Raw genomic sequence first — 118263 nt, forward strand, 5'->3', positions numbered from 1 at the left:
CAGCAAATTTTATAACATGGGCACTTAAAAAGTCAATGAAAAATAATTAATTATTACCAATAACATTAACTCTAGTAGTTTATTCTCCATTTTGTTGCATGACACTGAAGTAATAACATTCTTGTTTCATTTTGTGCATAGTGTCTTACTAGTTATTGATAAAGTAAAGTTTTTTAAAATAATTAAAGAAAATATAAAAATGGTGATAACAAAGAGTGCAATAACTGTTTGTATGTGAAATAACAATTCTAAAAATCATAAAATTTATAAAAGAATGGTTTACAAAAGCAAATAGACAGTTGGAACTATCAAACAACAGCTGAGATTCAGGCAAAGCTAAAATCTATAAGAGCAACTAATAAATGGTACTTGTATAACACAAACAATAGACAAGACTGACTCATTGTTTGAAGAGAAAAATCTACCTGATAAAATTGACAACAGATGTGAAATGTAGACCCACCCTAGTTCTTAAGTACCTGAAGTTTATAACATTTCAGTTAAATGAAATATTACTTAAAACTATCTAACCAATATACAAATACTAATGGTACATTTTCATCAACACCTATCTAACTTATCAGATATCCTTATCAAACATTGGCTCTTATCATCCAGATGAACCAGTAATCAAATTTATCTGAAGATTAGAAGTGTTCTCAGCACAAAAGTTGATACCTTACTACACCTCGCACAAACAGTTATACAATGAATATACCCTGGAAGAGTTCAAAATCTCTGAGGAACTGGTCTCTTTAGTTTGGTTTTGCATCACAAATTTATAAGGTTTAGAGTATACAATATGAAAATATACTTTCTGCAGGCTTTATATCTACACTGTGGCATGAGTAATATACTGACTTAGGAGAGCAGGGATGGTAGTAATATGCATCCATCGCAGTCAACAACGTGTTAATGAAAATGAATTATACCTTTATTTCCAATTGTAGTAAAAGTATAGCCATCAGGTATGTAGACATGTGGCTGTGACATACATGACGCTAAAAATCCATATAATGTTGTTTACATAATACAACGGTACATATGAAAAATTATGTTATTAAAAACCTGATATCACAATGTCTATCATCTACTGGAATTCGTATGTCTTCTGATATGACAAGCAATAGTAAGAAGTGCTATTTATTGAATTGAATTGAATCTTTATTGACACAGATGAACATTCAGTTTTTTTGTGCAGGTCAGTACATATCAGTCAATAATAAGTTAATAATTAATAATAACAAACTTAAGAGTATTAGACTTAAAATACCTAAAACCTATAATAACATAATCATATAAATTGAATTAACCAAAAAGTATGGAAAAAGCAACAAAATATAACAATAATAATAAGCAACCTAAGAATGTGATTGGACCAGCTGCATCACATCACGATCAAATCTCACAAAATTTTCAAAATCAAAGTCTGTAGCCTTCCTTAGTGAAAGTACTTATGATATAATATGATGGAGTGTCAAGATATTTTTCAAACAGAAGTAGGCATATAATACGAGTACATACATATTATTTAAAATCTTATTTCAGGTTTTGCAAGTGTAGGAGCATTCCTGGTTCAAATTAATTATATTTTCGACACCACATTTGAATTTGCCTTGTCGTCAGGGCCGCATTTACAAATTCGGCGCCCCTAGGCCTACAGACCAAAGAGCCCCCCCCCCAGAGGACTCTGATTACACTGACGTAGAAATCCAGTAAATTTCTTAATTACGTAATTTTTATGAACGATAATTACAATAGTATATATATATATATATATCAAATATATATATATAGGAGTGTTTTGAATAAATAAAAGCAATGAACCAATGAATGAGTCAACGTCGCACCCCGGACCTAGTTGACCTTGGCCACCCGCCCCGCCGAGCTCAACACCACCCGCCGCCGCAACTTTTTTTCTTTTGTGTACTTTAAAATTTATGCGCCCCCTAAAATTTTGCGCCCTAGGCCTGGGCCTAGTGGGCCTATAGGGAAATGCGGCACTGCTTGTCGTCCTACTCAAGATAAAATATGCATAAATATAATATAATACATAATAAACATAATCAGTTGAGTGTTAGCATAGTCTGTCACTTGAGGGGCTGAAAAAATTTCATTTTTGTCTCTCTTTGTCCTCATGTTATCTGGAGAAGACACTGACTTGAAATCTTGCATGAAGCTTCATTTCTTTATAAGCAACACCGAGTTTGACGGTAGTGTATGTCACGCCATGGGATTTGGCAGAGCGTTAGCAAACATTTTTACATTTATCTTATGGATAACCATGATGGCAAAATCGTAGTATCAATAACTTTGTCGACAAACCAAGTGTTATTATATAAAAATTTAACATGTGATGTGATGTGATGTGTGTGTATGTGTGTGCGTTCGTGCTTGTGTGTGTGTGTGTGCGTGAGTGTGTGTGATGGCACATGTAGCCTACTGTGATGAGCAGTAGACTTGAAATTGTGCATGCAATGTTGTATCACAAGGTGTAGTGTACTCATACCTTGTATATAACTAATTTATATATAGAAGTGTTTAGGTGTAGAGGTCTCAGAAACCTACTTCACTCAAAAAGTGTATACTTCCGGCCCTTGTAATCTACTTCTGATCTAAGATAATTCCAATTATAAAATATTCAAGTTAATAACTTTCCATTAACTCAAGAGTTTTCTGTACTAAATGACATACATAATTTTTAAAATAAGTAATAATTAGTTTTACTGTGACAAATATTATAAATAAAATGAGGAAACCCGTGATCAAAGTCAATATAGTTTTTATTATCCATTTGAACATTTATTGGTATTGTGAACATTTCCTGTTAAGTTCACTCAGTGGCATATATAAAAATTATTTCGGAGAGGCTTGCACACTGGGTGATTTTGGAGGTATAAAATAGGTAACCTCCAAAAACAGGGGTTCGGAAATCTTAGTCCAGGAAATTAGAGTTTTAAGACCTCATAAACGTGTTCCAGCTTAAAACTAACTATTGGGTGTAATTTTTATGTTTTATCAAAATTTTGGAGGTCTTGAGCCCCCCCCCCCCCCCTATATACTATCAGGAGTTCACTTACTATATATTTCAAACTTATAAAAGTATGCATAACTTTGATTGTAAATTTTAATACGTGGAGCACATTAAGATTTCTTTATTTTGGTTTTAAGCATTTAAGAATTCAAAAAGGAAGAGATTTTGATTTTCTCAAATGTAGTTTGTGGCCAAACATCTAAGCGGATTCAATAGTACTGATACAACATTTATACGCAGAAAACATAAATGGAGTGGATAAAGTGATAAGCAATCTATTTACAGTTATCCTCTTCACAAATATTTGAGATTTTGAGAGTTGTTGTGTTATCAGTGCTAAGTGGGAGACAAGTGATGGTTCAGGTAGATGCTTTTTAAATGTTCCTTGTTGCCAGTGACTCGATGCTTTACAGTGCAATAAAGGACAATTGTGTGATAAGGAAGTTTCTAATAGTCATGTTTGATAAATGGACATGATAGTACAGGTTAATCAAATAGGGACTGATGTGCCTCGCTTGATAACCAATTCCACAATTATCCTGTAGATGATTTCGTTGTTTTCTATGAAGATAATGCTTATCATGCAATGATGTTACAAAGTTAAAAGTGTAACAGTAAGTTAAAAACTATACAATCTCTTGTCCCATGTAATATAACATCAATAATCTCGAGGTTCAAAGTTATTAATGACCAAAACTCAATAATTTCAGGTTTACACTACATAAAAACATAATTGTGGTATACTCCAAAAATTAAGCTTAAAGAATTTAAGAAACTTTACATAAGAATTGATGTGCTGTATAATAGGCAAACAGAAAAGTGTCACTTAAATCTAAAAGAAAACCTACAAAGTAGGAGAAAAATTAAATTTGTGTGACTTGAGATATTTGAAATACTTTTAATAAATACTGTTTAATTTCCACATGATATTACACATTTGCTGTTATTTAGTTATTAAATGAAATAACATAAATGGCCAGAATACACACTTTTTGATAGCAGTAAGCTTATTAGTCCTATGCGGAACAAACACGTTTTTAATTAATCTATTACTAAAAGATTATGACAAATACTTTTATCTTTAAACAAAAAAGCATTAATTTGTCTTATCTTTATTTTAAAAACATGTACTTACTACTTACTTACTGCCGTGGCTCTTGGTACCCAAGGTGGTACTTTGCCTCGCCAACACACTGCCTCCAGATCTCTCTATCCATTGCCTCTTCTTCCCTTCTTCCCAGTTTTCTTATGTCTCTTCTGATCTGGTCTCGCCATCTCAACTTGGGCCTTCCTGGTGGTCTTCTGCCCTCCGGATTGTTTACAAGGACGTTCTTGATTAAGGAGTTGTCCTCCTTCCTTAGTAAATGGCCAGCCCATCTCATTCTCCTACTTCTCACTTCGGCCACTATGTCTGGGTCCATATATAGTTGCCTCAACTCTACATTATGTTTTATCCTCCACTCTCTATCTTCAAGGGTTGGCCCATAGATTTTTGTCAATAATTTGTTCTCAAATACTATCAAACATTTTTCTGTTTTTTTACTTAACACCCAGTTTTCTGAGCCATATAACAGAACTGGTCTTATAATGGTTTTATATATACGGAGTTTGGTTTTGTGTGATAGTAGTCGAGAGCTTAATAGCTTGTGGCATGCTGATAAACCTCTGTGTGCTGCATTTATCCTTTGTTGTATTTCCATGTCTTCTTCATTATTATTCGTCAGCATTACTCCCAAATAAGTGAAGTTGTTTACTTTTTAAAAACATGCATTGACACTTATATTAGCATATAATAGAGATTTAATAAAACAAGTTCGGTGCATATTTTAGCACACAACAATGAAAATAAGTTTAAGTTTAAGAAAAAAATAGTATACAGTAAACAACATTTATTTCTGCAGGATGGAAGTAAATACAAAATTTACTGTGAAAAATAAGTAACAACAATGGTAGTTAATATAAATATAACATTTATTTGAATAATTTTATGCTAAACTGTACATACATTATTAAAATAATGAACATATATAATCAATAAGAATCCAATAGGTTAACATTAATTCTGTCTATATTAATTAATTAACAGTTAATTTTACAGTACAGTTAACAACTCACTATATTTTATAAAAAATACAATGAACACGATTTCAAAACATTGGCTGTTGCATACCATTTAAGGCCTTTGTTCAACATTTAAGGTATTTCACTTGAGAGGAAATGATTGATTTTATTGATAACGATATCAGACACACGAGTGTGTGGGTATGACAGGACGTGATATAACATGCAGGGCACAGTCAGCTAATAGGCTCTTTAGGAATTCTTTAAATAGACATCAGAAACTTTGATATTGATTCCGTATCTCTTCACTATAAGTACCGGTACCACCAAGATAACTAAGAGAGGTTATTCCAGTATCAGCGACAAACCGCATGGTCACATTTTCGTTTCTTTGTTGTCATACCTAGTTTCTTGTTTTACAGACTTATTCAATATTCTGATACCAAAGTTTGGGCTTTAGGATAATTTTACTTCAGTTTTTAAAGCAGTCTACCTCAAAGTCACAACCTGTTTTCAGTGATGATTATTGCAAATGTAGTATATGCAAAACAATAACACAGGAAAAATCTAATTTAAAATGGAAAAGCAAACTGCTTGATTGACCTGCATAAATTTTACACAAATAGATTTTTGTGTAAATATAGAATGCATATGTTAGCAAGTTTTTTGTTAGTTACTGCTTAATAATAACAGTAATATTATGATGCAAGTAGAGATGTGCAAGAGGAGAACTTTCCAGCTCTTTCAGATAGTATATGTCTGAATTATTATCTTTTACACATATTTGTACATGTTATATGAATAGTAGAAAATATAAATCAAAGACTCCAGGTTTAATTTTTTATGAAAATCCATTTATATTTACTTCTGGGCTTATGCATCGATATCGCAAAGCATTATTTAAAAAATTTCAATTTTTTTATTAATAATAACTTTGGGATGTGTCTACAGTACAAAACATAAAAATGCCATGAAAACAAAAATTATGAGATGGATTTTTACTCTAGTTGTAATCGATAATTATTTATAACAAATTATTGACAACTCAAAATAACAAAAGTAATAATCACAAAATTGTCTTGTTTTAACTCTATTGATCGATTACTAATGCTTTCATTGTCTTCATTTCATCATTTTTGAACTCATGTTACATTTTGTAAACAACATTTAATGTATTTACAAGCACAACATTTGGCAGTCTCAAGTATCCAAGAGCAGTATTACGTTTTTTTTAATAAAGAGAGCTTAACACATACACATAAAAATTGTGACTGGCAACAGACTAATATAGACTTTTAATATACAGTATTAAAAGTATATATATAATACTGAAATAGAAAAATTGTGAATGGTTCAGTTCAATTCCACTCCACCTTCCGCTTAGTGCAGCATCTAGTGCTGAAGGTGAACTGGAGCAAAACTGAACATTCGCATTGAATCAACCCTTCCTACCACAACTGCATTGTGTGTAAAATTATTGATCTAACGGGGAGGGGATGGTCATTAAACAGAATGCTGGTGAGAAGCAGTTGGTCATTGACGGATTACAGCGATGAAGCATAGAACAAGGTAGTTGTTTCTTCTCAAGTTGGTTCCCTGTAACGTTACAATCCATACGACAAACGGACATCAAACCAGCATGAGAGTACCCCGATAAAATCATATGTCTCATATCTCTAAGATAGCTCGACCCCCACATAACTAGATTGTATTCCAACAGTAAGCCAGAAGTGCCTGCCAATTGTAGAACTAGATATTGTATTTAACAACAGCGGTAGATGTAAAAAAAGATTTGTCTGACTGAAATCAAATCCTTGATATTGTATTGCTGTAGAATAGCAAAAAGTGACTGTCTCCTATAGTCTCAGGGTTTCGTGCATACTATGATCTAATAGTACTTGACATTCCACACATGACAGGAGAGACAACATGACATATGAATGAGAATCCACTAAAAATAAACTGATATTCCCATCCAAAGTCCTCCCAAAACATAACAACTTTCTGCTGTGCAATAAGTACACCAAATGCTTTCTTTTCACTTCTAAAGCTCATGGTCTAAACTCTTCCTAGTATAAAAATAACTGAAAATATTCTCCACCGTATATGCCTCATTATTTCTTACTGTCTATTGATAAGATGATGGATGTAACAATCTCAGCACCAGAAAAGAACTTTGCTGCCATATTGTGACTGCACTGAGTGATAGAAAGAATGCACCAATAGTTGAGCCTTGCTTCTTTACTTCCAGTGATTCAAGTCAGCACAGCAGCTGAAACAGAGAGTACTCCATTACTGAAATCGTTCACACCCTAGAACAACAATTAATTATACTGATGGTTCTCTCACTCCTTCTACCATCTTCCTAAGTAGTTCAAAATCAGTTCTTATGAGTCGGAATTGAAACATTTTTTGTTATTATTGACTTGTTTGTTTAGTGAGTAGTCTAATACTTGGGGTTTTATCATGAAAAAGCAACTTGCATACCTTTTTCAAATTCTCTCAAAAATTGATAGGATATGTAGTACTGATTAATAAAATAAATGTATGAAGAAACATTCTATTATCTGGCATATGCCTTTGTCTGCTCCATCTCAAGGACATTCAGTATTACACTTCACACGACTAATTAGTTGCCTTCAAAATCAGTAAATTAAAAAAAAAATTGTAAAACCTGCTTTAGAAGACCATGTTCATGTATTAATCATACAACAGAGTAAAAAATAAGAAAGGGTTCCGGCCTGGGCAGTCCGCAAGGGCGTCCCACACTCCGTGCGCAAAAAAAAAAAACAGAGTAAACTTTCTTTGTTTGATGTCAAGTTTTGTACTTATGTTAGCTGTATTTATTATTGCTAGGGGTAATTATGTGGATTTGAAAGTCAATTTGTATTATGATCATTTTTTTATAACTTGGGTATCAATAAGCAAAAGTTTGTTTTTTTTTAATTATACTAAATTACTTGTGTACTTTTCCACCAGTTATACAAAATTATAATATATGTACCTATATTTAATGGAACAGAGTTGTACAACACACAACAAAACTGTGTGATCCCCCATACTGTCAGTTATATAACACTAATTCCAATGACACAGGCCAACTTCCCTTTTAGACTTCATCAGGCTTACGAAATCATTAATCAGACATTAAAAACCTCATAAAAAGTCAAAATTTCTTCTAACATAATCCAATAAACATTGGATAAAACTAAAGCTGTAGAGCAGGCTGTATCTCTATAAATTACAATATTAAAATTTGAAAAATTTACCATTTGGCATTGTTAACCTTTTTAATACCATCATATTTAAACCTCTCCCAAAACTAGTGCGGTTATGATTTATTTTTAGAGGAAAATACTTTTATCGCTTTCATAAAAAATTAAGTTGTCTGCTTATGCAATGTGAATTTCCTCCATTCCGTGACTCCTTGTTTCAATAAGAGTAGATCTGACTCACCTGGTGGCATGCTAATGATGGCGGAGAGGAGAACTCGACGGGCGAACACGAGGACTGTCAGTTGACCGACGATGGCAGAGTGACAAGTGACCAGAGTCTCCAGACAACATGTCAGTCCTGGCACCAGCATGGGCACCTACAACACCAGCCGTTGAAAGTGCAACCTATTCTATACTTATTGTTGTATGAAGTTCACAAGAAATCTGTCACTTGTTTCTCAACCATTCATTGTCAAAGATATATCAACTTATACCAATTATTCAAACTTACAATATTAAGTATATTTATAAACAAAAATATAATATAATAGCCTTTTGTCCCTGCATGAAATGTTTTTTTTTTCAATTATCTGTTTAACCTACGAACTAGCAATCGATATTGTAACGTCGATCTAAATCCTTTTACAAGTGGAAATCAAAATAATGTTGATTCTAACTCCCATGTGTTTTGACAGTTCATATAGTACTTAAATCAACACTAGCACCATTATTTATATACCATTTCAAACAGAAAGAATTGCTGATTTCAATGGTGAAATTTGTTTTGCTGTTTTAGGAACAGTGTTGTCACATTGACGTCATAAATCTTGTCAGAAAGATCACCTTCATCTAGCCATTTTGAAAATTAGTGATATATCGTGGGTTTATATAATTTTGAATTACAGCTTGTTATAGCTTTGTTTTAGCTTTGATTATTCTAAATGTTGGTATATGTTGGAAATATTTAGTGTAAAAATTATCTTTTTTGTTCATTAAAAAAAATCGTATCTAGTACCAAATTTAGGTACATCCCACCACTTCTCAAAAATAAAACAATTTAGAAATTTGTTTTTAATTTATGTATTGTTTTATAGTGCATATAAATCTCTAAATTTTGGAAACATTAGGTGGAAGAACTATATTTTTTGTAAGCTATTAAAAATTATTGTACACATAGTAACAAATATAGCCTTTCATGTACTATTTGTGTTTTTACAATATATACAATTTTTCTTCAAGAGAACCTGTATACTGTTATATATTTTTTGAAACTAGATAAAATGAAGAATATATTGGCTATCTCAGATTATAATATTTATAATATTATCACACTTTACCAAGGGCAGTCTCACCACTTAAAAAAGAATTAGTGTAGTTCCTTTTTATGGTTTATGCATATTTTTATACAATCTCCACTCTCTTGAAAAAATAATGTATTACAAATAAAGATTTATAGTAAAAATGTATTTTTTACAAAATATTTAAAGTACAGATACAAAACACTAAAAAATGGCCTGCCATCTGAGGAAAAAATTACTGCCAGTTCGAGAGTTAAAGGTGGATCCAACACAATCTTAACAATTTAATTTAAAGTATAAGGGTAGGTTAATAATTGTAAAATCACAATTAGTAAACTGTCCTTTTAAGTATCCATTTGCCACATTGTAATAAAGCTATCAAGGTATTCTGTTTTAACTCCTCTGAGTTTTGTTTACTAAGGAATATCAAACAATTTATTTATTTCATAAGTATTCTTTTGTACCTTACAATGTATTGAAAGAAACATGTTTTCGTTAATATATATTTTTTTAATATTACTGTTATTGCCTTAAAGAATAGAAAAAATAAGATTTTAGGAGGGAATTATTAGGCCAAATTTTTATAATTAAACAAAAAATCTTTCATAATTTATTGTCTGAGCACAGAAGTCAGGAAGCAATCTGGTACCAAAAGTTATTATTTTATGCTTCCTCAATCCTTTTAGTTACCTCAGTACAGTTCCTCAGTATCTCTTAGATACTTCCACTAACTTTAAAAGTAACTGTGATATTTTAGTTTTAAAAAGTAATGGCAAAAGTAATGGTTTACCCTTTGGAGGGTTTGTAGAGGAAGGAGCAAAAATACGCAAATACAAAATACATATTATGTCTCCTCTCATTGGTTGAGTTCTAGGAATTTGATAAAGCCATATTTGATATATAAGGAAATTTAAAGCCTTAACCAAAATATCAGAAAGTATTTACCGGAATGTGTGGACTGTGGATTGTATAGATGTTGTGATCGTACGTGAAAGTGACAGCTAACCCTGCAGGAACATAGTCAGTGGCAAGGTTTTCTAGGAAAAGTTGCACCTTCAGCTTAGGACCCAAACCCAGCACCTATAAAACACATTCAGACCAAAAGTCATTTAGTTCTGACTTGCACATTATGTTTTTCTAGAAATTAGCATATCATAAAAATATGTTCTTGTACAATGCAACACATATCAGTCAGTGGCAAATTGAAAAAAAATCAGAACACATTATGCTATAATAATGAAATTTCACATCCTATAACAATGAAACTAAAATAATTCATTTCTACGAGTAGTTATCAATTAATATTTTTTAAACATAAATATTGAACCCTAAAAAATATAGTATTGATTATAAATAATAACAAGAATAAAGATTTCTTTTGGTATGGGTACAGGTTGAGGAAGATTTTAGTTTCTTGTTGACTTGCTATGTACTTTGTTCTAAGGAATATCTGCGGGTATGAATTATAAATACATTACTTGCTAAACAAACACATTTTTCAGCTCATTCAGTCTGCACTTTGGTAAAAGTTATTAATGAAGATTACAATGCTCATGAAGACCTTTCCAATGAAATCTCACCTCCCACTTCTACCCCTATTATCGATGAATGACGAATATTATTGGCTGAGCGTCAGTACAGCCTTCACTTGAGGGGCCGGAAAAATTTAATTTATGCCTGTCTGTCTGTCCACACGATATCTTGAAAATAAGCTAACCTATAGACTTGAAATTGTGCATGAGGCTTCATTTCTGTAAGAGGAGCACTGAGTTCGATGATTTTGCATGTCACCATGGAATTTGGCACCGTATTAGTGAATATTTTACATAGGTCTTATGGGTAACCAAAATGGCAATGATAAAATAGTAGAATACATAAATTTGTAAAGAAACTCAGATTATAAGAGATTTTAACATGTGACATTTATCATTACTACTCCAACATATACAACACATTTTATGGTGAATTTATGTGTAGACTTTTATTATTTAAAAACTTATATGAAACCCAATTTAATAAAAATATAGGTTAATGTATCATGTGGCAAGATCTGTAGACTTGAAATTTTGCATGACACTTGCATGTCTAACCATGGAATTTAGCTATGCATCTTTGAAGCTTATCACTCTAGGTTGACACAATTTCTCTTTTGCTTGCCAAGGGATGTAAAAATGTCTTTTCCATTTGTTTTTCTGTCGTCCTATCTGTCAAAAATAAAACAAACTATAGACTTGAAATTTTGCATTAAACCTCAATAAAGCTTGTTACATGACACGTAATGTTGTGTACTCCTACTTTATTATATATACATGATCTATTGTGTTAGCAAGAAAATGAAATAAACAGTTTAACTTAGGGTTGTTTAATACTCACAAATTCATAACAAAAAATATATGAAAGAATTGTTTGGAAGTCACATCATGGTCCAAATAAGGAGTTTAAATCCACGTAAAATAATCTATCAATATCCAAGTTCGTTTTTAGACTTTGGGTAGTATAAAGTACAAATTTTGTGTGAAATCATACCTAATGATAGACGATTTGAAAAATTAATATAACATACGAACATTATCTCTAGAGGAACAATTTATCGTTGACATTTCAAGAGCTGTAATCTGCTGCCTTCTTCAGTTTAAGACCTTAAAACATTATTAATATACAGTAAATTTAATAATAAAAAATAATAAATAAAAGCAAAATTATTCTGTAAATCTAACCTGCGCAGTCAACTTGAGAGCTTCTCGCTGACACACAGTAGCATTACGCAGTGCATTGACATATGCCTCACTGGCAGCAACGCTCAGTCCCAACCAATCCCGGTGGAAACGCTGATGGATCTCTGTAGATCAATAATAACAAACTTTTAACTCATCTGTCAACATGAAAGATTTTTGCTGACACAAAATATCATTACGCAGTGCATTGACATACGTCTCACTGGCAGCCACGCTAGTCCCAAGAGATCTCCCAAAAAAGTGAAGTTGAAGCACACAATTTCAGCCTGGAAAATTGTGTGTACAATGTTTTAAGACAGAAAGGAGGCATTAATTGTCGGTTTTTTGCCTCATGGGGACACGATCAATTCTGAAAAATACTGAGGAAGGGATTATTTTGCTGCATAACAATACCCATCCACATGCGGCAAAACAAACTCTATATCTTATTGAATTATTTGGCTGGGAACAATTTCAACATTCTCCATACTGCCACTAACTAGGACCCAATGACTACCATGTATTTTTGCAACTGAACAAGTATATCTTAGAGGTCAGTGCCATAATGATATCTAAGAAATGATCTTGTTGCAGAGATTGTTAACCCATTGTAGGCAAAATGAACAGCATGAAGTGTCCAACCGCTCAGCGAATTGCAGGCCAAAAGGCACAAACGCTTTGTCCTCTGTTCTGCCTTTAGCAATGACCATTGTATTTCTTGTTATTTCTGCTAGAATTGAGTTTGAATGATCTGAGCTGGGTTTGGTGTTTTATTGTTTTCAAACAATAAACATCTGGTAGATAAAAACTTCTGTAAAAATAATTCAGATTTATTTATCTAAGAAACAAAATAATAGTAAGAAGTAAAGAACTGCTAGAGTAAATTGTGTACATGCCATAGATTGTCTACTACCGCCGCACAATCTGCCACTGGAAGTAACTCCGCCAATAGGTGTCAAGCACTGAGGTTTCTCACCACCCACAACGTGTTACATCAGTAGCAAACTTATATTACAACAGTATACAAAAGCTTGATACTCAATATGACAAGTGCTTTAATGTTGGTAACAATTATGTAGGAAAGTTATACAAATTGAGAGCTTTAATCTATAATAAAATCGTTTAAAAATATTACATGTATTTAAAAACATGAATTACTTTAATAGTACTTAAAAACACACATTGTATGTCAGAAGACGTTATCTATTGTTTTGAACTGAGATAAAAAGTGACAACTCATCTTTTTAACAGTTTTTATTGTGATTTATTCAAGAACATTCTGAGTAAAATTTCTGGAAATCTGCAACCACTCACAATTACTTAGAAACATGTTTCTCCTACTTATATCAAACATTTCTACATAATGTAGACAATCAAAATTCAAGAGAATTAAACATTTATTTGCACTTCAAATAATCACAAAAGATTATATTTATATTATTATACACCATACTATTTATGGATATTCAGAAGAGCTTTCAGTATCTAGGTATTAAATTTTAAAATTGTTTACTAAGTAATATTGAGGTTCTACCTTTGCAATGGTAGAACCATTTCTATACAAGCAATGTATAAACAAATATTATTAAAGAACTGTATCTACACTTCTCTTTCTCTTCACTTGAATTACATTATATTTATATATTTTGTAGTCTAGGTGACTCTGATGTCAAAACAATGTTAAGAGTTTATTTTGAACTTTTTTGTCGTCATTATTTTTATTAGATCTCTTCAGACAAACATGACTCCAGATTTCAGGAGTCAAGTCTGTGACAGTGTCAGACTCCAGATGCTGCATCAAGAGGAAGATGAACTGGAGCTAAAGTTAACACTCATGTTACGATGGTTTATGTTTAGCAATGGGCTTTTTGACAATAACAAATATTCTTTATACACAATATTTGTGATTGAAATGGTGTCATTACAGTAAAATAGAAATAACATGAAAAGAAACAAAAAAGAGACAGTTCAGTGTGGTTGAAGAGATGTAGATTCATCATTTGTCCTCCAGTTCAAAAATTCCTCTATGGAGTAGAAAGATCAGAAAAGAATCTAGGAGATCAGTTTTCTCCTGAGTTGCTGCTCTCCTGTAGTGTTTTTGATCTCTTGCGGTAGGATGTTGAGAAATTTTGCTCCAGCATAAAAGTAAATTGTTTTTCAAAGAGGATCAGTCATTGGGTGGGAAGTTTGTAATTTTGTGCTGCTTTGTATATATAAAATTTTGTACTTTGTTAGTCACAAATAATTTATGGATGTTCTCTCGTAATTAAATCTCTTCTCGTGTAATTAAATGAAATTATGAGTATCATTCCTCAATAACCTACAAATATTTAAAAATCCAAACTTTTACTTATTAGCATTGTAATTTTATATAAAAAAAGATCACTCTGCAACTCATTAAACAGCGCAACTTATCTGTATCGATATTAACAATTAAAAATTACATGTCTGTCCAAGCATCCAGTAACTAACCTTTGAACTGTTCCCTCTCTCTCAGAGTCTGTTCGACAAACAACTTGCTCTTCTTGGGCACCAGCAGCTTAATGTTGTGAGGCTTGTCTTGAGAGGTGGGCTGGCGCTCTCCGCTGCCGAACTGGGCCGTTCTCTTGAGTAGCTTCACCGACAGCGCACCTCCTACCACACATTAGTAACTGGTGTGTCAGTTTGTTATACTTCTTCTCAACATTTTTGTTAAATTAATATAACTATGAGGGTCGTTTGGAAAGTAACTTGTTGTAATAAATAAAAAAATACATGTAACTTTTACAGCTATTTTATTATATACATTTGAAAAAGCAATTCTGTAAATTAAAATACATGGTAATTTATTCCAGGTACCAGGAAATAAAAAAAAGAATAAAACTAGTTGTGGTATGGATGGTATTACCATTTTTACCATTAAGGATAATATTGAAATGATCACTCCTGTACTATACAACATTGATAACAAAATTATTAGAACAAGCAATATGTCCAGCTGAATTTAAAACTGTGTGGTCCCAGTCTATAAAGCAGAAGATGAAACAGAATTTTTCTCATATCACCCTATTTCTGTGATTGGTACCTAAACAAAGATTTTTGAAACTATTTATTATTAAAGATGAACTTATTAAGTACTTTATGAGTAGATCACTATTTTCTGAAAGTCGATTTGGGTTTTTACCACAAAAAGGAACACACTTGTGTATAGAGAAGTATATAAATGATATTACAGCCTTAATTTACAAGAAAAAAAATACACATTAGCAGTATACTTGGTTTTTCAAAAAGCTTTTGATGTTTTAGATTTGAATAGGTAAATTAAAAAATATGGTATAGAGGGCACTGCACTGTCGTGGCTAAAATTTTTTTGTAGGAGTAGAAGACAAGTTGTGATGGTTAATACTGGATCATTTATTAATCTACCCATAAATCTATCCCACAAGAATTTTGAGATTCCTAGAATCTCAAACAAATTTCTAGGAAAAGTAATAGCAATTTCTTAAGTAACTTATCAAGATGTAATCAGAAAATGATTATAGAGAATCAGTATAAATTTGGAATTGTATTTATTATATAACAAACAATACAAATGACTTTAATTTGACACATAACCTATCTTTACAATATATCTGTAAAGCTCAACCATTTAATTATCAATGGATACATTTATGAAGTTTATCATCATCTTGTAGCAAAGTCTTGACAAAATCTTCCCAAACCAGATTATAGTCATAGAACTTTTCACTTAGTAATTACAATTTAGTTCAAGAAATTATTATTTAATGGAAAGTCGAAAAAAACTTGACATTTTTTGTTTAAAATTAGTTTTTAATAGAAGGATCATGAAGGAAACAAGGCACTGACATTTTCCATCATTCAGATGATACTAAACTTGACATTTTTTTTAAACCTCTGAATTAAGTTTGGTTACTTTCAACATGGGTTGCTATCTATTCATCAATAAACAGTTTCAGCACATATCAACAGCAATGGTTTAGAACCCCAGAAATTGATTTGTATCATAGACAATTGATATCTTGTGAATCACATCTAGAGTTAAATATATACCAATGCTTGCTGAAGTTTTAATCATGTGTTCGGTGTCATTCTGGGTTGTGAGAGGGTGAGGGCATTTATTATAAATTCAATCTAATTGCAAACACAGTTTGTTGAATAGCAAATATGTCTGTGTCTCTAAATATTTTAACTGTGCTTTAAGCAATATTTATAATTACCTCAAAAACAAACTCAATTTAAAAGAAAAAATTAAGTCAATGCCTGTAGAAGAATGTTTGGACGATAAACACAATCCATTTAATCCTATATAAATTTTGAAGATTGTTTTGTCTAATGCAATAGAAATTACAGCTGTATACACATGAACTATCTGTAATATGAGAGCGAAATTGAAAAAAATGAACTGACCATCAGACACAGAGACAAGTGCATGCTCTTCCCTGCCGTAACGTCCGAACACGAGAGCTGAGACGTGTTGGGGCGTGATGAAAGAGTGCATCAGCTGAGGACCAGAATAGAGCAGAACACAGCCTCCAGTATCTATGGTGACAGCCACCGCCACCAGATGCAGGGCTTGGTGAACAAGAGGTACTGAGGCCAACGTCACTGGAGACCCAGGGAGAATAACAGACCATTGCTTGACCCCCTACAGTCAAGGTTTTTAAAAGTATGTGCATAAAACACTAATTAAACAAAATTAAAATAACATTAAAAATACCAATACCAACAAAAATTTTATACCGGGTGTTTATAAATGAATATCGGAATTTTAACACTTAAACTTACATCACAAAATGTAACTTTTACAAATTTATAATTCATACATCACATCAAAGAGCAACTCAAACAGTTTTGTTTGCTGTCACCTGTGAGCATGCGGACGCAATGTTTCCTTCGCAATCCATTAAAAAGTGCTAGTCATGAACAGAGGGCTTTTAGTGTTCTGCAATTTGCAAAGACCGAATCTGAAGTAACTGTGCAATGTGCATTCCGTATAAAGTTCAGTTGTGATCCTCCAGGTGATAATAACATGGTATCATCAGTTTGAAGATACTGGCTGACTTTGCAGAGGGAAGAGTATAGGACGACCAACAGTTAGTGAAGAGAGTATTGAGTGAGTGAGAGAGACTTTCATGCATAGTCCACAGAAATCAGTTCAGAAGGCTAGTCGTGAATTAGCAATCTCAGTAACAACTTTTTGGAAAGTTTTACTGAAATTCTTACAACAACTTCATTATCGCTTGTAGTTGTTACAGGCTTTAAAGTCTGCAGACTATGGTTTACGTCCAATTTTGCAAACAAAAGTTACACGACAATAAAGATTTTCTGAATCATGTCGTTTTCAGTAATGAATCAAAATTTCACCTCAGTGAGCATGAGAACATTCACAATGTGCGTATCTCGAGGTCACAAAATAGTATAATTGCATTGAGACTTCCCTAAATTAAATGTTACTTGTGCAATATCTAGGTGGAAATTTTATGGGTCTTTCTGTTTTGGAGAAGAAACTGTAACTATAGTTGAATTAAAGACAGAAGGGTATTGGGACGAGCTCGACCGAAGACAGCCGAACTGCCTCACGAAGGCTCGCCCTACCGCTCCACCAATCACAGCCGAGCACTTTCCTTTTCAAAGGAGGCAGCGTTGTCACGTCTCCTCTGTTGTAGCTGTCATCCGGTAGGTATCAGCTGGGTGATGCGCAGTAGCAAAACCGGTGCTTCATTACGTTATTGGTTGTTGGTTATGTATTGTTGTTTCTTGTGGTGTTATTGCGCTTCTGTGTGTTCGTGGCCAAGTGTTTAAACAGGTCTTTTTCAAGACTAAACCTTATTTGAAAAGACAAGTGTACGCACGTACTTTCTAGTGTTACATTTTTGTGACAGACATTATTTAATTACTGTTAAATTCCGTACCATGTCTCAGTGCACTGAAAACAGTGATAAAAAAAACGCGAAATTGCCGTAACGTTAAAAACCTTAAAAAGCCGAAATTGTTAGAACTTATTTAAAGAAACAAACCTCAGACAAAATATGAAGACAAACGATATTGCGAAGAAACATGGTCACCGAGTACTTCGTCTGCCACCATACCACTGTCACTTCAATCCTATAGAATTTATCTGGGCTCAAGTAAAGGAATATGTTGCAAGAAGCAACAGAAAATTTAACATAACTGAAATATTACAGTTGACGAAAGAGGGGTTGGAACGTGTAACAGAGTCTGATTGGAAGAAGGTAGTAGACCACACGATGAATATAATCCTAGATGCTTGGAAAAATGAAGGGTTGATGGAAGACTCCGTTGAGCAGATGGTAATAAACATCGGCAATGGACAGCTCCAGTGAAGAGGATTCGGACAGTGACAGCAGCGAAAATGAAGAGGAATAACGCGGCAGTAACGTGAGTGGTATTTTCCATCTCTCTCCGGTGGCAGAAAGAGTGTTGGACTTCGATAAACTGTAAAAAGCCGTATTGAATAATAGTTTGTAATGATTGGTAAAAATATTACAACTTACATGTCACTAATAAAATTTGTTAAATTCATTTTAATGGCACTACTTATTTCCTGGTTAAAATGTGCAAAAAAAAGTCAGTTGGCTTTTTTGTATATGTGCTGTTTAGTAATTTAATTTACTCAAAAATAAAAGTAATTTCCAAAGAGGTTTTAACCGATTATAAAATAAGCGCTATTGAAAAAATAAATTTTAAAAAATTATAAGACTTAAATAAAAATAATCGACTCACTAAATCTTACATTTTGTAAATAAATCCACGTTTTTCTATATATCAAGTTGATTTCCAAAATTGAATGATAAGAAAATTAAAAAAAAAAACTTCCTTCATCACAAATCTGTGGTTTAAAGTTAGTAACATTTGAAGACGTCAAAGGGAAAAACAGGCTCAGTCCATTTTTTTCAAAATACGTTTTTTTTTTTTTATTTATAATAAAATTTAACATTGTTAAACATATCTATACATCAATTTTGGGCAAAAAACAAGCTCAGTCCCTAGTAATAAGAATAAGAAAAATCCACGTCCTGGGGAAAAGAACGAGCTTAGTCCTACTTTTGTGGGGAAAAAAAGGCTCAGTCCAGCTGAGAACTGTGGGAGTGGGATCAGCTGATCTGTTTATTTTGTCTTTCTTGGATTGGATTGGTGGTGTTGTTTTAAAAGTTAATCCTGTTAACATGTTCACTCTGTTATGATTGTAAAGTTCCTCTGCAAGTGAAGATAGTAAGCTTATGTTTTTATGTTTGTAGTTGAGCTAAAGAGGGAAATGTGATGTAGGCTAATTTTTTAGTGAATGTGTCAGAACAAGTGCAAATTCAACATAACCTCCAAACATTAGTTGTGTGAGTAGCAAGATAACTGTAGATATATTGCTTAGGCCTTGTATATTTAAGTTATTGGCATGGATAGTGGAGAGGACGATATTCCTCAAGTGCAATGCCTTGCTGCAACAAAGCAAACCAACGAGCAGCTTTAAAAAAAACGGAAAAAAAATATGGCAGGATGTCGGCTGTGAGTAAAATGCTAAAAATTCAAAGCCATGAAATGGGCAGTGACTGTCAGTGTTTGCGTGGCTGTTTCAGACGAGTAAATGAGGACACCTCGGAATAAGATTCTCTCCGACTTTAATCTTATGAGGTCACATGATGAACAAAATAGCTATTTATGTGGGTTAATAACTGTCATACCTGTTCAGCGTTAGAAGGCCTAGAGTAGAAAATGCTAGAGAAAATCAAGCATCTTATGCCTATAAAGTACGAGTATTGAAAAGATAACATGTTTAGTAGAAGAAAGCATTTGTCGTAAGGCATTCATTTCTATTCACGGAATTTCCAAAGCCAAAGTTGAGTTCTTGGTTAAGAGTCTTAAATCTGCTGGCACATCACCAAAGGACAAACGTGGTAAACATTTAAATAGGCCACATAGAGTATCTAATGAAACTGTAGATCTTATACGTGATCACATAAAATCATTTAAAGGAAGATCATCGCACTATAGCCTCCACAAAAGTAACAAAACCTACCTACCTGAAGAATTGAATGTTTCGAAAATGCATCAAATGTTTCAGACAAAAATATCCAAATGCAAAGGTATCATATGAAACATATAGACAATGTTTTTGCAGTGACTTTAACATCAGTTTTGGCTACCCCAGAACTGACACTTGCAGTAAGTGCGATGAACTAACGGCCCAAAATTACAGGGCTACAGAAACAATTAAAAAAATAACAGAGAATCCGATGATGTTGCTAACATTAATAAGGAAATAACTTCTCTTGAAAATGAAGCAAAACTCCACAAAATCAAAGCAGATGTGTTCTACAAAAGGGAAAACACGTGCCAAACAATTATGTAAGCAATCAGTGGAACATGAGGCCATAAGTATGGACTTTGGTAAGAATTTACAATTGCCGAATATTACCACTAATGACATCTACTACAAGCGGCAGTTATCAATGTATGCTTTTTAACATACATGAGTTGTCTAGTGCGAAAAGTATTTTTTACCTATATCCTGAGACTGAAGGAAAGAAAGGGAGTGATGATGTTTCTTCTTTCCTACACAATTTTGTCTATGAACATCTGGATGAAAAAATTAGGACACCTTCACATATTCTGTGACTCTTGCGTCGGGCCAGAACAAAAACTTCACAATGATAAGATTTTTACATTATCTTGTTTATGAAGCAAAGAAACTTGACTCATCAAAGTAAACATTCCCTGTGCGTGGCATTCATACATGGAATGCGACAAGAATATGGGGGCCTTGTCAACACAAAATCTAAGGCAGAACTTCCTTCAGATTGGATTGAAGTTTTTGAAAATGCTAGAAAGAACCCTTTTCCCTTTAAAGTTGTGAGTATTGACAATCAATTCTGTAGACAGTGGACAAAATTCTTGGACACATTATATATGAAAAAATGCCCATTTGCTACCAGGACTATAAAGGAGCTTAAAATTTCCAAGGAAGGCAATGGTAATGAACAAAAATTGATGCTGAGGAGTTCTTACTATGCAGCGTGGGACAAATGTTCAATCCTGCCAAAAGAAAAAAACCCATTCTTCAACAGTTATGTGCTGAAAATGAATTTCTAATGCCAGAAAAAATCTTATGATGGTAAGTGAACATTTTAAAGAACCTAATTTAACTGTTAAACAATTTTAACTTGCTAGGCCTTATTGCAATTTATTATTTTGGTTACAGGTCCACTGCCTATCAAGAAGGCCAAATACAATGACTTGAATGATTTAAAGATATTTTGTAGTAGTGCTGCCCAAGAATACTTCACCAATCTTCCCCATTTGGATGAATAAAATTAGGGTCTTAAATGAAGCAATCCAAATTAAATTATATTTTCAATGTGCTAAGTTTTATATGTAAAATAAATATCTGTATTATTTTGGACTTGGGTTTGTGTTAACTATCCCTAGTCTCAATCCTCGTTTAGTACGATGGGGGAAGAACAGGCAGCTCAGTCCGGGACTGAGCCTGTTTTTTCACTGTAAAAAACTGTACTTTAACCAAATATTTTAAAAACGTTGATGTTAATATTTATTTTTTTTAAATACACAATTAAATAGTGAAATTAAAAGAGTTAAATATTAACAATAGCATTTAAAAAATAACCTGACTTAAAAAACTAACTTAGAAAACTAGACTTTAAACTTTAAAATCTATTTCCTGAAAAGTTTGCAAAAAATGTGACTGAGCTTGTTTTTCCCCTGACGTCTTCATTTAGTAATAAATTAAAAATATAACAAGTTTCGAAATATTTTTACAGATTTTTTGTCAAGTAATTAGATTACATTAAGTTGATCGATAAAAGTCACACTGAGGAAATTTCATATCATAGTCGGATTGACGCCCTAGTCGCAAATTTTGCATTTTGGTCACCCTAGCAATTTAAGTTAGACTCAACAATTAACAATTATTATCCTATAACGGTTTTAACAGGATAACTTTTATTGGTTAAAAATACTATCCTAAACGAGCTTTATCAGGTTCAAACTACAGTATCTTTATTTGTTTTAAGTTGATTTTTGACCGCGGCGCAGTGGTCATTTCAATGGATTTGCTAAGACTGATAAGACTGAGTAAATAATTATAACTTAGCAGACTTGCATTTACTTAACGAATATAATTTTAGTTCTTTTCACTATACTCCTTGGTGTTTTGAAGGTAACTATTAATAACAGTAAAATGTACCATATTCAAATTATTACTATTAGGCCTATGTACAGTATATATTTTCAATAATACACTCGTGGTTTCAGTAAAAATTCTTTACAAGGTTTTGATTTCTGACTCAATTACTTATAAAATAAACAATTCTCAAAACAACGAACGGTATTAATTTATCGCTTCGATAAATGTGTCCACATGTTTCCGCTGCGAACCACCCCCTACCTAGAAGTGGTTGATGTGAACGCTGTGGATGATCGAGTCAGACAGAACAACTTGGCAACACTGTAGCCGACCGGTCCCGAAGAGCCCCGAACCTCGGCCATCGCTGCCGGGTCTCAATACCCTTCTGTCTTTAATTCAACTATAGTACTTCTTATCATAATGCTCTAGAACTATGGCTATTTCATCAATTAAAAGAGGATGAACTACAGAACTTCCTTTGGCAGCAAAATGGTACACAGCCTCACTAGAATAACTCAGTATGCGATTGGTTGAAGGTATCCGACCGCTAGATTGACCTAAAGGGGCCTAATGACAGAACTTGTTTTGCATGGCCTTCACGTTCACCCAACCTGTCGCCATGTGATTTCTACCTTTGGGGTTTTATAAAGGATTGTGTGTATATGCCTTCACTACCAGCTGACCTACCCAACTGGTTTTTTCAAGAAACAGGATTGAAGCAGCTATTACAACAATCACTCAAGACACATTGAGCAAAGTTTGGGAAGAACTGGGCTATTGACTTGATGTGTGCCGTGTGATGAATGAAGCTCACAATGAACACTTGTAACTTGAAGGTATAACTAATTGAGCTGCTCTTTAATTTCATGTATTAAATATAAGTTTATATAATAAACACTACAAAACGTTAACACTCTGATATTCATTTATAAACACCCAGTAGAATTTTTTGAAACTTCAGTCACCGAACAAATTTAAATACAGATACATTCTTATAAAGTTTAACAAGATGTGAGAACTAAAATTAATACTAGAACACCGACACAAGGTATTTAAGTTTTTTAACGTTTCTTTAAATAATTTATTAGTTTTATATCAGGCACAGGTCTAATATATGACAGATGGAAAACATATTACATTAAACAAATAATATATATAAAACTGATCACACAGAAATTTTTGACAGTCATCAATATATCCATAACCTAATTAAAATAAAATATATATATTCCCACAAGTTTAACAGTAAAATTATTAAAGAACACAGACAAATATACAGTTACAACACTCATTTTCATAAAATTGCCTCATTTTACAGCTTTTCATGCCTGCATACCTTGAGAGAGTAACACTGCAAGGTGTTGTCCATGTTGGCTGTGACAAAGGTGCGAGCCACCTGCAGTACGCTGACAGGACACGCAGGCAGCTGTGTCAGTGTAGTCACTATACCAGCACGCATCACACATACTGCCCCAGTCAGAGATACCAACAACACGCTGTAGTCCACAGTGTACAGGCCAGAAGCACTCAATAGGTACGCCACGAATGTCAACTGTAAAATAGCAAACGTTAAATACACTAATCTTGTGGCAGCAAATACTAAATTCTAATGAGTTTATGTATATTAAATTACTATCACAACATTAGAACACAGAAAGTTGACAGTATAATGATAAACCTCACGAGAAAATATATAATTAACGTTGTATAACAAGTTCACAAAATAAGGCAAACTTATAATAAAAATATTTACTTAAATTATATAAAACTCAGCATTCCAATATAATTAAATGAGAAAAAATGACAAAATAAAAACATTGCAAGAGTATTTAAACAACACTAATACTAACTATGAAAAATATAAAAAATTGTACTCCATATGCATCATCTCTCAGGCAATAGAATAAGCCATTCATACCCATCCCCACTATACACCACTTTTGAGGATAAATATATTTCTAGCAAGCTTTTAAAGTATATGACAGCGGCTATAACCTTAATATGATCAGGAAATTATTTTATGAATTTCATGCCTATATGTGAAGCAAGATGTTCACTAGCTCAAAGCCTATGCTGGGTAACTCTACACCTATCACGAGCCTATGTCTCAAAAGTTGTAAAAACTACTACTATTTATTATCTAATTAGTTGCCTCTATTAAATTTAATGTTTGAACTACTTAAAGAGAATTCTCTCTAATTATATGGCTCTCTGTTTCTCAAATTCATTATTACTCCAATTATTATCTGAAGAAAAAACTATCTCTAAGGTGCACTATTTGCACATCAACACAATACTATGGTGGGGGGAAATTATCCTGCAATACACCATTATCATAATAAATGAGTAATATTTATATAAATTTCTAAATAAATAAATGCACAAGGTATTTTGCTGCACATGAAATCCAAATGGAAGTTCCATGTTAAATTCCTATCAAGATATATATCTTGTATATAGTGCTAGCCTTGAGGTGGAACGCACCGGAATGGTGTTCTGGTATCTCCGTCAGAAAAAATTAGCAGGTTTGGTCTGTGTGCAAAACTTTCCCTAGCACCTCAGAAATGTCCGGTTCTGAAACCTCACATTTTAAACATTTCTGAGAGGACCTGAATAATCCCTTTTTTCTTAAGAGTATTCCATACTCCACACACCACCAGGAGTTTAAGTTCCATCACCTCTAGTTCTAGAAATTGAGTACTATAAAACTTTTATATGGCCCGCGTCAGATAGCAATTCTTCACTCTATTTCTTATTATGGTAGTTTATTTAACTTCTAAACAAAATGAAAACGCTCTTTCTGAAATTTCCAGAACAGGTTGTATGTACATTCAGGGCCGTCCGAAGGGGGGGGCGAACGGGCGGTCGCCCCGGGCGCTGCGGGGCAAAGGGGCGCCGCGCCGCGGCTAGGAGGTGCCTTACTCATAGTCAATATTAAATTTGTAAAACAAAAATTTCAACGATATTCTACTATATACATACAAACCCCCAATCCGGTGCATTAATATTTGTTAAAAAGAACTTGGTTTGAACCATATACTTAAAAATACTGTTTATTTTTTAGTAAGTTAAGTTTGGCAAACACCGCGCGGCAAAAAACAACTTAGACCATTTGGCAACACCACACTCGCAACTCCAACTGTCACTGTCATTGCGTCTACACCGTATAGGTTAGGTTGCATTAAATCTCAGGCGTGAGGAGCTCGTTTGCTAACTACTCTCATGTGTTTAGTGTTTGTAGAGACTTAGAGCTGTGAAATTAAGCGAATGTGTACGTGAGAGGTGAGCTTCGTATTGTATTAGTACCTACATATACAAAAGCTACAGACATGTGGTAGTTAAATATGTGGTTGGTTGTCATATGTATTGGTAATAATTATGTAAATGTTGTTTCGACCAAGGTACTATGTGCACTCTAGCTTGCATGTCGTAGCGTAAGCATAAAAAAACTACGCAACATGTAGACCAACAGATTTAAACATTATTTTTTAATTTCAATTTTAAGTAAACAAGCATAAGTTTTTGAAGAAGTTTCATTTTATTTCAGATTATTTTATTAAAATGTCTAAAAAACTATCAGGTGCTCAGAGACGAAAATTAACAAAAGACAGTGAATAAGCTCACAAGTGCTCTTTTAAGTAAAGTACCCAAGTTGACAAAATTCTTCACAATAGCTGAGGGCACTACCCAACAAACCTACTTCATCTTTACTCGCTACTTCAAAATACCCAGGACTTCGACCATGAATGTGAACAAGACCTAATTTTAACTGAGGTAGAGGAGACTGCTGAAATACTGAAAGAGGAAACTAGTGACAAGCTTAAGAATGGAAACTGTTGAAATGTTAAACTACCAAAATAAAAATTTTTCAAATGACCCGTCAACTTGGCCTGAAAATTTAACTGTCAGAGAGAGAGATGAAATCATAACAAGGGGTGCTCCGTCATTTAAAAAAAAGTAATGATGACTATCCACTAAACAGTGAAAAGCGTCATTTTTCAAATGATTTTCAATATCGCCATGCAGAAAATGGCGAGAAACTGAAAAGGCGGTGTGTTAGTTTATTCTTGCTCTTCTGATGCAGTGTTCTGCTTTCCATGTCGTTTATTTGACAATAATCCACACTCAAGTTTTGGCAAAAAGCAAGGATTCAATAATTGGAAAAAAAATTTCATGAGCGAGCTTCATCTCACGAAACGTCATCTGAGCATTTTAAGTTTACCCAGCAATGGATTGAAGCTGAACGTAGAATCAATCAAAATGCAGCAATTGATACTGAGCTCATGTGCCAAATACAAAAAGAAGCCGAGAGATGGCAAAACATACTAAGAAGAATTATTGCTATTATTAATTTACTTAGCAGAACACAACTTGGCTTTTCGTGGAAACTCAACAAAACTTTTTACAAAAAATAACGGAAAACTTCCTTGGCCTTATCCAGTTACTAGCAGAGTTTGATCGGTTATGATGGAACATTTAAGATGCATTGAAGAGAGTGAATATCGAGTTCAAATGTTAAGTGTCAATATTCAAAATGAGAAGGAAACAGGATTTTTCCGGACATTTGCCATCATTCAGTGAAACAAGAAAACAGTAACACTACGTTTCGAGATCTGCAATCTGATCTCTTCTTCAGGTAAAGAACTAACCTAATACATAATTACAAACTAGGTTAAAATAAACAAATCTTACTAAAGCGTAATCTTACCAAATCTTAACGCCATTGGTAGGAAAAACTGACTCTTTCATCAAAAAATTCCAGGGATTTCGTAGAGAAGTCAAAATCCCCTAAAGTTGACTGAAACTGACAAACTGGTAAGTTTTGATGTTGAAAGTCTATTTACAAATGTACCAGTTCCAGAAACTCTCGGAATTATTAAATCACGTCTCAAAGAAGACCAAACATTAAAGGATAGAACTAAACTTCCCGTGCCAGTAATTATGGGAACTGTTAGAACTATGCACTCAATGCAATTATTTTGAGTTAGAGGGTAAAATTTACCGTCAAGATGAGGGGATGGCAATGGGTTCTCCACTGTCTCTCTATTTTCGCCCAATATCTTTATGGAGGAATTCGAGCGAAAAGCTTTGGCTTCAGCTCAGTTCAAACCGAAGATTTGGTGGAGGTATGTGGATGATACCTTTGTTATTTTTTCTCATGGAGACATTGAATTAAATAATTTTTTGAATCACATTAATAGTATTTCTCCTTCCATCCGCCTCACAATGGAAGTGGAAGTCCAAAACAAGCTTCCCTTTTTGGATGTGTGTGTATTAAGAGATAGGGATGTCCTTAAGACAACTGTTTTTCGAAAGATAACACACACAGGAAAATATTTAAATTATCAATCCAACCATCAAAAAATCTGTCAAAGAAGGAGTAGCCTACTCGTTGTTTGATAGAGCAAAGAGCTTGTGCTCAGATAAAGATGGACTAAAAGAAGAATTTAAGAAAATTGAATCGGATCTCAGAAGCAATGGATACCCTCAATTAGTAATTAATAAGTGCAAACGAACCAGAAGAATCATTCCTGAGTCAGAAAAACAGAATTGTGATAAATTTGCGTTTATGTCAATCCCTTATGTGCCGGGATTATCGGAGAAAATTAGAAGAGTAGGTAGAAAGTACAACATTTAGAACCGCGTTCAAAACACACAACACTCTTAGACAAAGTCTCGTAAAAACAACAAAACCAAAAAATGGCACACAGGATTCCAAAAAACTGTGTTTACAGTATAAAATGTAGCTGCAATAGGGAATACATAGGCGAGACAAAAAGACCACTAAACGTAAGGATAAAAGAACACAAAGAAAACACGAGAAAGGGTTTCACAGAAAAGTCAAAAATTGCACACCATTGTTGGTCCGAAGAACCATCATATGAATTGGGATGAAGCCCACATAATACATCGGGAACCACATTTCTTCAAAAGGAAATTAATTGAGGCAAACATACATTAAATTGGCAGACCAACCAATCAGTCAACCATCAGTCGAGATTAGGCCCGCTTTGGTTGCCAATTCTAAAAAATGAACTAAAGAGAAAACCAAAAGTATCAAACGGATCGGATATTTGTAATAAACCAATGCGGAGTCACAATATGGTTTTAAGAAGTTCATCTCGCATGAACCAATAATAACGAAAGGGCCCATTCCTGTTCCCCTTCCTTGTATTTCCGCCATCATCTTGTTTTAGCCAGCCGTCACGATTGCCATTGGCTAGTCCCTCTGGTCAGTCGTAGGTGGTTAGTAGACGAGTGAAGACGTATTGTGACCTGTATTCCGTAGTAGTTTAGTTTTAATGATTAGTGTTTTATATAGTTTTGTATTAAGTGCATGTCTTTATGTTAGTGAAGTTGACAACAACATGTAGGTTGTGATTCCTGACTTAGGCGTGCCACAACGCTTTAGTAAGATTTGTTTATTTTAACCTAGTTTGTAATTATGTATTAGGTTAGTTCTTTACCTGAAGAAGAGATCAGATTGCAGATCTCGAAACGTAGTGTTACTGTTTTCTTGTTTCACTGAACGATGGCAAATGTCCGGAAAAATCCTGTTTCCTTCACAATCCTTCCATCGTCAAAAATAACCTTTAAACAAAGAATTCAAAATGAGTTGATAAACTGTCTGGCAAAGGAGGTGAAAAACAATATAATCGAGAAAATAAAGCTGTCACGGTACTTCTCAGTTATGTTGGATTGTACGCCAGACGTAAGTCATAAGGAACAAAACATCTTCTCACCATTCGCTATGTTCACGAAGAAGAGGAGATCGATGGTGAAATTGTTATTGAAGAAAGTTTTATAGGCTACACGATTACTGAGGAGTCAAAACAGTGGGAAGCATTGACTCAATTGTTAACAGAAGAGGTAGAGTTATGTGGTTTGGACATGAGTAACTGCCACGGGCAAGGGTACGACAATGGCGCAAACATGGCAGGAGCTAAAAAAGGGGTCCAATCACGAATATCCTCAGAATATCCTTTAGCTGTATTTACACCCTGCGGATGCCACAGCCTCAACTTGGTTGTTGCAGATGGAGCCAGATCATCCGTCAAGTCTAATCTACTTTTTTGAATCCTTCAAAGGATTTACACTATTTTCACATCATCTCCAAAAAACGTTGGTGCGTTGTCAGTGACCATGTTAAAGGTTTAACTTTGAAAAAGGTTGTGAAACAAGATGGGAGGCTCGAATAAGTTCTGTATCTGCCGTTCGATTACCAGTACAAAGACGTCCTTGACGCTCTTGTAGAACTGAGTGAAACTGTCAATGACCCTACAATCTCATCTGAAGCTAAGTCCCTCCAAATTCACATGGAAGACTTTTCATTTCTGGTTTGCCTTATTGTTTGGCACGATGTTTTGTTTTGAGGTAAACTTGATAAGTAAAAACCTTACAAGGTAAAAGCACTGATATTGCTTTAACATCAAATCTGCTGCAAAAAACTTTACAGTTCATAGATGATTTTCGTAAAGACGGTTTAAATGACTCAGTTTCAAAAGCCAAAGAGATTTGTAGTGAAATTGACGTGGAACCATTGTTTAAAGAAAAACGCCAAAGAACAAAAAATAAGCTTTTTGATTATGAAAGTAAAAGTGACTACAAAGCAACCCCAGAAGAAGAATTTAAAAGAAACGTTTTCTACCCACTATTGGACATTATGCAGGCTTCCCTAAAGAAAAGGTTGATTCAGTTTTCAAACCACAACTTGAAATGGGGGTTTCCTATACGACCTTAAAACAACTCCCTCACGCAGAAGATTTGAAGGAATGTTGTGTGAAAATTTACAGAAACACCTATCCTTTGGGCAAACCTCTGACATAAGCGGAAAAGAACTTTATCAGGAAACTCCTTCATGTCAAAAATATTGTGAATGAAGTAAGCCTAGCTAAGGCAACCCCATTACAAGTTTTAAAAGTGATTAAGAAGACAGACAGAAAGGGACCTATACACAAACTTATGGATTGCACTTCGAATCCTTCTAACTATTCCCATATCTGTTGCCAGTTGTGAAAGAAGCTTTTTTAGTAAGCTTAAATTAATAAAAACCTACTTGCGTTCTTCAATGTCTCAGGAGAGACTGTCATCCCTTGCCATGCTGTCTATTGAAAATGAAGAATGTAAAAGGCTGAAGTTAGAAGACGTTATCAAGAAGTTTGCTAGTGCAAAGGCCAGGAAAGATTTCTTTTAAAAAATAAAACTATCTCTGTCAAAGGTAAATAATAGTTATGACATTAAGATTGAAATAGTTATGCATTGCGTTTATATCTGTTACTACTATTAATAGCCCTAAAGTATTGTATGCCAAAGAGCCCAAAGTAATAATTTCTTTATATCTATGTATATAGGTCTATTCAGTATTCTATTATCTATTCTAAAACATGTTTAAATGTACATATATAATATATTTGGTATTTTGTTACACACAGAAAACTGGAGTATTTATTTACATATAACAATTTCCAAAAATTCCTTATCACTTGGTATGGCTGTACTGACGAAATGTAATTTTTTATGTGGGGGCCCCCAAGGCATGATTTGCCCCGGGCGCATTAAATACTGGGGACGGCCCCTGTGTACATTTGTGATTTATGTGATGTGGTTTTTTTTTGGGTTTATTTCTTCACACTGTTTTTGGTTGCTTGCTAGAATATTTTGATATAAATCGCTCTTCATCATTAGTTGTGATTAAAATTTGGGTATATTGTTTGCTGCTTTTCTTTTGAAGTTGTTCCAAGTTTCTGGCCACACTGAATTTCTCATTTATAAGTACGGTTTCAACTTATGGCAACACAGCGGTTTTTGGATAGCAACTAATATGGGAGTACCTAATATTTCAAAACATCTAATATGGTGAACTGTTTGAGCAACAGCATCTGGCAATAGCTCAGTAGTGGTCGACTCCACCATTGAGAGAACTGTGACTTCAATCCCCAATCACACAATTGCCACACCCTTGGTCACTAGTCACAAAAAAAAACCAAAATCCCTCAAAATAATAACTTTTGATTAGGAACATTAGAAGCAAGATTTTTCAACCATAATTGTTATCATTTAATAATAAATATCAACAGCAACTGCTTTGAGAAATCAGTAAATTATATTTAAACTAACTGAAGTCTAACGAATGCCTGTACTCACTGGGAACGTATCGGCGATGGTGAAGGCTTCAGGGTCCAAAACGAACAGCTGTTTGCTTTCCGTCGCCAGCACAAGACACGACACTGCCTTATCGTCCGCCACATTCTTCTCTATTGTTGTCATACAGGTGATCACTGTCTGAACAGAGTTTTATTTTATGAACAGACTGAGTTATTATTGGTGACACTAAATAAAACTTCACTACAGTATGTAAGATTTTTAGCTGCTCGGACTATGTTGTTAACGTGTAAAGTCTTGTTATATATGAATTACTATAGAATGGGGTTTTAAAAATGTAAAAATATTAGCTTTGATTAATTCACTGCTAAAAGGCTGATCGGAAAACCGAACTGCTAGCTTCAAATTTGTAATGATCGTATGACCTTCTTCACAAACATGTCATTCACTGATATCTAAAGTAACAAAAATACAAATTCATAATATATAATGAAAAATGCTAACCATAGTTAAGTTTGTATCTATCTGTGAATTACAATGGTAAGTACAAAACTGTATAAATTACCTGCTTTTTGATAGAACAGTGTCTATGTTTGAACGCAAACTCCTCCCGGGCGGCAGGTTCGAGAGCCAACAACATCTGTGATGGTGCGCTCAGGTTGGAGTAGCCCAACTCCTTGCTGAGATCCTGGAGCAGACGTATTAACTGTGTTGTCTGACTCTTCTGGCGCCACACATCTGCTTCAAGACTACTGCCATCTACCAGCGGCAGAGAGAACTTGAAGTAGGGCCGACAGTTCCGGTAGACCAGGACATTAGCCCCACACGCCACTGCAATACCTGCACGACCAACCATACTTTAATAAGGATGAAAGAACGCAGGAAATGGTGCAGGAGAAGAACGGTTGGAACGAACATAAAACACAATCAGGGCCTGTCATATGTTATACATTAAGCCACTGTTTAAAATTTTTCTTTATGCTTTTATCCTTCAGAGAAAAGACACATACAGACAGAGAAGGAAGAGTACGAATGCATTTACGACAAAGAGAGACAAAATGACTAGAATAGAAAGAACTAATTTTTGTTTTGCCAGACAAGGTTAAGAACACTTATTTCTCTCCAACACAAACTGATGTGGAAAGTTAATAGGGGAAATTAAGTTACAGTATTGTCTACTGAATAAGAATTAAATAGCTAGATTTGAGCATAGGAAGTTTTGTAACAACTTGTTCTGTAAAACCCAGCATGATTTTTAAAATAATCCTTAGGACTCATTTAGCTCCTTATGATTTTCATCCTTTCTAGACATGTTTGGATCCCACTATTCTCTCCGATCCCGTTAGTGTACTTTCACTCTAGTTGCCCTCATACCCCATTACCAAAGTTCATATGACCGAATTAGATAACAGGAAGTCATTTTTCTCTACAGCAATTCAGAAATAACCACTAAACCAACAAAGAATAGAGACAATTTCCACTAACTAATTGAATGCAATAAGAGAATGATTTAATTGTTCCTGTTATTGTAATTTTCAAACAATCTCACCATTGATAACTGGTTATGTTATTTAGTCCCTTTCTTCACGTATATCTACACCTCAGCCAAGGTTAATGACACAATACTCCACTTCTTTTACAGACTGCATGGTTATGATGTTGCTACCAATTACCCCTAAACACTCCAATCTAACCATAATTGGATAAAAGATGTACAGGTATAACAGTGATGCTAGAATACTAACCTGGAATACGAGGCTCATTGTTGTCAGTGTAGATGGACACAAGGGCTGACGGCGCATCTAACAGTGGTACCTCACAGGCCAGACTGGTACCACTATATACCTGCCAACACCAACTATATAATAGTCTCCATGAGGATCAGGAAGGCATGTGGATGTCCTCTCACAAAATTATTCAATATAAGTTGGAACCTCACATTAACCAGTATTATTTGTGGTTACATGAACAGTAGTAAAAATCACTAACTATCAGGTTAAAACATAGCTTAATTGGTTTCGACACTACCTATTTTGCTTTAAGATTAATAAATAATAAACTGAAAGTTATAAACTGTAATAATAAAATTAAATGAAAACTGGCTTTATTTTGAGGCAAAGTTAGGGCTGTTTTAGCCCTCTCTTCTACTCTACCTCGAGATATTATACATCCTCGTAATACGAGACTAATAATAATACAAACTAAAAAAAATAATAAACAAAATTAAAAAAATAAAATAAGTTCTATGTATTATATATATATAACATAAAATGTATGTTAAAGAAGTTCATTAAAAATTTTGATATATTAAGTTACTCTCTTAAAAACTAAACAGTATACTAAAAAAATGGGAAATTAATCAAACTGTAAAACACCATTATTATGTATTGTAAAACAAAGTAAATTAAAACTTTAATATATTCAATTAATAAATCTGATTATTGATATACTAGAAAAAAGTTATAGTACTTACATAAAAACTCACTCATTTAAACATTTACACCACCTAACCACACACAGGCAATACAAAGGCACAACTGACCACCCCAACATATGGCCCGCAACAAGTCCTTGATCATCACCCTAAAGCAGGTACGGCTCTCAAAATTTTTGATATTGTTAGGGAGCGAAGCCACAAATGGCATGCTTGAATATTGGAACTGTGTATTGTGCATATGTATTGCTTTTTTAACTCTTTTTCCTCAACCTACCAAACACCCTTGGCCAAATACGGGTATATTAGACAGTGGAAAGTACCAAAGTGATGACAGATTTTTACAATAACAGAATGTGATCTAAACTAACCTTAAGCTTGACATGAGTGGACCCACTGCCTGAGTCTGCCAGGATAAGCTTGTAGTTCTCATCTGCACTCAGATCGGCAAGTGTCATGCATGATGAGAAAGTCTGAAGATTGGCTTGTGAATCATTGAATGCATCGATCCACAACTGCTGAAGCTGAATGCTTCTGAAAAGCCCAATAGAACATTTACTAAACTCTTTTTGATCTGAGACATTCAAAGTCTTTATGCGATAGTACGGTGCAGTTTCTGTTATCATGATCAAGATGCACATCAGTCTTACCTAAATTTATGAATATCTCCGTTTCATCGCTGGTCGGTACATTTACCTTATTAAAGAATATTTAACGCTTAATGGTCGGAGATAACGTAGGCTAACATAGAGGGCTGCTGGAGCGATTGCTTGCCAGACCATTCTCGATGGCCCTCTTTAATCTATATTCACTCCATTATAATTAAGAAAATATACTGTAAATTTGGAGATTCCATCTAGGTAGATGTGGATATAAAATCAATAAGCTGCTTCTTTCAAATTTGTTCTAATCTGATCCTGTTATATCACTGCAGCTCGTGACAAGTTGAAGTATAAAAAATTGCCTAAAAAGTTTCACAACAGATAATACTGGCCTTTGATTTCTTTGTTGACAACTCATCAGATCAATTGATGTTATTGAAGAGGCCCAGGACTGCCTAAACAAATTAGTCTTGGGTAAAGTTATGTTTCATGAGAGGGAAAAGGCAATCACCGCAAGAGTGTTAGTTAGGTTTCTGAATCATGTTTTTGAGATTGTTCTTTGATGTTTTCTTGATACAATGCTGGATGTAGGCAGTATCTCAGAACTGAAAGTGGTTGCTGGAATTTCCTTTCCTTTCATTACGGTACTATACCAAATTAGTTGTCTTAATGATCTCGAAATCACATCCTATGTCAAAGTAAAAAATTAATCAGATAAAACACCTCTGCCCAGTTAAGCCTTGATTCCTGAAATGTTCATTTTATTGAAAACATGGTCTGCATCAGACTATGATATAGTTATCTTTATGGATATAATATCATCATATCATAACTTCCGCAAATGGATTTAGGAGGACCAAAGATGGATAAAAAGAAGTGGTGATCCAAGACGTTAGACTCTAGATTATAGAAAGCGTATCCCACTTTTTATCAGTATTCTCCATCTAAACCTATGCTCTCTCCCTGTTACTGGTACTCCCCCTTACTCACATCTAAAATCTTTAGGTAATAAGCAGAGTAAGACTAAAATATCGGCCTCTCCTCTGAAAAATACCTACTATTGAATTTTATAACCGTCAGTAATCAAAACATATCTTTTCTCTCTTTACTCTAATAAGCGCACACTTTAAGACTCTTCAATGACCTTCTGTGGTACTGCATGCTGCTCATAAGGAACTTCTTGGCAAAATACAAATATTACATTATATATTTATAGGATATTGATTACAGTCTATTTTAATCTTGTTGACTGGATGATCTTGTGCCCTAGTTACCAGGCACAGAGATTGTGGAGTCCTGGAATTAGAATCCTTCATCAAAGCAAACAATCTAGCCCAATTTTTTGAAACAAACCACCTCAAACTCAATCAAGAAAAAACAAAATGCATCTGCATCCAAACAAAACAAAAGAAAAATTCAAAAAATTCCTGGACTCCTAGCTTGTGCATAGGTGACAGGGAGATGGATGTCACAAAATCAGCAGAACTGCTGGGGGTGGTATTGGATGATGGGTTAGACTGGAATGAACAGTTGGTCAAAATTGAAAGCAAATTAGCCAAAGGCGTTTTTGTCCTTCGAAACCTTGCAAAACTCAAAAACAACCAATTGGAAAAATCTGTATACCACTGTTTGTTCGAGTCTCACATCTCTTACTCAATCATCCTGTGGGGGGGCTCAGCCTCAAATCTCAAACGAATTTTTACTTGGCAAAAAAAGGCCATCAGAGCCATGTTGGGCCTGCCTCCCCGCTCACATTGTAGTGATCACTTCAAAAACCTAAAAATATTAACAGTTCCATGTCTATATATTTATGAATGTGCCTGGTACATAAAATCTCAAAACTTAGAATTCATAAAAAATAGTCATAATTACAATACTAGATTTAAGAACAATTTCTCAATGCAACATAGGCTTACTCTTTTTGAAAAAAAAACCAAATTTCTCTGGACTAAAAATTTATCAAGTTTTACCACTAATAATAAGAACAATCAATTGTAACAAAAAATTCAAGAGTGAGCTAAAAAATTTCCTAATAGATCAATCCTTCTATAGCATAGAACAATTTTTTGATCATTGTAAAGGGCTGGAACACCCCACCCTACCCTAAACACTGTCCCTCCTATGCAGGGCAGTTTTGGACCTGCAGAAGCCCTAAGATGGGCCAACTTCCTGCGGAAACAAAAGTATCAAGTAAGTAAGTAAGTATGATGTGATATGGTTAGATTTAGCCTATCTGTAACAGTATAAGTAGTCGGTTTGATTCAAGAGTGTTAAGAGTATTTATATTTGACATGTAATATGAATGTAAAATGGTAAAAACATATTAAGGGTTTATTAGGATAATTTAAATATTAACTCACCTTGAACTCATATCTTTGAAGATTTCTTGATGGCAGTTATACTTTTGTAAAATTATAATACTACCAGAAAGTTTTTAACTTTTTATAATTAATAGTTATTGAATTGAAGTTAATTTAACGTTATTGATTACAAATATTAACTAAGATATAAACTTACAATGAATTATATATATTTTACGTTATAAATGGAAATGGCTTAAACCATGATAGTATGAGTACTTAGATACATATACATTCTCATAAGGAACTCTATACAATAGTACAATACTGTATTGTTGTATTGTTGAGGCAATAATAAGGTAGTATTAATTACAAAAGGTCAACGTGTGTAAATAATTAAATTATAATACAACAGATAATTACACTTCATAAACTTGACAAGCTGTCTCTGTTGTCTGGTGTTCTGTCGTCATGGAAACAAATCAACAGTAGTTGACCACACAGCTGTTAAGCCAGTACAGCCAACAGCTACACACGATTAACCCTACAATTTATTAGGAGTAGTTATTCTACCATAGAATAATAAAGAGTATGCTCTAGTTATTTAATAGGTAAGCTTATTCCTTGATTACTTAACCTGCGAGCCTTACTTCACGCGCCAATCTCGGCTATCTACGTACTCTGTTTCTTCGCATTTAGAACGTAAAGTTGTATATGATATGAGGGCGAATGTCACTACGGTACTTTTCTTTTTGAGCCCTATTGTTCCATGAAACTTAATCTCGAAACACGACTACGGAATATAAAAAATTCACACAAATGATCGATTTTGTAATTTTTTAGTTTAATAATAAAAGCGGAACAGTTTTAGGGGACAAACTATGTTGTTATGCATTTAAGATATTTAGATAGTACCATAAAATAAATTAGGGAATATTATTAACTTCGTTATTTCGATAGCTTCAGAGTGGTTGATTTTAAATCGGAACCATTTGTGATTGAAGCAATATCCCGCATAGCCAGCATTAGTCCAATAACCCAAATGCTCAAGAAGTTGTAACTATTAGTGGCGTAGATTGAAATTATGTTTAGGGGTCCGTCAAGGAAGATGACATTATTTTTAATATTACACTAAAATGGTCATTTCAGTGATTTAAAAGGCTGAAAAATTATAGAGCAACAGCCATTATTACAATTAAATTTTTAATAGACAATTTTATGTAATATTTTAAAGTACGGTACTTAATGCGATGTGATTAATTAAACCAACTTATTTACTCAATATAATTTATGAAAACAATATATACCTGGCCAGTATATTTATTTCACATCGATCATCCTCTTGATCTGTAAACCTTATTCAAACTAAGATTATAGAGATTATAAATTTTATTGCAGTTTGGAGAAGCACAAAATCATATAAACCTCTGGTATTGAATAATATTTTCGCTAAACCAATAGTCTTATAATAATCCAAACATTTTTATATAGAACTTATTTTGTACACACATTCGTTCTACCTCTTAAGTGTTCATAAAGAATCGGTGTTGAAGTTTGTATTCTTCTCACAGAAATACTAAAAACACGTGATATTTTTAAAGAGATTTGTATCATATCCAGTGTTGTTAAGGGGAGCCCGAACGCCATTTAAACATAATGTTAACTGTGGGACACATTACTCAAAGACTAAAAGAGATATCTAGATGAAACTTTTACAGTACTTAGAGGACACCTTTTGCTAGGTTGTGGTGAGAGGACTTTTGAATACAACTAATAATAATATTATTTTAATTTTTTTTTTAATTATACTTAATTTTTACAAATTTTTTTAATAAAAAAAATCAATATCTCAAAAGTTAGTGACTCAATTCAAATATGCTCTCTCAGGAAAACTAGTTTAAGCCCATATAAAGATGTCCTGAAAGTTTCATTGGTCTACCTTTAATACTTTTTTACTTATGTGTCTTCAAAATATTAAAAATGTAACTTTCGGAAAATCAACAAAAACTAAAATAAAATCATACTTTTGCTATTTACTCACACTTAGTGCCCTCCAGCAGCATATGCTGGGTTGTCGGGGTCTTCTGCATCTTGGTACAGGTCCTCAAGTCTCCTTTTAAGCAAGGTCCTGCTCTGTCTGATCTTTTTTTCCAATTCTTCTGCGGCCTTTTCACTTTTATGTATTCGGTATTTGTCTAGGCGATGCATAGTCTCAATGAAGTGCTTACCTAATTGTAGCCCTAGGTGCTCAATTACTTTACATTTGCTTGAATAGCCATCATTGAAAGACAATATAGCATCTTGGGCACCAAATTTTAATGTTGGTAGGCCTACGAAGGTCCTTTTAGGCACACGGGTCCAAATAAGATTATTCAAGGCCTCGTTTGGGTTTTATGTTTTACCAGCTAAGCATTTCTTTTACAATTCAGGGTTAGAGAGATCTCTAAATATTGGCTTTACTTCTGACATTATGATTTCAGGAAGGTGAAAGTGCTTGTCGTTGTCATATTCTTTGCACTCGATAACTGCAATGTTGTACTTACACCACATATCAGGTTCTTTAGGACAGAGTTCATGACGTGGCTCATTGTTACTTGACATGACATGAAAGTAAGTGGCCCAGACTGCTTTTTTCATATCATTCAGGTTGTGACAATTCCTTCTTATAGCTAGGCCATAAAAAATCTGAAGCTTTTGAACAGCTAAATCTGTTAGTCGATTTTTTCCCGAAAGCGGCTTACCATCAGCAAGCTTTGTGTTCTTTGATTTCTGTTTCAGTGTACGCAATCAAGTTCCCATTCTTTTTTGAATATGCCCTATACACTTCAATTTACTTATTTTTATATCCTCACCATAGGGCATATACTGAAAAAAATAACTAGTAGCACTATAAAAAGTAAAATGATGCTAAACACAAATGTTGTTGCAAATATCTGCTAAAATTACGTTGCAAGCATACATTCAAATAATGTTCTATCTAATTTAGAGCTTCATATATATGAAGTGTTATATATCACTGGAAAGAGGAATTTCTAGAGAATAATAATCAATAATAATCAGAAAATGTATAAAAAAAATTATTTGGCGTTTGGGGTGCCCTTAAAACATTAAAATTGCCGTTTTTGTTCCACATGAATTCTATAGATACGTTAAAAACGAGTGTTTGCATGTTTCATAACCAATAGCAAGAACTCCTGAAAAACTTAACAATACTCACATATCCACTTATCACGAAATTTTGGGCGCTTTGAAACATTATTACCTTTATTCCATAAAACAAACAAATTATTGTTGTAAACGCATTTTCAACCAATTCAGGAAGCGAACTGTCAAAATAACGACATTGAAAACTATAAACAGTACCCTTTTCCACACTGTACTCCAGTAATTTTCGAACCATTTAGGTTGAAGAAATCTGTTTTATAAATGTTTCTCTTGCCAACGTCGTTTGTAGGGTAGTTTGAAATTCTTTGTTGGCGTGATCCACGATAAATCTGAGCTAATCTTTCTTAAGGGGGTTCGGTGGGCCCTATCTTGCCAATGTTAAATTTACTTTATTGATGACCCGTTTTCTTAGAAACTACTGGAGATATCTGACTGAAATTTCTTACACATTATATATGAGTTATGGTTAACACTTTAACAAGGGAAATTTCTTTTATCCATCCCTGATTTTTAATTACAATTTTTTTAAATTTATTTATAAAAATTTCTAATTTTTTAATACGTTTTGGCATGTAAAATAAAAACTAAACCAATTATTTTAAAACCCCTGAGTTAAAGTTTAAATTATACCTCAATTAGCATGTGGTAAAAATATCAAGTCCATATCATTTATAGTTTCTGAGAAAACGGGTCATTTGCATAAAAATTTAAAGTTTTCGGCAAATCGCAAATAAAGTATAAATAAACTTTTATTACCTGTATAAATAGGGGTTTAGTGCATTCCTGCACCATAGAATGGCTGGTCTGGGTCCTCCTCATCTAAAAATGCTTCTTCCAGGTTTCTTTTTGCACTTTCTCTTTGTTGTCTGGCTTTTTTTCAATAAACTAGAAAGCATTCCCTCGGCTCGTAGTACACGTAATTTGCCCAGTTCACACATCACTGAGGCTGTATTATCAGTAACAGTCATTCCAAGTTCTTTTAGCACTAGACATCTAGTTTCATTGCCCTTATTAAAATTTAAAATGGCATCATAGACTCCAAATTTTAGGGTTTACAGGCCTACAAATTCTGTTTTAGGTATTCGCGACCAAATCACTGCATTGACCGATTCCTTAGGGTTTTGTGACTTGCCATGAAGGAATTTCTTTAGTAGATTAGGGTCTGACAGATCCTGGAAAATAGGTGTTATGGCAGTCATAATAGCTTCAGGTATGTGCATGTGCTGATGGTGATCATATTTTTCTTTTTTGGCTATGGCTCGCTGGTATTTGCACCAACTGTCTTCACCTTTTTCACAAAGTCCGTGCTGGGGGGTTTCATTTGTGGATAACAGGTGAAAATATTCAGCCCATATAGCTTTCTTCATTCTGTCCAAATTCCCAGGATTCCTCCTGATAGCCAAGCCGTAATATTTTTGTATAGCTAAGATGCGCTCATCGGTAAGTCCACTCTTCCTCCAATAGTTTTCCCATCAGAAAGAACATTTTCCCCCCATTTCACTTTTGTTTTCCTAAGTCTTGAGCCCATACGCTTTTGAACATGTCCACAACACTCCAGTTTTTCAATCACACATTGGTCATCTCCATATGGCCTACTCTGAAGAACTGTACTGAACGCACTTGAATCTCCGTCCCAAAGGGAAAAAACGTCATGACATTGTCCTACATATAGTTGAATAACTCCGTTGGTATTTATAGTACAATAGTGGGAGTGGTCTTAAATAAAATCTAAGATGCAGAGGAATACAAAAATGCAATAAAAAATTACGATATTTTTGAAGACTTATGCCTACCGAACCCCCTTAAGGAATGGGAAAGATCATCAAGCTCAGCTGTTCTCTTCATTGCCTCCTCAACAGCAACATTCTATCATTACCATTGTCATTTACAAACTGGAACTGGCAGTAACAGCAAAGGCACCTGAAAAGAGGACATACAAGCTTGGAGTGTCTATAACCTATTTTAAGGTGATGTAACCAAACATAATGTTTAATATAGATTATAAAACAAAATACAAGAGATTTAAATAAATGAATAACCTTGTGTATAGTCTATATTGCATGTTTAATATTTTTAGTAAAAATAACTCTCCTGTTTGTGGTTGAGTGTTCAAATCCTCAGGTTCTGGTAAAATCAGTCATTTATACATAATAAAAATAAGCTATTTCTATTTTAAATAAGCGATCCAAAAGGAAAAAATAAAATATAACGCAAGAAATAACAGTGACGTGTGCACACAATGAACGTCCATGCCTGAATGAGTCTACAGGTATTATTAGTAACAATCAGTCCGGGGCACAGGCATGGCAAACACCACGAGTTACTAGTGCTGAATGAGGCTTATGGCAACCATACTACGCGTGTAGCTGTTTCACAACTTAATGGCCGCTGATGGCACATATTATACAGATGGAGGAATTTAGCTAGGCGCGCGGAACCCAAATACTACTATTTCAACAAATAAACGCTGTTTTGCGAGTTGCGTTTACGCTAGTCGCTGAGATGAAGACGCAATAATTACTTTAACGTCTGTTTAAACTAACGATTTCAATTTACCAATTAGTATAATTAATAAGTTATTTTGAAAAACAAACATTAATTAATGATGTCCTATTGTTTACTGTGCTTCGCTAAGTAGACCCTAGATCTTTTAATATCTACAACTCCACCAGTTGCTGCAGCAGTTCTTTGACGAGCCTTCGACAAAGGAATATTAATAGTTTGATGGTCTGCCTCTTCCTTCATAAATTTATTAACATTACGATTTCACGGGCTTGACTATGAATTATTCTACCTTTGACTTTCAACTTTAATTCATTGGACATTGTCAGTAAAACGAAGAACAAGCAACCACCACATCCAGCACTGTCACAAAACAGACTGACTTTGAGCTAGTATGATCTGAAATTATTTGCGTCAATGATTCCGAGAAAGGAGGCTGTCGCTGTTGAGTCATAGAAGATGTTTTCGGGACGCAGCGCATAACGCTACCCCGCCAATCACCACACACTTAAGGCTACGCGTGCCAGTAAAGTCCTCAATCTGTATATGCGGCAAATGCTTCACGAACTGAAATTTGTTCTCGTGCCGCTGTACTAGACACGCAAGAGAAGATATGCAACAAAGAGGCACAGCTATTTCCGAGTATATATTTTTCACACAGATCTCAACGACAAGCAATGATGAAACGTTCCGTACTAAACTTGGATAGTCTTATTTCACTCTCTACTTATGTAGTTAATAAATTATTAACAAAGCATAGTAGAAAATGGGGGTTATCAAAAACATAACCAATTGTAGTTTATTTAATCAAAAGATTCTGAAACAAAATACAAGTAAAAAGGTTTACAATTTCTCTATGGTTTGGGGGGGGGGAGGTTCGGATCCCAAACCTTTCTTTATCTACACCACTGGTAACTCTTGTCTTAAAATTAACATGGAGAGATGAGGCGAATGACTATAATCATCAATGACAGGTGTTTTACATAAAATCTGGGATTTCATATAAAAAAGATCATAGGCCTTACTTAACCAGTAAAAATTAAATATTTTAATGTCATTTCGTCGTAAAAATAAATAATGTGAACGATTTCAACTTTCATATCAACAGATATGATGGATAGGCTATAATAAGATATCAAGTAAAAATATTAATATTGTGCTATATTACTCATCTACTTAGTTTAGTTTACATATCCTGTTGTGTAAACCTATAAAATCTTGTCCGGTTTGAATGGTTATATGTATGTATCTCTGGAAAGTCAAAGCTCAGAGTAAAGGATAAAAAAGATCATACAAATTCGGCATAATCCACTGCTGAAAACTAATAATTTGTTATGTAACAGTTACTTTGTCGTAGAACAATCAATGTTTAAATTAATTTTTATTTACTTGCAGTGTTTACATGAATAAGGTTGAAGAATATTAGAAATGTGATGCAATAATTACCCAAGACATTTTGTTATAAAAATTAAATATTATCAAATTACTATAATATAATGTATCAAATATATACCAACACCTTTATGGTTATTACTAAATGAATTAGTTTCAAATGTTTGCTAGAATATACTTTCATTCTCCAACAAATTATATAATATAATAATGCCATACTATTTATACCACTACCGACGGTAATAATTACGACAGATATTGTGCAGCAACCATGCCTCTTCACCGGATGTAACAGTACATCCGGTCTGAGCTCAGCTGATTAGATGAAATTCAGTCTCCCTCTTTAATCCAATCCTCGAATTGGCATACAAACTATCTATAGCGATACTGTACTTTCAAACAATGTCATTGTTGTTAGTAAAGCTTCTTTCAACTACAACCAATGCTCCAAAAATATAATATAATCTACATACATTTATTTAAAAAAACAATTCGTAACTTACTTTCACTTATACTGTATTATAATTTTAAGGTGTTTAAAAAGCTATATAGATAAAAATGTATCCAAAATTTTGAATAAATATATTGTAAGGAGCAATCTAATTTGTTCATTTTACTTTGTATGCAAATTTAAGAAATATAATTGTATATATCTTTAACTCATACATATTTTAATGAAAAGCTGTAAATAATTCTCTTTGATATCTAATAATTTTAAGCATATTATAAAGAAACAGAGTTAATTCATTTCATCCAAAATTGTTTGCAGATTGTTAGAAATCCACAGTGTCCATTTTAAATGTGCTTTAATTGGCATCTCAAACAAAACTAAATTTACAAAAAAAAGTTTAAATGGGCGACTTTATTTACTGTTTAATGACAACTAAAAAATAAGAAATTCAAAATTCCCTGTTTTTCTTTTAATGTGGCAGCCAACTTTTGAATGTCATAAAACATCCCATTTCTTGCAATTTTTTTCATATAAAACAACATTTTAAAACGTTTTTACTCTTCACAATTTTTTTAGGACTTAGCTTTCGCAGAGCATAAATTTAAAGGTCTCTATTAGGAAAACACAATGCCGCAAATCCCTATTTCACATGGTCCAACTTATTCAAAATGGTGGCTAAAATTGTTTTTATATCAATTGTGTAACTACAGGGAAGATGAGGATAAAATCTTTTTTAAACTGTTAACAGCAGCAATCTGATTTTTTATAAAATACAGCAGTTATATTACTTTGAATAAAGTCTTATCTAATTTATTAAAATATCCTCCCTACAGGTATGGTGTCTTTCAATCGAATTCTCCCCTCCCAAAAGCAGCCACCCTAGTTGCTGCTGTTCAGTATCAATTGTTTTACTATTATAACAAAAAGTTTTACTATTAAAAGAATTACAAATCTATCTTCTACAACCTCATGCTTGTAACTTCTAATCCTATGAAGACTGAACCTTTTGAGGTTAGATTTTATGCTACTACTCAACCTATATTCTTATTTAAGACTTTCCACTCCATATGAGGCGTCGTCTAATATAATTAAAAATATGATATTTGCATCTAAAAGTAGGTATTTATTCAAAGTGTTAATATGTACAGATTTAATATTTAGTCTGCAATGGTAAAAAAATGTAAAGCTGATGAAATGATGCAAATGTTCATTTTGAACATCTTTGTTACCAACAATTTTTTGAAATCTTTTCAGACATTTATATAAACTACAGATTCCAGGAGTCAAGTCAAATATCAGAAGCGGAAAGTGAAATGGAGCTAAATCTCAGTTGCTCCACTGTGTTTTAGGATCATATCTAAAAAATCGTAGGGCATTAAATTTTGTACCTGATGGAGTCAATGATTCCCCCATTTATCAGGATTAAACCGGGAGTCAATGATTCCCCCATTTATCAGGATTAAACCGGATGGCTGCTGGGTAAGCCAGACAGACCTCTTATAAAGTCTAGAGGTGAATGTGATGTTGAAACAATGCAGTTTGTTTTGAACATCATCGCTAACCTTTTTCAGGATCTCTTTTTCAGAATCTCTAGATGGACGTGGACTCCAGATGTCAAGTCTGTGACAGTATAATATGCTGCACTAAACAGAAGGTGAAATGGAATTTAAGATTCCCATTGAATCAATCCTTCCCACCATTACTCACACATCAGTTCTTAAACATGTAAAAATGCGTCTTTTTTTAAAACTTTAGTAGGATGTAGCTTCTAAACAAGTAAACCAAACAGAAAAGAAACAGAATGTTTTTTATATTCTAAATTGCAAGACAATATTGGGTTGTCCCATAAAATATTTTTAAAGTTGGCCGCTATATTAGAAAATTGGTTGCCACGTATGAAACACTACTCTCTTTTTTTATCGCCATTATATATGGTCGAAGTCCCCCATTTAAACTTTCCTATAAATTTAGTCATTTTTGAGATACCAGATGTGGATCAGTTAAAATAGACATCCAGCATAGATGAAATTTAATTAGAAAAATATAATATTAATATGTAAATTTATTATTTATTTTAAAACCAGTGGTTTTTGTTTATTGTATTAATTATTATACAAGTTTTTAAAAATATTCCCAAAATAATTAATTCCAATGCAACAAACATCGCTGTGCAATAAATACAATAATATCTGGGACAGTAGCTGTAGCCGCCAGCTGACACAGGACCCAAAGAAGGAATTAAGCAGTTTGAATTTTCTTTATGTTCTGATATTAACACAACTGAATTGTACTTACTTTTTCAAAAGATTTATTTGTTGGCTAGAGCACGAAGTTGAAACCTGTATTTCACATAAAGTTATAAGGTATAATCACGGCTCCAGAATGAATGGTCAGGATGGTAAATTGGAGCTGCTTCCTACTGAAATTGTACAGACACCATGAAACCCTTGGAAGAAGAAAGGCTTTTCTCTTTCATAACCTCTACTGGTCACACACTTGGCAAGGGGAAGTTCTAATACTAAGGGAACCCCATTTACTCCCAACAATCATCCTCACTGGTACACTAGACCACTCCAATATAGCTAACTGACTACAGTCTTTAATAAAGTGTTATTATGTTGATATTAATATCACAAATATTAACTACTTTAAATGTACAATCTTTCTTGAATCTCTGAGAGTAATCAAACATAATAATTCAAAATGCTACAAATTTAATATAACAAACAACTGAAGCTTTCAGCAAGTAGTTATCAGTAACTAAGTAATCTAAGTTAATACAGTATTTTTAATAAAGTAGCAATGGTGGGAAGGGTTGATTTTAAGCATATACTAAGTTTAGCTCCATTCACCTTCCGATTAGTGCAGCGTCTGAAATCTGACACTGTCACAGATATGCTTCCTGAACTTAGTCTGTGTCTGTCATTTTAAATTCATTACTTCTTCATCTTAACAAAATCAAGACATTGCACAATGATCTGCAAGATCATAAAAGAATAAAATACATGTGTCAAACAAAAGCACATGATCAAAGCATTATCGTCATTTTCTCATATTGAACAGCCAACACTTATATAATACATCTGTCACACAGCTGGTTATCAATAACCAATCAGTCAACCTTGAATCTATGATTCAAGCCTACTATTCTTACCTGACTTCCACATTTGTGTGCTGCTTTCCTACTAAATATTCTGTGCAATTTTCTTTCCTTTTATTAAAAAATTTATACGAAAAGATTAGGAAAATATTAAAATAGTTGGACATTTCTTACTTTAATATAAGAAGGATCAACCAAATATTATGAGAAGTATTTACCACTCTACTTTCAGGCATTTCTTTCCTGCAAGACTTCATTTAAAAATCAAAAAAACCTCAGAATTGGGGAAAATACAAATGTAGGACTAAATTGGAACCTAACTTTATGAATCCGAAATTTATGTCTTGGATTCATTCTACATGAGCATGATCAAAAGAATTTTAATGAAATAAATTCTATAACCATTTAGGTTGATAGGTCCACTTCTGTTGCACCCAGTGTTTCAAGTTAAATGGTACCATATCAGGTGCCTATTTTAATGGTTACTGTAAGAAAGCCAGTTTCTTGAAATACTACTTATCAGACAAAATGGACTAAGGTAAACACAGTTGCAAGATGGCGGGCATTGTAATGTTTATTTTCACTTAATACTACTGTTCATGAATGTATCTAATAATATTACTATAGCATAAGTACAAAGGCACAAAAAATAACAAAATTAACAACAAAAGTTTACTAAACATACTAACATCGCCCAGCTCAAGCACCTTTCAAATGATTACAAAGTTAAAACTGTCTTGGAATATTTTATATGAACATTTAAGAGAAAAGAACAAACAGTAATCATTACATGATATTGTTCACATTATGGTGATTAATTTAATGTAGTTAATATTCTTACCCTAAAACACTTGAATCATGACACAATAAGTTATGATTTTTCAAAAAAAAAGCCACTACATTCCTCTGACAATTACCTTTAATTCGTACATAATATATTTTATCACAATTATAAGTAAACCTTTATACTAAATTATTAGAGTGATGTTGTTTTTCATTATAAAGTGCATGTGCTATAAAGAACTTTAAACAAAATATTTTTACATTTTTATAAAATCAATATTTTTAAAAGCTATTAATCTGTGTTTATTGTGTACACATTTCAATTTAATTGATAATCAGTACGATAATAACAAGAGGACATCAGAATAGTAATATATGTCATTTAAACAGATAACAAATAAAAATGAATTAGCTTACATGTCTTAAATTCCTTTGTTACACAAGTTGTACTTACTGAGTAAGTAGTAAAATACACAATATGTGTTAACTGTTAAACAAAATGTAAGACCAAATTTAAATCTAGCTTTTCTAGTAATTATCTGTTAAGAACATTGTAAGTATTAGACATATTTTAACTGTTGCACAATATAACCTTCATCAACAACACTATACCTTACTACCCGAGTACCCACACTATTTCTTCTTCTCAACCACACTATTACTCTTGCTGTCTTCTATACTTTTACCGTTACTCACATTGTTTGTGTCAGATTTGTCTGCCTCCACCATAGGGAAATCCTCCTCATCGTCTCCCCTGTTGTACACTGTAGGATACTTGGCCATACAATCCTGCATAGTCTGGAACGCGGCATAGCAGTCGGAGCCCTTAGGTTCCGCCGCACTGTAGTGGAAGCAGGTGAATGCATCTCGGAACTCGATCCCACAAGGTCCTGTCGCCATCCCACCCAGACAAGGACAGTTCCAGTTGATGGACCCGTCGGGCATGATCAGCCCTGGACCCGGCTCGGGCGGTGGGATACTGACCGAGCTCGGCTGTTGGTGATCCTCCTTCGTGGCAAACAAAATAGTGTCTTTCCCTTCGCGACGACAGTAAGACATTTTTGATTACTAACAAACTGTACAAAACCAACACTTAATTACGAGTGAGCGTATGTCCGGGAATTTGAGACTAGTGATAATAAAACGGGAGAGCTGTTGATCACTCGGAAGGAGCAATCACCGGACTGGTAGAGTGTGAGTGCACCTCTCAGCTTCACGTAATGGTCTGATGTGCAACGAAGGATCCCTTGTTGTTTTGAAGGATTGTATGTGAGCAGATCTACGTTTCTGCTGAAACCGACCTAGAAAAAATATCACAACAAATATTAAAAATGTGTTTTACAACTGAAATAATACTTATTCCTATAAGATAAACACATTTTAAAGATAAAACCTATGTAACTTGAAATACAGTATAGTGATTTCGCAGTAACATTTAAAGGATCTACAATAGATATAAATCTTCCCAGTGGGGTCCTGTCTGGTTTCAATTATTGACAGTGATAAAAACTAGGTACCAGTAGCTTAAAATATGTTAAATCAGTGCTGTGGAAGCTACATAGTTATTCAGAATTTTAAAAAAATGTTCAGAGTTAAAATGTTTGTTGAATAAAGTTTTTGAATTGAATTGAATAGAACTAACAGCATCCAATCTCAGCCTTCATTCCTTAACAGCTTTTCTTGGATGGTTTGTTATACTCTTTAGAGTTTGCTTCATTTTCGTGAGTGAAGTGATATATATCTAATGGGTTTTGATAGCTGGAAGTTGGATTACAAAAACTCTTTAAACTCGAGGATTACAGTTGGGGAAATCTATTAGCAAGTAGAACTATTGATTTCACTACAGTCTATTGATAGTATTTTGGCTGACCTCACCAATCGTACTTTTTGTTGTTACTACATCCCTGGTTACCAATGTTGGAAATTAATTTCTTATTGGGTATGTGTACCATGTCCTACTTTGGAGATATGGTCACAGATTATGGTGGACCTCTTAATTATCTTTTATTTCAACAATCTTTCTAAACCATTTTCCCAACCGTCCTTTACTGATTAACTTTATTATCTGAAGGATGTTGGAGAATGGAGAACAGTTTTAAGAAGCCAATTGGCACAAGAATGCTATAGGTATTGGACATTTGCAAATTACTTTATAATTTGACAAAATGAAGTCAAGGTATTTTACTAAAAATAACCTAAATTTATTTTGTAGGCTTTCTATATGAGCCAAAAAAAGAATCAAAAGATTGAAATTTCTCTCAAAGACTAATTGGTTTTAAAAATGTTTGCTGCTTTTACTGCATAATACAAAAGACCTACCAAAGATACTTCTACTGGAAGTCATGAGTTACCATAGGAGTATAGTAAGATGGAATGCAGGGGTCAATATTGCTTTTAACAGCCACCACTAACAGACATTCAGTGAAACTTTGGATGCTGTTTAAAATACAGTTGATTATGATGCTCCTATCGTACTGGATGGTAATGTAAGACAGCTGCTTTTCAATATTCTCCATATTAATTGTTAACATCTTCGATAAAAAGCAAAACAAAAGTATGGTATTAAAAAAATCTGACTTACAAAGAAAGAATATTTTTAACTCCTTGCTAACCCTTCTTTTTTTGCAAGACATTCCATACATGAACAGACAAAGAAAGATTTTGTCATTTACTTGTATTTAAGGCTAATTATTTATCTGAAGACACAGCAATAAATTGAATACTTTTAGATTTAAAACGCAACGTCACAATTCAATAACTAAATCCTTTATGTATTTATTAACTTACCTCTCCAAACAAAGTTTTCACCGAGGACATAACATGTTGCTTGAAAGCGACGGCATTAACTTCTTTTTGGTTATTGTGAGTGTACCTGCAATAAATATATCAAAACTAAATAAATTGTACACTTTAATTTGGTATACCCTAATTTTAAAATCAAGATATGTTATACTTTTAAAATTTTACATGAATAACAAACATAATACAACTTCGTATTATGTTTATAACCCTTCTTTTTTTGCAAGACATTCCATACATGAACAAAGAAAGATTTTGTCATTTACTTGTATTTAAGGCTTGTACTTCTGGATCAAGAAATGGCATTTAAGAAGTTGAATACCATGTATATTAAAAGAAACTTAAAACTTATTAAGGTACTTTAAATATAGGGCTACAATTGTCAATAACAATATCATGTCTACTATAAGAGATATAATAATTGTGAACAGCATGATTTTTTTTAGTTGATTTCCTTTAATGTACTATGAATGTAAAAAGTGATCTTAATTTGGAGACCATAAGGACATTTACTGGATCGTTAATATTTATGAGGCAAAATGAATTATGTGTCCTAATAATGTTACAATAGTATTGTGAGTAGAATGTGGCCAAGGTAAATTTATTTAAATGTTTTTATGTTTATACTTTCAGTAGGTCTAACTTCTTCCGAAATTTGGAGGTTAGATATTTTTTAAATCGTTATTTTGTTCTTAATGGTATTCAAAACTGAACACAGCAATACATGATTTTTGTATTATTTATTACATGATTATAGTTTTCTACCTAATGGTTTTAAAGGTAGGATTTGTAGGCATCTACAAAATTTACCTAGAGTATTGTAACTGTCAGGGTCGAACTAAAGGAGAATATCTACATAACCTAATTGAATATGATACCAAGAGTCATAAATAAACCCCCTTTCGTAAAGCTTATAAACAAAGTATGTTCAAAAAGTAATGGAAAATTTCATTGAACAAATTATTTATCTACATTAATGTTGTCACCTTCAAAATAGCCCCCATTAGATATTATACACTTATGCCAGCACTTCTACCAATCTCCGAAACACTTATTCGATCTTTGGGATAGCATTTAGAACTTAAATGTGGTGCACTTTTAATGTTATCTATGCTTGTAAAACAAACAACTCTTAAAGGTTCTCTTTATTTTTGGAAATAAAAAAGGCACACAGAGCCATTTCTGTAGAATATGAAGGCTGGGGCATCGGTACTGTTTTTGACAAAAAATTCACAAACAAGCAATAAAGTCTGAGCAGGTGCATTGTCATGTTTCAAAAGCCAATAACCGCTGTTTTAGTTCAAAATTCAACAATTTTGCTGCCACATGTTTTATACCCTAAACATTCGATAAAATATTATGGCATGAGTCAATTGATATGCCAAATTATCAGCGACTTTTCTGATTACAATACGGTGATCATTTATAACTATATCTTCCACTTTTTTCACTTGTTGTTAATATACTGGGGAACCTAAAACATCCGTCACCTTTAATGTCCACCGCTATCTTAGAAACTTTCATACCACTCGTAAACGCCTGTTTTACTCATATCAGACTTACCATAGGCCTTTGTTAAAATGTCCCACACTTGTTACACTTTATTTAATTTTTACCACACAAAATTTGATACAAATTCTTTAATCCATTTTTTTTAACAATGGATAAAACACATCTAACCTGCCACTGAAAAAGTAAATAATGAATACGGTTGAAAATGTTATTGCACTTCAGGAGCATGAGTACCAATAAAATAAAAAAGTCTTGACAATCGGACTCTCCAAACCTCCAAAACAAAAGTCCTGTTACATTTTGAACACAACTTGTATACAGAGAGTGACAAAATCTCTCTACACAAACTTTACAATATATAGTTGATGATTTTTCCATTGAAGCAACACTAAAACTAGCCCTGTACCTTTTTTGAATAAATTTATATTAATTTTCAAAGTTGTAATGCCCTTTTTGAAACACCCTATATTGTGTGAGAGTAAATATTTCCCACAGTTAAACTTATCAGAGCATAATTCACCATATTTCATGATGAATAAAAAAATGTTATAAATAAGAAAACATGTTTATAAATAGCTTATGGCACTTTTAAAGGTGTTCTCACCACAAAAGACATTTAGCGAAATGGAGTATCACTAGCAATTATTAGCTTTAGCCACTTCACACTATTTGTCAAAATTTAAACTGAAAATAAAAAAATAAAGGTGCAGGAGTAATATAATAAAAACAGGAAAAAATAATTCAATAACCAGATGTGCAAATACGACGCCTATTGGTAAACAAACCCGATAGCACAGAGGAAAAAACCAAATAACTCTAAAATTATCCACATATGCAGTTGGTAGCCTCAGTCTTCTAAAATCCTTGTACTTTTAATGTTTTTGTACCAATTATCCCCTCCTCCAATACCTATCCCTCCTTAGCTTCTTATCTCTCCCACTTAGAAATCCAATCCCCAAAACTGATGACTATTTGAGATATAACCTACAATTTCAAACATCTTATCAGTTATTCTGCAATTGTGGATCGCGACTGCCTAAAAATTCATTCTGAAAATCAAACACTATTTTTATGAACTGGATAAAAGTGGTTTGAGATCATTATAGCTAACATGGCTAATGTAAACTAGAATCGTACCTGTTTCTAGCAAAGGTATTTTCTTACATTAAGAGAGGATGGAGATGGTATGTAAATACTCTAGGTATGCAAAACAGGAAAAATAGAACTGTGATTTATAGCAGATACACTACAGTAAATCACCGGAATATTTGGTTGATAAGCGTATTTTAGAAAAAATGGTTGGTATCAAAAGGTTTAACTCCAGAACTGGCAATGGTGTCACTCTGTACAGTTGGAGGAATTTAGTTGTGCTCGTAGGGCACAAATACTACCCTTTCAACAAATATACGCAATTTGTGTGGTGGGTTGCGTTTACGTGGTAGCCGCTGAGATGAAGGCGCAACAATCTCTTTAACGACTTTAAACTCACGATTTCGATTTGCAGATTAGTATTGATAAATACGTTATTTTCAAAAACACGTTAAACAATACTATAACAACTGAAAAACAAGGATAAGTCCCATTATTGCTATTATTTGGTATTCTCTTATTATTTAATTCCACCACAATCAGCACTGTCACAAAACAGACTGATTTTAGCGAGTGTGATGAGTTATTTGGGCCAATACGATTCCTGAAAGGAGGGTTATACCCATAGAGTCACAGGAAATGTATTCGGGACACAGCGAATAATGCTACCCCTCCCGCCTATCACCACACAATCAAGGTCACACGTGCAGCTCAAGTCCTCGAACTGTACTGGCTGCTCTATTTCAATTAGCACGCAGATGTTTCATAATGTATCCCATTTCATAAATGTCACTCCAAATGCAAACAATTATATGTAAAATTGTATATATATATATTCAGAGAATATAATAATAATAATACCTTTTTTTAGTTTCCATGTAGCCTAATTTTTTTAACATTATTGTGTAATATTTTTTGCAGTTATTTTGTAAATATTCTGTTGTGTAACTTCTGCTTAGCAATAAGTTTTATATCAAAACTGTAAATGTATAACTTATTCAAAATGTTGTGCTAATTCCAAAAATATATACTTATTGTAACATTTACAACAAACTTGTTATATGGCTTTGTATAAAAAATTGTAGGCATTTACAGGTATTTTCTTAATAGGTTGATCTATAAAAGAAATAATTTCTTTAATCGTTAAACATAATTTTATGAGTGCATTTATACTTATAAAAGTATGATGATAGTTAAAACAAAAATAAAATTAATTACTAAATTTGAGTCCTACCTTATTTACATATGTACAATATATACAAAGTTTCATCTTTCACTAAGTCACTGGATTCCACCCTGTGTTTGCGGCCTCCCTGTGAAAGTGGTCTGGCATAATGTTTGAGCAAATGCTAGGACTTAGGGTAAACTCCACAATTACATCCAGGCAAAAGAAATTGGTTTTCTTTTTCAATATTTTACTCACATACGGCACACAAGTGACAGTTCAAGTTGGGGACTTTCATGAGTTCATGAGCAAGTCCAAAGACATCACCAGGTGGAAGAACAACTTCTCTGTCTGACTCACACATTGTGAGAGAACACTTACTAGGATATCACATCTGCTACACGGTCTGTCAGGTTTACCTCAATGTCAGAATAAACTTCGTCATCACTAAAAATACGATGATCCAAAACTAGTTCTCTAAAATCACATGATCATTCTCTAAAGCCTCGGATATACAACAACCCAGAATAAACAACTAAAACTATAACCTAAGAAAGCTAAACCACAGTAATAACAACATTAACCCATTTGCGGACGAAGCTATTACAACATCTTAGCCATTGTCTAGACTAAACCCGCCAATATGTACATATGCGTCGTTTAGTTCTTTGTCACTAACTTCAAAAGTATTATAATAATAACTGTGGAAAACACCCAATCAGAAGCACTAAAAAGCAGATAGTAAACTCATATGAATGATTTTTCAACTTCGACATACAACTGCGATCTGTAGGATATTTATAAAACTTTTGAAAACTCTAAACGTAGACCGTTGTTAAACACTCTTAGTTGACAAGTGAAGACGATCGCCCGATCTATCAGACATTACTAGAACTATTTGGAGGGAAACTTAAAAGCAGACCGCTTTTGCGAGCTGAGTTCGTCATCGTGCCGTTAGGCCCGGCCGCTGTGTGACGAGCCCAGCTCGTCAGTGATCCACAATGGGTTAAAACATTTTCCCACAAATACTATTGGATTAGTAACTACAAACGCAAATCCTGGCAGTTGTTTACAGGTTCACAACAACATGGATGGGGCAACAACGTGGATGACACACATTACGTTCAAGTCAGCTGTCAGTTGAGAACGATGTATGATTAAGTATATTACCGGTACTATTCTTATTGAAATAAGAATAATAAATTGTTACAGGTAGGGTATGATAAGCGGACCAGGTTTTTTATATCGAAATTGGCAAACGATATAACTTAATCATAACCATCAATATAATCAATCGATACTGATGAATTATTTTGAACAATTAACTTCAACTTAAATAATCTACATAAACAGCTGTAAACACTTTCAAATAATACACGTAAGGTAATATTTCAATTTTACATAAGTCAATTTTAGAAAACTACACGAAATTGCTTTGAAAGATGATAAGACATGTTTTACGTTGCTTCAACATGTTGGACTCGTACCGAAAACGCATTATGTGAAATTTGTGGGAAAGAAACAACTGTAACTGTGAGAGGAGCAAATATGGTCGTCTTCAGTTTTTCTAATTTTGGTTATAATAATTTGTTTCATCACACTGTAAATATTAAATTCATATTTTAATTTTAAAAATAAGATTGTTGTTGAGGACTATAGATACTTTTATACCGGTTGATAGTCTAGGATTTGAGATGCAAATATTAGGTATCGATGATTACATTCTTTGATATAAAAAAACCGGGTCCGCTTATCATACCCTACCAAATTGTTACCATAGTAAATGCTTTAATGCTTTTTAGAATATAGGCTATCAAATAAAAATCATTTAAATGACCTTTAATACCTAAAATTTAAAAAAACTGAACATCTCTACTTTGGTGACAAACATTCGTGTTATGCCAGCTGTAGGGTTAAACATGTAAAATTTAAAACAAATGTAATAACATAAAGTAGGCTCTCAATAATTAATATAGACTTCAAGAACACCAGTTCAGAACTAAAATAAGAACTATCTAGAGACCACTTTTGCATAAGCACTATTTAAAATGGTAACCAATAAACTTTGAAAGATGAGCACAAATTGTATCATGTAGTTTATAGTTCACCATTGCAATTGTTTGTGGACTTATATTAAAAATAAAAAATCCTACTTTCCCACCAATAAAAATATAAAATAGCCAACAATGAATCAGCAATCAAAGAAAGTAAGGGCATCAGATAAACGATTTAATCTATTCCTAGCCAACCACTGTTATAATGCTAAGATATCTTAAAAGAATACCTACAATAAGCAATCAATGTAGTAAAAGTTGCTCATTTCTCACGAAAACTACAAATTAAACATTTACTTTATAATTACCCACTTCTGTACCAAAAGAATCAGCAATTCAATCCTCTTCAATTCGGTCTTGATCTAGCTAGGCAGTAGGCACTAGGTGTGAGGTTAGGTATTTCAATCTGATGCAAACCATAGACGAAAGAAGAGGACAAAAAGTAAATGATCTCTTAACGCCAGTATAATATCTCAAGGGTAAACAGAATACAAAACTATTGAAACTATATGAGATGAAGAAGTACAATATAGCGAGCTTTCTGTTGCATTAAAGAAAGTGTTAATGCATTAAGACTAGCAAAATTATAATTATAGGTATAGAAACAAAAGACTGCATTGAGTATAATAATGCGAATAAATCAATAATTAATGCACAATTTATAAGTTATATTGAAAAAAAAAAAAAACTTATCCATCTCATATAGTTTCAATGGTTCCTAAAGCATGAAATGCAAGGATGTTCGAATTTCGAATATAAAATAGTTCCCAATGTACATAAGAGCTGACTATGATCCTGTCAACGTCAGGTTGTGTTTCAGGCATCTGGAGACCATTGGGGTTATGTGTCGTTTGAATGTGATAGATTGTTTTAGAATATAAATATTTAGGTGTTATTTTTGACAATCGCATGAAGCGAATTGTTTTAAGCGCTCCTGCAGCCCACTTTTGGCGTTCTGGCTACGAATATGTATGCTCAAAGTTATAGTAGAAATTTCAGCCCATGTTACCTATTTTAGGAAATTTAAGTGTCTCTGTGGTTGGAAGTAATTTGTGTGTCAGACAGCCTTATGGCACTGGTCACTGAGTCATTCCTCACATGAAGTTGAAATGGTAGCAGATGGTACAGTATTGCCCCTAAGGCTGCAGTCGGACACTTGTGCATTGCACTGGTAATATTCAGTCAGGCTAGGCTCTGTACTTTTGTAATTGTAGTTTTTGCTACTTTTGTTGTTTGGGCCCACCACACCAGTGAGGCGTAAGGTATTTTTGGACTTATTATTGTCACGTTTGACCAATAACCACTTGTGGTTTAAGGCCCCATATTTTGCCCAGAAGCCTAACGGCAGATGGTTGATGCCTTAAAGGCTTTCTTTGATACCCTCTCTACGTTAGATTTCCATGTCAAATTTTAGCCTAGGACTACCCATTAAAACTTTACTTTTTTTAAATGTATGCATCGTTCCATTCAGCTTTGGGCTGTAAGAACCACTTTAATTTGTCTGGTGAATTGATGATTATAGTTTTGCCTGGTTTTATACTGAGCCTCGTGCTGTTGCATCAACTCCAGACATGGTCCAAGGCATTTTAAAAAGAGGCTTGTAATTAATTCCTTATGCCTTACTCTTATCATGATTACCATGTCACCTGCATACCTTTGGATGTAAAACCCATCCTGATTTAAAAGATCGAGGAGATTGTAAACCACTAGAGACCAGAATAGGGGTGAAAGCCCTCCTTCAGGGCAATCCCTTGTCGCTTTGATCATGACCAACTGTTTTTCTAACATGTCGTTATTACCCTGCTATTAGCATGGCAGTGACCCCTTCCATTATGGTAAGCTCTGTATCCCTGTCCTGTACACCACTCTTAATGCACTCGTGGGAGTTGTTATCCAATGCATTCTCAATGTCTACAAACGCTGAGAGAGCAATTTATTTTGCCTCAATCATGCGTTATACCATTCTTACTATGTCATGTAAGGTTGTAGACTTGCCTATTTCATAAGTACCCTCTCCATGCCTTTCAACATGAAAGAGTTTCTGTAACACTTTCCTGCCTTTGGTATAAAAACAACATTTACTTTGTTTCATGATGGAAGAATTGTAAAGGAAACAGGATTTCTGGACATTTGCCACCGTGCAATGATACAAAAAGTCAGTAAAATTGCTCTGATCCATCACGTTTCGAGATCTGTAATCTGATCTCTTCCTCAAGAAAATAAATAACCTAACATATAAATACAATCTAGGTTACAATAAACAAATCAAACCAGGACATTGTGATACGCATAAGTCAGTAATCAAGACAATAATGATGTGTTTTAAATCCATGGACTATCTATAAAACATGCACTTAATAAAAACAAAACACAACACTAATAATTAAAACTTAATATAGGTCACAATAAGTCTGTACTCACCGATAAACCATGCAGAACTGGTAGATGGGAAAACATTACTCCTCCCAGGAAATTTGTAGGGTTTAAAAGATGGTCAATTTGATATTTTTCACAGAAAACCTTGGCTTTACCTTGCACTTGGCTTTTTTGAAGAGACTTCATTTTTTTAACTCACTATTCCACGAAGGAACCTTCCTGACCAAAGTTCGCTTCTCCATAGGACATGAGGATTCAGGCTAAAATCAGTATTCCATTGAGATCTTTTGAGAGTTTTGTAAACTGTGAGGTATACCTGCATTTTCTTCTTGTACAACTACTGAAACATTTATAAGTCCTTTACATAAACTCCAATCGGCCAGTCTGTGAATTCTAATATTCTTTTACTGCCCCTTGCGTGAGCTGAATTGAGAATTTCATATGCTTCTCATCTTACATTGTAATTTCTCTGAATGACACATACCCGTTTTTATAAAATGAACGGCTAACTTGGAATAACAGCAAAGATAATGCCAAGTACTTCAGGTATAACTAGTTATAAATTTTGGTTTTTTGCCCCTATTTAAATATCTTTATGTCTATTCTTTCCAACCTTATTAGATTCTGGGTTGATTTCTTCTGTTCTAGACAGCTTGTTCCTTCTATCTAGAGGCAGAGGCTTTAATGGTTCCTTCCAAGCCTCTTTTTCTGGGATTCCCTTCTTTAGAAGCCACTTGAACGTTGTTTGCTGGGTTCACCGCGGCAGAGCCCCGGATTCACCACAGCAAGGGTACTTGAAACTGAAGAGCCGCAATTTTCAGATTCCCCATGATAAAGACTAAACTCTCCTTGACCACGCAGCCCTCAGCGTATGCTGTTCCGCCTTGGTTTGGTGGAAATAGCGATTTTGATTGACGGGAATGTGGGATTTGAATAACTCTCGGTCTAGTTTGGACTCGAGTAGTTGGGGGAGGTAACCTCACCCTTCTCTATCGGTTATAGGAGGGATGGGATTCCGGACTTAGGGCCGGTATAATGGGCTTTTATTTACTATTCGTAAAGTACATCAATGATATATTACGGTGATTCAGTATGGGGTGGTTGTTTACAGAGTATTCTTTTATTTTCTAAATATTAATATTGTATTAATAAATTGGGTTTGAATTTGAGGGTAATGCAATATATTTACCAGAAATTCTAGAAGTAATAACTTTATTTCTAAAAATAAAGTATATGTGCCCTCACTTTTAATTTGGAATATTAGGCTTTCAGTTGAGAATGGCATAACGCAATATATATCAAGAGCCCGTCTGTACAAGTTGGGTGGGATCCCCTCTACCCATCTTGTGCCTTTCTTTTATCACAGACTCACAGAAGCGCATTTGAAGAGCCTCTTTCAAATTAACATCTCAAATTTCTTTTTCCTACGACAATTATAATCCGTGTTATCATAACATAACTAGCATTGCTATAGTAATAGCTAATATTTTTTAAATATCACATTTTACACACTTTAAGCTTTGTCTATTTTTCGATTAACATTAAAATACTTAAAACTTTCCAGGCTATTACTTTTAGGACCAAAATATTATAAATATTAACGGCCTCGAAATAATCCTTTCCAATACGCATATTTTGATTAAGTTTGTGTATAGTTTTGGCGAAAAGGTTTTATTTCTACTATACCCTAGTTGTGAACCATTGCCATTGACAGTCGGGAAGATATAACGAACCAGCTGCATTACCAAACCATAGAGTATAAAAGTATGTGAACCCTAAGTGAAATGTAAGTTTAGCCTATTGAGTAATAATGTGATATTAATATGTTACTCTGTAAGTGCACTTAGCCACGCCTGATAAAGATTTTCATTTAGATTTTTTATTGCAACTCAACTCAAAGTTGGACAAAATCATTGTGTTTTACAGAACGACTCATAAAAGAAATCAAGAAGACATGAAACAGGCTGTGTCCGCGCCCTATACTCGGCCTAGTAATCTCGTCAACCGTGACAGGCTTATGCTTTTCCGCTTCCGGTTCTTTAGGTAGCATTTACAAGACGTTGTTCCACTTCACGCTTCAGTTGGTATCATTGGAGCGATGGAACTATATTAGCAATACATTGCACAACCATGTGACGTCGGCTTGACACTGTCATTGAAGACATACTGTAATCTATATTTATTGCTAGGGGCCATAAATTTAATTTACGCTATGTTTTATTTTAAAATTTTAGCTTTGTATACAATATTTTTATATTGAGCACAGTGTTATTATACCGCAACTTCAAAATTCGGGCGGGACCCAGTCATCCAAGGGCCTTCCCTTTTAATGAGTTGAAAATTAATGTTTTAAAATCAATGTTAACTTTTTTCGTAATACAATTATATTTATTTACAAGGGTTCCACATATTACTTGGAAAATTATTACTGATTTATAATTACAACAGTTAAGTGCAAATAGCCTATAAAATAACACCTGACGGCGGAACAGGAGCTTGAAAAAAAAATATATATATATAAAATAATGAATGTACGCTACTATTTTTTCGGATAGATACCATTGTTTTATATTTATTAATATAAATATTTAAACACTCATATATAATTCGATAAGGAATTTCCGTGTAAAAATGTATTTTGTTAATATTAAGCTGATTTTGATTAGTGATGTGCACATTATCAATTAACTATATTAATTTGACTTATAATTTGTTATATATTTACTAACAGTTTTCTAACTTATAATAATATAATCTACTTTTGTGTTAACAAAAACGGGTAAAAATGTATAACAAATAAAACTAAGAAACAATAAGTATAAACATAACGATAATGAAACACGACTATAAACACGACGAGGTAAGTCGACGGCCAGACCTAAAATAGAAACTTTTTTGGCGATACCTGAAATTGAATTATATTTACTCACCTAAGTGAATGTCTAATTTTGGATCGTCTTCGACTAATCGTTAATTTGTATCACAAAATTGGAATATTTAAGTTAAATCAATTATTAAATTAGTTTTTGCAGTTCTTGTTAGGTACAGGTCTACATAATGGTATATGATTTAGGTACTTCCAACAAAGCTATAAGAAGCATCTATATGATGTCGATTTCTCGGACTTCTCCGTAGCCTAGTGGTTAGAGCTGTTGATTTCTAATCGAGAGATCACAGGTTCGATCACCAGCGAGATCACAAAAAGTTAATGTAATCTTATGGTAGAACTCTAAAACTAGTACAGCGAAAACCGAAGGTTTAAAAAGTAGGTTACATGTCAGTATCGTATCACCAGCTGACTGACAGTCAGTATCGTATCACCAGCTGACTGACAGTCGGTATCGTATCACCAGCTGACTGACAGTCATTATCGTATCACCAGCTGACTAGCAGTCGGTATCTCCAACTCCGCTGCACCAGTAACCTTGATATTCACTCACCGCAGTAAACGCTGTCCCGTGTAACGGCTCAGACTTGTTCTTTTTAATAAAGGAAGTTGTTGGAGCCCAGCGGAAATGGCCTGCTTCCTTGATGGCGTCCTAACACTGTATAAAGTACATAGTCGCAGTGGATATACTTAGTTCCACATATTGTTTACGTTTCACATGTCGTGAGATATTTCAGACATAGCAGACAAACAAAAATAACTACTCTTCGAGACTGTTTGGCTTCCATAGTATTTTGAAATAAGTATACCGTGTGGTTGCTGAACCTTTCATTACTATATGCGGTTGGTTTAAAACAGCAAAATACAGGGTGTAACAAAAAGGTTGGGCTGGCTATGTATTATCAAATTATGTGTGTGATTCTAAGCTAAAAATGAAGAACCACTTTTAAATTGTTATATTTTCCTCTTACCTATTTAAACATACGTGCTAAATTTGATTTTAATAGTTTTAGAGATAATAATTTGTTAATACAAAGTGGCGGCTAGCGGCTCGAAGTGGAAAGTGGAAAATGTTATTCTTCATTTTTAGCTTAGAATTACACATAGAATTTGAATATGTAGCCAGTCCAACCTTGTTGTTACACTGTGTATATTGTAGTTTTAACATAATTTTAAACATAAGAAAGTTGCAAGTGAGATAGTCAGGTATACAGGATTAGTTAAAAATAATCAAACATCTTTTAATTATAAAATGAATAAAAAGCCCATTGACTTATTATATTTATAATCAGGACTTAAAATAAATTTGATTTATTAATATATTTCATAATTTTAATCTGTCTTTAGACCCTCATGTGCATGTTCCGAGACACTTTGGTTGAAAATCATAAATTTCATCATAGGTCAAGATATAATAATTTTTTAATAACAAGTATAATAGTTTTAATCGTATGAAATGAATAAAACTCGAACAATGCTGAGAAATAGCGACAACTTAAAGATTATAAATTATACCGTACTGGTAATCCGTATCAACTCATACACCATATTTCAGTAACAATATTACAAAAGAACATAAAAAGGAAATAAGTAACTATAATATAATGTACCGTACCACAAGTTTTTAGAGACGGTGTTGGTAAAAACGTTATAACAATTAAAAAGTATAATAGAGCTAAATATTTTACATATTTATTTATTCAAAATTCATTGTTGAGTACAGCCGTAAAAAACTAAGCTATTGCAAAATTTATAACAATATTGCAATGATTTTCAACGATTGTACCAATTGCATTTGATATTTAGTTGTTATTATATCACGAAAACACATTGAAATTCACACATTTACGATTAAGGGAGGGTCATCAAAGCGAAGAGCAACTTCCAATCCGGGGAAGAGGGCCATTAACCTTTATGTGGATGAACACCCAAGTGAACCATTGTTGAATCCACAGTGTGGGCAGTGGGGAGGGCGAGAGGGAGGGGTGGTAACCATGACAACAGTACCGACGCTAACTTATCCTAATCCTTTCGCAATTGACAGTATCAGTACGGCGGTGTACTCCGTGGAACTTGCATCGTACCCGCGCCGTTGTGACTCATACCATCTTGTGTATCCATGGACAAACTCTCAATTATTACTAGGTACGTAATTGAGTACAACTATTGAATTTACAACTTAATAGAAGTGAGAAGGTATTTAGTGTTATTTGAAAATGAATTTAATTTATGTAAATTCGCGTGACATGTATGCATTTAAATGCTACACTTATATTTAATGTTTTAACAGTTATTATTTTTCAATTTGTCAATCCACCAATGCACACAAAAGTTTATACAATTATTATAGGTTATAACTGGCCAAATATCATTATGCATGTTCTGTTTATTAGAGTGTCACTGGATTAATTCGTAACATTGTTATTTGCGCAAATTTAATATGAAAATAAGTGTAGTTAAAGCAATTATTATTATTTGTTTTGTCAATCTACAAATTTACAAGATATTCGCAACTTTCTACAAATTTAATTAGTCGATTTTCAGTAAGCCTATACTGTTAGTTTGAATCGTAAATTGGCAGGCTACAACCTATCTGTTAGGAAACCGATTGTTGTTTAATGTCAGTTTTAATTGCTACACGAAACGTCCTTGCAATAAAATTAGAAAATTGTTTATAATACACTTTTTGTTGATATACTTACAGTATATTATTTAGAATGTTAATTATCATTATCAGTTAATCTATAAAATTGACAATGCATTGAATTTTTTAACTAGTACTTTCTATAAAAGCTGTTTTATTCCTTTGTTACAGATAAAGATATTATATATAAAATAATCTTCACCAGATGTTCAAACTATTTTTACGCGAATAATAACTATTTGACGCATGAAAGATGTGTCAACGATAGTATCTGTACGTATTTTATTTACATTATTTCATGATTTACAATGATAAACTAAAAACAAACTAAAAACAATCACTTAAATCAATTTGCACTGAAAATAGCAAAAAATAATAGGGTGCTATAACTGTTTATTTTTATAAATACGATCATGACAAGGGTGTCTTCAGCTCGATACATAATCAAACTTTAAATCGATTTCTATAATATTATGGGGGAGGGGGAGAGTTCAAAGTGGGGCTTACCATTACATGTATACTTCAAAATGCATGTAATCACCTAATAGGCTCTTTGCTAGGGTTGCATAATCATGGTTACCCATAAGACCAATTTATAAATGTTCGCTAATGCAGAAGACATACGTAACATGCCTTTAATGGAAGTTAATGTTTGTTACACCAAAATTAAGCTTCATGTAAAATTTCAAGTGTACTCGTATAAGTCAGTTCGTTTTCGAGTTATAGTGCGAGCAGATAGAAAAACAGATGTAAATTACATTTTCCAGCCCATCGAGTGATAGGCTTCACTAACGCTCGGACAATAAAGCTGTATGCTACACATTGATTCGTTCTCTGATGTACATGTTTAAGACACTCTCCGGTTGTTTTGAAACTCGGGATTTGAAACGTTCGGGAGTTTTAAGCTCATAAAAGAAAAATGTAATACTGTCCCATTTCTATATTGAAGGCGAAAAGCAGAAAGGCTTTTCGTATAATTGCAACAATTAACTGTAGGACCTTAAATCTAAACAATTGCTATCGCTACTAATTATGATTATAATCTTGTACAGTCATATTGTTATTGAATTATTCTAAAAGCATTATACTCGTATATAACGATATAATATAGTTACTCTATCGTGGAGGTTTGTGGGAAACAAAATTAGGGCACCCTAAACTTGCAAAATACTTGAAAGACTCCACGTACTTGATTTTGAGATTCCAACCTAAATGTGTGATAAATTTGTGGGTTTAGAAATATAAAAATCTGTGTTTTTAGTTCAGCATTGTTTAGCAGATAACCAAACCATAATAACTTTAGTCGTAAATTATAATTCTCCTTTAGATTTAATAGCCAGCAACATTTGTAGCTGTTGTTGCTGTTAGAAAAGAAAAATATGTAGAATATTTTGGTACTCTAATGAAGGAGCGACCTGAGGGCTTTTGTAGCTACTTTTATAGCTTTTTATAGGGCGAATATATATTTGGCGTTTAGAAAGAGACGACATTTGTGATTACGATCAAAGAAGATATACAAAACAGCCGGGTTGTCCCTTAGTTCAAAAGATATAAATTAATATTAATCACCATTCGTCATTAATCTTCTCATAACTATCGACCTACGCTATCCTTGACAAACCCGCACTCCACCCATTACGTATCCCCTACGTTATCAATCACGAAACACCTGTCACAAATGAGTAATCTGATTGTAGGACTGTAGGTCCACGCCTAGTTTAACGAGGGTGGCTGACGTCACTTTTCTGCAAGGTAGGACAGTTAGTCCACGCCGACACCTGTGGACTAACTGTCCTACTTTTCAAAACTGACCTGGCCGTGCATTAGTTTTTCTACCTGCACTTATTCTTTAGTTTGGTCAGTGATGCTTCCACTACATTCGCACAGCGTACTGCTAAAGCAACAAATATTAACAACAGTTTACTCAAGCTATCACATATGAAGTGGATTACTAATAGGGATTATATCTTAAAGAATTCCATATAGCATTATATTACTATCTGATTAATTTGGTTGGCATTGTCCTAATGAATCATAAACATCTAAGTTTGTATTAGTTATTCCTTATATTGGACCATCGTTTGTATAATACTGTATATACCAGTAGACACTATAATCGTTACAGACATTCTTAAGTTAGAAATGGCGTAACTAACCTGACTTTATTTTATGTATATAATTTCGTTTCATTATTTTTGCAGCTGTCTTATGTAGTGTACTGAAAATTATTTAGCAGATATAGAGTTTAGATCTCGAAACATCCATTCAAGTGCTGCAGTGTGAGTACGTCGATCCCTTATCAACCCCTCGTCAAAAGAAACCCGTCAGTCGGACAGTGGGTCCCAGGCCGGGACCGTGGACCTACTGTCCACCCTTAAGAAGTAGGTAAGAAATGCTTCCGGCAGTTTTATGACGTGGACCTACAGTCCGTTTACCGAGTAATCTAGGGTGAATCATAGATTAGGGTGATTCGCGCTAAGATTCCAGAAAGTTTCCTTTTGCAATATGCACTTTATCAATTACCCATTTAAACTTCTTGGTTAACTAGAGAATTTAAATGTATTCGACCTGTAGGAAACGCCAAATTTTCGGTCCGAAATATTTTAACACTGTGGGGAATCTATGGCAAAACGGTTAGTATAATTAGACAAATACTGTTCGTAATGAGCGATTTAAAAGGTTTGAGTCCCTTTGAGTCCCAAGCAACATGGAGGTGGAAGTCGTCATCGTGCTTGTACTAGAGACAGATGGAGTTGAATATACACTATTTATTTAAGCAGGACAATATTCACTGAACTTAATACAAGGTTGCTGTTCTATATTATTCATAATATATAGTATCTAGTATTCTATATAGTATTCATATTCTAACATAATATTCTAGATGCAATACTGGATAGAAACCTTTGAGACAAATTCAACTCAACAAGAGGTTCTTTTCGTACATCAATGAATAAAGGTGTCACACTCTACAATATATTCAATAAAATTGAAAATCCGACAAACGAGTTTTGAAATTGTTAAATTGCTTACTATGGAACATACCTTGACGTATTACGGTGGGTTTGTTTTAACCTCAATGTTTTACAGAACTCGTCGCCATTTTTCTTCTTTTATTAATTCCATTTTTATTAAAAAGTCCACATTTATATTTATTCAAACACAACCGAGCAACGTTATGGATTTCTATGGTTTAATCCAATCTAGGATGGAATTTCTACTTTGAACTATAATCTCCCCAAAGGGGGATAAATTCTACCTGGCTTTGATCTGTGAAATGGACAAGAATTTGCTCTAATAATTTAACCAAATAAAAGTTTCACAGTAATGTATATTCTATAATTATAAATAAATAATTATAAAATAATCTAGTCATTTATTGACTTCTAATTCTTTCTGGTTTTGGTACGTTTCGATGTACAACGCCGTACTACGATTGTCACACGAAACATTTTCCCACCGCCACTTGCATGAACATCAACACTTAGGCTACGTGAATAGAGTCACGCCATGGTGTGTAATATTTTAATATAATTAACAAATTAATGACGTCACAGTCAATTGTGTCGGGCAGTGTTAGGTTGGTTGTACAGAGGGAAGGTTGCAAGGATGGCGAAATAACGGGAGAATCTCAATGAGGCAAATCTAGGCCTACACATACATTACGCCATTGTGGAAAATGGGCAAGGTTCGTGCATCCGGCGTGGATGACGTGGATTTGCATTAGAAAGTCCTTTCTAGTCACGTCACGTGACTGTTTTATAACAACGCAACACGTCTAGAAAGAAGGGATGAATATAAGCTCTTATGTAGATTCTATAGAATGTCTGCCTGTTGCAATCACTCATACAACGGACTTTTTAGAATCTTTTAAATTTTTCACGTTCATGACTTCTAAACCCCAACACCCACCCACCTTGAGGAAATGAATATTCAATATAACGTGGGATTGTTAACACAATAACTGCCTTAAGTTCTAATCCATTCATTCAACTAAACTTAGTGCTGCGTCTTACAACTTTTACAATGCATTGGTTAATTCCATTAATGAGTCTCACTAATCACCAATTTCGAAATGGTAACCTTTCATATTTGTGCACAATTGAGACGCTACGATGTTTTAGACACGATTCGAAAGCACGGTGGAGCAACCGAGTTTTCTCCACATAATGTATGGTATATGATTGATTCACCCACGTCATGTGTACAATATTTTGGGCTCGGACCCGACAGGCCCTTTTCAAAATATTGTGTCGTTGTATGTCTGTCTGTCTATCCGATATCTTTTAAATCCTAAATACCTGTAACTCGGTACATAGGTTACTCTTTACCAAAGCCAGAGCTCTATTGATTTTGGGGTCAAATGTCAAAGGGCACCAAAGTTGCCTTTAAAGTTTACGAGATAAAAACTTTCGTTATGTTCCGACCCAGTCCTTCGTTGTATTGGTCTATATAACGCATATATAGCGTCATAATAACATTTTTACTAGTTAAGATTTGTATTAGATTATACGAAAATATAATGTGTATAATTCACCAGAAAAATATGATGCAATCCAAAGCACTCGAATGTATTATCTATCAATTGTTACAATCGACCCGTAATTTATATAGGCCTACTCTTGTGCTGTGTCAACCCATGGCCTGAGCTGTATGTAAGGTATGAACACGCACTTGTCCCCGAATACGAAAGGCATCAATTATTGTATTGACACAATTTAGACACTTAAGATACCGTTAAGACAGATGGTTTCACATGACCCACTTACGAGTGACTGATAATAGTTAAAATTTGTCACACACACACACACACACACACACACACACACACACACACACACACACACACACACACACACACACACACACACACACACACACACACACACACACACACACACACACACACACACACACACACACACACACACACACACACACACCGTAGTAATCTTCATGTGTATGTTACGCATGGAACCATATTCATTTTTATTTAATAAACTTACTTTGACAATACAGTAGCTTCCGTCTCAATCGACCATGTTGGGAACGGGCATTTGATTGGATAACCTAAAAATCGGTTAAACCAAACATTGTAAAAACAACCTCAGAATGGTAAAAACCATGTAGTAGTTTAATTATTTGTATAAAAATACATCATCAGTGACAGTATTTATAAACAAATCTATTTATAAATGAGTATTATACTCATAGATATAATTTACCCATCCAAAATAGAGGTAAATCACTGTTTCTAGTACTACAAGTGCAACTCGTAAAGGGTAGTAACAAAAACACTAACACGTTTAAAAGCAGATAGGAGTGTCTGTTTTATCGACAGTCTATTGGCGAGGCGGAAGTCGCCTAATGATGTGTTGCTCTGAGTAGTTCATATGAGAGTAGTTGATCTAAGGGTGGCTGATCTGAGGGTATATGATATGAGAGTAGTTGATCTGAGAGTGATTAAGAGGAAGCCCGTTGTATACCACAATGTTTACCAAACTGAAAAATATGCACCTTAACAATTTTCACTAAATCAAGTGACAAATCAATTTTGTACCCCTTTCGATTCCAACCACTTTTGAAAAAGTATTTATTTACCTTTTATCCCAGCGATTTACTGGGCCGTTTTACAGACCTTAACAATTTTTAGGTAGCTTTTGTTAACAAAATCAGTCTGTTGTTAATATCGTCATGGTAGCATTTTCCGGAAATGTCTGCATGACTTCAGCAAACATGATTCCCGGAGGCTAGATCACCCCTCGTTCAAAATGTTATACATCATATAATGTGCTAGATAGAGCAACTTGAAAGAACAATAGCTTTCCCAAAAAGCCCAAACAAGTTGAAATTTGGTAAAAAAAACTTGTCTTACAAATATCTCAGCTAACTGCGTTGGCCAGCTTGGTACGCCATTTCGTTTTAATATGGCGGGCGTTCAAACTTAAAAAACTCACTACCGTACTCTATTATTTATAAATCTAAAACATAAAAAACTAGGAAGTGTTCTGGAGTGCTTATAACATTTAATACCAATTTTGTAATTAGCCATTTTGAATCTACATGGTTTTGGAGAAAACGATTACATGTAAATACCAAAAGGTAAAATAAAAGTATGTCAGTTGTCACAACATATGCCTACATCCGACTTACGCGGAAGGACTGTTTCACTTATTTTCAACCAATTTTTAACATATAATTTTCATTTTAACCATCATGATATATATTTTCTAAATTAAGTAATGGTGAAAATATGTATTCGTGCAGTAAATTATACACAATACAAACTTGCTCATGTAAAAACTGTTATAAAAAGTTTCAACTTTGTCTTGATAGGCAAATAGAATTTAGTAAGGATTTATCATATAATTTGTATAACAGTAGTACAATAAAAGATGAGCAACCATGCCACATTTTTAATTTTTCCCTAACATATAAGATTTTCAGTAAATGACAACCTAAATACATTTAACATTAATAAAAAAATGTAATAATATACAAGAAATAAAAAAAGTAAACAACAATACAAAAAATATCTAAGTAATAATGGCAAACAATAAAGAAACTATGATGAATGGTTGTTAAAAAAGCTAAGTTATATAACATTTAGTTCACAACTGAAATATGAAAATTAGTTCTTTGGTGTAATTATGGCATAGCAAGTCAAAGTTTTGTCACATTTTGTATTTTAAAAACAATTAATTTATGAACGCCCGTATAATCGGACGCTGAAATTTTATGCAGAGATGTTGACGTCCGAATGATGTACTACACGAACGTTAGGATCGAGAGTGTTAAATTTATTTTTAATCAAACGTATTAAAAAATTTAGATTGACTATATATTCCTAATTGCAGAAAATATTTAACGCAATTTCAATTGAAGAAAAACTGTTCACAGCGCTATTCGATGGGCAGGCCTAGTACCACTATTGAAATTCTGTTGACTACTCCTAGTAACTAACCTTAGTGAGATGTTTGCATTGTTTTTTCTCCTTATACAATCTTTTATTTCAATCTTTTCGTTGTATATAATGAAGCTATTGTATTAATACTTACAAACTCAAGGTGGTGAGAATACTGACGGCCTTCGTTAGCAACTTTTATGGCTGTTTCCAGTAACAAAGTATAAATAATCAGCTGTTGTTGATGTAAAGCCACCGACTGGTTTACTAAACAGTCAACTGACTATGTGAAACAGCTGTTCAATGTCACTTTAATTACTGCATGTCTGTCAATATTTGTATCCCTATTTCGGTACGTATTGGAAGGAAAATAATTATTGGTAAATTATTTAACTGATTCTACGAAAATTTTGAAATTTTTTGTCTGATTCAATTTACTTCCAGAACCTCACTGACTTAAGAAACAAAAAAATTAAGCTGATTTCCTATATAAAAATTATTTAGTTTCTGTCTAATAGTGGCATTATATGTTCTATATACTGTTATATTTTGTTAATGATATTTCTTATTCATTACTAATTTAATTTTTTAATGCCGTATACAAAGACTAAAATAATTTAAGACGAGTTTTTATGTGTTTTTAATCAAAGAAAGCCAATCGCTGTCTGAAGCTATATAGCTTGGCTTTTTTCGATTAAAACAATAAAAACTCGTCTTAATTGTTTTATAAATAAATAAATAAATAAATATATATATATATATATATATATATATATATATATATATATATATAAATTTCAATAAATATTGAATCGCAAAAAGTACTTGCTCCGCTGGGACTCGAACCCGGATCTCTCACTAGGTATAACACAACCTTCCCTCACCTGACGAAGAGATGAGTTCCAATTCTTTGAAACGTTGAGTTATACCTGTTGTAACATATCACGATGGCAAATATCCGAAATCCCATTGTGTAAATTGTACTATTATAAATATCGATCAAATTTAAACGTTAAATAATAAGCAATATAACATTAATATTACATAATATATACTTTTATTTATTTATTATAATAATAATTTGTGTTAATACGTAATATGTTTTAAGGTTAAATAGAATTTCTAATCTATGTTATAGTTGGACCTATTCAATGAATATTTAATTTAAAAATAATCAGTTAATTAGTTAAATAGGTTAAAAATAATCAATACATGAAAAAAAAACATTGACCTATGCCTATCACAGCCGCGAGTTATAAAAGGATCGAGACTCAATGTATATTCTTGATTCTTAATTTACCTTATAATTTGCATTATCTTGCTAATACTACAATTATTTTCTTTCTTTCTACGTGACAAAGAGGATAGATTTAAATCCTCGAAACATCGTGTTATACATTTTGTAACGTATACGTAATGGTGGAAAATATCCGAAATCCTATTATCCTTTCAATCCACAAGAATTGTAAAATTCTTACTAACAGGTTCTATCGCGTGAGTTGTTAGAGGAAATGATAACCAGCTATAACTAATGTCACCAAAATTTGAATATGTGTACAGTGATTGTTTCCACACAGGTAGTTAAATTCGAAGTTTCGAAGATTTGAAGTAATCGATGTTTTTGTTTATATCGACAACGTAAGGATGTTGTTTTATCAAAGGTGTCAACCAAAAAATAGATTCTATGACGCGACCTCTAAAGGCCTTGTTGTAGAGACAACAGTTAGTTATCTCTGCAAGTTATCTAGACAATATCCAGTATTGTCTAGTTGTAATCTACTCCGCATAACAACTCCGTATACAGAACTTCCCTGGCGTAAGGCTTGTAAAGTTCCGTTTTGGGCCAATAGACTGGCAAAGCGCCCACTTACGGACACGTTATCTAGTGAAAGTTCCATGAAGTACAGTAAAGAGTATAAAACATTTTTAATATTTATTGTAACAGTTTTTTTTTAGAAATAGCTAAGGAAGTAACAATAACAATTTTCACAATTCATTGCACAAAACTGCAAGTATAATTTTTATCAATAAAAAGACTAAATCCAATACCAACAAGAATTGTAAAAATTATCTACAAAGTAACAATAATAATTAACACATAAATGCCACATGCATACCCTGCCAAATATTTCGTTTCGCAGTCCTTTACACGTCTTACTACGGCATTTTCAACTCACCTATTGAGTGTACAAACATAATTAATGTTAATAACGTATATTTTTTCAACAAATTTACTTTTTTAGCATTTAGTGCCTATAACATTATATTTGAAGAAGCAACACAAATTGAATTGAATCTTTATTTGCACAGTTCAACATTAAGGGTTTCCCGTTATGTGAGTACAGATAAATGAATTAACAATTACTGTAATAATAACAAATTTAAGACTATTATATTTACTTAAAATAACAATAAAAATAAGTAATCGTCCACTCTTAAGAAACTAAATTTAAGAAAGCTATTGTACTGCTGCATCACATCGAAATTTCTTTGAGAGCCTCTTGAAGACTATAGAAAGCTCTTCCGGCCAAGTGGTCCTTTATATGAACTTTTATGATTTGAAACAATTCCCATTTCTAGTGGACTTTGGAAGAGAATTAAATCATTTTGGACCAATGTAAAAAAGAGAACTTTTGAATAAAGATTATTCAAAAGTCTGAATATATTAATTACAAGGTTTTATTTGTGTCTTGTATTGTAAGAGCGTTATAGAATATTAAAATTACTTCTGTTTTGAAAAATATATAACATGGGGTGATTAATTTAAAGGGTTGCCAATGTTAGAATACTATTCTCAGAGCCCTCGTTGAAGATTGACGAATATTAAATGAATTGGCATTATAGAAACAACAAAACATTACGCCGTAATATTAATAACCAATGGTTCAATACTTTTCTAACTACTTCCGTATTGTTTAATTCTCAATATACTAGTGATTCATATACAGGACACCTAGTATGGTGTATGTCATGGTACTCTACAAGCAAAATATGAGTTAATGTTCTTAAAAGTCTATGGTTTATGTATGTGTTTTGCTCATAACCCCTTCAACAATAAGACTCCCTCTAAAATAGTTATTAAAGGGGGGTTCACACTGGGTCTTGAAATTCCCTTTGGAATTCAATACATTCGGTATAATATATCAATGCCAAATTTGGGTAATATCCGCACAAGAAACTCAGACCAGTTACTTAATCTACTATTTCATCCAAACAAACAGAAGTTAATTTTGGGGTTTTGTCCCTTTGGCTCCATGTGATTGAAATCTGACACTACCAAATTCGACAGAGGTCTTCAGTAACAAAACTCAGAGAACAGTGTTGTTGAAGTTTGTTTACATCCTGGGGCTGTGCCTCTTTTGGCTTTAAACGCGATTCCTTTTAAAAACACTATAGAATGACCATGACTTCTGGGAATAAGCTCTGGACAATAATAAGAGACCCACACCAATCACTTGATTCACTGCCCTCTCCATCATAGGACGTCGCTTTTCTGAAATTTGATTGAAGTCGGTTCTCTTCCTTGCGATCAACCCATTCATCGCTAAAGTCAGTTTTCTTTAACGCAACATAACTTATATATATATATATATATATTATATATATATATATATATATATATATATATATATATATATATATAAGATGATATTTTGGGTAAATATTAGTAATCAAATAGAAAATTCAGCCTATACAATATTTAGAGACAGACAAACATTGACAATTTTCGCTACACATCGGGTGTTAGGTTGTACTTCGTTCAGCCAATTAGGCCGGTAACCTTCGCGACCTTCTGTCACCATTCGTGCACTCCATATTCACAACCCGAGTATAGAAAGCACACGATTATTGCTTTCTTTAACTAAACTTGGCTCGTGGTGTTTGTCGTATTTGTTGCTCTATATTGTCTTTACAAACACGAACTGGTAGAATTATTCATTGGACAATAATTGAGTTAAGACAATAAATGAATAAGAACTGAGACGACTATTCCTTCTATCTGACCATTGGCCATTTTGGCCACTTGAGAAGTAAAATTCACTAACAATAACCGTCCTGAGGCGCCAAGCCGTGGCACTTGAGCTGAGTAGAGTCCAATAATACAAGAGTGACTCAGTCAATTCACATAGCATCTTTGAGTGGCTTTAAAACTGTTTAATCATTACACCGACAAGTGAGTCTAACATTATCTGCAATGCTAGAATATCAGTGATTGGGTTTATGATTGCTTGGTTTAAAATGTTTGATGTTTTCAATTAAATAATAGTTTTATTGTGTTTTTTCTAATACTCGTAGATACCCACAATTGTTTTCTAGTAACCAAAACACTTGCCTAGGAGCGGCTCTTCAAGTGGTAAAGGCACTGTCTTTTTATTTTGGTTCAAAACACCTTTTTGTGCGTTGTAATTTGCACTTGTGTTTATATATAATGGATAGAACATTCAGCCTCTTAAAAACAAAACATGAGAACAGGCATTAAAGTTCTAGTTGGTATTAAAGGAATATAATTATTGTTTAGTAAATCATAACTGTGTCTCGACATTATCCATCATATCAGTATAGTTTTTAAGATAACTAATTACATTTTAAAGTAAGAACTTCTGTCCTTCAGATGGTAGAGAGATGTGAGGGATGTGGCCACTCCTGGTGCTGCTTCTGACCGAGAGATCCCTAGCCTCTCCTGACTCCGATGACACTGAAAATGTGGGACATCGAGTCACGCCTCCCAGTCAGCAGCAGTCCAATTATATTTTAAAGTAAGATCTTCTGCTCCCAGGTGGTAGAGAGATGTGAGTGATGTGGCCACTCCTGGTGCTGCTTCTGACCGAGAGATCCCTAGCATCTCCTGACTCTGATGACACTGACACTGTGGAACATCGTGTCACACCTCCCAGGCAGCAGCAATCCAATTATATTTTAAAGTAAGATCTTCTGCTCTCAGATGGTAGAGAGATGTGAGGGATGTGGCCACTCCTGGTGCTGCTTCTGACCGAGAGATCCCTGGCATCTCCTGACTCTGATGACACTGAGACTGTGGAACATCGTGTCACGCCTCCCAGGCAGCAGCAATCCAATTATATTTTAAAGTAAGATCTGCTCTCAGATGGTAGAGAGATGTGAGGGATGTGGCCACTCCTGTTGCTGCTTCTGACCGAGAGATTCCTGGCCTCTCCTGACTCTGATGACACTGAGACTGTGGAACATCGTGTCACGCCTCCCAGGCAGCAGCAATCCAATTATATTTTAAAGTAAGATCTTCTGCTCTCAGATGGTAGAGAGATGTGAGGGATGTGGCCACTCCTGTTGCTGTTTCTGACCGAGAGATTCCTGGCCTCTCCTGACTCCGATGACACTGACAATGTGGAACATCGAGTCACGCCTTCCAGATAGCAGCAGTCCAATTATATTTTAAAGTAAGATCTTCTGCCCTCAGATGGTAGAGAGATGTGAGGGATGTGGCCACTCCTGGTGCTGCTTCTGACCGAGAGATCCCTGGCCTCTCATGACTCTGATGACACTGACACTGTGGAACATCGAGTCACCGCCTCCCAGGCAGCAGCAGCCCTTAGTCTTCTCAACCTAACGCAGCGTGAGTAAATTCTCATATTTTACCTTTGAAGCCGGGTAATTTGTTAGAAAATAATGTGTTAAAAGAGGAACCACCCTCTTATTTTATAGAAAAATCAACAAAATATAATCTAAAGAAATGAAACATTTCCGAAACCAGCGTAATATACGGCAAGGAATAAAAGAAAGTTAATCATAATTATAAAAAAATCAGGCACCAAAATTTTGTACTATTTAGAACAGCAAAGTTAAAAAAAATAGAAGTCTCACTGGAACACATTTCACAGCGCGATACTAACGGTTAGACATAGAAACTACTATATAATTTACTGGATATAGTGGAAGATCGAAATGCAGACTATGAGACTGTTTTAGTGGATGGATATGAGTCAGTTTGGGTTTCTCCCGAATTAAAACCATTAAACTAAAATGTTTCTTTTTCGATTTCAATTCTTTTTCTATGAAAAAAGAACATATTATGTGGAGTTGTTATTTAACAAAAATATTGGAAAGGAGTCAGTCACCTTCACTTTTGGTGGTTTAACATACAAACAAAAAACTACACTTTTTTGGGCCAGTAATGTTCTATCAATGAATTTATCAAATTCCGGATAGTACTTACATAAAAATAGCTGTTTTTGCTATTGTATTGATAGTGGCTGCTGAATACTTGGAGATACTACAAGGATTCAAGACTGAAACAGTCTGTTAAAAATTGAATCAACTTCAATGGACATGGCTTCAATTATTTAATGATGTAATAAAGCAAGTTTTATAAACTAATTGTAAATTTCCTTTTCTATAATTTTTTTATCAGTTACATTTTAATCCTTGAGAATGATCGAGCATATTTCCGCTTTAATAAAATTTGCGTAAAAGTTGTATAAATCCAAAAACAATGTGTCTCCTAAAAATCGTGGTTCTGGGCTACATTTTAAAAGTATCTTCTATTTTAATTTAACATTTTTATCACTAGGAAAAGAATAGACAAAGGCTTTTGTTGCTCAATAGTTTGCAGTAGTTTCACAGAGTAGAAAGTGTTAGTTAGTGAGTCCGCTACCAACTACAGTTAACAAGTATTCCTAATTAGTTGGGTGACGTAATACCGCGCCGTGGCCATTGTTGATAGCACATCACACCGTGTTGAGGTTATGTTTGGTAACGGTGCGGCGGCTGGCGTTATCAGTATCACTGAGAAATAGGTCACGGGCGCCGCCATCTTGGATCGATGAGTGGGTATGACTCAGTCTGACTCAACTACCCCTGGCCAACCCGCTGGGCGTCCTTCATTGATTTTTGCGGGGAGAAGCAATAAACTACTCGTTGAGCGTGTTGTTTGTCCCGGCCAACCTGGGATATAAAGGTCAAATGACTATATTTAACTTTTCATTCAAGCAAAGTTCAATGGTACAAAGCTTACATTTGTGAGAAAAGTGACACTTTAAAAAATACAACTAAGCTATTTAAAAAAAGAACCTAGTTTAAATCACAAAAAATTATCATAGAGTACGTAAAATGAAGTTTTACTTCTTATCGATAAAGACGTAATATTATGTAATAAAGTCTTAAAAAGTTATAATTTGAAAATCTATTCATTAATAATGATAAAGGGAAAGAATATTTGTAGGAACAGAATACAAAGTATATCAAAATTATGAGACCGAAAATGAGATGGAATGTAATTACCAGTTTAACACTGTTGTTGTGGAAAATACGTATTAAATATCACGGCTATTAATTAGGTTTGGTAGTCATGATTGAGATACTTTAAAATATTTGAAGAACAACAAGTTTATTCTTAAAAGATAATCCAATGTTATTAATAAGACAGCCCCGATTTAAATGTTAAAAACAAACTATCTTAATTTTGAACAAATTGCTTCTACCCCTTTTCATACATCTTTGTTAAACCTCTCAGAAATATCGTTTGAAGCTACAGATGGTTCTACTTTCAAAAAGTAGACACTTGCCAGTAAAAAAAATAAAATAACTAAGTTTATTAGTTAACTAAGTTAGTTAGTTTGCCGAAACGAGCAGTTGGCCGCGACTTAAAACGCAATATCGCAGGCTTCGCACGTGTATGAGCACTGCTGCGAATGAATTATATTTTTTACGCGAATGTTGTGTATTCACTGTTGCCACGATCAAGAAAATTCGCCAAAAAGTATAATTTACAGCTGTTGTAATTTACTCTGGTGTTAGTATATTTTGTTCCATAGCCAATTAAAATGTAGCCTATATCACAGATCAGATAAGCCTTCTGTCAAAAAACAACTAAGATAGGTTTAAATAACAGTATTTACATGTATAGTAAAAGATAGTAATTTTGTCTTTTATATCTAATACTTGATATTTGCTAAAATTATTATGTTAAAAGTACATTAACAATTATACTATTTACGTGTTTGTTTCTTTATACACTGAAAGATATTTTAATATTTTAGAACATTTAGAGCTTGAATTTTTCATCCCCTTCAAAGAGAGCCTTCGGGGTAAAATTCTGACCATCTTATAATTTTGGATATTTTCTAAGGTAGATTAGTACTTACACAATCACTGAAATCTAAAAATGGCGTGAAGACTAATGGTTACTCCTTAGAGAATGTACAGACTATAAATGTAAGCAAATTGAGCATAGTGGTTAAACGAGTTTAATATATGGTTGTGCTGTCGTAAAACAAAGTTTACACAGAACAGTTGATTACATTTGACAGGCTCGTTCAATTAATATTACACAGCTTTAGCGAAAAAAATGGGATTTTTCGCTACTTTAAAGACCAGTGGGGAGTAGCCCGGAGAGATTTTCAAAATTAGAATAGGACTATATTCACAACTGAAACAGTAAGAAGGTATATGTAAAATTGCAATAACAATCGGTCGAGTAGTTAACGCGTGAAAATAAAACAAACAAAGGCAGTTTCGCGTATAATTATTATTATTAGGATTAGGATTATATTAAATCAATGAAGAGGTCACACAACAGATGATGCTACAGTTTGCAATATCCGTCTATGTAAGAAGACTGTGATTAGTGAAAATATCAACCAAATTCACATATTATAACTAAAAAAAGATAAGTAGAATAATTTAACAGTTATTTTATACGAATGTTATAGCCTTGTCGCAACAAAAAATGCTGATCATTTTTTTTTTTTTTAAAGTTTAGATAAACTTGATGGGGCTCATAAAGAGAATGAATAGAGCCTATATAAGAGAGTATTGTCCCTATATGTCACGCCAGATACACCTCTATGGTGAAATTTTTGAACGACTGCTAATCACTCTCTAAATCCATCAGGAAACAAAGGTTTGATCTGAATAGGAAGCCGACAAAACATTGCCGAAACACACAACAAATTATCAGTTTCAACTCCATAATTAGTAGCGGAAACTTGTCAACAATCTGGACTAGTGACAACATAACCTATATGATATCTGTTATAGTGATGATGCATTTAGATAAAAAGTACTTACTACTTCGAAAGAGTATGTTGCTTTCAGATGTTCAAGATACTTAGTCTACTGAACGAATACTAGTAATGAATGGTGAAACACTTGATTTGTCTCTATCTTGATTTAGAAAATTGTTGACTTAGTTATATTTTCTGTTAGTGATGTTTTAAACTAATTTAGTGTTTATGAAACAAATTGATTTACGAGTGGTTTAAAGTGTGAATAAGGGCAATTTATCGATTCACTAAAAAATCGACTAATCAATCTAAAATAAAGTATAGGTACTGTTCTAATTAAAAAAAATACTGTTATAAAAAAACTCTTACAAGATTAAAAAAAATTTACGCAGTAGTTTTAAATTGATATAATTAATACTTATGTTGTTCCTTATTCATTGTAAAATAACTGTAAATGGGAAAAAACAAATTATCAATTTTATATTTTATTTTGATTTCAGTGACATATACACAAAGGCATGTATAAATAACATGATTGATTGTATTGAATGAATCACAGTGTTTAGAAAGCGATTAAAATTCACCGTGGAAATAATGAAGTCATTCGAATGTAGTGAATATGGATAAATATTCGGCCGATTAAAGTTTTAGGAGCGCACCGGGTAATCTAAATAATTAAAATAATTTTAATGAATGACGAAAGAACCTGAAGAAAGTAAAGTATTCATTCGATATTACAAACTGTATTCGAATATCCAATTAATACGATCCAGTTTTATCCACACCCTACCCGCTATTCGCCATCCGGTGACGTCATCTAGGCCCGCCACTGCCAGTATGATCAGATGGCGAAGGCACATAGAATGTACATGTGGCACTTCCGCTTATCACGCGTGCTCTGAGCTCCCACTTCCTACCCAGTACACGCACTATCGTAATGCCGAATGCGTAATGTTTCCTGTGGCCGTTGGTCCTCGTGTCTTCTTCAGGCGTCGTCTTCTTATAGGACTGAAATAGACTTGGATTTTGTGTTTCTTATACTGCAGCGTCTGGTATCTGACGCTGTCTCAGACTTGTGTACCTGATGATACAATGAGACTACCACTTCACCTATTTATAGGTGTCTCTGATGTCGAAACGATGTAAATGTTTCGTTTTGAGCTTCATCGTCGTCGACTTTTATCATGAACCAACCACAAAATGAATCAGCCGGATAGCGGTTATGGATAAATGCAGGATACCTTTTGATAATTCTAGATAACAGTAGAGTTGGATGCTAAAAATCTCTTATGGCTAGTAACTTCATCAATAGTCAATAGTAGTCAATAGTCAATTTTTTATTGCGGAAACAAAATACATTTGTATAGCAAACGTCAAAATATGTTAAAATTTGGACATACATACCACATCGAGCTCTCATTCAGACATACACTTGATCACTCATCCCACGTTCATCTATCACCAATAATTCCCACTTCGTTCGAGAGTCAGTCTTGTTATTGTGTAGTCTCCCAGTCATATTCCAGAAACTCTTTTACATTGTAAAATGCATTTGACGCTAAACAGCGTTTTAAACGATTTTTAACGCCTTGAGCGTAGAGGCTTTTCTTAATTCATTAGGCAATCTGTTAATAAAATGAACCCCTGCCTGTGAAAGCAAGCGTTCATAAACCACCGTCCTGTGTCTCCCAGTTCGGTAGTGTTGTCTCTGACTCTAGTCCCGTACCAATGAATGTCTCGGCCCGTAGTCAAGGCACATTTAGACATAAAATACAACGTTGTTTCTAAAATGTAGAGGCTAGGCAGAGTTAACAGTTGCAACCTTTTGAAAGTTGACCTGCACGACTCTCTAAACTTCAATTTTGCAATGGTGCGGATCGCTCGCTTCTGTAACTTAAACACTCTTGAAAATTGGTTACTTGCACAGGCACCCGACAGTACCAATCCGTAAGTGAGGTGTGGATAAATCAAGCCATAATACGCAGTTATCAGAACTTGACTTGGGCAGTATTTGGCTAGAGACCTCAGAACATAAATGCCTGAAGCTAATTTTGAGCAAACGTGATCGATGTGAACATTCCATGTCAAACCTTGATCAAGGTAAATTCCAAGGAATTTTGAGGAGTAGACTTCTTCTAGTATTGTATCCGCTAACATAACGCTAGGTCCATACTCAAAGTCTACTGGGTTTAAAGTGAAATTTAAAACGTTAGATTTAGATGAATTTGTATTTAGATTGAGGCTATGAAAATGTTATTGTGTGAAGGTGATACAGAAGCGGCTGACAGTCGACACTGTCACCTCACTGAGTGACTGCGTGTGAGGCAATGTTTGTGTCAAAGACCAGCTGGTAATGCTTGTTTTAGAAAAAGTCTTGAGTGCTCCATTGTTCTTTTACTTGAATTGGAGTAACGCAGGGAGTTACACGTTTGCAAATCATTGAACAAACAAGGTAAATTATGGTAAAATGCATCATAAATCCAACACTGTGTACTAAATAGACAATTGTGTAGTCCTGCTATTACTATTGTATGAGCAAGCGTACCGCCGAGCCACACCTAGAACGCCAAGCCATGTCAAGGCCTAGGCGCCTGTCAGTCCAGGTCGTGTTCACGCACGATCCATCCTATGCAATATGGATTACTTGCTGTGCACATGCTTCCATGTACTGACGTATTAATTTAGTTAAGGTATTTTTATCACGCAATGAATTGTTTGCTTTGCTGCATCACTAGTTTCGGCCATGAGCGTGCAGTTATTTCACTTCCGCTGCACACGGGAAACCGTGTAAACCGGGAATTGCAACTCATGATGTAAAGCCGCGTTTACACCGGAGTTGGCAACCAATGATTGCCGACTTTTAGCGGCAATTTAAGTCGCACGCCTTAAAACAACTGCAAATCGCATTGCCAACTGTAGTTGCAGACCGATTTTACGAGTTGGCAACCAGAATTTGGTTTTCCGACTGAAGTCGGTAAAGATCAAAGGCGGTTGCCATCCTCGGTCGGCAATACGAGTTGCAGTGCCAAATTGAGCGGCGACTTGAGTCTGCAACTAACCCCGCTACCCCTCCCACCAATCGGCTCCACGTGGTCGATAGGGACGATAGGTATTTAACATTTACTCACCTGTATGTTATCCTTCAGGAAACATATCAAAGCCTCACAAACATCTGGCACAAAGAAAGATATCACACTTTTTGAAACTTTAAACAAATAACTGATGCTTGTATAAGAGTCGCCAGTTGCCAAAAATCGCAAAGTTATAGCTAACCTTTCACGCACTGGAATTGCTTTCCTGTAGTTAGTATCCTTTTTGCTAATTATGTGTCCAATACCAACAATTAAACATTCAAAATCTTTGCTCGACATTCTTAAACAGTTTTTTATACTGCCATCGCATCTCAATTCTCCCGTCAAAGGATATGTATCATCTCCATTTAAGTCATTCAATAGATCGCTGTCACTATACCTTGCTCTTGCCTGCAATGAAGGTCGAATCCAGAATCTTCTCCGTCTTCTCAATTTACTTAGAACAACACACGCTGCCGCAGCAAGTACAACCTCTTCCGCACTCGACATTCTATATGCTGTCTAATGTTTTGGTTGCAAGTTGCAGTAAAAATTAAGCAAACTAACTGTGTTCATGGTTGCAGATACAAATTGCAAACTTCCATCGGCAACTAGCGTCGGCAATCGGAGTTGGCAATTTTTGGTTGCCAATTCCGGTGTAAATGCGGGTTAATAGTTGAATAATCAATTAATTAAATTGTTCTCTTTTTTATCGGACAGTTAAATTTCCCTTCTGGCTTACAGGTAGATTTAACATACTCGTATGACTTTCATCTTGAAATTTAAAATTGAAGATGCAGTATTATTTGAGACATTTATAATGCAAAACCGGATAGGACGATAACTTTCGAGGTTGGTGAGTTAGTATGCTCATAACTCTTTCAAATATTTAATTTAGAAACGCTAGCACAAAGTGAAGAGAACACACTTTCAGGAGCACATTGATCAAACTGTTACAAGTTCTATGGAGGTAATTTCATCTAAGTCGTTACTCTATTTAAATGAACTCTTATTAGTTAACAATAAAATCTGCATGTTTATGTAAAGTGTTATTAACTTATAATGTACTGTATAAGTGAAACTCATTTTTGCATTTATGCGTTTTACACAGGGCCGTATCTAGAAATTATAAATTCTAAACTTTGCGCCGTTGATTCTGTTGTTTGTAAGTTTTTCCATTTTTAGGAAATACAAACATTTCAATTTTATTAATTTTGCAACTAAAATCTTACATATATTTATATCGATGTTTATTCTTATGAAAACATAAAATCAAACTTCAAGCTTGAAATACATAATTTTTGTTGCAATTTCCAGAACTGTTACATGTTGTAGAAAGTAAATGTGTATACATTAATAATATATTATTCAAGTAATAAAACCTGAACAGAAATATATAATGAATGGTACAAGGTTGTTTTATAAAAATTATCGGGTATTAATATTTTTAGGGAAATTAACAACACGTGAACTTTTAGACTTTTTATAAGTAACGCAATAATGAAACTGTTCTTTCTTTTGTAGTATTATTCGTAACAAAAAAGTTGGTCGCAGTTCTTTAAGATTCTTTCAGAACACAGGACATATACATATGTGTTGACCATTCCCCTGGAGTAAAAGGCATTTGAAGCATAATTTAGAGGCATTTTAATTTATAATGACAATAATCAATTTAGAGAATAAATCTATAATTATATAACTTTTGAAAAAATGGTATCTCATTTTCTTAAGTTATAATTCTTTAAAACAATGTCACTCCTTATGTACATATACTTTTATCTTATTTTTTTCAATTTATTTATTTTCCAATTTTTATATTTGAAAGTTTAAAATAAAAAAAATTATGCTTTCCAAAAACTGATTGCCAACCGTAATTAAGTTAATGACACCCAATTGCACAATCACTGAAGTACAAACCGAAATAATTTCCTGTTTGCTTACTTTCCTTAATGCCATTTTTTATATTTGTCGTTCTAGTGTAGTTTTTTTCCCAGCAGTAGCAATTAACTATATCGCAACATAATTATTTATATATATTGTTAATTAGTAAACTAATTATTACCAACGGCCTTTCCAGTGGATAGAGCAATCATCGTTATATAACCGAGTTAAGCAACGACAAGCTTGACAATTTCTTTGATGGGTGACCGCAGCATGACCTTGTTGCGTACCTGGACACTTCTGAAGTCGAAATCAGACATATGGGGTACTATTGATCACCACAGAAGATATTCTTCCAAACTCTAAATAAAAAGTTGGTGTATTCCTTATATTCATTATTATATTTCTACTATTTAAAATATTTAAAAACACTACCTACTGAATCATTAAATATCATTTTCACTATTTTGACTTGTATATAAATCCTATCATGAAAAAAATTACTTTGCTTATTGACCTTTGACGATTTGAAGGGGTGTCAGGATTACGAATTTTCCATCATTAATTAAAACACATGACGTTCCGAGGACTGGGTTCTACCCCTTCTTTGGTTTTCAAACACTGAAACATAAGATTGAGATGATTACTTCTGTAAAGTTATTTTTCGCATGCTTAAACTTATACTTGGGTATTTCATATATGTTGAAGAGACATATATTCAACTCCTCAAAACGTGTATTTTGCATTATACCTAACGATAGTACATTTGTATACACTAGAGGGGTTATTTATTGGCCACGATCTTGATAGCTCATGCAGCGTTCTGTACTACATTTGACACAATGATAGACATATTCAAAGCGTGAAAAATTACTTTTTAAGACAAAAAAAATAAGGGTAAAACATACGCGCCAATTAACAAAAAACGGTTTTAATGCAAAACTATTTATGTTTGTATAGAACTGGACAACTCATTTATAAAAGGACATTTATTGGTTAGGTTTATCTTTCATTTAACGAAAAAGACTGCAATAATCATTACAATTTCAAATTTAAATTTAAAGTAAATAAACATGCAAGGCAGGTTAAAGTATCTAAGCTAAATACATGTATATGCAGCGAAGAACGTAGAAAGAAAGTATCTTGTATCTACGAAAAAGAGACGTAAACTGAGATAGAGCGATGGAGAAGAAGAAGAAAAAGAAGCATTCAAGTTTAACCTATCTCCTCCACTTGAGGCCTATTTAACTTCTGCCCCCGCTGTCTTGGCATTAGCTCCACAATTAGACCAACGAACTCGTTTAAATAACAGCTCCCTTAACTTCCCTCACACTACCATGATGGATTCCTCATTTCTTAATTAAAATAACATTTATAAATTATATTTATTAATATTTTATGTGTGCATGCGCGCGCGTGTATGTGAGTGTTTTAGATTTAGAGCGTTACGTAATAGGATTTGTTTGGGAATACGATTAAATGACAGAGTGGAACGCCTCTGATTTTATCTGGTTTTGTAAAGCTAATAATTCGAATCGTGAACCCACAGACAACATTTACTACCTTATATTTAAAAATTTAAATTGTATTAATTTTCTAGCATTTATTTTAAGTTCAAATAATCTATATTCAAGAAAAAAACGCATAATACATTTGTCTATAGTTCCCACGCAACTCATAGCTGCGCGTGGGATTATTGTAATTATTCTACAGTTATAATATAAATGTACATAACGTCCTCACGACATTAATTAGATGGTTTACACTGTATACAAAATATAACATGGTACACAAAATTTACAAACTTCATAATCAATAACAAATAACAAAGTAAAAGATTTTACAACAAATATATAACATCGAATATCTTTATCAATAGTGCAACAAATAACAACATCAACAACAAACTTCATCAAGTAGCCTACACAAAAATAAATATTATATAATCTATAAATATATAATAATAAATAACAGCAGAATAAATTAAACAACAAGGTCAAAGCGAACAACTTAAACAGAGTAACAACTTGAACTGGAACTGCGAACATGCAAAAAATAAGTAACAGTCTTTCTGTAACAATTATAAAAAATAAAATTAAAAAAACTGTATACACACACACACACACACACACACACACACACACACACACACACACACATATATATATTACGGTTTGCACCAAAAAATTTACATTTTCAGTGGTGTCAATAAATTTGATTTGAATTTGAGCGCGAGCCTTCCGCGCTACTTCAAACCTATAAAGCATTTTATAAATAGTAGAGTTTAGCCTACACTGGGTGGAATGGTACTCGAAGAGAGCAAAGCTCTAGATCTTCAACTGAGTACAGTATGCTGTGACACAGTGACAGCTGAAACTGCTGTCTATTTGCTTCCGAAGAGACAAAAAGACGCTTAAAAACAGCTTCACTAGGCGGAATATTTACTCGACCAGAATGTTTTGCATAGAAACTAGACTCATAGCACAGAAGTGGTGCCTATTGAAACTTAGTAGCCATAGTGATACGGTTGGTATAGTTTTGATGGCAGCAATTCGATTTAACTCTGAGAAGGAAGTCCTTGATTCAGATTGCAGGGAAAACCCTCCTGCTCAAGAATTGCTTTAGCATGATGGGTCAGGAGATTCGCCCTCCCTGGGTAGCATGCCTTGGCTAGTCCAAAATGTCACTTTTTTCGGTCAGTACAGAAACACGGCTGTACCTTTCTCTAGTCGTTTTGTTGAGAAAATCCCAAATGGGACCTTGCACGTCTTGTTAGCACTTCAAGACGGCTGTCTCTCGCCAGTCGCGAGTAGAAGCGTGGTCACGGACAGAGTATCCGCGTGAATACAGCAGAATTAGGCAAGTTGTAGTCTTAGTCTAAATAAGGTGGCGCTTAAGTAGTAGAGTTTAGTCTCCTACACAAGCTGGGGTGGTATTGAAGAAAGAGCACAGCTGATATTTCAAGATGGCAATGTCTTTTCTCCGCTGAGGGCATGAAAACATTTCTTTTCTGTATGATAGCATATCTGTATTTTCGTCCGCAGGACATCTAGAGAATGAAATAAACAATAGACTTGAAATTTTGCATGCATGTTACGCGTCACATGGTTTGGCGTTCTACCTCTTAAAAAAGAGTCTGGCCGAATTAGGAAATGTATAATCGTAAAGTATTACTACTTAGCATGCTTCGTTTTGAGCTTCTTCGTCTTTCATTGGATCTCTTCAGACAAACATGACTCCAGATTTCAGAAGTCAAGTCTGAGACAGCGACAGATACCAGACGCTGCAATAAAAGAAAGGTGTACTGGAGTTAAACTTTAAATTCAATTGAATCAACCCTTCCTACCAATAGCTACGTTATGTGTAGAAAGTAAATTATTGTTGGGCGAGCCAGTGGCCCACGGCCTAAGGAGTCGGATTTAAAATAGAGATAGTGTAACCTCAAAATTCTTGTATGTGGCGTGCCATGTACTCCGTAAAAATTCTACTATACCGACTCTCTCCCTAGATACTTTAACAGGCCATTAACCCATGATGACAAGCAGAATAATAGCAGAAGATTATTCGGCCTCTAATGTTTTTATTTAAAATCAACAAATTCATATAAAATATTTATTTTATTGATAGCTACTCCGTGGTATAAATGGAATGTTAAAAATACACCTTAATGGGTAAAAATATCGCGCCTTTCCGTCACGGAATATTTTAGTTGGCTGACATCAACTGTGCACAAATAAAGAAAATATTACATGAATCCGAGTAATTTCTTACCAATTATATTATGTAAGGTGATATTTCAAGAAGGCTCTTCTCTGTCGACGGTATTTAAATATTTCTTTTTTGTAGGATAGTATGCCTGTAGTAATAAATTAAACATTGCATATCTATGTTAATATCTAGCTAAAAACAACAGACAAAGTAAAATATGAAAACATAAATGACACAAAAAATAGACCAATCATGATTAATCCTGTACAAATTAATAAAATAATATATATAACTTTTAGACGAAATATTATATTTTTAAAACTTTCCGTCACGTTTTTGGTTTGGATTCAAAGGGATTTAAAAACTTTGCCAAATGCAGACAAATTTTGTAACGCGCAGGCTTGAGTTGAAACTGTCGAAACTTAGAGCTCACTTATTCATTTTCAAAATTAAAATACATGATAACATAAGTATCATAGAAATAAGGCCTATAGAAACACAGTGTTTATTTCCAAATTAAACAGCATTTTAACTTTGATTAATAATAATTCAATATAAAACTCTGATATTCTCTGTAAATGAATTTTATTCGCTGTCAAGCTGGTCCGAGAAGGACAGGGTCTTTGCTTTTTTTTAAACACTTACATTTTTACATGAAGGTCAATAACAATTTTACTTACACAATAATTAACTGGTATCTATGGAAATAAGGACAAAAATACTATCTCACTTCTAAAGATACCAGATATCTTTGTAAAAGTCCCTCAGTGGCTCTTCGGCTCAAATAGCACTAACAAAATAACAAACTCTGTTAAAAGTCTCCCTGAACTTTTTACTCTGCCGTAGATTGTTCTTACTGAAAGAGGACGTATTTCAGACTCCCCTTCTTGTTTGTGGATATATTTGAAGGTTACTTACATCTTTCTGTAAGAACAATATAAGACAAAGTTAGAAGTTCAGTGAGACTTTTAACACAGTTCGTTATTTTGTTAGTGCCACCTCATTCGAAGAGGCCAAATTACTAAGTACTCGTAAATACGTTTCTAAACAATCTCCAGCAACCAGTGTTCTCTTACTTTGTAACAGAACACACGACTAGGAGTCCTCCAGGAAGTAGATGGCTTCGAAGGTATTACAAAAAGCTTGAAAAAGCAATCTAGAGCATACCACCAACAATCACTAACATTTGAAACCCGTTCTCTCCATGATCAACAACACTCCGTAAAAAGAGCTTTCATATTCGTTTACCTGAAGATTTTTTTCCATAAAGACACTTGAAAAGGATTTATAAACCTTGTGCTCATAAATCAAGATCAACTGTATTGCCTGACAGAAGTTTTCCTACCATAACGAACCCTGGGAAATGGCTCTGAGTTTGCAAGACAGGTTGGTCGCACCGACGTAAAACTTGCAGTAGATTCAATCCATAGAAAGAACATGTACCCGGACCTAGTTCATTACTGAATCCTAACCTATATATTAATTTCATAATGTGAAGATAAATATGAAGATAAATACAGATTTTGAATGAACAAATTTTTATCATAATAATCGTCATTTGACCGGCTATTTTCGGGACTATACTTATTTTACAAGGCAAGTTCTAAGAAACCCTATTTACCATCCCGTACCTCAAAAAACCACTATATCTTAAATATATGTAGAAAGTTTTATTAAAATCGTCTCGTAGTATTTGAGGTACGGCCATTCATTTGTTTTTTCAGTATTTGACATGAAAAATCGATATATCTCCGAAAATAGTCGTGGCCTAAGAATGAGGAAGGCCTATATATATATATATATATATACATATATATATATATATATATTGTAGTATAGTAGACTATGTTTCAAATGTGTATAGAAAGTTTTATCAAAATCGGCTCGTACGTTTTAGAGGTACGGACATCTATAGGTTTTTTAGTATGGGGCCTTTAAAATCGGTGTAGCTCCGAAAATAGGCGCGGCCTATGAATGAGGATTGTAATATAATATAGTAGTATGTTGAATGTGTAAAGAAAGTTTTATCGAAATAGGCTCGTACGTTTTTAGGTACGGTCATTCATATATTTGTTTTTTCTGTATTTGGCCTGTAAAATTGAGTAGACTTTGTTCATTAAAACCGGTATGTGTAGTTTTGGAATTCCAGTTCAGTAGATTCTATAGATTTTGTTTTGTATTTGTTCTATTTGTTTTAAAATAATAAAATTAAATATAGGTTTGTTTAAAGGACTGGTTCAGGAACTAGGTAAGAAGTAGTTCTGGAACTAGGTTATGAGTAGTTAACGAACCAGGTTAGGATTCGTGTCAGAGGATTAGTTCTTTCTATGGGTGGAATATATGGGCAGTTTGACACTGCTGTTGAATGCTACATCCTGCCGCGTCGGACAGAGCGGCACGGGCATGACATTTTCAACATTGCCAATGTCCAACTTCTTGTCGAATGTTTGGTGGAGAAAGAAGAGAGAGGAAATTAACAAAAATAATTATTTAAATGGAATGTTAATAGGCTATTATTTTACAACTTGGATTTAAATAAAATACATTTGGAGACCCATCTAAACTAAGTATTGCTCTTGTTATTTCCACAATATATTTACACACAACTTTTACAAGGTTAAGGAAAAGTGTTCAAAATTTAAATGTGACAGTGACAAATATTATGAAACAAGAGGTTAAAATCATTAACGTTTAACTAATAAACGTTTCATAATACACAACAACAAAACAGATAACACAACAAATAAACGTTTAATCTGTTAACATAGAAAAAATGCTTACGTATTCGTTATTAGGAGCTACGTCTGTACATAAATGATTTTAATTCATAAATCCCTATCATTTGAATTTAAAAGTAGCTTAAATGTCATTATAAGTGTAACTTTTTTAGTAAAACTTAAACTCAAATTTTTTTATTTGAATTGTCAGCTTTAGTATCAGATGGTAGCAAACGAACACAAGATCATCTTGCACAGTATTTACGAATGAGCCAGTCGTATTCTCTGAATTCTGAGCCAGATATTTGTGCCCACAGTGGAGGGCCAGGGGTGTCCACCCTGCACGGACAGACAGAAGGGCTACTGTCTCAGTGACGACCTACTCATGGACCACTGTACATGTGACCATCGTCATGTGGGTAAGTTTCCTGCTGTGTGCTGTGTTTTTGTGCTGTGTGTGCTGTTTTGTGACACTTTACGGTAAATATTAGGTATAGGACCCAACGACAACGACCTAAAACTTAAATTAGCAACACGAATTTGATCGCAAAAACTACTCAAACGTACCAGCTAACATAAATACATTTTAGAAGATCTCTGATTAAAAATATTGAGACGACGAGAACTGCAGTACCAAGGAAAAAACACATTGAAAGGGCCATTTTTCCCGTATTTTGGACGGTCACTCTCATTCTTACAATTTTTAAGATCCAAAGATTAATTAGTTTTTAATTATTTTCAGCTCTAAAATTCGTGGTGCTAATTCAAGTTTAGGTATACAGAAATGTTTTTAAACTGGTTCGTTATAATTAGAACCCCCTAAACCCAGTTAATACCTAAAGCTTCCACTTTCCCATCAACATATACGCCAAGATCACACAGTTCAGAGTTTAATATTCTAATAGCATACAGTTTTAGAGATAATTTACATGATAATACATTTAAATGGCTCCAATAAAAAACTTAAAAGGTCTATAAGGAATTTCACTAGATTAAAATAAATAAATAATACAAAGCATAGTGTAAAGTTTTAAAATTATATATTCATGATTTTTATAATTTTTACTTTTTAGTTTTCCTTAATAAAATTGAATTTAAACGAAAACTACTTAGTTTTTATTGATTTTATTTACATATTTTTTGGAGAATAAAATCCTTTACAAACTGTATTGGACATTTTTTCTTTGTTTATGAGCAATTTAACGGAGTTATTGTAGTCCAAACGCAACAAAGTGTGTTTTTGACCTTAACCTTTTTTGCTTTACCCCGAATTTCTCCTAAACTATTGGAGTTATTGTTGTGGGAAAGAATTTATACGATTATTAACTTATTTTACATATATTAATAACCTAAACATTTCAGTATGAGTTAATTTCACTGAGGGAGCTGAATTTCAGGTGAAATCTTTTACCTTGTATAATTCGCCAACGTAGCATTTCCGGATCCATATCTATATGATCTTTTTTCATTATTTTAATGAGAGGAATAAGCTTGTGCAGTATTGCAGATTTCTCCTGAAATACCATCTATATAAATACATTAAGTTATAACCCATAAATTAAATACAACTTTCATCATACGATTGTCATCACAGTTGCAGCAACCTTCAACGGGAACAACGCAAGCGTAGCGTCGCAAAGCCTTCAAAGTGTCTGTTCGCTCTTTACGTATTACTTACCGATACCCTTCACCAGTCGTAATAAATTGTGGTGTTGCAGAGAGATTACCCTATGTAGAGCACACGTGCTACGTGCCCAGCCGCATCCATCCCACGTTCGCCAGCGACTGCCTGGAGTACGTGCGTCTGCTGGAGTGTTGTTGTCACGCCAGCCTGCTTCCTCTCAGTGAGTAACTGCGCTAAGTTCTAATCAGAAGAAATTATGTCTTTGTTTGTAGGTGAGATTTCACAACAGTGAAATTTCACCAATTTACATCATCATTAGATCTTGAACATGTTGATCTTGAACATAGGCCGAGACTTTATATACCCGTGTACCGTAGGCATTAACGAATCTATTTGTAAAATTAAAAGCTAAAATTTAATAATGAAATGTTAAAGATTACTGATAACCAGGGCTATTTGATGTTCAGTAATGTAAGTTGACGGATTTTATTAAAACAAAAAAAACTATTTAACCTAACACCAAAAACAGGGACATCGGTAAACCCACCCGTTTTGTTTGAAGGTTCACTTCTGTTTGATTTAGAGGCCAGTATAGCCTATAGTTCAGCAAAAATATGTAATCCCGTGGATATCCAGGAGCGGCACATCACTAACCGCAAATGTCGCGATATTGGGGTAACACGGGCTGGTCGATTGATCTAGTGACTGGGGAGGATGACTGTTGTAGTAGTGGGTGGGCCTCCCCTAAACAATGTTCTGTGATTAATTTTGTTTACTTTCCAAAGATGAAAACCTATGAAATATTTAGTCTAGAGTAGCAAAGTATATGGTGAACTGCAGCAATATCTGTGGGCAGGACAGGTCAGAGTGGTAGGTACTGACTCGGTGATTTATAACAAACGCCGTTCTGGCCAGCCCCCCCCCATTTACATTTACATTTTGACTCCCTAGCTTGAAACTTGACTGATAGTGCTTACAATAAAAAGCAAATATTGCTGACTTAGTTTTATGAGCTAGGTTTTGACTCTTGATTTCACATGGGGGTTGGCAGTAATTCTGTATGGTAAAATTCTGTATAGCGCTACTATAGCAAATATTTTGTTTAGTTTAGAGTTTGGATTCATTTTAAAACCTAAGATGAATAACATCTTAGATTTTAAAGATAGCAAGACTTAAAAACCTAGTCATATGCTAGTTAACTTAATATGGTAGTTATTCTTTGCGAAAAGCGTATGTTGGTGGTAATTGGCCTATATACAAAAAAAATAGATAAAAATTCAATTAGTTAAAATACAAATTTATTTCCTTAGACTAGTTCATCACTTTAATTATTGAACGCCCCTCTTATTTATAGTTAATTATCATTTCAACTTTGTTTCAGTGAAAAAGAAGATGCACAACGCAAGCGATGCCCTCCGTTTGTCTCATTATCTTCTCCCCATTCTTCTCATTTCGCGATGGCTTCTCCTTCGCAGCACGCTATCTGTCCAGTAGTTAGCAAGTCCCACAGATTACTCTGTAAATACAGTAACAGTTAGGCAAAGTATTATTTTCTCACGTACAAAGGCTGTGCCTGAAAACCAAAGGAACTGAGGTATAGAGTGTATAAATGTATGTACTATTGTAATTATTTTATTTTCTTAGCAATAAAAAATATTTCTTTACTTTGTTACTTTTTTCGTCCTCCAAACCCTTATTACTTTTGCAGAGCAGATCTATTGTTGAGTTGTTTTATGATTATTATGTGAATGAATAAATTAAACAACGTACCTATTATTATTATGTGGAGTAATCATATTATGTTTTACTTGTCACGAAAGTTGTTCTGTGTTTGCATTGTTGCCGAAAGAACGTCTTATTTCCTTCTTGGACAACATTGCTACAATAGTTGTTGTGATAGGATACATATTTAGGAATGTCCGTGATATTAAACAATTTTCTTCTGTTTATTTGATGAATAACGATTGAGTGTTAACAGTCTTACATCGAAACTACAATCTTACATTCACACTGCGGGAGATTTTTATATCTTTAAAAGATAATATATTTAATTTTATTCCAAAGATGCAAAGAAAAATCTAAAAATATAGACCAAATTTTATCTTTACTGTATTTTAACTGATGGTGGTGTAACATTTTTCTGAAGCTTATGATTTTCCATGTTTATTTATATAAACCTAAGTAAGGCTATGCGAGAAATTTTAAAATTTACAGACTGTCACGATATAATAGACAGGTTGAATTTTTACTTTGACTGTCTGCTTAAAGAGATTAAACTGAATTTGTTTCAAGTCAAAATTAAATCAAAGTTAGTCAGTCGTCTGAAGTTTCTCCAAATATCGAAAATATATTGAAATGATAGTCTTCCATTCTGATAGAGCACTCTTAAAGTGTTAGGTCCCCTAATTTGTTTGTGTGTGTGGTTTTTACTTTACGCTGAAAATGTCAATAAATTTGGATTTTTCAGATTTGAGTTTTTTTAAAGGCAACAGCAACTCCAACACCAGTCTAATAATCAAACTGTGAAACAGAAATTCAGTTATGATTTGGAAATTAGTTGAAAAAGTGAGTTGGAAGCAAAGATATAATTTATGGAACATTATCCTAAAGCGATAGATTTTTTTGTTGATGTATTTTATTTTAACTTTTCACTGGTCTTCAATATATATTCCCTAAAGACAGAAAAACTTATTATTAAAAAGGCAATGAATTCTCTATGAGGAAGTGTAAGTATGTAGAATGATTATTCTGGGAAATTGCGTAATCAGGATTAAGGAAAAACGGATAAAGATAACGATGTGATTGCACTATGTATATCAGTTATGACTTCAGAGAATGACATAAGTTTTGTTTAAAAAGATGTGATTCCTTTCAGTCATAACTCCTAAATATACATTAATTCCCGAAATTAACACTTTGAATACCTACTTTTAGAATAAATAAATTATGTATATGTTTCCTGCATTCAAAATAACATCTTTAATTGTATTAATTACGTACCAATCGAGTTGACCAAGGACTTCAAAAGAAACATTCTGATTTTATTAACTAAAAGGTATAACATATAAACTTAAAAATTAAACAAGTATATAACATATAACGATGGCAAATGTCCAAAATCCTTTTATCCATTCAAACCTTCCACCATCAACAAGAAACTTTAAATAAAGAATTTATTAACTAGTTCTACTTAAGAGCCGAGTTTAGTGAAACGATCTTGAGTTTTTTTCCTTATAAGAACAATAATTTTTACATCTTACACTTTTACGCCGTTATTTTTATGGTAATGTTGTGGGAAGATCTCACTAATACGGATCTAACAAGTTTTTTTGTAAAGTTTTATACTTTTTAATATTTAAATGAAGAAGTGTCAAAAAAGTTTGAGAATAAAAAATAAAAAACCATTAAAAATATCGAAAAGCGAAAAAAGCGTACGGATACGTATTAACTATTTATCTTTACAATGATACACCTCTCATCATTCTACGACCAAAAATAAGCCCGTAAAAGTACATGAGGTTCAACATTATTCATATGGGTCTAAAATAAAGATGGCCGCTACTAAAGCTGGCTAATAAAGCCAGGTGAGAAAAGATTAATAAGAGTATTAAGATTAATATGTATAAATCGTTACAGATGAAATGACAGTGTCCTATGGTAAAAATCCGTTCCTCTGTTACAAAAGTTTAGCGCCTGCTAGCTAAAGATACAATTTCAGCACAAGAAAGTGTGAAAAATGCGTTCTTTAGCTGTAGGAACAACACAGATAAACAGAACAGCCGAAAATTTAACTATTTTATTATTCTATGAGGCTTGCTTATTACTATGGAAGGATTGTACACGAAAAATCCTATTTAATTATTATTTTTAAATTATACAAGAAAGGCTGTTTAAGATAAATTTATATTTAGTAAATTAAAATACTGTAACATATCTAGGTACTTGAATTCTTATAATGTACATTAGTATAATTTGTAATACTCAATTAAATGTATAGTTTTCGAAAGTCACAAAAGAATACTAAAGGGTTTTAAAGATTCGCTCCGTTTCTATTACAGTATATAGATTTCAGGAAGCTCCACCCGAAACGTAGGTTTTAGGTACGCCCGTCACTGTTCGCGAGGAAGAAGTGCAATGGCAGTGACCTTTTAAGTGATTTGAATCGTGATCGCAGTGCTAATGTTCCATCGTACTACTGCGGCATGCGAAGTGACTGTAGTTCTTTACAAAAGAAGTGCACTCTTTTCTTTGCACTTTTTTCGCTGACAAACAGACTAGGAGAACCAATCCCCCCTCCACCAACATGTTATATGACTGTCTTCGAAATAGAACATTACGTTATATAATCGAGCTCCATAATTTTGTAATTTTTACAGATAACTGATAGAAACACAAATTTTAGCTACGTAGGTGCCAAATCGAGTAATATATCTGAGTTATATAAATATTGTTAGCCTATATTTCGCTACATGGCTACATAGCAATCTAGTGAAACTGCGGCTTTACTTTATTATCAAAGATATTTTTACTACAGACTATTTGGCGCAATCCTGTTTCGCCAAATTTCAAGGTCAAAACATGTCACAGTTGAGAGGCATCAGTTCTTTCTTGCTCCCGGCTTGAGCAAGCGTATCTTTAATACAGTCGTGCTTCTTATGCATGACGGATTTCGTTGAAACAAATACCGTCAGAATTGTGATGAAATTCTTCAAATATTTTGTGTGTAGTAAGTGTTGCATAACTCTATTGGGTTTTTTGTTGTTTGTCTTTAAAAATTATGAACAGACGGCACTTTGTTAATATAAAAGAAAAACCCACCATTAAACAAACATTTCTTCCTATAAATAAAAAAACATGCGCCAAATTCGGTTTATTTAGCTTAACTAGTTGTAGAGATAATATTTTTTTATACAAATAAAAAATGACAGCTAGCGGCCAAACGAGACATTTCTCGACCTATGTTTATATGACTTTTTTTAATGATGAATACTATCACCCACAGAAGTTTGTGATATCATTTTGTGAACACTGTTCATTCATGGTATCGTGTATTAACTGTCTCTATTCTTCTGAGTCGCAAAATTATACTGTCAGTTTATAAACGCCCAGCGCTTATGGTCGAAAGAAAACATTGACCAGCAAATTGTACGATTTACTTCAAGCTCCTTATAGTCTAAATAATTGCTGAATAATGAATACTATATGTTAATTTGTAACTATAAATACATAGCAAATAATTTAGATCAAGTTTTGTAACACGAAATGTTGATGCAAATTAATTTTAATACTTTCATATTTTAGTTCCATACAAATTTTATTGGTTCATGGTTGATTTTGTTATCCTACACTATACATTTTACAGAATCCGAGCACAGCAGTTTTGGAGATGTAAAAAAGACAGGCATGCAACGTCCTCTTGTCTACAACTAAACAACATTTATAAAGGAAAAGAGGAAACATTGTTATACGTAATAAAATATTGTTAATTTGTTTGGAAAATTGTCAACAAGTTTGGTTCAACAAATTTAATTTCAATAATATTGTTTTTACTAAGTAAAGTACTATTAGAAATAAAGTATTGTCAAACTTAACTTAATAAGAAATTGTTTGTCCTACAACGAATAATATTCACAAGTCTGGAAGGAGGTAGAGAAGTGTAAACAAAAGTAACGAAATATACTATTGCCACCTATACACCAATAAGTTTATTATCCTGACTGCTAAATTATTTTTTAAATATGTCAATACCAGAATAACGTGTTTATTGTTTTGATGACCACAATTCAGATTGGTTTCAAATTAAAACGCTCATAAAATCCCAACGCAACCAGTAGCAAACATAATTGTCATCGGTTCAGTATAAGATATGAACTGTAAAGTAGTCAGCCCAGAATATTGTGACTATCAAAGCGTTATACAAAATTAAGCCACAGTTAAGAGTATTATAATATAAATAATATTCTTATGTTCTACTTAACAAATAATAGGGGTTTCTACCTAACAGAATATTTAACGGTGGACTAAATTTATCATTTTCGTAATGTTGGTCAGTAAATCTGGAGCTGGATTGCTGTAGGGTTCAAGTTTAGATCCATAATATTGGATGAAAAGATGTTAGGTGTTTTGCCATATAAATTTTAAATAATACTGGTTAAGGTAATATTGTAGGTTTTATATAGGAATATTTGTTCCATTGTTACAGAAAAGTTTGGTTACTAAGGGCTATGGATTTAAAATAAAAAATTTTTTCATTAAAAAATCGGTTGCACTACCTTATGGTTTGTGTGATACAATCATACCATTATCACTCATCACTCGACCTTTGATTACGTAACCATGGCATTTGTTAAATCAATAAACAAATGTTAATGTAATTTAATTTGAGACAGAGTAAGCTATAAAAGATTGCACGTCTCTATTTACACAATATGTATATCATGGCTATAATAAATAAATAAATATATATATATTTTTTTTTAAGTGTGGATAGGCATATACGGTTGGTACTTCCTATTTGTCATGCCCTTTGATTGGTTTGTTTTTAATTTAAATATGATTCTACGGCTTTAGCGGTTCCATTACTGGGCTGTTATTTCCGTAATAAACTCCAATGTGTTTAAATTTATACGTGCAGAGATAGGATGAACCCCTGCCTGGTTGCTATGGTGCAGGGCGTTCCTCAGGGATCAGTGTTGGGCCCGATACTATTATGTCCTTAAGTCAATGACATCAATGCTGATTTGTCATGTAAAATCATCCAGCACGCTGATGGCACTAATATTTTTCCTCTTCTGATGTAAATGAACGCCAACTATTACAGAGTCCTGCTTATGAGGATCTTCTTGCTTTGTTTTAATGATATAATCTGACATTTATTTAGGTTTTAGTTAACTTAAGTTTAGATGTTTTGCAAGCCATAATCACAAGTGAGGAATAAATCCAACCTTACGGTAGTTTTTTGTTATTTAAATATAGTTAGAGAAAATTAATGTTTTACCATCTGATTCTGATCTAGGCATACATTTGCACTATTATTAAACTGCTGGTAGTTAATGGGGTAACCTACTATTCTATTGAAAACTCCTTTCTGTAATTCATACATCTTTTTAAATTTAAATATATCATTAAGGTTCAAATTATGATGTATTATTTTACATGGCTACAATAAAAGTGACAGCTTTGCATAAAGACAATTTAAGGAAATTGTAAGAAGACAGGATTTTTAGAGGGTCTATAATATGACAATATTACATATAGTTATAGTATATTTGAAGTGGGGATTACGTTAAGTGCGAATAAAATGTAAACCAAATAATTTTACGTTAATTAGACCACAACTTCCTTCTAATGTTACCTACACCACCAACACTAGTTTTATTAAACAAATTCCCAAATTTTAGTAAATTTATTAATACATTTTCTAACCAAAATCTCAACTGGAGAGTCTCAATAAACGTAAATTCGTCCAGGCATATTCTCACTTATTCCTGTTGTGCCCATTGTTTCTAACTGAATTGTGGCACAGAACATTTTGGGCTCCACTCATCGTCGTCAGGGAACTAAACATTACATAACAATATGTAGAGTTAGTTGCAAGTACTGACAGATTCTTTCATTATATTTCGTACCCAACAAGTCTACACAAATCCTATTTCAACAAATAAAACATTAGACTACATAGAAAATTTGCCAATCAATCCACATAGTTTCTAATTTTAATTATCACTTATTCTAGAATAGTTTTGCAGATAGAGTACAATGTACACTTTGAATTATCTCCGTTCAAGTATATATTGTTCAAAATTCAACTATTTCTTTCAACACCACTAGACGCCGGCACAGACGTGAACAACATACAAATATTTTTTAATCAGGACTTTCACAATAATTTACCGTACTTACTTTTTAGAAGAAGGTTATTGGTTTTATAGCCGAACCTGTGCAAGTGGTATTTAAAAACTGGGTATCTCGGGGAATTTTTCCAAGTCGTTAGTTGAAAATTAGTGTACAATATTACTAATATTAGAGCGAAAACTATCCCCCAATATCAATTTGTCCTATTTCGGGAAAACTTTTCAGCGGCTAACATTGTCGAAACCATACGTGATTATATGTTTGAACTAAACTGTTCTAATATCACAATTCTACTTTTTTTCAATTTCTCCACAAATGGTTCAATTTTGGCCTTTGTTTCTCATGGCTCTCTATATTCTTTATTGGTACTAGTACTTTCTATTAGTCATGCTTTTTGGATGGCTTGTTTTCAATTTAAATATGATTCTACTGCGTTAGCGGTTCCATTACATATTACTTGGCTGTTATTTCCGTAATAAACTCCAATGTGTTTAAATTTATACGTGCAGTGATAGTATGAACCCCTGCCTGGTTGCTATCGTGTAGGGCGTTCCTCAGGGATTAGTGTTGGGCCCGATATTATTATACCCTTATATTAATGATCTCAATACCGATTTTTCATGTAAAATGACCCACCCCACGAGAAATTTTCCCCTCCTGATGTAAATGAACGCCAACTATTACAGAGTCCTGTTTATGAGGATCTACATGCTTGGTTTTAATGATATAATCTGACATTGTATATTTATGTAGGTTTTAGTTAACTTACGTTTATATATTTTGTAAGCCACAATCACAATAATAATACGACAAATTAAATCCAACCAAACAGTAGTTGTTCGTTATTTAAATATATTTAGAGAAAATTAGATTTTTACTATCTGATTCTGACGAAGGCAAATATTTGCACCATCATTAAACTCCTGATAGACACTTTTTAATGGAGTAACCTACTATTCTATTGAAAACCCCTTTCTGTAATTCATACATATTTTAAAATTTAAATGTATCGTTAAGGTTCAAATTACATTGTATTATTTTACATTACTGTAATAAAAATGACAGCTTTGCATAAAGACAATTTAAGGAAAATTTAAGGCAGGTATTTTAGGGCGTCTATAATATGACAATGTTTAAAGCAGTACATATATTATATAAACAATGAATATGTATTATTATTATAGAAACTCTAGGTATATTTCAAAACTCGCATATCACGCTTGTACACTCTGCGAGAGCTAATGTGAACACCGAAATGACCCACCAGAGCGATGACAAATCCGCTGCTGTCAGAAGTAACTTACAGCCTGATGGATGGAGATGGGTGGGCGAACGAGAGGATGGCGAGGTTGTTGCCCGCTAGTGTGAGGTCTTCCTCTCCGCTGAAACTGTGCCAAACCACCTGCCGAGGTCCCGTTATCCCCTGCGGCCTCGCAGGTTTCTAGGGTTTATCATTCGTCGCTGTTTCAGTTCTATATACACGGGTATAAACATGTGGATGGTTGCACTTAATCTCAAATGTGAAAATATATTTATCAAGTACCGCTGTTTTAGGACTTTAAAATCTAAAAATTGAATTCAAACGTTACATATAAAAATTATTTTATTGGACATTTTTACCATTAATTTTTATAGAACTTGACGAAAGACCAACTTGAAGGGTTACTAACGGTAGAGTTAGATTCTAGTTGACGTTTCACTTTCATTGTACAGTGTGTACTCTATATAAGTTTTGTAAGCCCTATTGCCTAAACAAGAGTAACACCACAATATTTGAAAACCTCTCCTTTTTTTAAATACGCGGAACTACATTCTTTTAACAAGAGGTATAGCTATAAATTAGCAGGCAATGGCCAGCGCGTGGATCCAACCAACGGCGAGATGACACTACAACCAGTTGGAAGTCGCACCGCGGCAGTCACAACCATGATCTCGCACTGGAAGTCTCTCCTTCTCATCCTGCTCCTTATCGCTGCAGGATACTGCGACCCAGGTGAGTTAGTTCTTTGTTGTGAGTACATATGTCCACATGACAGACAGTATATTTCCCCCAAACAATACCTACATTCATTTTGAGTATTTAGGACATTAAATTATTGTTGGATGCTAGGATAAAAACATGTAAAAGTACATTTATTGTTAGAAAACAATATGTATTTATAATATTTTTAGTACAACGACAATATATTAACCTAAAACCAATCTATTGCGTCAAATATCATTGTTATTAATATCTGAATTCAACGTGATTGATGTAAAATATGCACGCGCCCAATATTTATGTAAGAGTTAGATGCATTTTTTCTAGAACTGCTATTTGGAGCTAAGTAATGATATTCTTTTGTTATTGATGTGAATAATTCCAAAATTTTGCTTTAAATTCCATTGCTGTAAGTTAGTTTGTTTGGGTACCTACTCTCTGAAATAATATTTTTAATATTTGCATAGTAGCCTACGCAAAGTGATCTCTGGGTGTATTTTGGGTTTGGAATCTACACATAAAAAGTACGTCTATTTGTGTTTTTACGAAGAAAATCGAAATTCACGAACGATTTAAGTGAAAGCGGTTTGATATTGCATGATTTTTTGTATTGCAGGTGGCCAACGTAGTTCTGAATATTTCTTTCACTAGTGTTCAATTGGTGACTGGTCGATGTAAAATTTCACGAGAATCAATGTTATATAAAATATAGAGAAACGTAAAGGCTGTCTTCCTAGAAAACGTTTGTCATCTCATTTTGGTTGTAAAATGCCAGAGTAAATTGTTTAGACTACTTCGGGGCATATTTAAGGGAATTTTATTTATATGTTTTTATTCTCAAAGTAAATATTTATTGTAATTATTTTGTAGAGGCCATAACAAAAGAGAAACAATACTTTCGTGTTTTTCTGGTTGTCCTTTTTGTAATCAAACCATTTTTCTTAAAATGCTTTTCGCAAATTTTGACAAATAATATTTACTACGACTGCAGTTTTTTTTTAAACAATGAAATCACTTTTTTTTAGCTCCAAGTCAGGTTTTAACAAGACAAATAGTCTTACAAAAATTTCAAAACCGGTTGTATTTTTTAAAACCGAGGACTTTTATAAATTAGTCTTAAAATTGGAAATTTGTTTTGTATTTAATCTAAAAACAACAACTATTCTTGTATAATTTTAGGGCAACTGTAGTATTTTCTCATGGTGCATTTTGGATTGCCTACTGCAATATTTACAGTTTCTGTACACAGCAATATTTCTCGTTATTAGTCATTTACAATATTCATGATATGAATAATAGCCATTGTGTTTTCCAATGGTTTAAATAATGTTTATGTTAACTAAATCAAATAAAAAATATAATTAACGTATTCAAACACATTAACTATCTTTATTTAGCAGTCCGACTGCCCGGCCGTTGGTGGTGGTTCGGAAGTCAGCTTCAAGGCGTTGGATCCCAGGTTACGTGTAAGAGAACTCTAACTTCACCTGGGAAAATAAGACATCTTTACTTTACTTTACTTTATTTCAACAGTGCGTCCATCGCAACAAATGCAGTTGATGACGTGAGATTTTTGTCACATTAATAATTAGAATTGACGCGCTTAATATTTCAAAGAATGGGACAAAATACGATTTATGATTAGTACTAGTATAATACAGATTGTGTTTTTGTACATGTCGGATCATACTTGACGATCAAAACGTTCGCCCACTTTTGTTTTAGGACCATTAGATAAAATTAAGAATTACATAAAAGAAAAAACCTAAGAAATATCTCTAGGTAAATAGAGCGTAGTTTTAGGTGCATTCAAAACATGAAAGGGTAGGATAACAGGATTTCGGACATTTGCCATCGTTACGGTCACAACAGTTTTATAAACTGATAGGTTCTACATAGATGGACGAAGGAAATAGATTTCAACGTATATACAGGTTTAACTACTACATTTCCATGAGCATAAGCAGACGATACTTTTTCTTGTAGGTGTACGATTTTCACTCCGCAATCAGATGCCAAGTTGGCGGTTTATTGACAAACCTTCGTGTTGCAACAGAGATAGCAATTTTGATTAAAGGGGGTAACAACCCAAAATAATTTGTTTGGGTAGAGACCTATGAATTAAAAGTAGTTATTTGTATAGTTCAATAATTGTAGAGATACATTCTACACTTAAATTATTCACAATAATTCTTATTATTTTTCAAGGCGAGGCCAATCCCACAATAAGCCTCGCTCTGCCTGTCCTCATGGGCCACTGGCCTGCTCAAGGATCTTATCAAACCGAATAAGGGAAGATGCGAACAAATTTCTAGTATTAAGAAAAGAACATTTGTTCAAAGTAATAAATGCGTATTAATTGGGATTTTAAGCTCCGCATTTATTTTAGTTTCTTTAAATTGGTCAAAATACTACAACGTCTGTGTTTTTGTATGTGAATATCTTAAATGGCATAAAATATCGTATCAACTCATAATGTGTATTAAATTTGGTGTATAAACGCGCCAAAAGGAAATATTTTCGTTATAGGTATAATAAAGTTAAATATTCCATAATAATGTTGTGTCATTCTGGTTTATTTTTTAATATAATAATTAATTTAATTTGAAATCAACATTTACGAAGGCCGGCTAATTTTAAAGTAAAAACTATTTATACATCTACATTTTGTTGGGAATATTAATTCTTAACAAGTATATTCCGCTTAGGAGCAATTATCTTAGAAGGATTAAGTTAGACATTTTTAATTATTAATGAAATAAGGTAATTTGTTTTCGGTAAATTTTTAAGTGGTAAATATTGTTAAGCGATTTTTTTAAATAAAAAGAAAAAATGGAGAGGCAGTTGCGGGACTGACTGACAGAATTGACTAATTCGTATAACGGGCTGTGAATATATGTCTTGAAAAAGTACGTTTGCTAATTATTAAATGGCTATTTTTATATATTTTAAAATAATATGAGAGAATCAGTTCTTTAACATCTAAAGTTTTATATTTTCTATAAATTTTATTCATATTTTGGAAATATTTTACATTTCGCGCGCGTGCGCGCTTGTGTTTGTGTGTGTGCGTCTACAATCGTGTATTTCAAAATAATTAAATACATTTCCATTGTCATTATATTCTAAAAATGAAATGATGGGTTTATAATAACTAAAATAAGAAATAATTGGAGGCTACAGAGCGTGACGTTACGTTCCGTGTCGCGAATAGAAAATTTTTCCCCTATGCAAAACATACACACGTAGTCCGTCAAGAGAAGTAGTTAGTTACTTCAACAATATAATAGCGAGATCGCTAAGGTGAGCAGGCATATGCGTATTCTTTTAGTTTACTTTAAATGCTGATAACAAACTTCCCACCTTTCGTTGCCCAAAATAGCCGACCAAACCCAGGCATACGTGAAGTGTTTAGAGGTGTTTGAAATAAAAGTATAGTCGAGGCAGGGGCCATGTGGTACTAAATGTAGAATATCGGCAAGCCTGTGCCTTCAGCATCGAAAATAACCTGTATTAACATGTTTGGGATTATGTTGGTTTGCGTAATCAAACCTGTGAAACTTAAAAGTAACATCCTCGTTTATGTTGGCTTCACTCGAATTTGGATGTTACGGAAGTTCTGATACCATAAATGTTACGTGTGTAGGCCTACGCATATTTTATAGAAACGCAGACCATTCCATTTTATTAGTATTAGTATTTATAAGAAATGCTGTTGCTGTTCTTCGAAAATTCTTTTACGTTGTTTTCATAAACGGAAAAAAACTGCGAATCCAAATAATATTTAGAATTCGGACGTCATTGAAATTTGTAGTATATGTAGTAATTGTTCCTACTTCACAACCCTTAGAGTTCTGATGTTAATATTGTTCCACGTACGGACGACGGAAATAAAAAGGCATTATTAGCAACATTTTATTTTCAAGACTGAGCTTCAATATTATTTATTCGATTCATTTATCCTCATAAAAATTTAAAGACTCTTTCACTTCTCAAAGCCAAAATGTAAGCTTTTTTTAATTTTTCACGTTTTTGACTTTGAGAAAATACAATGCTGTAACGGCCATATTATATACAAAGTTTCTTTAAAAAAAACTCGAGTTCAATTAAACATTTCTTATTAGTATTGTGTGGTATTAAAAGCATTGGCTTAACTATGGGATGATGAGGGGGTAGACCCTGCTTCCCAGGAACGTAGCCAGGAACAACTGTGGGGGGTCAAGACAACTGATATTTTCCCAAAGCGGATAGAAAGTAAGACCCCATTTTGTTCCTTAAAACATTCTCGACCCGTATTTGTGTTGAGAACGATCTTTCAGCAGTACATGCCAGTAATAATGAATTATTTAAATAATAATCGTTTACTAAAAGAGTAATTTAAACAGTTGAAAATTTGAGGAGGTCCGGACCCCCTTGGATCCTCTCGCTGGCTACGTCCTTGCCACTTCCCAAGAACCCTAAAAATAAAAATATATTCGTATAGCAACAATTCGTTAAATTTGAATTAGACCTATGTAATTTATTCAAATTTAAATTTATTCAATACTTTCATAGGTGTGGTGTAGGTCTTCTTTACGATCAGACTCATCCCTTAAGCTACGCTACTGCTTAAAAGTATAACTTTTCTCTGTTTTTTACTTGTTTGTGAAATCTTCTATGAAAGCATTTAGTTGTTATATTCTCAAATCTCGAAGTTATCGTTTAGTGCAGTTTAATCATGCCTATCTGACCCTCAGTGCTGCCTCAAGCTCCAGTGGTTCCAATAGTTCCAGTAGCAGACAACCTGGTGCTGCTAACCGGGATGACCTTGGCCAAACAGACAAGGCCTGACTGCCCCTACTGTGACTCCAGCGTGTTCCCCTATTGCAGTGATAAGCTGTTACATGACGCCTGCTGCTGTCTCAATCCTTACGGTAAGTTGAATGAGGACCCTATTATTGTGCTTGAAACTGAATTCATGGTCCTACAGTACTAAATATGCCAAAGCATCGAAACCCAAGGTGTAGAAGATAATAGAAGCAAAATTGGAGCTGAAACAGGGCTTGTATTCAATATTGGAACTGGTGCATTTTCACCAGTGGCACACCCAGACATCTTCTCTGGGGGTGTCCGGAACACTGTAGTGTCGAGAGTATGGAAATACCCACAAATCAGCAGCAAGGCTCGGGGGCTGCCCTCCCCCGGGAAATTTTTGAAATATTAAATCTGAAAATGGTTGTTTTACAGTAGTTTTGATCCAGTAAAAAGAGCAAGGTGGTGCAAAGCTGAGGGTTAGCGTTTATAAAGTTTGAAATAAAACCACTCTACCATCAATCACCGGTAACTTTATACGGGGATAATTAAAATTTTCTACAACAAATAAAGTTTATATAAAGTTCATTTAATTAAAACACAATTGAATCATAACATTAACAGTTAAGTTTAAATCACAAATTAAGACCTAAGCTAAATCTTGATGTCTATTTTCGGATTAAAATGTAGGCATAGATATCCGAACTGAAAAGTTGACCACAAACTAAGAAACAGAGCTACAATAACAAGAGTTATATTAAAACTTAGCTTGTTTATTTTTACTTTATTCTACTAGCGATAACTTTTCCAATTTTTATATAGATAACAATGAGAAAAATACCGGTTTTTGGTGCTGTTCAACCAAGTTGCAAATTTGAAAATTCATAACTGGGAAACTTGTGATTCAAAAAAGACCAAATATTTATATGTAAGTGTACTGTAATTGAGTATGTAATTTTAGAATAGTATGAAAAAGTTACTATTAAATTACAATCTTAACTTTTATTTTTGACCGGATGGTCCACAAAATACGGCAACGGGTTACCATCGATGGTATGGTATGGTTACCTTATTTAAGTGAAACTGCATAGTAAGAGTAAGAGAACTGTACTTTCCAATTTACACTAAAGAGCTATGAGGTAAAATTTTAATTTGAGTCCTGCTAATTCAGAGCTGTTTTAGAGTGCACTGAGCTCTTTCCTTGCCCTTGAGGTGAATGAACTGATGATTGACTTTTTTAGGTTAGTTTAAAAGGTTGGAGAGCAGAATGTGTATAAAATTGACTTGTGATACCTATCAATACCTGGTAGAACAATAGGGTGCATGGGATTCAGCACATATTACTTTCCATTAAATAGATTGCCTTAGACTGTAGTGTTTATATTAATTTTAATATAAGACCCCTAAATTTAATGTCTGTAAGCCTAATGATTTAGTATCCAGTATTCAAAACTGGCTACAATTTTTTAGGGATGTTAGAATATTATTTTATTATGCATTTTAGTAATTTAGACCTTTAAAAAGATACAAAACTTTACTTATATTGTACTTTAATTGAAAATGTTCTACCAACTCGTAATGAAACACATCCTTGGCAAGGATGAATAGTTACTGATGTGCAAGATAGATTATATATTCTGTTAATGTGGAAAAATTTTTGTGTAGTCTTATAATTTGCTTTTTCTGCAGGTTTAAAAATGGAAAAGATATTTTATTATTCAATAAGCAATTTTAGGTATCTAAAGAAGTAATTGGGGTCAATGATTACCGGTACGTTAAAAGAATTGAACAGAAAATATTGATTTTTGCAGCATTTATGTAAAAGTTTATTAAAGAAAATGGCATTTTTTACACATTCAAAATGTTAATTAGTAACATTCATAAAAAACAAGTAGTTTTCTTAAATCATGTATAATAAAAATACATGTTATTCCTGCCAGAATTTATATATAAGGAATGTCAAAGATTCATAGTTCTATCTTTGGCCATTATTTTTGAGTTTATTATAAATTGCCTTATGCCTACAATTCCTATTGGATTGATAAAAAAGACTTTTTCAATGTGTTCTTTCTGCATACGAAATATCTTACAGGGCTGTGACTAATAAATAAAAAAAATTAACTTTATTTTATATTGGCATTTAAACTGTTTTTTTTCTCAGAAACAAAGTTGCCGCCGCAATGCAAGCTTGCAGATTGCAGTTTTCTACATGCCAACACCTGCAAGGAACATCGTCTCATTACACGCTGTTGCTGTGACCGACTGCTGTATATAAAGAGATGATCAAGACGAATCTTACTCCTGTGATGTTTAAGAGGTAATGATTATAATGTTGTATTTTAATTTCAAGAATATATACAGTATATAAGATAATAGCACATCAAATATAAAATTACTCTAAGTTGCTTAAGAGCTGGATGTAGTGAAAAAACCTTGAGATTTGCCCTGTAAGAACAATTTATTAAACCTCAAATACTTTTATGTCCATATTTTTAGTCATAGAATAAAAATAGAAAGATATAATTAATACACATCCAAACATTATATTTACATTTTTTCAAATTTAATTATTTATTCTGAAAAATCTCAAACTTTGTATGTATTTCATTATTGTGTTACAAAAAAATTATAAATTGTTTGGATGAGTTTTAATAATATCTATAAAACAAGACATCTCTAATAACGCTATGATGAAAAATAAGGGCGTAAAAGTACATGAGGTTTAACATTGTTCTTACGGGGGAAAACTAGTAATTTCACTACACCTGGCTCTAGTGAAGACTACAATCATAATGCAGCAAACAATTTCAATCCTCTTTTATGATGGTCTATAATCATAAAAAACTAATTTTTAACTGATTTCCCCCAGATTTGGCACAAATATTTATCTAGTACATATGAAACTAAAGTTCATTATTCAAACCTGATTGAATTAAAGGGAGTGGAGTCAGCTTATATGTTAAAAACTTTAGCAAAAAGTTTTTAAGGAACCTTAATTTTAAACGAATCTAAAAAAGATTTAATTAGGTACGAGTAGTAATTTTGTGAATTTATTCCAAAATTCCAAGACCTGATATCTATTAAATATAGCTAAAGGAGAGAGAACCTATGATGAAAGGTGTGACTCAAACGACTTGCTAAAACCCTTGGATTATAAACTGAGTAATTGAGCCTCTTATATCTGTACAAAACTTATGTACATTTGGCACATATATTCTATGATTAATGTTTTAACCAACATCTTTGGTTTTTGTTACTTATACTGAACACATTTGGGGAAAAGATTGCAGAACTTCAGGATTAAAACAATCTTCAACTTTTTTCTGGTAGCTTAGTTGATGAATGTTTCTGTGCAATCTTGACATACCAATTTTATGAGTTTGTTCCAAGTGTAGGACATGATTAGAAATCAGCTCTTCCAGGGCAGCATCTTCGAACATACAGAACTGACAATTTTGTCATTGTCATTGAAATCTCTGTTTTTGATAATGAGACATTGTAGCATACCTTCCTCCAATATTTGCTCAGAACAGAACACTTAAGCTCTGCTGTAGTGTTCTTATATAGGGATGAGCATCCTCCTCCAATGATCCCTCAGCAATATTTGTACAATAGAAATGTCAGGAGTGTTTGTAAAGCTGTGCCTTTTGTGAGGTTCACAGGTAGCAGCTCTTGTTGGCTCTTGGTCAAGACAAAATTCATCGGCGGTTATTTGAACACATCTAACCACTTCTATAACTAATATGTAACTAATTAAGCCACAAATTCCTCAGTTGGAAATGATAAGCCAGGTTTGTCTTGGTTTTGGCAGCAAACCATAAGATTTTTTAATGGAGGCTGTTAAGAGTACTGTCGTCTCCTCCTTGCCCAGAGACAATTATTGCTTCTAGTAGACCATCTCACAGCAAGTGGAATAAGGATAGCAATGTGGCAAGTGGCAGCGACGCAGCTGTACATGTTTTTGAGAATGCCCAACACATTCTCCTTTTTGTACTGTTATATTACAGAGATTGTATTACAACCGAAGAACATGTGCAAGAATAATTTACAAAAGAGAAAATAACAGTTCTCCATAATTAAATGATATGGAAGAGATCTGCTGACAATGTGATTTACCTGAGACATTTTCCATGAAGTAGACATTGTTCATATAGTGGAGTCAATGTAGCCTTATTCTAGCATTTTGTCACTGCATTATAAGGTGCATATTAAAACCTGCTTTCTGTAGATTTTGTAACCTTTGCAACTTCATCTTCTGGGTAACCCTCAAATACAACTGCCACATTTCTCAGGTGGCTGAGATGTACATGATGTAACCAACTGATGTTGTTTGAATGATTGTTGTGACAGACAACATTACAGAGAAAGTGCCTCCATCCAGTACAACTAACCTAGACCGTCCTACTCCAAGGGTCGTGCCTTGAATTTAAGAATTTAGATTGAGGATTCAGACTTCTTTCCGTTTGCTTCTATGGGGTGAGGGGGGAATATAATACTAACTTTAAAATTTTTGGAGGGAATCAGGCTCACGTTCTGAACGAATTTAAGCAATTAATTGTTGAGATTTAATAGTGGTGAAATGCTACATCAAATCCCCCCCACCATTCCCCTAATAATGCGTAACCCTGCTGAAAACCCTCCTCTGCCCCCTGGGGTGTTATGTAATTTAGAGGCGGCTCCTTAGTGACTCTCAATATGGAAGACCCATATAGCTACAAAGAGCAGGGTCTTCCTTTTCACAGACTCAGTTTTATGTGTAACAGACAAAAAAAGGTGTAAACTGGTATTTTTCGGTCCTTGAAATTGAGTTCTAAAATATTTATCTGTATTTAAAATATGTAAAATGAAACAAGCTTTCCATTGGACCTTGTTTCATTGATACTGAACAATTTTGTTTAATTATAGTGGTTTTAATTCAAGAATGTTTATGCTGATAGTAACTTTTTAAAAATACTTGGGATGTATTGCTGTAGGAGGTTTTGGCATATCATTATGATAATATGTTAATTGGAATTGTAAGTAAAATATAACTGTATGATGCAATAGTTCTTAAAAAGATGGGTCAGATAAACACTTTAAGGAAATAGCTACATCTGAGTTTAGATTTAAGATCATTTAAATTAGTATATTTACATAATAACTATTATCTCTGTTTCAGGAACTAACAAACCATCCAAATGACTGCCAGAACAGTGATGTTTATTGTTAAACAATTTTTTAATTGTTGAACATTAAAATAAATACTTATATTTTACAGTGTTTTCTAATTGTTTGTTATCATTGGAATATCCACAGCATCACATTTAATTAACCCTCCATCGGTCGCACTGTATCAATTTGATACGCATGCACGTTCTCTTCCGTGGCTATTTCACGATGCGCGCACATACTGCCATCCCCTTCCTAATGGGCTTCCCTCTCCTCATCCCTGAACTGGCAGTACTACGCCTGACCTTGAACAGAGCGTGTTTACGGAGCTGTATCAATTAGATACAGTGCGACCATTCCCGTTTCAGATTTACGGTATCAATTGGATGCAGTGCGACCGTTCACGTATCATATTTACAGTATCATTGTGGTGCAGTGCGATCGTTTCTGTTGCGCTTTTTAGGTAAAAAATGTCAAAACGCAGTTTGAACTTAGAAAAACCGATGACGGTCAGGAAAAACTGTCCATCGCCTCTTATTTTCTGATACAAGTGAATAAGAGAATGAAAGGTTAGAATACGTTGATGGTGATAATAGCGATATAGACGGTGAAAATGTGGTTGAAGAAAGAGAAGAAAACTCCGATACAGAACAGAGTGCTGATGGCGAACTAATGATGTTGGATGAAACCACAGCCGGAGGTGATCGACCAGCCACAGCCGCAGGTGATCGACCAGCCACAGCCGCAGGTGATCGACAAGCCACAGCCGCATGTGATCAACCAGCCACCACCTCTACAACGTCAGGTTCGCGAAGAAGATGCACAAGACAACTTGTTTTTGACAGCTAAATGGGGTAAGAACGATACAATTAAGTGGTTCTTAAGACCTAGGCAGTACAATCAAAGAACACAGCCACAAAACATTTTGCGACGTCTGCCTGGCGTGATTGGGTCTGCACGTCAAAGCAAATCCGAATTAGATTGTTGGTCCAACTTTTTTCACAGATTCAATGTTAGAAAAAATTGTTTTGCATACAAATCAGTATATTACCCTTGTACAGCTAAAGTACACTCGACTTCGTTGATGCCAAAACCACTGACTTGATCGAAATTAAAGGCGTTCATAGGCATACTTTACCCTTTTAGGAGCTTTTAAGGTCAAACAGGCAAAGTCTGGATGAGATATTACTACCGATGGTTTCGGCATAGAAAAATGCAGAATGACGTTTAGTCTCAGACGGTTTAAATTTCTCCTACGATGCTTAAGATTTTGATGATAGAAGTACTCAAGACGAGCGTAAAGAGATTGATAACTTAGCCGCTATCAGAGAGATATTTACAGGACATCGTAGGTAACGTAAAAAAATGTTAATCTCACGGATTAAAATGTAACTATCGATGAAAAACTGAAAGCCTTTCGTGGTGGTTGCCACTTTAAACAGTATATTCCTTCAAAACCAGCAAAATATGGTATCAAAATCTTTGCTCTTTGTGACAATAAAACATTTTACACTAGCAATCTTGAAATGTACTGCGCTAAAACAGCCAGACGACCCTTTCTGGGTCAGCAATAAGTCGGACGATGTTGTTAAGCGATTGGTTGAACCAATACATAACAGCGGCAGGAACATTACTGCCAATAATCGGTTCAGTTCGGTAAGCCTTGTTGACCATTTGAAAGAAAAAAAAAATTATAATTTGTTGGTACGATTTAAAAAAAAACCGGACTGGTATTCCTTCTACGCTGAAATGTACAAAAGGAAAACTTTGTAGTCAAGCTATTTCGTGTATGGTGAAAAATTCAACTATGGTATCATATGTACAAAAAAAAACAAAAATGTTTTGTTGATATTAAGCTTACATTTCAGTGACGAAATTGATGCTGACACAAATAAGCCTGAAATTGTCTTGCACTACAATAACACAAAGTCTGGTGTAGACCGTGTTGACAAGTTATGTGCTTCGTACAACGTTGTCAGAGGTACCCGCCGATGGCCGATGGTAATTTTTTATGCCCTTGTTGAATGTAGCAGGCATCAATGCTCAAGTAGTTTCATTTGGAAAATGACGTTGTCACCAAAATTAGAAGATTGTTTCTACAAGAACTCAGTAACTCTCTTGTAGCTGAACACATTCAACGAAGGTGTGAGACCATACCAGTTGGAGGGATTCCCTTGCACATGCAACACGGACTGAAGAAAATACGTATGCAATGCTGACCGGGATGGAATAGTGTAAATAGAGAGAGGCCACAGTTAGAGAAGCGGACAAGGTGTGTGAGTTCTGCAAGCTTGATAAGAGAACCCGACTTACAAAAAACACTTTGCAGAAAGTGTTAAGAAAACCATCTGCAATGAACATACAGAGGTTGTGTGCTTACGCTGCTATCCAAAACATGTCAAACAGTGTTCCTTCGCACATAAACTTCTTGAGTTCATTATATATATATATATATATATATATATATATATATATATATATTATATATATATATATATATACAGTAAGTGGTATTACTGTATTTAAATTTTTATAGAAATATCTTATATTTTTAGCGACAGAAACAACTACTTTTTGTACTGCAATTGTTTGGCTAAAAAATGGCAAAAATATATGAAACTAGTTCAATATAAATATATTCCATTATTCCTGATCGTTATTGTGTGTCATTTCTTCAAATCGATGTTAATTTACCAAAATGTGTATCAAATAGATACAGTGCGACCATTCCCGTTTCAACAACAATTTGGTTTGAGAGCACACTTTTTGAAAAATATTTTTTAATATTTTTTAAACTACATTTAAAAAAACAACTATGATATTTGAAAAGCATAAGACATATTTTTAGAACCTATAAATATATATTATATTGGAGTAAATACCACTTAAATTAGTTTTAATACAAATGTATCAATTTGATACAGTGCGACCTGTCATGTAACGTTTCAGGTGCGACCGAAGGAGGGTTAAAAACACTAAACACGCAGGAGTTATTCTATTTTCTCATACTTAAGAGCACTACAATCTCTTATTTCAGAGCTACAAAAATACTTTTTTTTTGATTTTTTTTCCTGTTTCTGTTTTACCTATATTTAGCAAAATTTTTGAAAAATTAGTTTACAACCAATTGTTAAGATATTTAGAAAAATATAAAATCTTTTCAAGGCTTCATCTTATCTTATTTGGGCTCAGGCATGGAAAGTCAACCATTGATGCTGAACCACTCTTAATGGAATTAATAGTTAAAGGATTATTGAAAAAACACCAATATACAGTTAATATCTTCCCAGATCTATCAAAAGAATTTGATTGTATAAATCATCAGATTCTTTCGATCATTCTTAAAAGTAGTGTAGTGCCAAAGAAGTTACTAGAATCAACTATATCTAACCAATAGAATTCAACAAGTAGAAATTTCTGTAACGTTATCACTTCCAATTAAATTAGAATTTAGTGTCCCTCAGGGATAGATCCTTAGTCCCATATTATTTCTATGTATGTATATAATTGAAATTCATCCTTAACGCTTAGAAATTTAACTCAATATACAGACTATACGATTCTTTGCTTTAGCCAAAAAATCATTGAATGATCCAGAACTGAAAACTTTTATGGAATTAAAGTTATATGCACAATTTTGCTCTAATATTGATTTAAAAACTAATACGGCAAAATCTAATTTCATACAATTTTCTAGTTGCCATGTTCTTGTTGAGGACACTAAAATTAATGTTTTGATTGATGAAACTATAATTGAGGAAGTTAATTAGGAAATTAGGAATTTATATTGACAAAAATATAACATTTTAATGAACACATCAATAATGTCTGTTCAAAACTTTCTTCTGACATATATGTATTGAGAAATCTAAGTAAATGTCGCACAACTGTATTACAATTGGCCTATTATGGCCTTATCTTCACTTGTCATAACAATTTTGGGATGTTGTAATAAAAATGAGTTTCAGAAACTGTCTTACAAAAAAGTCCTTATAAATAATAAAAAAACCAGTTGAAAGAGTCTTGTAAATCTTCTTTTAAAGAATTAGAACTTCCAACTTTACCTTGTGTATCTATTTTAGAAAAATATTACAAATAATTTTTAATAAAACAAAATAGAATTGAAACATTTTACTTTTTTTTACTTTACTGATAGTTTTGGGACTAAACCAATGATCACAGTAACAGTAGTAAGTTAACCTCAAAATCCGACAACAAAAATAATAAACAGATAGAATTCATTAGACTATGTAATTTAGTTGGTAAAATATCCACAAAATGTGGAATTTTCCTTTAGTTTGCATATTTTACTAAAATAGGATTTTTTTTTCTAACTTACATAATATTTTTTAAATTTTGAAGATTTTATTTATAGTTCAATAGAATTTTTAACTCTTCTTTAATGTTCATTTTTCACCTTTTTTTAAGTTTAAAATTTCCGAGTTATTTTCAAGTTCTTTATATGAACGGTTTGATGTAATTAAATGTTCATAAAATAATTTGTAATATTTTTGTAGTATGACTACTGAGTGGATTTACATTAACTTCATTTTAGAAACAATGTTGCATTAAAAATTTAAATGTAAATCATTTGAAAAAAGGGATTACCACGATCACAAGACACAATAAAATCAAATCAGACAATTTATATAGAAATCTGCCACAAGCAGGATTCAGATTTTATAACAAACTCCCAGAATGTATAAAATTAGAAACCCAGTGGCAAATCATTCAGTATGTTGTCCAGAGCTTTCTACACAGTAGACGAATT

The 118263-nt window shown here is 33.6% G+C and overlaps 4 protein-coding genes across 8 annotated transcripts; 2 read left to right on the top strand and 2 right to left on the bottom strand.

Moving 5' to 3' along the window:
- Nucleotides 1–6791: 6791 nt before the first annotated feature.
- Nucleotides 6792–37464, bottom strand: LOC124352981 (Bardet-Biedl syndrome 1 protein homolog). Its single transcript, XM_046802745.1, has 12 exons — nt 36977–37464; nt 34386–34548; nt 33326–33425; nt 32146–32420; nt 31623–31760; nt 23815–24030; nt 16730–16967; nt 14795–14956; nt 12326–12447; nt 10554–10688; nt 8552–8687; nt 6792–7367 (listed from the first exon to the last, which is right to left on the bottom strand). The coding sequence occupies exons 1-12, from the start codon at nt 36985–36987 to the stop codon at nt 7351–7353; spliced, it is 1713 nt and encodes a 570-aa protein (XP_046658701.1). The 5' UTR covers nt 36988–37464; the 3' UTR covers nt 6792–7350.
- Nucleotides 37465–48082: 10618 nt separating this feature from the next.
- On the bottom strand, nt 48083–57377 carry LOC124352982 (mitochondrial intermembrane space import and assembly protein 40-B). 5 transcript variants are annotated; one of them, XM_046802746.1, is made up of 3 exons: nt 57241–57377; nt 51097–51181; nt 48083–49610 (listed from the first exon to the last, which is right to left on the bottom strand). In XM_046802746.1, exon 3 carries the CDS (start codon nt 49366–49368, stop codon nt 48943–48945), a length of 426 nt encoding a protein of 141 aa, XP_046658702.1. In that variant the 5' UTR covers nt 49369–49610; nt 51097–51181; nt 57241–57377; the 3' UTR covers nt 48083–48942. The 5 variants fall into 5 exon arrangements, with proteins under 5 accessions (XP_046658702.1, XP_046658704.1, XP_046658705.1 ...); XM_046802748.1 differs by having other exon boundaries at nt 57237–57337; XM_046802749.1 differs by having other exon boundaries at nt 57249–57323.
- Nucleotides 57378–64231: 6854 nt separating this feature from the next.
- Nucleotides 64232–95382, top strand: LOC124352983. Its single transcript, XM_046802751.1, has 5 exons — nt 64232–64336; nt 77174–77329; nt 92412–92513; nt 93813–93938; nt 95100–95382. The coding sequence occupies exons 2-5, from the start codon at nt 77194–77196 to the stop codon at nt 95210–95212; spliced, it is 477 nt and encodes a 158-aa protein (XP_046658707.1). The 5' UTR covers nt 64232–64336; nt 77174–77193; the 3' UTR covers nt 95213–95382.
- Nucleotides 95383–103343: 7961 nt separating this feature from the next.
- Nucleotides 103344–113611, top strand: LOC124356019. The gene is made up of 4 exons (XM_046807166.1): nt 103344–103565; nt 108290–108466; nt 110506–110661; nt 113503–113611. Exons 1-3 carry the CDS (start codon nt 103454–103456, stop codon nt 110625–110627), a joined length of 411 nt encoding a protein of 136 aa, XP_046663122.1. The 5' UTR covers nt 103344–103453; the 3' UTR covers nt 110628–110661; nt 113503–113611.
- Nucleotides 113612–118263: the final 4652 nt, after the last annotated feature.

The sequence above is a fragment of the Homalodisca vitripennis genome, chromosome 1 (assembly GCF_021130785.1).
Source record: "Homalodisca vitripennis isolate AUS2020 chromosome 1, UT_GWSS_2.1, whole genome shotgun sequence".
Lineage (NCBI taxonomy): Eukaryota > Metazoa > Arthropoda > Insecta > Hemiptera > Cicadellidae > Homalodisca > Homalodisca vitripennis.

What these genes read in the sequence shown, in the direction of transcription:
- LOC124352981 (XM_046802745.1), bottom strand. An exon ending in ACTGTTCTATCAAAAAGCAG is followed by an intron (nt 31,761 to 32,145) that starts GTAATTTATACA and finishes AACTCTGTTCAG; the next exon opens with ACAGTGATCACCTGTATGAC. An exon ending in TCCACAGTCCACACATTCCG is followed by an intron (nt 8,688 to 10,553) that starts GTAAATACTTTC and finishes CTGGTGTTGTAG; the next exon opens with GTGCCCATGCTGGTGCCAGG.
- LOC124352983 (XM_046802751.1), top strand. Translation starts at nt 77,194, where the DNA reads ATGTGGCCACTCCTGGTGCTGCTTCTGACCGAGAGATCCCTGGCCTCT. An exon ending in ATGTGACCATCGTCATGTGG is followed by an intron (nt 92,514 to 93,812) that starts GTAAGTTTCCTG and finishes GTGGTGTTGCAG; the next exon opens with AGAGATTACCCTATGTAGAG. An exon ending in CGCCAGCCTGCTTCCTCTCA is followed by an intron (nt 93,939 to 95,099) that starts GTGAGTAACTGC and finishes ACTTTGTTTCAG; the next exon opens with TGAAAAAGAAGATGCACAAC.
- LOC124356019 (XM_046807166.1), top strand. Translation starts at nt 103,454, where the DNA reads ATGACACTACAACCAGTTGGAAGTCGCACCGCGGCAGTCACAACCATG. An exon ending in TGCAGGATACTGCGACCCAG is followed by an intron (nt 103,566 to 108,289) that starts GTGAGTTAGTTC and finishes TCTGACCCTCAG; the next exon opens with TGCTGCCTCAAGCTCCAGTG. An exon ending in CTGCTGTCTCAATCCTTACG is followed by an intron (nt 108,467 to 110,505) that starts GTAAGTTGAATG and finishes TTTTTTTCTCAG; the next exon opens with AAACAAAGTTGCCGCCGCAA.
- LOC124352982 (XM_046802746.1), bottom strand. Translation starts at nt 49,368, where the DNA reads ATGTCTTACTGTCGTCGCGAAGGGAAAGACACTATTTTGTTTGCCACG.